This window comes from Pseudopipra pipra, chromosome 1 (genome assembly GCF_036250125.1).
Source record: "Pseudopipra pipra isolate bDixPip1 chromosome 1, bDixPip1.hap1, whole genome shotgun sequence".
NCBI classification, from domain to species: Eukaryota; Metazoa; Chordata; class Aves; order Passeriformes; family Pipridae; genus Pseudopipra; species Pseudopipra pipra.
The window spans coordinates 100,013,537-100,157,715 of NC_087549.1; the positions used below are offsets into that span (position 1 = coordinate 100,013,537).

The window sequence follows — 144,179 nt, forward strand, 5'->3', positions numbered from 1 at the left end:
TAATTTATCAATGACACAGACAGAGATTGAGTGCACCCTCAGCAAGTTTCCAGATGACACAAAGGTGAGCAGTGCATTTGGCACAACAGATGGAAGGATGCCATCCAGCGGGACCTGGGCAAAATTGAGAAGTGGGTCCATAGGAACTTACCAAAATTTAACAAGTCCAAGTGCACCTGGCTTGGGGCAATCTCAGAGGCAAGTCCAAACTAGGAGAAGAACTCATTGAGAGCAGCCTTGTGGGGAACGACTTGGGGGTTTCCATGCTGGAAATGAGCCAACAGTGTGTGCCTGCAGCCCAGAAGGCCAGTGATATCATGGGCTGCATCAAAAGAGCAAGTCAGCAAGTCAAGTCTACTCTGCCCTCGGGACACCCAACCTGCAGTGCTGTGTCCACATCTGGGGTCCTCAGCACAAGAAAGACATAGACTTGTTAGAGTGGGTCCAGAGGAGGCCACAAAGATGATCTGAGGAAGGGAGCACTTCTCCTGCGAAGACAGGCTGAGAGAGTTGAGGTTGTTCAGTATGGAGAAGAGAAGGCTCTCAGAAGACTTCATTGCAGCCTTCCAGAGCAGGTTTTTACATGGGCAGATAGTGACAGGACAAGGCAGAATGGTTTTAAGCTGAAAAAGGAGATATTTAGATAAGATGATAGGAAGAAATTCTTTACATGAAGGTAGGGAGGCAGTGGGAAGAGGTTGCCCAGAGAAGTTGTGGATGCCCCATCCTGGAAGTGTTCAAATTGGATGGGGCCCTAAGCAATGTGTTCTAGTAAAAGGTGTCCCAGCCTATGGTAGGAGGGTTGGAACTATATGATCTTTAAGGTCCCTTCCAACCCAAATCATTCTGTGATTCTATGATAATTTAAAACTTTACAACACAAGCTTCCCCACTTGCTACATTCTCACATCAGCTTTTCAGCTCACCACGTGTCTGTTTCACAGATTTTCTCCCTTGAAAATCTGAAGGTCTCCATTGACTTTTTACAGTTTAATGTACTTGAGTAGCTCTTCTTATGAGAGTGATATCAGCCTGGAAATAGCTAAGGATGTCTCAGACAGGAATAAGAACAATACTGGTGGATCCTTTCAAAACAAAAATCATACCAAAGATGTTCCAAAATTATACAGTAAATAAACTTTATTTAATCTCAGCTCTATTTAGATTAGTGCTGTCAACAGTCACAGATCAGTTATGTACGAACTATTTACAGGAATTTACAGGAACATACCTTTTCTCCACAAAAATATAAGTACAAAAGCTAGGAGTAAACAAATGAGGTACTGCAACTTGGATTTATTGTAGGCAAAAGCATATAGAAGTGACCTTTAGCAAACAATCAAGATCAAATTAGGAGAGAATCGTCAACAGAAGTTCCTAGTTCATCAGAAAAATCTCCTCAACCACTACTCATTCAAAATGTATTGCACAATTCATTCAAAAATAAAAAAAAAATAAATAGAAGAAACAAACCATTTATTTCAACTCTTAAAAAACACCCAGTAAAACCTGTATAAAGATACAGTAGTGGGCAATTCCTTCCCAGGATAGTCTTTTCTCTCCTTTAAAAAAATAACCTTTAACACAAAATAGAAGACAGTATTCAATAGAAGAGAAAGACTCATCATCAAATAACCCCTGATTAGCATTTCTGTCAAGGCAGTTTTAACTATATTCATGGTCCAAAGGTGGTGTTGAGTTTTGGTTCTTGCTGTCCATTTGTGACCTTGAATAATAGCTTTTCTTCTTGTCCCTTTTCAAGGGACAACAAAAGAGATATAAACACATTTCTAAGCAGCAGTGTCATGAGACATTCTCATCACAAATTCAAGATGGTCGTAGCCATGACTAGAAGAATGAAAAATTAGAACAAATGAACAAATGTTAGATTACTGAGAACAACTTAGAAGATCTTAATATTAAAATAATGACATTATTTCTTGTATGATTAGGAGACAGAAGAATTTCAGGTAAGTCGAACTGCCAAATTATTAACTGATTTTGAGCAAGCAATTCTATACCAGTATCTGCAACACAGTTGAGAAATTGATGAAAATTAAATAAGCTGTAGCAAAACAGTCAGAAGTCTCACTGGAAATAGTCTACCATGTCTCTGCATATTAATCCAATGAAACACAAGGTTGTCCTCTCTGCATAAAGGCCTATCATCAAAATTGAAATGATAATGTATAATATTGGGGCTAGCAAAAAGTCTCTTCTACCAGAAAAATACTGACTGCCTTCACAATTAAGTCAGCATCACCTTAATTTCTAAGGTATATACATGCAAGAATAAAGGACAAAAATACTTGAGATGAAGTAAGCAACTACAATTTAATAATGAGGTCTGAATAGTTTACATATATACTAGTTAAAGTTATGAAAGTGTAACAGATAATTGCTGACATTAAGGTCAACATCAACAAGCCCTTCTGTGGTATTTCAAATGCAGCTGAGAACACCTGAATTTTTTACACCAGCATTATAGACAGCATGACAGGAACGTGTTTCAAACATACCTTCTGAAATAGTGTTGTAAATAGCTTTGTTCCATCATTATCAACAATTCAATTCTTTTCAACAGAGGGCTAGAAAAAACAGTTGCTGATTTTGTCAGAAGTGATCAAGGCTAGTAGTCCAAACAGTCCAAACTTTATTGCATTTTAAGTGCAATAAAGTGCATTCACCATTGTATTCAAAGGTTTAAAAAATCACAAAGTAGAAATCATGACTGTTAGCTAAGATGAACAATTTTTTTCCTTTGAAAGAAGTATTATTTTGTGTTGAAGGCCGTATTTGCATGACTGCAAGAGAGGAAGATAACCTGTCAACTGCATTGTGGTAACTAGCCATGGAAACAGCCTAAGTTAATGTGTTTTGCTGTGGTGGTGCTGTAGGCCAACAACTGCATTCCAGCCAAGAGACAGCAACTGTTTCACACACACTCAGTCAATTTCTGGCAACTGTGTAAAACTTTCCAGTTGCAAAGGAGGAAAAAAAAAGTTGAGCTGACCATATCCTATAGAATTTATCTGCAGAGTTTATTATATATCAAACACCACTAGTGACTCAAATTATAAGCTTATCAGTCAGCACAGAAAGCTTTTTCCTCTGTACTTCCATACTGTATTCCTCTCTCAACCACTATTGCTTGTGTGTTGCTTGTTTAGCTTGGCTAGTCTGATGCAACCTGCATCTTTAGGGCTAAGTCAGCTGTTCTGTTCCCGTAATGCTACAACTAGCATTGCAGGTTCATAATGAAAGTAACTAAATAAAACCTGAAGAAAGACACAATAAACTGAGAGCATAAAGCTCACCTAATTGTTCTCCCTAATGTCTCTGCTTTAACTCCTCTTGATATCAAACTAAAGCTGAGATTCAGAAAGGTAATATGTTTACATGCAATCATATCCTAATCCCTCTACAGAGAATATTTCATCAATCTTTTCTAGGATAATTCAATCTCACATTTAAAAGACATAATTCATTTCAAGCAGTGCAGCATGTCTCCCACAAATCTGACTTATCTGCCTATTCAAAAAAAGGAACTCATAAAGTGAATAAAGATAAAACAAAGCCAAGTGCAATAAAATATAATATTACGTATTAATTAATTCAAAATCTGAATTTTTTTCAGATATTTCTGTACTCAATCGATGTTTGAAGTTATGCTTATAACTGAAAAACATCTGTTTTGAATCAATATTTACCTTTTTCAAACTTGGCTTTGTAGAGCAAAAGAGAGATTAAGAGTAGAACAAAATTTATCATACACATGTAGAACAAATATTTCATTTTTAACAAAGGAAAACAGGCAAGAAAAAAAGCAGAGGAATGATTAATCTCATAATACATGTTCCATCTTCAAATAAAACAAGTATGTATTAGACTTCACTCACCCACATGCTAACTAAGCACAGACTGATGGGATATTCAAAAGATACCACTGCGAGGTGAGGCAAACTACAAAGCCAGGAAGAAAAGAACTTATTGGACTACTTTGTTAACAGTGTTATATAGTGTTAATAGATAAGAGCTCTGTGGACATCTACAGTTTACTGATGAGATTGCTGCAGTTAGAACACAGTACCATGTAGTAAAAGCTAGATTAGTGAAAATGATACATTAATCTAGCATATGTTTATTGGCCTTGTATTGTTACAAGTTTTCAGAAACCTATTAAATATAAGCCCACTAAGAGGGTATATAATTAATAAAAGATACTTAGTACCACACAGTTACTCTAGTAGCACAATTAGTTAACAGTTTACACATTAAAAGTACATAAGTTCTGGCAGTAAACTAAAATACAAACAAGCTTTACGTTAAAATGCACATTTATGTTGCAGTTCAGAACTTTATTGCTCGTGAGATCTTAACACTGGGTATTTTCAAATACCATCATTACTCCAATATTAAGTGTGGAGAAACATTACTACCACGTAAGTAAATGCCAATAAATAAACCCCTAACAAATCAAGAATATTTCTTTACAGAATAATTCATAAAGATCTCTCTAACTTTTTAGTTCTAAACAGAATTACGAAAGACTCATCACCCAAAATAATTTGTGCAAACAAACTTAGTTAACTTCGAAAGTGAAGGAAAAAAAAAACCACTTCGTTCATAATATGCCCTAGTATTTGAGTATCCACTAGATGTCTAATTCAATCTCTGTAGATTTGGAAAGGAGAAAATTCATAGGCTAGATCTGAGCCAAGAAGAAGGGACTGCTACATGAAATCCAAGCAGTTTTTCATCAGGACATGAAGCTCTTTTAATGACGATATCCTTACCAATCAAAGCACTCGCAGCCTGCAAAATAACCCTCACCACATATTTCAGCCAAAATTTAATAGTAAGGATGAAAACTTGTTGGATAAATTCAAATTAAAGTTTTGTTTCATATCAGAAGTCGTGAATGTCTGTTGTATGAAGAACAGTATCAAGTATCAAAAAGCTGAAGTGACTGCAAAATAAGGTCCATCTCTCTGATCTCAAAATGTTTCCTAAACATTACTCTAGCTTGCCAAAACAAAATGAAATAAAAAAGCCCCAGCTTTTTATTTCAGTGTCAGAGAGATAAAATAATGTTTGGGATACATGGTACTTACTGGAGCTGCAGTATTATCAATATTTATATATCTCTAAAAGTATTTTAAATATTTAAGATTGCAAGACATTCTCAAACATACTAACTGTACAGGAAAATGTTGAAGTATTTAACACTTTACTCAGATGTGATACTGCAAGCAGATGAAAAATACAGATTTTTTTTAAATTTGTTTTAATGGATCAACAGGATTTTAATGTAACTACTTCAAACAAAATGTAAAAAAGTTCAAATTTTTATTTTATTCTGGTTTTGCAAGCGCTAAATAAATATATATGCAAGGCCAGTGAGAGAAACAGAATGGTATTCTTCCTCTCACTTTAATTCCTAAATATTTCACTAAGCTGACCCACAAAGGGAGGGATCACAGTACTGACTCCAGATACAATGTACAGGAGACTATTACTGCAGTTTTTATTTATAAAAAGTAGCTCCAATGCATAAAACAGTAACAGTAATACCAAAGAAATGGTTAAGCTCATATAACCTTAACCTCTTTTGGGTCTGCTTCTCAAACCCAGTTTCCCTTTCCAGTAAATAGATCAGCTGGTAAATACCAAGCAAATGTCACATAATAAATGTATTGAAACTGGGAAAAAGCCAACACCAAAGTGTTGAAGACTCTTTATTTTTGACCTGTCCTGACCCGGAGTGAACTGACATATTTTCATGTTTTTTCAGTACAAAAATAAAGCAGACTTACAAAAACGCCCCAACTCCAAACAAAGCCCCAATCTTGTTAGGATACACGCTTAAAATAAAATTGTACATATTTCACTTCAAACTCATATCCCAGGTGATAGAGCTAATTAGTTTTATATTCTACAAGCAAAATGTTTTTGCTGACTCTTGTTTTTGTCAGAAATTTTATTCCAGGACTGAAAAAATGTTTCTTGATACATTTTTCATGAAAACTGGTATGCCTTCCACAGAAACTTCTGAATTTAAGAAACATGAATTTTCATATGCTTGCTTTTTTTCTCACTCTTGTTACAAATTCAAATCTAGAGCTCAAATTTGATATTCCACTGAAGAAGAAGGAAGAAGGAAGAAAAGGAGCTCACTTGAATGTGGACACAGGTAAAAGGAGACTTAAAAATAAGTTTCTAATTCATTATTCTTGAAACCTAACCCTCATGCATAAACTTGGCTTACTTATATAACATACCATTGGTCGAGCATCTTCTCGTTCTAGTATCTTCTGAGTCTGATCTGCTGGGAACTTTAGCACTGTTGTTATAACCTTGGCCATTGTCTAAAAAGATGTATATTATCTATAAGTAATTCCACATGCACGAAAATGCTTTGTAATATTTTAAAATGAATTTCATTTAAGAATACTGTATGCTATTTGTACTAATGTCAATGGAAAACAGTAAAATCAGTAAGATATAACTATTTGTTTCACACTGTATATGCACAACATATTCTGTGAATTATATGAAAACAACAAAGGGTCATCATTTCACATTATCACAAACTTCAGCTACTGTAATATGATGTGAGTTCTATGGTACCTATGCTCAAACAATAGAGTCCATTAATAAGACATCATACTGAACAAAGTGCATGCTTAGAAAAAGCTGGCAATCTCCTTTCATGTATCCTGCCAAAAAAGAGGCAAAGAAAGTTGGACTGGAGGGTAAGACAGTGAAGTCCCCCCGCAAAGACATGTACACATCTTGGTCAAGCAGTTCACAAAGAATGTGACAGATTACAGATTACACATTATGACTGTAATTCCTGATTCTTAAAATTTGTATCAACCCTCCACATCTCTCTTATGTCTCCAGCACTATAACCTAATTGGTGCATTCATTAATGTCTTGATAGTATTCCAGGATCATTTACAAGGCTGCATAAATGGCAATCCATCCTAGATAATTTGCACAGATTCCTTTGAACTTCTTTCAATAAAGAGGAAACATGTCCATGGACATCACCAACTTCACTACTGAATCACCTTTGAGACATGGCATATATATTTGTACTATAAAAGGAGATCCTGCACAGCGGAAGGCCACCAAATGATCTTACAAGAGAAAATTAGATAAAAAAATGCCTCTTCTCATCCAGGGAAATAAAAGCTGAGAGAAAGGTATATCTGTACTCAGGAGATAAATCACAATACAGATCTTTTAACTCCAGGACTGTGTTGGGGGAGAAAAAGCATGTGCTTAAGACTGTGTTAAAAAATTTTATCAATTGCACCATCATTGCTCATGGTTTTCCAGTCAGTGTAGCAAGATGAAACCAGTTCTCAAGACACAGTTCCCTAAATTTAAGATTATGGGATACAATCCTGATGAGAGCAGATACTAAGCTCAGTGTCTTCTAGCAACACATCTAATGATTGAAAGAAAACCAGTAGATGAAATTAGCTTGAAACTACTTTTTGAAGCAAAACTGGAGCCTGAAACACAGAAGAGAGACCTAAAGACAATTTTCTTTAGCATTGGTGGTAGTTTGTTGCTGTTATTGAAGAAATCAATTGCAAATTCTAGTATAACACTGTTAAAAAGAAAAAAAAACCTGTAACAATTTATAATCCAAAGTTTTGAGGCACGTACAGAAATGTTTTGAAGATCAGTGACAGACAGCCTCGATGAGCAAAAAAGAGGTTTCAGATTAGGTTTTCTTGAATGAAAATTTGCTATGTGCATCAGCTATATGCAATAGTTGTCCAAAGCTGCTTCAAGACTTGTTTTAAGCTGAAACATTGCTGACATATTTTTTTAGCATTTTCACTTTTCTAAGTCCCTCACAATTCAAAATCATAAAATCTACTACTGTAGGTATTTTCCTTTAACTATTTCATTGTTTAAGTAGAAGAGCTATCCAACAAGCCACAGTCTTGAAGGTAACTAGTGATTCTGGGGTTTTTGGATCAGGGATTTTTATTTTTAATAAAAAAGGAATTAATATCACAATGAAAAATGGGATAAAAAGAGAGAGAATGAGGAATCCCATAAGGACAAGATGTTCTGCACAGTCCAAGTTTTATTCTGTACAGAGCACAATGAGAACAAAGCTAATTAACATAGAAACCTACATAAAAACTCTTTGTTTTATAGTAGTCTAAGTTGAAAGCAGGGCAACAGTGGAAGAACTCCAGAGAGGAGGAAAAAAACAAATACAAAAATTCATCCACATAGAATTTATCATCTAAGGAAAATATCTGTGTTATAACATACCTCTTTTGAACCTGGTCAATCTCTAAGCATCGGTACTGTAAGAAGCTAGTAAAATTCCAACTTAGGATTTCACAAGCTTGCAGCATACAACAAGAAGCCTACTGTACAGCTTTTCACTACTTTTAAGAGTAAATTACTATTATCTAAGATACACAGATGTGGGAGCCCTATAAAACATCTTTAAGCAAAAACTGAAGAGATATTTCATCATCTTCAGAGCTATTAACAAACTATTACTTAATCTGTTACCTGCTATGTTTGCATCAAGATGACATCAAAAGACCACTTTTGCTAATATGGTGCTGGTACATTAAGACTGACTGACAACAGGACTTTTGCTAATAAAACTGTATCTACCCATAAAGGTTTTTGTTTTCATAGGTACATTGGTGAGAGATGTGAAAGCCTCTTTCCCCTGCCACTCAGCTTGGCATGCTGACAAAGTTTTAAGTTATGGATCATCCCTCTTTGGAAAACAAATGTGAAAGTCTACTGAATCCTGTGTCAGTAATAAACACCATGTAACAAATCGCAAACACATGGTATTTCACATCTATACAGCAAGGGTGTTAAACTGTACTCTAACCTGAATCACCTGTCACCATATGCAAATTTCCATACCTTTGTCTCACGACCCATCATATATTCAAAGAGCACTTTCCTCAAGTATTCAAACTCCGTAGGCTCCCCAAAAATGGAAACGTCAGTATGGTGAAGGTTTCCATCTGTGTAAACAAAAATAAGAGCATATTTATACTGAGAGTCACTCATATGAATCTAAGTTTCACCAATGGCATGAAATAGAACAAGAACAAATGCTGGATTCTGCACCTGGAATGGAGTAACAGCAGCCCTGCTAAAAGGTATTTGGGGCTGCTGGTTGACAGGAAGCTCAGCAGGAGTCAGCAGTGCATGCCCTGGCAGCCAAGGGGACAAACCACATCCTAGGGTGCATCAAACACAGCATCACCAGCCAGTCAAGACAGGTTGGTTATCCTGATGTATTTAGTACTGGTGCAGTCTCACCTTCAATACTGCAGGCAATTCTGGGCCCCACCATTTAAAAAGAATGATAAGGTACATGAATGAATCCAGAGGAGGGCACCCCTGCTACTCGATAAGGTGCTGGAAGGCATGTCCTGTGAGAAGTGGCTGAGGATTCTGGGTTTGTCTGGTTTGGAGAGGAGGAAGCTGAGGGGTGACCTTACTGCTCTCTACAGCTTCCTGAGGTACCCAGTACCAGGACACACGGAAATGGCTGAAACCTGCACCGATCAGGGGAAGTTTGCACTTGACATGAGGAAACATTTCTTTACCCAGAGGGTGGTCAAACCCTGGAACAGGCTTCACTAAGAGGTGGTTGATGCCCCATGTTTGTCAGCACTGAAGAGGCATTTGGACAGTGCTCTTTAAAACCATGCTTTAACTTCTGGTCAGCCCTGAAGTGGTCAGCCACTTGAACTAGGTAATTGATGTTGGTCCCTTCCAGCTGAACTATGCTATGCTATGCTTCTTCCTACCTGCTTCTTTCCCAATCAGTACATGTTGAGGAAATCTTTGATGATATTTCTTCCCAGCCCTAGCAGAAGGTATTCAATACCCATAACCACGTCCCATCCTTGGCTCTGTCACCTTGTGGGAAGGAGACATGGACCTTTGTGGGGGGGAGGGGTGAAAATGAGAGCTGTGCATCATCCTGAGATAATTTGACCATCTGCACAAATTTGCAAAGAATAAGTGTGATATGTGGGTTCTGAAAGTCTCCTGAGTTCATCCAGCTGAGATGGGTTTCCACAGGATGGCAAAACTCCACATCTCTGATACTAGTGAGGTTCAATTCTTGAGCCCTCAGTCTCATGTAGGACGTGTTCCTCAACTAAACAGTTGAAAATCTTTTGGAGGTAAGGAATACCTCTTCCTGTGGATCCCTGTGGATTTTTCTATCTCATGTTAAAACAACAGAGCCTGAGAGGAACAGTACACCACCAGAGAGAAGGTCCATTCGCCCACACTCTGTCTCCAAAATGGCCAATAACCAATGTCCAAAGGAGAGCACATGAGCAGTTCAAGTCTACCTCTGTCAGGGTCCTGGGGGTGCTCACAGGCCTCAGTGGCTGGGACCGGCCTCCCCTGGGACCCCCACCCCCACTGGCTCCTGCCAAGGGCCCAGGGGATGCATCCCAGCTCAGCATGGGGCCTTCGGTTCCTGCCTGAGCCATGCTGTACATGTGCCCATGTACTCTGTCCCTGTCACCTGGATGGGCCTGGGACCTGCATGGCAGAGAGTTTAAGAACTCTGATATATAGAGCTGTTTTAACTGTATGGCAAAAAAACCAAACAACAAACAAAATGCTCTGTGATTTGCTCATCTGAAATCACACACTAACAGACAAGACAAAACAAGGATGTCACAAAATGAGTGTCTTAAGGAGACTGACATTTTAATTACATTGTCTAGACCAAAGTATATCTTTCAAACAAATGAAAAATTTATTTCTGATGAAAACTGTGTACTTACCTCTGTAAGGCATTCCAACTGGTGTGACGTACATATTCTTCTCATAATTTTTCAGCCGGTCTTCCAGTACATGAATCTAAATAGAGAACAGTCAGAATCATAAATGGTGTTCATAAGCAGCTAAAATAAGCATCACTGAAACAGTTTTTGCTAAACATCATCTCCTATGAAACAAAATACATTTGCTTTTTAAGGAAGGAAAACATTAAAAACTGTATTATTAAAACTATCAAAAAACTTCTTAAGGAAATGTGTGTACAGGTGTATATACACATAAAAATATCTACATTTTTATTTTATATATATATATATATATAAAAGCATACATAAAAAAGCACATGACAAAAATTGTCATCAAAAAGTTTTAGTTATGAAAAAAAAAAGTCCAGAATTTCATGGTGTGCACTGTTACCTTTATCACGGCGCAATTGCTTTGCTAACCAGTATCACAACCATGTGGTATTTTCATTCTCAGTGGATACAGGAGTACTTTGGAAAGTACACATATCTGAGAGCAAGTATGAGTGAAAACTATTTTATTTGCCTATTATTTTCATAGTACCTTGTGTGGAGATGTGCCACATCATCACTTGAAAAGAACAAACCTTTTAATACTGAAGACACAGAGTATCAAACAAGAACACTTTTTATTCGTTCAACATCACCCTTACCTGCTCTTTCAATTCCTGCTCTTTCAGTTTTGAATCATTGACTAACGTTGTTTTCTGTGCAAGCTGTGCCTGAAAGAACAGTCACATATGGAAATCATCAAGGAACTGCTGAAAATACATCAAAAGTACCTCTGCCAAAAATTTCTTTCTCCTTTTAACACACAAAAAGTTATAAACATCATTTCAGCTTTCAAACTGCTTTGAAACAGAAATATTAGAGTGCAAAATAAGTAACATATAAGACTTACCTTTAGTTCTGTTAGTGTGACCTAGACAAACAACAAAAATTCAGATTAAAATGTATGAAAAATACTGAGTATATCAAGCATTGAAGAAAAAAATATCAATCATCTAGTTCTGATACAGCGTGTTAACTAAGGACGATAAAAATTGAAATTACCAAATACTCGTGTACTTATAAAAATAACTAGTCTCATAGCGTTCAACTTATTTGTATTGTCAGTACATAAAGCTTATATTTAAATTACGTCATTTGACTCTGTAAGACAATTATCACAAATATAACTTCAAGAACCCAGTGTTTCAAATCTTTACAAAATACATATTGGAGATGAATAATAACTGAATGAGTATGAAGTATATTCCAGGATACCCTAACTACTATTAATACTATTTGTAATGTTGTATCTTTTACCTTAATTCTTCAAGTCACATTTGGAAAAGGGAACGTTTACCTGAAAATAGCTTCAGTTAAGAGCTTCATGAGCTCTACATCTTGTAAAGATGTTTATGAATTACAGAAAAAATTCTAAGCTGATATTTCTATCTTTCAAAGTTCCAACTATAAGGAAAGTAATGCTTTAGTAGTCATGGGTATAAATCAAGGTCGTAAATGCATTTCAACATCAAATCATTTATGTCTGATTTTTTTTTCTAAGGAAACCTAAACCTTAACAGAGAAGTAGTACATTTTTTTTTCTTCCCAAGCCTCTTTGGAATTGTGTTGAAAAGGAGAGCTATTCCCTATCTCTGTAGGGTGATAAAACCTGTGGGTTTTCCTACACTACACAAACAGAAAGTAGGGGAAAATCAATCCTCGAACCTGTAAGTGCAATTCTTTCTTCTGAAGAGCTCAGTCATCTCATCAGACATTTACTTTCTCATATAGAGAGACAATTTCTGATATTTTTACTTTCAAATGATAACACTTAAGGTTGTTAGTATTTGTCAATTGTTTATCACAGTCAGACAAATATTGTTCAAATATCTATCTTCATGTCAAAGTGAATATGTTATGTGTGATGTTTGGCCTAGGCTGACAACAAGCAGCACAGGAAGTTTTTTAAGACAAACTTCTGTGATTTGGGAGTCTCCAACTTTAGACAACAAATGCATCAGCTGCAGCTGCTTCCAGTCAACAAGACTTCTGAGCATTTTTACTACTAGTGTTGAAGGGAAAAAATCCTCAACATAAAAGAGAAAAATGTTACAGAGCAACAAAATAAAAAAGAAATAAGATAAGATAAAAAATATCATGGCAAATGTAAGATGATAGAATTCATTTGAATGCACCGTAAAATCCAGACGTGGATTTGTACGTGGATCTGCTCTAGTATGTTGCCAAGGTCGACAGACCCTGTCCAATTTTCTTATTTAGGTCTGTAGTGCTGCATATACATTTGCATATAATGCTGCTATGCTATTTGTTGCAAATATCTGCTATTGCACCAGGTAACAGTAAAACTAGTTTCCTGCAGACATACCAAGGACAGGCAATGGACAAATTAAGACAGGTAAGAATTAAAAACAACAGCTCTTAATTTCTAAGGAGAACAAAAGAAAACTACCTCTTGATCCCAGAACAGACTATGTCAAAGAGTAGGAACCCTATCCTGAAATACTGATAAAACAGGAACTGAAAGCCCAGTTATATCACTCTAAATATCTGAGCTTTGACTGGACCAGAAGATGTACCAGGACCTATGTGCACATTCAATAGCATAATCTATTAGAATAGTTATGTTGTTTTGAAATGAAATCACCATTGTGAATAGTATCAAATAAGACATTTACATTCAATTAAATCAGCTACGCAAAAGAAAGCTTGTAAACAATTTGCTAAATTTAGTTGGAATTCTCAAAACTACTCAAGAAAGTTTGATGCCTATATTCGAGAGAAATCAGATAACGAACTGCCTTACACTCTCCAAAAAAAAAAAAAAATTACATTCTTATTCTGCAAGCACTTTGAACCTGGGTGCTTTAACTGTACCTATGTACATACACTACCACACAAGCTGATCTTCCTCCCCCCCCAAATGAGACATCATTTATACTTTAAAACTAAGCTGTTCACCAGCAATGCAGTTCTCTGAACTGGTTTATACCTGCCACAGATGGAACAACTCCTTTGAGTTTCTCCAAAGTCTGCCATGGAAACTCCAAGGAGTGGAGAACTGTGGACAAGATTCCAAACACAGGCAAAATTAACTGTTTATTTTGTTTAATGTAATCAATATTTGCAATATTCAAGCATTTTACAGCTCTACGCTACCTTTGCAAAATCTGTCTGATGCATTTCTTGGAAGAATTGAGGAATCAAAGAATCACAGAATGTTAACAGACCTTAAAGATCCTGTAGTCTCGACCCGCTCGCCATGGGCAGGGACACCTCCCACTAGACCAGGTTGCTCAAGGCCTTATCCAACCTGGCTTTGAACACCTCCAGGGATGGGGCAACCACAATCTCCCTGTGCAATCTGGTCCATTGTCTCACCACCCTCACAGTAAAAAATTTCTTCCTAATATCTAATCTAAATTTGCCCTATTTCAATTTGTACCATTACTCCTTGTCCTATCACTACAGTTCCTGACAAAGAGTCCCTCTCTGGCTTCCCTTCAGATACTGGAAGGCTGCTATTAGGTCTTCATGCAACCTTCTCTTCAAGCTGAACAGCCCTGACTTTCTCAGCCTGTCTTCGTAGGGGGGAAGCTCCAGTCCTCTTGTCAACTTTGTGGCTCTCCTCTGGACTTGCTCAAACAATTCCATATCCTTCCTAGGTTCGGGACTAGAACACAGTACTCAGGCTGGAGTCTCACGTGAGAAGAGTAGAGGGGTAAGAATCATCTCCTTTGACCTGCTGGCCATGTTCCTTTTGATGCAGTCCAGGATTCCATTGGCTTTCTGGGCTGTGAGGGCACACCGCTGGCTCATGTTCAGTTTTTCATCACCCGTCACCCCAAGTCCTTCTCTGCAGGGCTGCTCTCAACTCTCTGCCCAACCTGTAGATGTGCTTGGGGTTGCCACAACCCAGGTGTAGTAGGACCTTGCACTTTGCTCTGTTGAACTTCATGAGCTTTTGATCAGCCCACCTCTCAAGCCTATCAAGGTCCCTCTGGATGGCATCCCTTCCCTCCAGTGTGTCAACTGCACCACACATCTTGGTGTTGTCGGCAAATTTACTGAGGGAGCACCCGATCCCACTGTCGATGTCACTGACAAGGATGTTGAGCAGTACTGGCCCCAACAGTGACCCCTGTGGGACACCACTCGTCACTGGTTTCCACGTGGACAATGAGCCATTGACCACAACTATTTGCATGCAGCCATCCAGCCAGTTCTTTATCCACTGAGTGGTCCATCCATCAAATCTATGTCTCTCCAATTTGGAGATAAGGATGTTGTGCAGGACAATGTCAAACACTTTGCATAAGTCCTGGTAGATGATGTCAGTTGTTTTGCCCCTATCCACCAACGCTGTAGCCCTGTCATAGCTCACCAGATTTGTCAGGCATGATTTCCCTTTTATAAAACGATGTTGGCTGTTACCAATCACCTCTTTGTTTTCTATGTGCCTTAGCACAGTTCCAAGGAGAATCTGTTCCATGATCTTGCCTGAGACAGAGGTGAGATGGACTGGTCCGTAGTTCCCCAGGTCTTCTGCTTTCTCCTTTTTCCAGTCATCAGGGACTCTACCTGACTGCCCTGATTTTCCAAAAATTACTAATGGCTTAGCAAGTTCATCTGCCAGCTCCCTCAGGACCTGTGGATTAATCTCATCAGGTCCCGTGGAACCCATTCAGGTTCCTTAGATGGCCTTGAACGCGATCCACTCCTACAGTGGGTCTTCATTCTCCTCGTCCCTGCATCTGCCTTTCATGACTTGGATAGTGCGGCAGGAGCACTTGCCATGAAGACTGAGGCATAGAAGTCATTGACAACCTCAGCCTTCTCCATACTCAGGGTAGTCAGCTCTCCCATCTGTGGAGGAGCAAGGATCAGAATGGGAACGGTTTCAGGAATGGAAAAAGATATAGTGATTGAAAGGACTTTATTATACGGACGTTGCAGTTCTTATGTGTTTACAAATATGTACATTGTATGATTTTCCCTACAGTTGTAACTGCCCGGGCATGTCCAGACATGCCTCGTTGTGCCTGCTTCCCTGCTTCCCCCTCTGATTGGCTGAGAAAGCCGCAGAGAGGAGAGAGCTACCATTCGTCTTTTCCTTCCCCGGTTCCTCTCCAGTTCTTCCCTCTTCACCTGAGTCCCTATCCCTATTCATTTCCCTGGTTGTCTGTCTCATGCTCCACCCCATTTTCTGGTGCATTCCATACCAGAGCTCATAAAACCCTTGTGCACCCCCATTACAGTAGCATTGCATTGGAACTTCAAACCTCGTCGGACTCCTTTGTGCAGTGCTGCGATCCTTCTCCCCTCCCCCACGGATCGTAGCACCCGTCTCCTTCCAGAGAGGGTCCACATTATCCCTAGCCTTTCTTTCACTTGAAATATATCTATAGAAGTCCTTCCTGTTATCCGTAATATCCTTGGCCAGACACAATTCTAATTGGGCCTCGGCTTCCCTAAACTTGCCCCTAGCTTCCTGTACAATTTCCCTGTATTCCTCCCAGGTCACCTGCCCTCGTTTCCACTTCCTGAAAGCTTATTTTTTCACTCTGAGTTTGCTCAGCAGCTCCTTATCCATCTATGGAGGCTTCATGGCATTTTTGCCCAATTTCCTCCTTGTTGGGATGCATTGCTTCTGAGCCAAATATATGAACACATAAAATATCATTCCTAGTATATAGATTTGATACAACTTTCATGTCTTACCAGTGAACATGTAATCCTGAAGATGCATGTGTAATACGATACTAAGTGACTGCCTGTATTTATAGCAGACTTCCATAACTAGTGAAACAGTTAACAAAGTAGTTCTAAAGATACTTTTCATAATCATGTTTTAGGATTTAGGAGTCCCTTAAGGAATCTTTCTCTAGATAATAGGATTATGTAAAATTATCAGTAGGTGGGCAAGGGTTAATTAAGAATAAAAGGCAGTCTTAAACAAATGTTTCAGCTTTTCCTGTTAAGAAAACAACACATATCATGGAATAGTTAAGAAAAGTAATATAAGGGGTGTTTTAAGCAAGTCCAAGGCAGAAGGGACAAACATTAGGACAGTGAGGTAATTTGTACATTAAGTTTCTAATGTCAAATATATAAACTTACTCTCCCCAGAGCTGCTTGTTGTCAAAATGAAAAATTTAAAAGTAAGGTCAATATGAATTCTCATCAATGACTCAACAACTCATATACTTTTCCTCTCCTCAGTGTAATAATAACTACTAATATTTTAATCAAAGAATTCCTCAAATTAAAATGTGGTCTCAGAAAGACAAAAGCATGAAATCAGCCTTCTTTCAATGAAGGCCATTCTGTCTATAATTGATATATTCAAGGCACTATTTCAGACCCCTCTGAAATGTGATTTTTAAACATACCACACTAAAAATGACTTAATGCCATTTCCTTTCCTTCTAAAAGGCTTTCAGTAAAATCAGCTAAAAGAAATGTAGAGGGTAAAAAACCCCACCAGAATAACAGCAAAGCTGGACCAGTAAAAAAGGTAGGTATCAAATGCTTCAGCTTCTAAAGAAGTTCAATTTGTATGTGAAAGTGAAGGCCAGATATCTAAATAAAATTCAAGTAGGAATAAACGACAGAATTTCATGAAGACCAAGAATTTCGCACCTGAAATTATAAAAACAAATGATAGTGCTAGCTCACTTTTTCATTGTTCCAACGTTCCTCTTTCGCAATCCTTTGTCTGCATTCCTTTTGCAAGTCTTCTAGCTGTGCCTGTAACTCATGAACTTTCGCTGTCATCTCTTCTTCACGCGACTTCAAAATATAGGGGAAAAAAACTTACTTATACAATTACTCAACTTATCAATGAAAACCTTAAGTACAGTGGACATAAATCAATCAACAGAAGTTATGCTATACAAAGAATATGCTTGAAATCTGGTATAAAAGCTATATACACAAGAGGACTACAGAATAGAACGAGAAACAAACAGGGGTGCTCAACAATAAAGATTACATAGTTAAGATTACAGTTAGTTTTTTTAAAAATTACAAAAAAATCCTATTTCTCTTGGGCACTAAAACAGTATTTGAGTATAATCCAGTGTGTGAAGGTCATAACCTTCACGGAGGGGTCAGATGATGATAGGTAGTTAATTCCTATACTGTGGAAATGACAAGGACTTAAATCCTTTCCTCAATCACTCTCACAAAGACGGTACTAAAGCAGTTTTAAGCACATTTTCAGAAACAATGACCAATGATTTCCTCATTCACAAGGGTCTGAAAGGCCCTAATGCAGTGTGGGGGAAAGAAGCAAGAATGGTAGGAAGGAAATGAACTTTTCTTGTAAAGGACAAAAGTATAATGACCTAAATCCTAGCAAATTAATGTACCCATATGATACTCTGCAAAAACAAGTACTTTTTAAAACTGTGTCCCCTCTGGCCTTTCTGTGAGATCACATGTTAGGGACATCATAAAACAGCACTCCAATTCCAAGTGTATGTCTCTACTGCCAAATGAAACTAAAACTCTAGTTTCACTCATGCTAATCACACAGGGCAGTCAGCTGACTGCTCTGCTACTCAGTAGTACTTCCAATAAAATTAGTACAATTAATCAAATGAAAACAAGCAAAGAACAGCTGATGGAACTTTTGTTCTGTTAAAAAATCTCAGAAGTACGAATTATAAGGATACAGTATATTCACTAGAAAAGCAAGTGTACAACTAGAAAACTGATCCAGGTTAGATTTAGGGTATGTCATTACTAAAAAAATAATTATTTCCCTGCAAAGCCAATTTTTAATGTTCTTTGGACCTGATATAAGAATGAAACACCCTCCCCCTGCAGCCCCTCAGCCCAAAAAGCATCATCAAAAAGAAAAAAAGCAAATCTGCCCTAGTGAATGAGAAGTAGTATCTGAGCAATTCGTAAAAATTGCTGTAAAGCCTAAAAGTTTTAAGAATATCCATCTTCAAGAAAAATCTTGTTCAAACATCATGACCTCCAAACAGTGTTAGCTTCTTTTCATTAACAAGATTTTTCTATGCCCTCAGAAGTGTATCAACAATTATCGTTTCTAAGATTGGGGTGTTTTATAGTTTTTATACTCCTTTAGTTAAAAATCCTCAATACCTGGCATATTCAGTGATGGTGGTGGTTGTTGTTTTGGCTTTTGGGGATTTTTTGATGTTTTTGTCCATCAAGAATCTAAAATTGTACTTCTACGCTACTGTTTAATTAAATAAATCACAACTGTATGCACATCATTCTTAGTTATTAAAGGCAGTTAAAAGGCTGAAAAGAAATTCAACCCAAAATTATGAATGACACTTGCGTAAAAGGGACAATTTAATTTGTAATTTGAAATAATTAGAGAAGTGCGGTTCCAACATGCTCTTGATCTGTATTTACAGCAATAACTTATTGTTCTATACAGCACCTGGCATACTCTGAAAATAAACTGCATGTCATTGGGATTTAATTACAGTTATAGACTAAGACTTCGATAAAGTTATGCTTTCCCAAATCTTAACCCCAAAGCCTATCCTGTACTCATATGGAAGGCATTACGACAAATTAAAGGACATATACCTGAAGTTAGGTAATTTATTTTTAGCTCATAGATAGGCTTAAAACGGGCTAGCTGGAACACAACATTCATTTTTTCTTTAATTGTATACCCTAGCTGAAAAAAAATACTTAGGCCCCAAATTACAGGCTATGCTGATTTACAAATCCTTTAATTAGGGAGACTTCTATGAAAACTTATGTGATAAAAGTTTTCATGAAAGATAAGAAAATACAACATAAAGCAAAAGTGGAGCACTTCACAAGTAAATCATGTGAAGTTTAACAAACTGAATGATTCCTGCTTGTCTTTAAGGATACATACTTGAATCAAGTTAGACTAATTTTTAGCATCATCAACCATGTTTAAAATGCAACAGAGAGCTACAAAGTTATATGAACAAGATTAATTTTTGCAATTGGCTTTATTTTTGCTTCATCTTCTTACCATTTGTGACAGAGACAATCCTCTCTGCATAAATGTCATGATGCGAAATTTTTCAAACCTGTCATGAGCTAAGTCAAGTATAAGTGGGGTAATAACTGGTAATTCTAGGCTAAATCTGCTGATGCATATGCTCCTATTTCTACCAGAGATCTCAATGAACATGACATACCTTCAATTTAACGTAAGTATTTCTGAATTTTTGAGATGCCTGCAACACTTCTTCAGGAAAAAAAGGTGAAAAAAATAACAGAAACAAAACACACATATACCTATAAAAGAAACATGTAGTCTGAAATTTAAAATATCAAACTACAGTTTATTGCAGTTCCAGGCAACCGCCATTGCCATCATCAATGAGATGCAAAAAATGACAGTGTTCATGTCCTCCAATTACACAGAAGTCAAATCAGCCTAAACATTCAAGATCACACAATGACTACAGCATGAGTGTTTCTGACCTACGTATGGACTGCAAGTATCAGAAAACAGAGGAATTACACCTGCACAACTTCAAATCACATACCTATTTGGGGATATAAATTGAGGACCTGAATGGCAACACACTGCACACTGAGGTAAGAGAAATCTAAATCCTCCAGAAATGCAAAATTTAGACCTATGTTTCAAAAAAACTTGATTCTTTTATATCATGCAATTTTTCTAAGCTACGAAAGAAAAGAAAGGGACTCTAAAGTTAAAACCCTTCTAACTCCATTCAATCTGCTGGAAGTTGAAAAATCAAAGTGGAACACACCAACCTGCTTACATGTTGAAATTCTTAATATGGAATACTCAGTCATGTCCAGTTAAAAGAATTTTGGACTGGTAACTCAGCATAAACAAACAGATGTTCACTTACATTTACTGCTGTAGGCTCTATTAATGGGACATTCTCTTTTATTATATCATTTGTGCAAACAGGACTAAGATTAACAAAGCTAAAGCCTGCATGCCAATATGAAGTATAGTCTACCACTGAAAACCATTTAACCTTATGGTGCCATACATGCGGGACTGGGTCAATTAACTTGGCTAAAACAGCAGCCATCTTTGGTAAAGTATCCTTAGATGGAAATTGGCTGCTAACTTCTGGCCGAAATGCTACTAGGGCTAAACTATGTCTATCTGCAAATAGCATGCAAACAAACTGTTCAACACAAGTAAAAAAAGAAATCTTTACTAACGTAAGAACTATGCAAACAGACTGCACCCAGCATAGAACCGAACTTTACTTTAAGGGCTATGTTGCCAATCTTCAAACAGCATCAGTAAAAGGAGATAGAGAGTGAGACTGACCCATAAGCGCTGTATTTAAATCCTTACAAAAAAACAATACATCACTGCCACAACTCTAGTAAAGAGTCACTCACTTTCCTCATTCCAGTCTGGTACACAAATTGCTCAAGGACATAAGGACCTAATTGTATAGCTTTTATTCAACGATTAAGCTAGGGCTTAATTTCTGCTATGCCCACAAAACACAGAAACAAACATTTTAATTGCAAGCTAGGTCACCGGACATATCAAGTGTAATTCAGGCAGTAAGATCTTTACTAGAAAGAACTCTAGTTTTTCTGTCTAGCTGTGCAATCAAAAAAGACTTATTCTGAAATATATGTAGTCATACCACTTTTCAAAAAAATACCTCAAGGATTTCTTCATATTTTTTCACAGTTCTTTTTAGATCATCATCTTTTTCAACAATTTTTTTATGCAACTGAGTTGTCTCTATGTGATGATTTTCTATCAATTCATTTTCTACCTCCTGGGCTTTACCTATAAAACAAAAGTTGGGCAATATTAAAAAAAGCATTTTTTTTTAATTATGTCATGACAGTATTTAAAAAAAGCTTAAAGACAAGGGTGGAAATCAACTATAAGGAAAATTTGCCAGGAAAATTCATTTTTTCACACTGCCAATAACTATTATGTCACTTGATCCTAACATGTATGAAGTTTGTCGTCTGCAGTTTGGTACCTGGAGCAATTTCTTCTACCTGGAACTTTTCCCTAAAAGTTAAGATGACAACCAATATTTATCAACTAATTCTATCTCCTACTCTATCTAGGTAAGTGATTGAAATATCTGTAAATCTTCAGAAATTCTTCATCTGTAGAGGTACTTCTAGTAACAGTGAAGTCAAAACATACTTTTTGTTCACTTCTCTAATCTCCAATTTACACTACGCTTGCAAAAGATGGACAGAGAAGCTGAAATATGCTGTACTCTAGTTAATAACCACATGGTATTGCAATCAGACACAATAACCAGCTGCACCTGTTAGTGGTTACAGTGAATGAAATCTGCAAGAGGCAGCTAAAAAAATGCTATTCTGATTCTCATATGGATCTACGTTTCTCTAAAAGGCACCCTTCACTGCCATATATTCAACAATGGAGTGTTAAAGTGTGTACTACTGCAGACAATGTACTACTGCAATGAAAACTCCCCAGTGTACTTTCACCTGAAAAGTCTTACTCCCTTTTTTTTTCTTCTAAACATATGACAAAAAGACAGGCTATAATGGGTAACTCTTGCCATGACAGATGTAAACAGAGTGCTAGATCAAAGATCCATCCTGCAGGGTAAGGATGAACACCTACACATGCACTTTCCTAATTGTACTAAAATTAATATTTATATGTTATTTCCCAAGCAAGGGAAGTTCTTCTCCTGGGTTCTCCAGGCATTCATAAAACATATGTGTTTATCACAGTCCCAGGTAAAATTGCTTCCCCAAAACAACTGAAGATTCAGTTTTCTGACTATTTTATTGATTACAGTTATATTTGTATTTCACTTACTGATTGTCTCTTTTACTGCTGCTTCCAATTCTCTCTCTTTTTGAGCCAGCTGAGTATTGAACTCTCTCATTAACTGCTTTAAGGTAGAGCTGTGCTTTAACTCAATGTCTTCTTGTTCACATCTGTAAAAAAACGTCAAAAAAATACAGTGAGGAAATAAAATGTTTAACGAGTGTGCAAGAACAGTTTAGCAAGGTCAGAGATGTGGGAGTTTCTCCAAAACTACTTTAAAATGGGATGGTTTTGAATTATATGAATTCTGTGAGAATTTTGTTCCCCCCCCCTATTTATTTTACCTGGAAAGTGTAGGTGTTTCATTTAAAAACAACCCAGAATTGAACCCTTTCAAAAGATATGGAGTTGAAGATCTGGAAGCAAAGAATGTGCCATAAAAAGCAGAATTTTTAGGGAATTTGTTGCTTGAGAAACTATTAAGAGTGCTGAGCATTACACCACATTTTGCACAGTACATATGGACAGTTCTTGATAACATCTGATTTCCTTTTTGAGAAAAATAAAATTATATTTACTGCTTTGGCAATGCTGAAAATGACCATCACTGAAAGAGATCAGAAGCAGTATTACTCTGGCGAAAGTCAGACTTCTTTTCTTTCTGTTTATCTATTTTAGAAAAATGACAGAAAATTACCAGCCATTATTTCCTCATTAGAAACTGAGCTTTAGAAAAGTATTTTTGAGGTTTTAGTGGTTAAAGTACAGAAATGGTAACATAAACAGGAGCAAAGAGTATACCTGATTTTCTGCTCCATTTCTTCTAAGGACTCCTTCTTTACTATATCAAGCTCTTGCTGATGTTCTTTTCGCAAAGTACGTAAGTCTTTTTGAAGATTATTAACCTCTTTGTGTAGTTTCTGTTTCTCCCTTTCAGTCTCTTCCAGTTTAGTCTGTAAGTCCTTCTGCTGGTTCTGCGTATCACTTAGTAATTTCTGCAGCTCCAAAACAGATTTAGCCTTTTCTTCAGCATTTTCCTCAAAAGCTTTCAGACTATCATTTCTTTCATCCAACTGTTGCTGTAAACATTTTAGCTTTTCTTCATATCTTAAACTTTTATCTTCCATCTCAATCTTATGCACTTCATTTTTCTTCACTAGATTATTTTCTAACTCTTTTATCTTCTGTTCTAAAGACTGACTGACTGCCTCCTTTTCCTGCAATTTTTTCTGGAAATCTCCAATTATATTCTCCATATCAAGATGTTTTTGTTCTTTACCTTTCAATTCTTCCCTACTTTTTGCTAAATCACCACCACAACAAGCATGCTCATCTGCTAACAATAAGTATTTTTTGCTTTGCTCCTGAAGTTCCTTCCTGAGGCTTTCGGTCTTACTCTGCTCTTCCTGATGGCTCTTCTCAACATATTCTAGTTTTTTAAGGAGTTCTTTCTGTTTGTTTTGAAGTTCTAGATGAGAGTCATTACTCTCTCGTTGTTCTTTCTCATACTTCTGCAATAATTCATCTTTTTCAGTTAAGCCCTTCTGTAACACATGCATTTTCTCTTCGTATGTCTGTTGGATACTCTCAAGCATGTTATTTTTTTCTTGTTCTACAGCAGCTTTTACATTCTCTAGTTTTTCTAGCATTTCCTTCTCTAATTCTGTGGAATCTCTTGTTGACTTAATTTTTTCTTCTAAGGACTCGATTTTGGCTTCTCTCTCCTGCATTTTCTGTTTCAACTCTCTTAACTGATCCTCTCTATCTTGCTTAAATTTCTGTTCCTTTTCTTCCATCTGAGACATTAATTGCTTTCTAATAGAACCTATTTTTTGCTCTGCCTTCTTCTTCAAATCTGCCAGCTTAGAGCTGTTCTCTACATTCAGTCTTTCTTCTAATTCTTTCAGTTCTTCCTCTTTGCTTTTAAGCATCACTGACTTCATTTGATCAAATTCCCTCTCCTTTGCTTCAAAATCAGCTTTCAGTGACTCTATTTGCTTCTCAAGATTAAGCACTTTTTCTTCAGCCTTCTTAAACCTATTGTCTTTTTCAAAAGCCACGTTCTCTGCCTGCTGGAGTTGCCAAGCTATCTCTTTTTTCTCTGTGTCTTTTTGTTCATTACACTTTTTAAGTTCCTCCACCAAGGAATCATTTTCTGAAGTTTTCTGAGCAATGTGTTTTTCTAGTTCAGCAATTTTTGCTGCTTGTTTTTTTAATTTTGAGGTTAACTCACTTTCTTGTTTTTCCTTCCTGTTTTGCTTTTGTTCCAATTCACTTTTTAAACTACCGAGATTCTTGGTTTGTTTAGCCAGCTGCTCCTTCAGTTTATTTAGCTCTTCATCTTTTTTACTGGTTGCAGTATTGCTTAATTCAAGTTTGCTCTGCAAATCTTTAATAGTATCATCATTTTGTGTAAGCCTGGTTTGTGCTTTCATCTTCCACTCTGACAGCTGGGCCATGCAATCAAGGGCTGATGCTTTTTCTTGACTCAGCATCTCAACTCTGGATGATAACTCTTGTATCTGGTTTAACAACTGCAACTGATCCTCTTGATGTTGCTTGCTTAACAGAGACATGGCTGCTTCCTTCTCTGTTAAACTTACTGTGCTCTCAAGCCTAACATTAAGGTCATTAATTGTTTTGTTGAGAGCAGACACTTCAGATTGTTTCTCCTGGAGTTCCTCCCTCATTGATGTAACAGCATTGATATTTTCAGATAACTCTTTCCTCAGCTGTGTTATGCAAGTTTCTTTCTCTGATGCTGCTTGCTGCTGATGCCCACCCTCTTTCTGCAATTGTTCCTTTTCTGTTACAAGTCTTTCAATGTCAGCTCTCATGGACATAATTAAATTGTCCTTCTCTTGCAGCACCTGCATTGACTTTTGTAAAGAAGTAGTAGCAGCAGAATGATGCTCTGTTATTTCTCTAAGTTGAGCTTCTAGTTCAGTTATCTTACTTGTTTTGATTAATACTGCTTCTTTAACTTTTGCAGTTTGGCGCTCACAGTCTGCAATTTTGCATGTTACTATGCTAATTTTTTCATTACATTTTTCAATTAATTCATTGCCTTTTGTTTGCAATGAAGCTTCAACATTTTTCCAATAAGCATCTAACTGGGCTGCAAGTTCTCCTGACAACCTTTTAAATTCAGTTTCTTTTAGCTGAATCGCCTCTATTTTTTTCTCATAATTTTTATGATCTTTATACTGAGAAGATTGCACAGTTTGGAGTTGCTCTTCAAGAGTTTTCAGTCTATCAGCCAGCTCAGTAATTTTAGCTTTGTCCTTCTCTTCAACTGCTTTCTGTTTACTGAGTTGCTCCTGAAGTTTTGTCTGCTCTTCCAAGGACTGTTTAAGATCACCCTCCAATTTTCTCAACTGTGTTTTCAGGTCACTTTCTGTATCTGACAAACTGTTCACCCTAGCCACTGACTGCCTTAGCTGTTCTTGCAATTCCTTCAGGCACTCCTCCCTTTTCACTTCCTCTTCCTTCAGTCGGGTTATTTCTATTCTGGAGTCCTCCTTTTCAGCAGTGAAGATGGCAAGCTTCTGTTTCAGGTCTCCAACTTCCTGCTCTTTCTCTTGCAGTTCCATATCATGTTTTTCCTGGAGCTCTTCAACCTGCTGATTAAGTTTCTTTTCCCAACTTTGGATAATTTCTTCCAAATTCCTCTTATGATCCTCAGCAAGACTCTCTAGTTGCTCTTTCTGATTAGATTCAAGTTTTGACACAGCTTCATTCAACATTCCAGTTGAGCTGGCATGTGCCATTTCCAACATTTTAGCATTGAATTCACTCTCTTTCTGACTGAACTCCAACTGCTTGTTTTCAAGCTCATTTTTTAGTTTAGCTTCCTGCTCAGCAAGTTTCTTTTTGAAAGTTTCCTGCATATCTTTAGATTTCTGCTTCATTTTTTCCATTTTCTTTTCCTGACATTTCAGTTTACTTTCATACTCTCCTTGTAAAGCACTAATTTTCTCCTCTGTGGCTAACAGTTTCTGCTTAAGTTCTTCCACTTGGTTGTTCTGTAATTTCTTCATGTGCTCAATTTCATTTTCCTTCTCAGTTAGACTTCTCTTCATCTCATCAGCCTTTCTTTGTAGATCCTTCAGTTGAAATTCATACTGTTGTGTTAGAGAGGTTACTTTTTCGTTGCTTTGCTCCTCTAGCTTTGCAGACACTTGGACAAGTTCAGCTTCAGATCTTTCTGCAGATTCCTTTAGTTTCTGTTCATGTGCTTTTAATTCTTCCAAATGCCTTTCTTTCTCCTCCAGGGATTGCTTGAGCGTGTTGAGTTCCTCTTTGAGTACTTTCTCAACACTTTGAATAGACATTTCGTGCTCTCTTAACATTATTTCAATCACTTCATTGTGCCGTTTCCTCTCTTCTTCCAACTTTCCTTCCAATTCTTGCTTTGCTTCACACACTTTACTATTTAATTCTGAGAGCTCTTGTTCTAAATCATGACGTATTTTTAGTGCTTCTGATAGCTCAGAAGACAGTGCTTCTAGTTCTGTTTGTTTCACATCAAGTTTTTCTAATGTTTTTTCATTCATCTCTTCTATGTGTGCATAGAAAACTGTTTCCTTTTCTTTCAAAATAGTATCTATCTCTTGTTGTTGTTTCTCTCTTATTTTTTCTATTTCAGTTATTTGCTGTTGCTTTAAAATTTCAAGTTTTTCTGTCCAAAGACTTTCTTGCTGCTGTTTCACATTCTCCAATTCTTTATTGTGTTTTTCAACCATATCATTGATTTCCTTACTGTGCTGCTTTTTTTCAGACTCTATGAGAGTACTTAATTCCTCTGACTGCTTTCTGTCACCTTGCGAATACTTTGCAAGAGAGCTCTCCAGTTCAAGAATCCTCTGTTAAAGAACATAGTTTTAAAAGAATATGAATATTCAAAAGGTAACAATTTAATTAAATTTTTAAAAATCTTACCAGGCTGAGATTATTACAAGTCATTTATTTCATTATTTTACTGAATATCAACTATTTTTATAAGCCTTTCATTCATCTAGTTTGTTCTCACCTTTGCTTCTATGAAGCAGAGTTAGTTATTTAATAAAAAACTTTCTATTTCACTGCAGCGAAAATGAACTGTGAAAAGAATGTAACTAATTCAAATAAAATAAGTCATGTGATATTTATGAGAGATATGTTTGGATTTTCTTCTTAAGCTAAAGTACCAACAAATAAGATGAAAGATATTGGGAATCTATGGTAGCACTAAGGAGTTTCGTACCTATCTATCGAGTTATCTGAATTCCAGCTCATGTGGAAATGGTGCTGTAAAGTTGAAATGCTTCTATAAGCAAAACTTCCAAACTAACACTTGGGAGTGGTGGAATAATGTACAAACTTGCATTAGCAGATAATACAATCTTACCCATTACATAAAGCAGAAGATACTTGAAAAATTTAAGTAGAAATTTTTATTTCCTAAAGTATCCTTTTAAGTGTTTTTAAGGTAGCAGTACCCAGAAATTAAACAGGCTGAACTTTAACTTCTGCATTACATACATAAAAATTATGTCGATGGATACAAATTCATATCTCATGCCATGATATAAAGTGAATGTATTTCTATATTTTGCCATCTTATCTAGTAAAGGGCTAGGAGCTGCAGCATACCATAGCAATACATTAAATTTCTGTCGCTTTAATCCCACAAGAAGCATTTTGGGATTAAAACTACCCAATCACAACAAACCCACCCTCTATTTGTAAACCTGTCACAGTTAAGCACATAGAGAAAGGACTACTTGTAAATGTTTACTCTTTTGGAATCTTTACTCACAGTTCTAAAAGTCTCTACTTCTTGATGCATCTTCTGAACTTTCTTGTCACACTCAGACTGTATGGCTTTCTTCTGCAGCTCTAATTCTTCTAAGGCTAGGGATTCTTGCTGTTCTTGCTCTTGAAGGGTTTTTAAGCACTCACTCTGATTTTTTTCCTGCATGAAGAAATACAACTAAAACAATAAACTATAAATACAGTCATCACACCTTCAAAAACATTATGATAGGATATTTTCAGTTAACAGGAGTACACTAATCACCTTTATTTTCTACATACACACACACACACAGAGTTTGTTTTCATGTGTGAAAACAAAATTGTAATAAATCACTTGCATTTTCTCTTCTTGGGAACCATTTGTCTTCTATTTCTCTTTGCACTAAAAACATAATGCATCCCAGCCTTTCATTTTAGTTTGTTTACCACTATTAATTGAGAATAACATCTTAAAGGAATAAAGGTCTGTTCTCCTTTGATTCCACTGCTAATGCAATTTTAAGCCTCTGTGCCTTATAATTAAGAAAATAATCTGAGAAACAGGTAGAAAAATATAGTCAGGAAAGGACCTCAGTTACAGTCACCATCCATCATGGAGTGGCATAAAAACCAATCTAGTATTTGCTAGGTAAAATTACATGATGATCTGAAGTAGATTATAGCTTTGCAAAAAAGAGCAAAGAATTCCAGTGATTCCTCCCAACCTGACCTAGAAGAAAATTCTTTTTCTGAGGTCTGACGCTAAGAATAGTTAACCCTGTTCACATAACACAACGCAACCAAACATAACCATACCAACACTTTTCAAATAACAGCCTTATTTCTTGTACATCTTTTACTCTAGGCTGCCGTGGCTAATTACCAGTGATTCAGAGGAAGAAATTAAAAAAACAAGTCTAAATAAAATTTTCAAAAAACGAAACCATTTCCAAAAGACACAGCTGTTAGTGAGCATTGATAGTAATAAGTTATCATTATTCAGTCTGGATCACTGCAGCTGGTTTCTTTTCATGTTGCTGAAGTCTCTGAGCTATTTGACTTTTGGAGAAAACTCCTATCCTTGAGCACAGAAGGACTCTCACTATGGAGTAGCGTCAGATCAAGACTTCTAATCCCAACTCACACTTAGAGAAATGTCTTTCTACGCATTTAAGGTTTACTTACAAGAGCTGCCTTCATCTTCTCCTGGAACACCTTTTCTTGTGCCTGTAATCTCTCATTTAGCTCCTGATCTTTGGTAGCCATTTCTTTTTTATGGATTTTTTCTAGTTCAGCAACTCGTTCCTCTGAAGACTTCTGTGAATCAAAGTCAGAAAAAACTCATTTCAAATATTAAATAACAAAACACTTTGTATAATTTCTTAATAAGAAAAGCAGTGCAACAGAGAGAAGAAACCAGAATCATCTCTTTACTCCCTTTGAATAAGTAACGAGTTAATACTAAGCCCTGATAGCTCTTATTTTCAGGCTTGAAGTTATCCATCTTCCCTTCTCAAGTTTTTCACAGTACTACTAAAAGGAATGTCACATTTTCTAAAGACTCTTCTACCAAGGCAAACAGTATTTTCAATTCAAACATGATAATACATTGGACAAGGAACTTCTTTCTCTAGCTTTCCCTGTATTCTTGTTATTTCATGATCCACAAAGTCAAGTAGTGATACTCTTTGTAGACAGTTGCCTACTATATGTGCTTTATTTAAGAATAATGTAAAGCACGTCAGTCATTCTCCTAAAGGATCAGAGTATTCTCTTAGAAAAATTAATACCATTACAAATGTCAACAAAAAAACTGTAATTTAAAGGTGTTCGAATTTACAGCTTTGCAATGCATGTGCAGTACCCCTGCAATTCTGACCTGAATACACCAGATGAAGTAAATTTTAGCAATTCTTACACCAGCAAACAATCAGGCAACAAGTTCTTAAACATTTACACATACTCAGCTAGGATAATGATTAAAAGATCTTAGTAGTGAAACCCAAAATCTTGGTGGAGATGCATGACCTTACCACCATTAATTTCTTCTTCTTGACTCCCTTTAAAGTCTGAAATGTACCTCTAATAAATGATTTTATTAAACACTGTGAAACAAAGAGTCATACTGTTCTTTTTTACATGCCACTGATGTACTGATTTTAAATTGTTAGAGGAAAAAAAGTCTATGAGGAGTTTTCTATTTTGCTTTAAGTAAATCATTAATCATAGAAAATAATTTTTATAGATTTTATTAAACAGCAAAATTATAACAAAGCTCTGATATACTGATGTATTTTACAACTAGAGATTAATTTAATTAAGCTTTTACCTTCATAATCTCAACCACCTCTTGTTTCACTCTGGTTAATTCCCGTTGAAGATTTAACCTCTCTTCTTCACTTGCCTTTTCTATCGCTTTAATTTTTTCATCCATTTCTGTCTGCAGTTTTTTCCGGGCTTCCTCTGTCTTTTGGGCAATACTTAGAGCCTTTTCAAGCTCTTCAAAAGCTGCCAAGAAAAAGAAGTGTATGATAGTCAAGAAATACCTATGTCCTTTGATAGAAGAATTACATAAGTTAGAGAAGAATGAATTTAGGAATCCATCAAGAATTCACGTGTTTATTATCTAGGAAAAAAGAGAACAGACAAATAGCTGTGAATGTCTTCTAATACATCCTGTAGCTTCTATTTCCTCCCCTAAAATCACTATAAAATAAGTAAACCATATAAGCGAATGAACTACGGCTCCTCTTCTGCCTACATTTGCTGAATAACTTTGAAAAAGAGGAAAACAGCTGCACAAAGAAAAGGCTATTCACAAGTTGTTTTTCCAGTAAAGCAGACAGAAACATAAACCAAGAATGACTACTACACAAGTCAGTTTTTAGTGAATAATGAACGAGATCTTCCTAAATAGAACACTCAAACATAATACTTTATTTACTTAAGAGGTGTTAACTATAAACTGTAAAACCTAAAGAATCTTCTCTTTAACTGTGGGTTTCATAGAGTCCACAGAGATGGCTTTGCTAATTTCATTTTTTCACTACTTATATTTAATGTACACTACTATCAGTGCAATTCAGAAACACTGGAAAAATGCTTGAGTGTTGAGAAGACTGTCTTGTGCTTCTAAACTTCAAAAATAAAATGCAATTAAAAAAAAATTGCTCCCAGAAAACTTGAACAGCTGTGTTTCAAAAGAACACTAAAGCTGCAGTGATGAAATTTATTTACACCCATGTAAGATGCACGAATCCACTGAATCCATTTTAATTTACAATTCAAAAGCACTAATTCGCCATCTTCATCCCATGCTAAGGAGATGTATCCTAACATATTTTATCCACTTCCTAAATGATAAGTTAGATATAAAAAGAAAATAAATCCCTGTATTATGAGCCAGTTTATTACTATTACTCAATACCAGTATTTGAGTTCCTCACTAAAACTGATGTAAGAAGCTATAGAGAACTACACAAGACTAGAGCTTGATCACTATCAGGGAAATCTCTTTTCCTGAATGGATCACGAATATGGAAACCCCCTGCTGCATATTAAAAAAATTTCGTGTCAGAACACTCCACTATATCGCTAATACTTTGCATAACAGAATTTTGGCAAAGCAACTCTATAAAACTCAAAATCACAGTGCCAATATTAATACTGTAATTTATCAGAGCACAACCTCCTAAAAGTATATTTTTCTACTATACCATGGACTACTTGGATTCTAGTTTGGGAGGAGAGAGAACAAAATAAATTTTTAAGTGTAATTAAGTATGATAAGCTTTCTTCCACTTAGTTCTATCCCCAAAAGAAAATTTTAATAGACATGCACATCTCTAGTGTCTTTGATTCACCGTTACTTGGCAGGCATTCACAGGAATTCTTGCAATCCTTGCTTTTTTTAAAGTATATTTAATAACATTTAGGTATGAGTTTGAGAAGTGGATAATAATTTCCATTCCACATCTTTTGATAACATTTAAGACTGAAGATTTGAACCACAATCTGTACTCTTGAGGCAATGTTGCAAATATGTTTTCAAGTAACTTAATTTCATAAAACTGCATTCACACAAAATCTGATCTTTTGCAGAATTGTCTTCTGTTTTTTAAGGAAGCCTTTTTCTGACTACTCACAGAAACAATCATGCTTTAGGGCAAAACAGAGCGGTTACTGACTGGAAATACCAAAGCACACCATTGTATCCACTTTTTCACTCTTGGTTCTGCTTAAATACTAAAACTATTACAAAAAATTAAGAGCACTAGAAATTATTTCAAACAGGAAAACAATCTAAAATATATTACAAGCATGCACTAGGCTTATAGCTCCTTATGTTATACAGTTCTTCACAATCCTCAAGGCATTTGCCACCTGCAACCCACAGGACTCAAGTCCTCCCTCCTTGCTACCCTGGGTACAACTCAATTACGAACATGGCCTGCAAAAACTGTGTTTGGAGAATGGTACTGACTTCCCTGACACTCCTCTCGGTTCTAACAAAAGCAGGCACAGCCAGGAAAAACTGGCCAAGTCCTTCAGTATTACAGCACCATAAATGTCTTAAAAAAAAAAAAAAGGCAAATCACCCTACAGACCTTTACAAAGTATAGTTTGAAACTAAAGCCTGCAAGTACAAGATTAAGTTATTTCACTTTTCCATGCACATTTTCTGATTCTTTTTCTGAGCACTATGTACTTTCCTTCCATTTGAGTAACTGTTACTTCTGCAAAAGGAAAGAGAATGCATTTTCCACAGCCCACAAATCTGCCAAAGAGAAGGTCCAGGTTCACACTAGGATTGACTACTGATATGAAATTGCTGAGCAACATGCAGAACAACAGCTGCATCACCATAATCACAAGCAGGATGCTAATACAAAAGCTAGACAGAAGCTGATGGATAAAAAGCCAAGAGGATATGAATGCACAAAGAAGCAACACTTCACAAAAACACACTTAGCTCTCTAAAAGTTGAATCATATGCATCTCAGGCACTTCTGGCACTTAAGCAAAACAGAACATTTTTATTGAAAGTAGATAATTCTAGTGTAGCCTGACACAACCAAGTTTCAAAACAGTAGAGTTTAGCCCTCTATAATCAAGTAGACAGAATATTGTCTCCATTATTATTGTTATTTTTAATCTGTGGGAGATTTTAATTCTACCACGTATAAAAACCTGGAATAAAGTCCTTGTTTTTATTTAAATACATCTATTCTGAATGCAGAGAGTAAAGGCACTGCCTAGTGTTCTTCTCCAACATGCAGAGTTTTGTTGAGGGAAGGTCTTCCAATCAAGGACTGGTTGAATGAAGTCTTACAAAGGCATATTAGCAAATTAGAAACAGTAACAAGCACACCAACAGAGTCTCAGGTGAATCTTGTAAAACCCCATTCACATGACCAAACCAGACAAACTGGAAACCTTCCAGTGCAGTAAGTAAATAAAAAAAAATGAGCCTGAGCAGAGTTTAAGGAGTGCAAGGTTGCAAAACTGATTCTTATAAAATGTGTGCTGGAGAACTGACTGCTTTACCTACGCCACTCCAAAGTACCAGTCTCGGCTCCCTTCGCCTTGCCTATCCTACCCAGTGAAATATCAGTCTGTGCTCCACAGACTTCTCGCTTACTTGCCCAGCGCCGCAGACCTCTTACCTTCAACTACAGCGCCATCTAGTGCTAAAAATTGTGAAGAAAGCACTAAACAGGCTGGCAAAGGGCTTAGATATCTTGTCCAAATCTTGAGAAACAAAGGTCAAATTAATTTCCTATAGCTGATTTGTGCATCTAGGCAGGATTTAAATGCACAGTCCAACCTTTTTTTTCTGTAGAAAGGTTCAAAGCATATGTTAATTAAGCTTACAAAAGAAATGCCTACAAAGAATAGCATTTGCTTTCTAAAGACTTTGTTCACTGAACAGAATACAAGAAAGTCCATAACCTGCATCCTGAGAAATCACAAAGGACTTACGTCAGGTAATCTCAGAAGAAACAGTACCAGTAAATTTACAAATACTAAAAAGAGCTTTGTTGAAAAAAAATGAGTTGCAGTTACTTCAAGTAGAAATGCCTGAGAAGCACAGAATTTACTTTTTAGAGCCCAGTTCAAGCACCCAATGTGTGATGTAAGAAAACAGAGCCCTTACCCCAGTCCTGTTCATACAAGGCTTGGGAAAGGCACCATGATTCACTTATTGGCATGTGTGGATGCACAAAAAACAAGATGCTCTGTGAGATTTTAACATAATGTACCTTTAACTAAAAAAAAATTATCTTCAACTGGGGAGACCAAGTTACGAGTTTACAAAACACGGCAAAAAATAAGCATACATATCATTTTGCTATTTCATTACACAAAAATGCATTCACATTAATCAAACACTGGAGCAATTCACTAAGGTCACTGGAAAGGAAAAATGCCAGACACATAACACTAGGTAAGTTAAAACAATGATGTGGAAAACTATATCACTCCAATACAGCACTACAAAATTAAATTTCAAGTATAAATGTATCATGCTAAGCCTAATTTCGCTAAAACATAAATGAAATTAACATTTGTACTTCATTTCCTGAAATAATTTTTTCACTAAATCATCATATAGGAAAAGAAGTCTAGAATCTAACGGTCCAGATGCAATTCTGTGCCAAGTGCTGTAGGATGACCCTTGCTTGAGCAGGGAGGTCAGACCAGATGACCCACTGTGGTCCCTTCCAAACTTAGCCACTCTGTGATTCTGTGAAAGTCATCTCAGATTTACTAGCCATAAACCAGAACTTTAAATGTTGACCTCAAATACATGAAATCACCAAATTCACAAAACCAGTTCAACTCAAAGGTTGTGACCTAGAAGCAATTTCAGGCTGTCCCAATATGCATGACTTTCTGAAGTCTGAACAAACTAAATCTGAACAATTTAGTTCAACTGTAGTGAACTACGCTTTCGTTGTCCATCACAACATTTTTGGAATGCATTCAGCTAAGGATGTAACAGAAAAATCTAGTAAAGGTCACCTTACAATTCTGTCATTGACACAGTGTTAACTGATTTTCCAAGGGTTCCAACATTTATATACGCATGCTTAATAGAGTACAAAAATAAATGCACTCAAAAGTAAAGTTGATACTTATGCACCATAAAAACTAGCAAAAGTACTTTAAAATTTTGTTTAAAAAAGAGCACATTTAACATACAAAACTCACCCTAGAAAAGTGTGGTGTACTCAACACATTATTCATTTAAATGAAATTACTTCTCATTAAAATAGGTCAGGTTTCCAGGTTTCCAGCATCATATCTAACCCAATTTCAGCTTCTGGCTAGGCAAAGTTGAAGAAACTATTGTATTAAGCAGAGTGTGTAGATATTACTTCATAATTAAGAGGTTTCTACTGCCTCAAAAAATGCTGTATTTCAAACAACTATGACAATAACTTCATATCTACAGAATTGTTAAAAGAGTTTTCAGCTTCTTTTTTTAATCATGAAGAGAAGCTTCCTAGTCTCCAAGTACTAAACAAAATACAACTTTGGTAGGACTGACTGACTCTGAAGTATGAATTTCCAGACCTAAAAAGACACACAACCTAGAAGGGTAGGAGAGGAAATGATTAAAATGTTTGTTACTTTCACAAGATGGATGTTCAAGCTGCTTTTATTACAGCAGAATGATCTACCCAAACTAATCTTTAAAACTGCAAGTTCTGATCTAAATCTATGTACACATAAAATACACCACTAGAAACTGAATTGTTTGAACTTCTCATTGCTTTTTAGAGAAAAATACATATAATATTTTATTCAAACTAACACTCGAGCTTCTGCCAAAAGAGTGAGCTTCTTTACATGCCTATGAGAGCAAACTAAATTATTCTAAAAGAATTTGATTACAGTACAAAACAATTTCACTGCTTAAAAAACAAAGGTTTAACTTCACTTGAAGCAAAAGAAGAACTGCAAGCACACACAAATAATGTTACCTAATTTCCATCAAAAGCAAACTACAGCATGTAACAGTTACATAAATGTTATGTTCCAAGCCTGAAGCAAAAGGAATCATTACTGCTGTTTCACTAAAGAGAAATCAGAAATGCTTCCATTAGAATTATTGAAAGAAAATGCTTATTATAGTTGTAACACTTATTTCTACTTCTTCACAAATTCTTATACACTGTTATGTCTTCTATGTAAAATACTGTGGTGTTATACGACCATTTATGGGTAGCTGCAAGTTCCTCTTCTGAAGTAATACCAGCAAAAAACTCTATCAATCTTTTTCCTATAAACAGAGAAGTACAGTTGCCCTTCAGCAGATTCCCTCCAATCTCCAGTTTTATCGGTAACTGACACAAGCCAGCCAAAAACATCCTGCTGACCAGAAGTGAATTTAGTAATGATGCTAGCAGGGGTGATATGTAGAACATTAGGAAAAAGAGCATCTCTTAATATCCATTCCAAATAACAATTGATGAAAGAGTGTAAAAGACCACACTTTCTAATGTTTAAATGTGAAAACTAATAATCTCAAGAATTTCTTACCAGCTCTTTCAGATTTTTCTTTCTGTTCCTTTAATTCCTCGCCTTTTGTAGTTATCTGTTTGATCCGAGCACGCAGTTGGGCTATCTCCTCCTCCTTCATTTCCAACGTTTCATGCATTTGTCGCTTTGTCTCTGCAATTACCATACCCTATGGAAAAGGTCCTTGTGATAAAAAGCTAGCAAATAAATAAAACATATAGCTGAAACAATTTCAAGCCAGGACACAATCCTTGTCAGGAATAAACTGTAGTCTATTACTGCAAGACCAAAGACCATGGTATTTGTCTATGTCAGAAAACACAAAATGCTAACCAAAAAGAGATAAGAATAGGGATTATTTTTAAGAGTATCCAAAATTTATCTAGTGGTGAGAAGAACTCCAGCAACCAAGTGCCATCCAAAAACTTCCTCCTTCTGATACAGACACTTTTCTTTGAGATATGCATTCTGTAAACAAACCCAAAATAAAAGCATTGTAGAGTCTGTGCTTCTCCTTGGAGAACATGCACATACAATGTTAGTCCCATCAATTATTACACCACCAGAAGTTACTCCAAGTACCAAGACTGTGATTAAAAAAAAAACTTTTAAGGAGCAAAAAAATTATAAACTCTTCATTTTCTGTAGAAACTACAGTTACTTTTCCTTCACTGTCATTTTCTAATTCATTTAATTGTATCTCATCTTTATTTGTGCTTGGGGGTTTTTTTTGGTTTGTTTTAAAGCTGATATCAAAGAGTGTATCCAGTATAATTGCTTCATCCTAAATATTATCATCTTGCAGTATTAAGTATAACCCAACAGACAAAATACCCTGTGGTATATATACCATTAAATTCTCAGGTAGTTTAAATTATTTATTAAAACATAAACCAGACCATCAGATCACTAAGAACAGCTTCTAATACCAAGAAGCAAGATATTTTGCGTTTTCTTCCTCAAAATCTACAGTTTTGTTTACCTTGTCTTGCTCTAGCTGTTCAATCAAATTCTTTGCATCACGCAGCTGCGTAATGAGTTTAGTCTTCTCAGTCATGTGAAGGTCCTAAAAAAAAGACCCCAACCAGAAGTTGGTTGACAAACAGCTTAGGTTTGGCTCTTACCTTGCACTATGCCTTGGAGGAAGAACACAGAACACAATCCAGGGAAACTGAAGTAAGCAGCTTTAAATTACTTTTAAATCTCCCAGTGGTAGCTGCCTCATGGCTTCTATAATAATTCAGATATCTGAAGGCTTTGTTACAGCCTTCAAACATGGAGGTCTGAACTGCTACAGTAAAACAAGAAACATGCCTAAAGCACCTGTTCTATTATCTGCATCTTGGCTTACAAGAGGATCTCAGCAATGCAACATAAATGATCATTACTGGTCTTGTTGTGGAAAAGGTCCTTAAAATACTCAAGTCTTTCAGAGCTTTTTCAAACCAGGCTAGTGCTCAGAGACAGAGACGGAAATCTGATCTTCGTAACTAAAGTTGAGTACAGCTATATTTAGCACATTTTCATGTTTCAATTACTATCAGCCACCTTACTTTTACCCCATACTCAACATTAATGGCCTTAAAAGGAAAACTGAGCAAAATATTAATTTATTAGCTTTGGGACTCCACTTATGCTCACTATATAGTGATCTCCATTGTCCTGTCTTTCTGTTTTTTCTGTTAATTTACATAACTGATGCCTCTTTCACTGTCTTAAAGGTTTAGCTCAGTTCCACTTTTCCCACTTTATCTTCTGTCTTCTGTGCTAAGCCAGTCTTTCCCTCACCCCAATTTCCCACAACTACTTATTTCTGATGCCATTCTGATAGTTATTCATACAGTAAGGTTTCACATCCTACTTTACTGCTCTTGAATAGTAATTGCTCAGCACGTTAATTCCAGGTGGGTGCACTTTAAACTCCAAAAAAGTACAGGGACAGTTTGTTTAATGGTCTGCCCTATTAATAAATTTTGGAAATATTGGGAGTTCTTACTATATTTTGATAGCTACACATAAAGTTTAGACCATTTTCCACACCTTCATTTTTTCCAGTTCCTGAAGCCTCTCTTCTAACTGTTCTTGAAGTGCCTCTTTCTCGTTGGTTAATTGGGCGCAGCGCTCCTTATGTGACCGAATCATCTCCTTACAACGCTGCAGCAAGTTCTCTTGGCGCTTCACCCTCTGATTGAGAGTTTCCAGTGCTTTAACAGAATCTTCGTTATCCTCTACAAGACAACATACCATATGCAACATCACCATATGCACACTATTTCCAAAATGCAGATCTGCATTCTGTATGGGTCATTCACTTAAGAGTTGGACTTGATGATCCTTGCGGGTCCCTTCCAACTCAGAATATAGTGTGATTCTGTGATTTGTCATTCACAATGAGGGTGACTCACAGGGCTCTAAAGAAAGTTGCGTCAAGTCTGCAAGACTTCCTAGTTCCTACTATAACTGCCAGAAACATGCTACACATACACAGAACTGTAAATACACTCTTTCACACCACATTAATTTACAAAACTCAAGTTACTTTATCGACTTCAAAACCAAATTATTAGTCAAAAAGGTTTTTTATGCAATTAAAAAGTCATCATAATTTATAAACCTGCCTGCTGCTACTAACAGAATCGGTACATGCAGTAAAAAATATGAAGCAAAGCAAATTACATCTCTCAAGTGCCAAGCACACAGATTCTTGCTTCCTCAGGGTTGGGTATGATTTTAGTTCTAAAATATCCAGGTTGACAATACTACATTTGGCAGGATAAAGGTTATGTTTAGTGTATTTCTGAGCTGTCCTTGTAGAATCACAGAATGATTTGGGTTGGAAGAGACTTTAAAGAGCATCTAGTTTCCAACCCCCCTACCATGGGCAGGGACACCTTACACCAGACCAGGTTGCTCAGAGTTTCATCCAGGGTGCCCTTGAACACTTCCAAGGACAGGGAATCCACACCTTCTCTGGGTAACCTGTTCCAGTGTCCCATCACCCTCACAATAAAGAGTTTTTTCCTAATATATAATCTAAACCTTCTCTCTTTCAGTTTGAATCTCTCTGTATAACTAGCACATTTGGGTAGTATTTTACTCTGTATTTCTGCTCTGATGCTCTGGAGGCTGCAAGACTACTTGGCATGAAAATAGGATCAGATAAATTCAGAGGTTCTGTTCACAACCATAAGTCTTATACATTATAATCCAGAAGCAAATTCCAGCACAGGAAACATCCTGAATCCTGATTCTTACATTATTTACTAAGCACTCTTGTCATGTAAGAAAAGCAGCCTTTCGTCTTGCATGCAGCAAGCTCCAACAGAAACTTTGTGACATCCAGAACAATGGATCAATCTAGCAGAAAAAATTCAATTATGCGCAGATACAGGTGAATCACAGAGGATTCTATGAGGCCTTGAAAAAAGCATACGAGCTTGCATACCAGGTCCAAAGCCCTCTACTCAGTGCAGATGGGCAAATGCTTCTCACAGATAAAATCTCCATTCTGAATCGATGGTCTGAACACTTTCAGACTCTTTTCAGTACTAGTCCGTAGTTCAAGACTCAACAATTCAGTCCATCACACAACAACTGGGGAAGAATGAATTGGATATTGCCCCCCCCTTGGGAGAAACTCTTAAGGCCATACAGCAGGTAAAAACTGGCAAGGCAGCTGGGGTTGATGGAATTACACCTGAAATCTGGAAACATGGGGGACATGCACTCCATGCTAAATTTCACGAGTTTGTGGTGTGCTATTGGGAACTATGTGAACTACCATCAGACCTTCGTGACGCAGCCATCATCACTTTGTATAAGAAGAAAGGAGATAAATCAGACTGTTCAAATTACCGTGGTATCACTCTGCTCTCCATTGCTGGCAAAATCCTGGAAAGAATACTCTTGAACAGACTAATACCTGCTATAGCAGAAGAAATTCTACCTGAAAGTCAGTGTGGTTTCAGAGCCAATAGGAGTACCACAGACATGGTATTTGTTCTCAGATAACTGCAAGAGAAGTGTAGGGAACAGAACAAAGGTCTCTTTGTTGATCTCACCAAGGTTTTCGATACTGTGAGCAGAAAAGGCCTATGGCAGATTTTGGAACGTTTAGGATGTCCCCCCAAGTTCCTCAAAATGGTCATCTCACTTCATGAGGATCAGCACGGCCAGGTCAGATATGGCAATGCACTTTCTGAGCCCTTTCTAATTACCAGTGGTGTGAAACAAGGTTGCGTTCTTGCACCAACCTGATTCACAATCTTTTTCAGCATAATGCTCCAAAGGGCCATGGCAGACCTCAATAAAGAAGATGGTATCTACATTCGATACTGTACTGATGGAAGCCTATTCAACCTAAGGCGACTGAAGGTCCATACTAAGACCTTAAGTCATCTTGTCTGTGAGCTGCTTTACGCTGACGACAATGCCCTCGTCGCCCACACAGAAGTAGCTCTGCAGCGTTTAACATCCTGCTTTGCTGAGGCTGCTGAGCTTTTTGGGCTGGAAGTCAGCCTGAAGAAGACAGAAGTTCTCTATCAACCTGCACCTCAGGAAGCCTTCCATCATCCCCATATCACCATTGGCCAATCAGAACTCAAATCAGTCCAGTAGTTTAATTACCTAGGTAGCCTCATCTCCTCGGACAGTAAGTTGACGGAGAGACAGACAACAGGTTAGCAAAAGGCATATAGAGCTTTCGGAAAACTCCATAAAAGAGTTTGGCGAAATAAACACTTGAAGAAAAGTACAAAGATCAGTGTTTACAGAGCCATAGTGCTGTCTACTCTTTTGTATGGATCTGAATCATGGATCATCTACTCCCACCACCTGCGACTCCTAGAACGCTTCCATCAACGCTGCCTCCGTACAATCCTAAACATCCACTGGTCAGATTATGTGACCAATACATCTGTTCTAGAACAAGCAGCAGTCACAAGTATAGAGGCCATGTTGCTGAGAACACAGCTGTGTTGGGCAGGACACGTCTCAAGGATGAAAGATCACTGCCTCCCTTAGATCTTGCTTTATGGTGAACTTGCCACCGGCTGCCGCAAGAGAGGAGCCCCAAAGAAGAGATACAAGGACTCCCTGAAACAACATCTCAGCCTTGGCCATATTGATTATTGTAACTGGTCTACTCTGGCCTCCAATTGGGAGGTCTGGAGACACACCATCTATAACGCTGCTGATGCTTTTGAGAAAGCACACAGGATCACCCTTGAGGAGAAAAGGCAGCGCAGAGAGAATCGTGTCTTGCAGAATATACCACCTAAGAAGCCTTTCCGCTGTGCCTTTTGCAACTGGACTTGTCTATCTCACATTGGCCTTTTTAGTCACCAGCGCACTTGCAGCAAGGGTGGGTAGAGCCCCTCCCAAATCTTCGTTCACGAAGCCTAGCCATGATGATGACAAAAATCATGGCACTAAGTAAGAGCATCTCTCATCTATCCTTTCATATTATCTGTACATACAAAAATAATAGTAGATTTTTGCTGAACACAGCTTAACAAATATCATTTCAAGATACATGTTCACCTCTGTCTGAACCCTACCCTTTTATGAAGGCTACCAATGAATGACACTTTTATTCTGTATCAGCATTATGATGGGCACTGCTCAGTAATTAAATATACACAATACTGGGAGTCCCATTAATTCAAATAACCTGCCAGTGCGGGGAACACTTAGGTTATTTAATCACAGGAATATCAAAATTGATCTTTGCTTTTACTTTCTACTGATAAAGCCAATGGGAAAAAACTCCACAAACTCACAAACAAAAGACAGAGATTAGCAACTAGTCTCCTCTCTAAACTCCAGGGATAGGTCCTTGCTTATGGGAGGTAGAATCTCTTAATCATATTAAGTGGGGGTAGTAAGAACACCTACCAACAAAGCAATAATTACAATGTTATTATCAATACTGACAAAGGAAAGACCTATCAGAATTGAATTCTTACAAAAATTTAGTATCTTAGATACTAAGATATCCTGTCCTCTAGCTGCCACATTCTTTTCAAAACAATTGTCTCCTTCTAGGAAATATATCCCTACTATGACATGTTCAGACCTAAATACTGTTACTCCATCATAAATAACAGCAAGTTTATTTCTCAAAATTCAAGCTCTTGAAAAAGACACAATACATACCATTGCTTCCTGGTTCCACAATATTTTCTGCACTGACTTCTTTTGCTGGACTTTGAACTTGTGGTTCTGATTGCATATTTTGATCAAGTAATTCAGTGCCTATTTGACCATTCTGTAACCTTTGTTTCAGCAACGACACCTAAACAAAATGTTCTTTTTGTTAAAAAAAACCCCAAGGATTCTAAACAGATCATGTGTTAATCTTCAAAACTAGAGAGAACTAAATAAAATTGGTATTAGCAAGTAGAAAATGGAAAATCTGTCTCAATTTACCATTTTTTAAAAATCAGAATTATGCTTAAAATTAACAAAAATACTATCATTATGAGTAGAGAAACAAAGACCAATTAAGCGAAACACATAAATACCTTCATAATATCTTTGTTATCAAGACATCAACATTAACAGATGTCTGAGCTAAAATTACTTTAGCAAAATTTAAGTGTAAATCAATCATATTTAACATGAGTGAGACTTTTGCAGAGGTATCCTCTACCACAAAGGTGCACCTAATTTCTAGATAATCATCAATTCTCAAGAAGCTTTACAGCTTCACAGCAATTATAATAAAACATGGATATGCATTATAGGAAATAGATAGCTAGAATGAAAAAGTAATAAAAGCACTTCGGAAGAACACTTGTTGGGTAAAGTATCTTACCTGAGTTTGCAGCACACTAATAAGTTGATCCTTTTCTTCTAAGGAAGCATCAAACTCCTCTTGAAGATGTTTCTTTGCTTGTTGATCCATCTGGAGCTCCTGTGAATAAACACATCTCAAATGAAAACTGAAATGTGAATTCAAAGACTGATCAAAATATTATGAAATAATATTTAAAATATCTCTTCATAGTTGTGACCCCAAAATACAACCATACAGTGGACATTTCTTTTATTATACGACATTCCACACAGTATAATAAGAACATCCCATTATAATACCAGCATTAAAACAGCAAGAGTCCAGATTTGATGCAAAATTATAAAGGATTCTTTCTTTCTTCCTAGAAGTAAGTTTGTATAGGGATCATTTCAAGCCTGCTCCTGAAAAACTGTTTTCCATGTACACATTTCTCCTGGAAATTGAAGTCCGCACTTCAGTATATTCTTCATTCAGCCTCCAGACTAAGCCAACATAAACAGCAGAAATGTAAAATTCATTATGCTCATTAAACATGCCACCATTCTAATAGGACAAATGCCACGTGTAAGAGAAAAAAGCTGGCCTTTTTATTCCACGAATGTGTCTCCAATGACAAAACAGAGAATGCCAAATAATTTAACTATGTGGCTTTACTTGATACTTATGTGCAATTATTTGGCTGAACACCCTTAGAAACCTATAAATGTTGCCTAAATGCATTAGTAGGATCTACGTAGTCTTAAAACATACTTCCTGAGGGAGGTCTCTTCTATTTAATTCCTATACTTCTAAAGTTTAAATATTAAAATTTCTTTAAATAATTATCATTCTAATAGTAAACAAATGCACTTAAATTAATTCACATCTAACTGCTTATTGAGAGAACCAGGACCACACATATTTCATGCATGCACTGTAAATACTTTCTGAAACTTGTATTTTAAGTTCTTTTATTTATATATTTACTTCATCCATATATATCTTCCCAGTGATTTACCCCAAGAAAAGAATCCTTCTATGACCGTTATTCTGCAAAGATCACTTGCATATAAGCAATCCCCACCCATAAACTTGAGTTCCATTAGCCAGGCAAGGACAGAGGATAACAGAAAGAAAGGATGAAAAAGCAAACGAGACAAAACACAGGGCACCAGATGCTTCTATGCTGCTTTACTCCAGTTCTAAATCTTGCTTTTACTCTTGCTGCCTATCCCTTACCTCCAACAGAGTCCCCTGCCACAGCTGACTCTGATACCAGCTCTGAGAACCACAGCTGTGTTAGTTGAGCCTGCTCAGTCATGCACAGGCAGGACAGTGATGGAAAGTGTCACTGCAAAAATTCCTCTCTTCCTATATCCACTGTATCCACTTCTTAACGCTGCATTGCCTCAGGTTCTCAGCAACTACTAATCACCTTCTGACCTTTAGAAGTGATTCCTTCCAAACGAAGCAAAGCAAGTCAGTGTGAGAAAAAGTGCCAACGAGATTTACTGAAATCAACACAGAAATGGCCCTTTTTAGATCCCAAAGTCGCTTCTGATCCTTTTCTGAGAAGGAGAACACTGAAGACTGCTTGAAGACTGTTTCTGAGGAATTACTCCTAACAGGAGAAAACTAAGGTAAGCAAAAGACACATTGATGTCTAGGGACTATTTCACACTGTCAACTTGGCCTCAAAGGAGATAATTTATTCTTACCTGGCCCTCTTAGAAGAAACTTGTCTGATTCAACATATTTATGGGGAAATTTGATTGTATGATGAAGAAAAGGATTTTCAAAATCAATTTCTGGTAATCAATTATTACATCAATGAATGAACTACTTTTTACCATTTTGGCTTGCACAGTGGAAACTAACCATTTTATTTGTAATTTTTCTTTTGTGTTTGTTTTACCTAATGCTGCAACACTTAGGCTTCCAAAAGACTAAAAAAACACATTTTGAAGTTTATCAATTAATGAAAAAGAATCTCAGCGTTAGATTTGAAGGACTCTTTAAATCTACCAGATTTGTAAGAGTGAAATTAAATTTTACACCAAATATATATATATATAAATGTATATATATAAATCAGAAATATATGTATAACTTATCTACATATATGAATCACAAAGACTACGACAGAAGTGAAAAATAAAAATGCACATGTCCAACCTTTTGTCATAAACAAAAGGTTTAACTCCGGTATACATCTGCCTTCCTGACTTTATCAAGTAGCATTAAGCTGAAAAACTAATCCTACAGGAGCACACGGATATGGACTTAACATAGAATGAGCTTCTTTCATTTGATCTTGTAGCAATCCGGAAAAGAAACAACATTAGCAAGCTCTCCATCATCTTCCAACAGTCCTGGCTCTCTGGGAAGGTCCCAAATGATTGGAGGTTGGCGAATGTCACCCCAATCCACAAAAAAGGCTGCAAGCAGGACCCTGGCAACTACAGGCCTGTCAGCCTGACCTCGGTGCCTGGCAGGGTTATGGAGCAGATCATCCTGAGTGCAATCACACAGCACCTTCAGGATGGACAAGGGATTAGACCCAGCCAGCATGGGTTTAGGAGGGGCAGGTCCTGTCTGACCAACCTGATCTCTTTTTACGATCAGGTGACCCACCTGGTGGATGAGGGGAAGGCTGTGGATGTGGTCTATCTAGACTTCAGCAAGGCCTTTGACACTGTCTCCCATAATATACTCCTGGAAAAGCTGGTAGACCATGGCTTGGACAAGTGTACCCTCTCCTGGATTAGGAGCTGGCTGGAGGGTCGGGCCCAGAGAGTGCTGGTGAATGGAGCTGCATCCAGCTGGCGGCCGGTCACTAGTGGTGTTCCCCAGGGATCAGTGTTGGGCCCAGTCCTGTTTAACATCTTTATTGATGATTTAGATGAGGGGATTGAGTGTATCATCAGCAAATTTGCTGATGACACTAAATTGGGAGGGAGTGTCGACCTGCTGGAAGGCAGGAGGGCTCTGCAGAGGGATCTGGATAGACTTGAGAGATGGGCTGATTCCAATGGGATGAAGTTCAATAAAGCCAAGTGCCGGGTCCTGCACTTTGGCCACAACAACCCCATGCAGCGCTACAGGCTGGGCACAGAGTGGCTGGAAAGCAGCCAGGCAGAAAGGGACCTGGGGGTACTAATTGACAGGAAGCTCAACATCAGCCAACAGTGTGCCCAGGTGGCCAAGAAGGCCAATGGGATCTTGTCCTGTATCAAAAATAGCGTGGCCAGCAGGAGCAGGGAAGTGATCCTTCCCCTGTACTCTGCGTTGGTGAGGCCACACCTTGAGTATTGTGTTCAGCTCTGGGCCCCTCAGTTCAGAAAGGATATTGAGGTGCTGGAGCGGGTCCAGAGAAGAGCAACAAGGTTGGTGAAGGGACTGGAGCATAAGTCCTATGGGGAGAGGCTGAGGGAGCTGGGGTTGTTTAGCCTGGAGAAGAGGAGGCTCAGAGGTGACCTCATCACCGTCTATAACTACCTAAAGGGAAGTTCTAGCCAGGTGGGGGTTGGTCTCTTCTCTCAGGCACTCAGCAATAGGACAAGGGGACACGGGCTTAAGCTCCGCCAGGGGAAATTTAAGTTGGATATCAGGAGAAAATTCTTTACAGAGAGAGTGATCAGGCATTGGAATGGGCTGCCCAGAGAGGTGGTGGATTCACCATACCTGGAGATTTTTAAACGCAGATTGGACATGGCACTGAGTGCCATGATCTAGTAAATGGACTGGATTTGGACCAAGGGTTGGACTCGATGATCTCGGAGGTCTTTTCCAACCCAATCGATTCTATGATTCTATGATTCTAAGCCACTTCTGTCAGTAATGCTGTGGTTTTTTCCCTCCTATGGGCTGATAGTTAAGCTTAGGACATGGTAACAGCCCAGGAACAGGCTCCAGCTCAGACGAGCACACTACACCCAGCACTCTGGCCCACTGTTCTCAGCTGCTGAGGCAGAAGCAGCACAGATCTGAATCAAAATGCCACCCTGGTGGCACACAAAGTTCACAGCCTGCTTACCTGAATTACTCACCGCATTGCTGAAGACTGCCTGACAATTTGCCAGTGACCTCCTCTGAAATGACTGGCTGCCTAACCAGTCACACAGGGACAGTTCCCTGTGGGTGAGCATGAGGCACAAGTACACACACAGTCAGATGCTCGCAGTCACCATCCCTCACCCCAAGGGAACAAGTCCTGGTCCCTGTCTGGGGGCAAGACACCCAACTGTCTGGAGTGAGTCTGCCTTCAGGCAAAGGTGAGACCTCACCACAGCCTAATGGCTCCTGCAACCTCCAGGCCAGTGCTGCTGCTCACCATGGCACAGGCCAAGAGCAGGACTGCACTCACAGACAAAGCCTGTGGCTTTGGGCAAACTGGTACCCAGATCTCCAGCAAGGTAAGAGTGTGGACAGAGAAGTCCATGCCCATCTCCAAACCTGATGCTGCACTTGCTCTTGCAGCAATAAAATGGCTTCAGTTTCCCATTGTGCTTCACCAGGGTCTGACAACATAGCTTTTGTGAACTTGCCCTTTTAAGTTGTTCCGCCTGATCATCTGTACATTTTTTTAAATAAGTCCAACGTGTTTATTATCAATACCAAATATATTAGAGCTTCTCCTTTTAATTTCACTATAACCTAAAGAGACAGTAACATAACCTACCTGATTTTATGACTGAAATCAAACTATACTAAAATCCAAAAACCAATATAAATATTATAAATGAGATAAAGATGAACATTTTTAAAAATTTTATCCCCCCCCCATTTTTTTTATAGTTACTGACATTTTTATTAAAATGTGCCTACTACTTGTATTTACCTAACATTAGAATTTGTCGATAATAGAAGAGCAACAAATGGCACAGGAATACCTATGGCTGGGCCCAACAATACTGCAAGAACCACACGCACTTTACATATTTCACAATGAACAAAAAAGTAGAGTTCAGTTGGTATGATGCACTGCTCTGTCTTAAGAGTACAGTATCAAGCTGATGAATGAAAAACAAGGCAGAGGAGTAAACCCATATGAAAAAAAGCAAGTAAGCAGTAAAAAAAAGTGCTCTGTAATAGGAAATATTTTGTAAAGTGAACAAAAAAATCAAAAGCTAGGCAGAAAAAGATCCTATGTAGGTGTGCTATAAAGTAAACACGCAATCAGTAAAGGAAATTACTACCTCTCTCAGTTCTCCAATTCTGCGAAGTGCTTTATCCTGACTTTGACTCAGAATGCTCTTAAGAAAAAGGGAGAATAAAGATCAGGTGTATTAAATGTAACTTATAAAACATAAATATATAAATAAATTCACAGAATTGTACTTCAGCAGAAGATGTAATGATTTGTATTTCTCTTTCAAGTCATGCTTGATGTGTAAGTATTATCATAAATTGCCAACTGTGGGTTGGCAATCTATCACCTGAACTCAGCTGATGCAAAAAAAAAAAAAGACTGGAGTACAATAGCTTCACAGTTATTTTGATAAATCAGTATTAACTTGGTTTCCTTAGAAATCCCAGATAATAGAATCTTTTGTTACATGCAGATATACAATGCACTGAAAATTAAATCTGTATTTGCACTACACATTTTAAGATTCAAAAAAGCATTCAGGCAAGAGAAGATGAAAAGTAATTCTTACCTGTAGCTTCTTCTTTTCCCGCTGGATAACTTGATAAGCAGACACTAGCTAAAATACAGAAATTGGGTATAATGATGATAATGCATTCATTAATAGCTACTGAAATAATTTCCTTAGTTGTACCACTGTGTGCATTTTGAAACTCTTCACTTCACTTGAGAACACTCTGTTGACAGAAGTGTACTTAAATTTTCTCAGTGTTTCCTTTCTCTATCTATAAAATATCTCCAATGTTTTAAAAAAGAGGTCTACATCACAAAACAGTGATGTTACTCAGCATTCATGCACAGTTTTCCCTTTGCTGAGAAGACGTACCATGCTTCAATACAGGGGATCAAAACCCAACAGTATCAGAAAGTTACATCCCAGACAGCTACCCCACAGGGATGTCCATTTGAAAGAGTGCATGTCCCAGGGAGCTTAAGTAAAAGTAATTTTACAAAGAGTATGAATTAAAAAATACATTTACAAATTTCGCAAAAAAGGATCTGTGTAATGTTCTCATCCCATGTGCTTTGCATATACCCAGCATACAGATAGACTAAAAGTGGACAATATTTCTCATTGTAAGCTGACAAAGGATTTAACAAGTAACTGCACAATTTAGTTTAATTCAAAATTTAATTACAATTGCCAAAGCTGAAGTAGCTTAATGGCACTTGGAACTAGAATATTCTGTTCTCAAATTGATGAAAAACTAAAGGAAAACACATCCAAAACACTCAAACTAGAAATCAATAGGTCAAAATATAACTTCAAATTCTTATATAAAATAAGATTTTTTCAAAATTACTTTTAATTTCAAAGTCATATTTATTTTGCACTTAAAAAGAAAACTAAAACTGCTATGGATGGTTTCCCTCACCATATTTTTGAGATGCTAACTCTGTATTCTACTTTAAGAGAGAAAAAATATTTATGTTTTAATTACTCATTATATATTGAAACTACTGTCATCCAAGCTCCAGCAAAGCAATACTTTCCAACTGAACTAAAGAAACAGAAAAAATCACCAAGCCTTTTTGATACAGAAAATTAACACTTACTAAACAGACTACGCGAATAAAAAAAAAAAAAAAAAACACACAGAAAACCAAAACCCCAAACACCAAAACAAACCCACAAATTGAAGAATTTTCACTTTAGCAATACTGTTTTACATAAACTTTAAAAAAATACCTACTATACCAGCTGGAAGAGAACCAAAAATTAATGGGAAACAACTGTTTTTTCAGGCATATGCTGAATACTGCAATTGCTGTATACATATTTTAGATTCCAGGGATTTTGACACTAGTAGACAAAAGTCTGCACAGCAATTTTTGTATTTTAGGGCAGCAAACATTAAAAGAACTGTAAAAAACCAGTGCAAACATCCAGTTTTAAATACAGCACACACTTCAAAAAACAACAAACAAAAAAAGCCAACACAAACAAAAAAAAACCCAATCCCAGACAGTTTTACTTTCCCAATAATTCGGGAAATGAGTAGAAAAACTATTGATATCATTGGTGTTCACTAAAATAGCAGAAGAAACGGTCCTTGAATTAATTCCTTACAGGGAATATCTGGAAATTATGGAGAACAGAACTTATTTCTTTAAAACAAAATGCTTGCCTATTGTATGCGCATAGAATATACATTATGCACTTCAAGAAAAAGTTTCAGAACAAAAGTAAATTTGCTGTCATGTGAGTACAAATCATGCTCAGCTCTGTCCTGAACTCCATCCCCTCCTACAGGCTTTCCACTGAAACCTTAATAGGCCTACTTTCTGTGAGTAACCACTAATAAACCTCTACTGCTGACATGAGGAAATTATTTATAAACAAGAGAAGAAAAGGATTTCCATGTTTTATCACTGGAAAAACATTTGATCTCTCTAGACGTCAATTTGAATTATAATTTAACTTCCATGTTAGGTTTAAGTTGAAACATTTGCTCCAAACAGGAAAACAAAAAGATTATCCACTACTGCAATCTCTGTAAGCCTCATCTTTTTCCCCTCTCTACCCAGCTAAACCAGTCACTACATTGCCTACCTCTGAGTATTTTACCCTATAGTTGCCCAAAGTGCGCTCCATTCTGCGCAGTCGCTGCAGCAACTGCTCTTTGCTGAGGCTGTCCATATTGCCAGGAGGCTCTTCTGTTTCACTTTCAATGTCAGAAGGTGAGTCAAATGTGGGACTGAGGGCATCCAAGTCCAGTCGATTCAGCGAGTCTCTTGAAGAACTTCGTACCAGGGACTCTTTAGAAGAAGAGCGGAATAGGGTCTCTTTCACCGGGCTTCGAAACAAAGATTCCATGGAGGAAACTCGAAGCTGAAGCCTCTGGGTGAAAGACTGAGTGTCACTTAGCTGCAAAAATCCAAAGCAAGTCATTATTTCTGCACTGCTTTAAGGCAGACAGACACACTAAAGCCCAGGAAAGAGAGACCTGATCTGGGCAACAAAATGACTGTTGCCTAACACATGCATGACACCAAATACACTGTTCTAGACCAAAAGATTCTGTGCTATGGTACTATATACTGATGGTGCTACAGAAGTGATTCGAAGCATTACTGCACAATGTTGTCCCTACGATAAAATGTTGGGATGCATGTACCAGGAGCCACGGCTAACTCAATTTCATCAAGCTAAAGTTTTTCCCAAGACATATTAAATGACTTACACTTTTACCACTAGTGACAATACTTTTAAGCCTATCAGTTCTTTTCCTTCAGGTAGAAATTAGCTTTCCAGTCATGCAATATGCCCTGTACTCTTGAAAGTGAGGTTAATGCTCTGTATCCCATGATGGCTGTGCAACAAGATGCATCTCAATGCAGGCAGTCTGCTAACCTACCCTTACAAAAAAAACAAACAAACCTCCGCACATCAGTGACACCACTTAATACCAGCTAATGGGATTACACATAAACAAAATACCCTAGTATCCTGACAGGCAAGGACTTATTGTCCCTACTCCAGCATGAAGATACATACTGGACACTTAAACCAAAGTAACACAAAGACAACACAGCAGGAAAGGAGGAAACAACCCCCCCATATCCTCCACATACCTGTGGGGAGGCTGGTTCACTTCCATTATTTTCTGTGGATCCGGGAAGTGGTTGTTTAGTTAAGTTCTACAGTAGGAAAAACAACCATTAGAAGGAATAGACACTACAAGGACTGTAATTCACTGATTCCTAGAAATATCTGTACTTTTACCTTGTCTGTGTTTTTAGTACTTTCTTTACAATGTTTATTAAGAGGTCTTCATGCAAACAAGCTAGTTTGTTAAATTCAGAACAGATTGCTGCAATATACAGAACTACAAAGCAGCTATGTGTGCATGGATTAGTACAAGACATCTGCAAATGGTGATATCTCCAATTAAGTTACTCAGAGTGATTATTTATATAACATTTATGCGCAAATCAAAGAAACACCAAAAAGCCAAAATGACAGCAGGAAAAATCTAATTGATGACTAGTGTTTACAGCCAACATGAGTAAGAGTTGGCTGTAACACCGTCTTTCTCAGTTTAACTGCACTGGGGGGGTGGAAACTACCTGGAAAAAGAGTGCTGGTAACAAGCTGTTTTAAACTCCGAACAAGCAGAGGAAGAAAATTAAACTTTCAGAAAAAACATTTGGCAAAAAACTTCATGTGTACATTCCTCTGCACTGCCAAAGAAAGAAAAACAAAACACACACACACATAAAAAACCCCACCCAAACCAACAAAACCAACACAGCAGAAAACAATTTGTTTGTTTGTTGGGGGTTTTTTTGGTGGTTTTTTTTTTTTACATTCTGTTCCTAGTCTGTCTATCCTGCTTTTCCTATGTCCTACGTTCAGGTGTTTTCTAACCAACTCCCAGTGACTGGAAGCTGGATAACGCCACAGTTTTCAAGAAGGATGACACTGGAAACTACAGGTCTATTAGTCTCACTTCAGTGACCGGTAAAATTATGGAGAAAATTTTTCTGGGAGTTATTGAAAAACACCTGAAAGATACCACAGTCATTGGTGACAGTCAGTACAGCTCCACAAGGGGAAACTCCTGCTTGTCAAATATGATTTCTCCTTATGACAAGATTATCCATAGAGCTGACCAAGGAAAGCCATTTGTTATAAACTTTTTAGATTTCAGTAAAGCTTTGGATACTGTCTCTTACAGTATCCTTCTGGACAAAATGTCCAGCACACAGCACGCAATGGTTGAGCAATTGGCTCATGGGTCAGGCACAAAGAGTTATGGGGTAACTCCACAAAGAGTAAACGGGGTAACATCAGACTGGTGATCTGTCACTAGTGGGGTTCCACAGGGATCCATCTTAGGCCCAGTTCTCTTCAACAGCTTCATGAATTACTTGGATGCAGGACTCAAAGGTACACTAAGTAAGTTTGATGATGACTCTAAATTGGGAGGAGCTCTCGACTCCCCTGAAGGTAGGGAGGCCCTGCAGAGAGACCTCAACAAATGAGAGGACTGGGCAATCACCAACCATATGAAGTTCAACAAAGGAAAATGCTGGATTCTGCACCTAGGATGGGGCAACACTGGATGTTTGTACAGACTGGGGAAAAAGAGGTTGGAGAGCAGTGCACAGAAAGGGAACTGGAGATCCTCGTCAACAGAAAGTTGAATATGAGTCAGCAGTGCCCTGGCAGCCAGGAGGGCCAATCGTGTCCGGGGGGGCATCAGGCACAGCATCGACAGCCGGTCAAGGGAGGGGACTGTCCCGCTCTGCTCTGCACTGGTGTGGCCTCGCCTTGAATATTGTGTGCAGTTTTGGGCACTGCAATAGAGGAAAGATACTAAGCTGTTAGAGAGTGTCCAAAGAAGGGCAATGAAGATGGTGAAGGGCCTTGAGGGTACTTGGTCTGTTCAGCTTGGAGGAGACTGAGGAAATACCTCATTGCAGTCTACAACTTCCTAAGGGGGGGAAGTGGAGGGGCAGGAACTGATCTCTTCTCCGTGGTGACCAGTGACAGGATCCAAAAGAATGGCATGAAGCTCTGTCAGAGGAAGTTTATGCTGCATATTATAAAAGGTTCTTCACCCAGAGGGTCGTTGGGCACGAGAACAGGCTCCCCAGGGCAGTGGTCACAGTACCAAGCCTGACAGAGTTCAAGAAGTGTTTGGACAACACTCTCAGGTACATGGTGTGATTCTTGGGGCTGTCCTGTGCAGGACCAGGAGTTAGACTTTGGTGATTCTTGTGGGTCCCTTCCAACTCAGGATATTCTATCACTCTAACCTATACAAATCCAGACAGTTTTTAAACCCAGTCCAACTGAATTAGCGACACATGCTAGAAACCATCTTGGACATGAATTGTCCAAGAGAAGCAAAGCACTGAGGCATATCAAACAAAATATGGGTAAATTCACTTAAAAGCAGTGTAATTTAATTTTAAATCCAGCTGTACCCTGAAAGTTACATGCAAACTGAAAAATTTAAGGTGTACATATAACTGAAATTTGAATCATAATCCCCCTTGTATGCATCTGCCCCATAATCACATTCACAGCTTCTACTCTGGATACGCAGATAAGCATACCTAAATATTAACAAGGCAGAGGAATGATACAGTGTAAAAGGGCTTTAAAAAGGTCTTAAGGAAGTACAAAAATACCACAGAATGAAGAGAAATTCAGATAGTTAAGGAAAACAGGGTACTGAGCAGTCACCCAGATGCAGACAAAATTAAATGAGTAATAACCAGACATACAAGAAATCTGAATTTGGAAATTGTGCTTCACCTGGTTTGAACAAAATCTGCATTCTGCTTCAGAACACTATCCTGTGGTGGTGGATTTATTCCTAGTGGATTAACAGCTCTTACTGTGTTTTAATCTACAGCACTTCCACATTTTATTCTCAGTTCCCTTACCTGTTCTTTTTCGTTTCCTAACTGGAAAGTTAATAATAAGGTAATCCAAATAAAAAATCTTCTGTTCTACAATTTACAAAGCATCTACCATGCTAGTACAGGCCTGACAACAGAGGAAGACAAATACTTTACCAAGAATTACGAACTAACTGTATATACTTCTTTCAAAAATCATATATTCTGATATACATAAAAGAGAATTATAGAAAACTATGAAGGGTTTGTACATGTAATTCATAAGAATAATTTAATATTTAACATCAATATTAAAACACAAGATTAAGTAGATTTATTAAATTTAATAAGGTTTTTATTAATATAGAACCCATGGATGCTGTTCCTTTCTTTGAAGATGCTTAAAAATCTGCCATTTAAGGATTTACAAAGATCCTCAAAAATGTAATTTCAAAACTAAACTAATGCCGCCACTTTTAAAATTCTCCTACTTTTTATGCTGGCGTCTTTGTACTCAATCTGTGTGAACAAAAGTAGAAACTACATCTGGGGGTTAGACTTTCCACTGGCATAAATAATAAAAGGGATACACTGGTAATCTTTTGTATAAAAATTGGACCACCATAGGTATGTAGCTGCTACAAGACTACATCACTGTGCAATGGGTTGTATTCAGGTGTCCACACACTGAAAGTAACTATGAATGGAAGTTGCTATATGTAAGTATTGATTCAAGAGGCTTTCAAGAGCTTAAATGCCCTAGCCTTTCATAAGTCTTATGAGAGCTTTCAGCAAAACCAGAATCACAGAGCACGAGCAGGCATTTTAAACATCTTAAACCCAGTTGTTACATCAAGGTTTTTGGAAACCAAGGGAAGTGTCTCCTCCACAAACTCATAGAACATACACATCCATATACTTACAATCTCTAATAAAAAGGTTTCTTTTTATTATGAAGATGTATAAATCATAATTCAGTTTTAACTGGAGCACATTAGGGTGTTTTAGTGACATTTACACCTCCTTACTTCCCTATTTCTGAAACGCAAACTAATTCATCTTACTTATTTCTCAAAGGTATAAGTAGATTAGTAAGCCTGAAAAGTGAAAGCTTAAATGTTTTAATTTAAAAAAATTTTACTGTTTTCCCTCCTTCTCAGGTATTCCAAAACTTAGTAAATTATGGAGGGAGAAAGGAAAGAAAGTTTAGTAGACATTTTTTCCCCTCATTTCCCTTTCATTTTTCTTTTAAAAACCACATTGTGTCCAAGAATATTTTGAACAAAATGCAACAAAACCTATGTAGCTTAGTTAGTAACGAGTTTATACAACTTCATCTACGCCAAAAAAATCCACAATTACAGTCACTTCTCTATGACATTCACTCTCTTAGATCACATATCAGTTGCATACGCACAGTTTGATTTAGCAGAATTAATATGCATTTGTGTGTGTTGATGAAACTTTCCCTCTCCTGCATCTTTAGTTTATCTAGGTTTCCCAAACATACATAATGTAGGGTGCTTTTTAATATAATTGTTTTTATAATCAGACATCCCATTCTCTATTCTCATTGTTTTCTCCCCCTCCCAATTCCTACTGTGAGAGTACTGCTCTAGAGTTTTCAGAAAGCTCAGAGAAAAAAATCAGTTTTATAGGTAACACATTATTAATACACACTGGTACACATTAACAATAACTTGTACATTATAACTATTTGTTATGTATGCATCATGGCTAGGCTTCGCGAACGAAGATTTGGGAAGGCTCTATCCACATCTGATACAGGCACGCTGGTGGCTTATGAGGCCAATACGTGACAGACATATCCAATTGCAAAAGGCACAGCAGAAAGATTCCTTAGATGGTGTATTCTGCAATACACGGTTCTTTCTGCGTTGCCTTTTTTCCTCGAGGGTGATCCTGCGTGTGTTCTCAAAGGAGACAGCTGCGTTATAGATGGTGTGTCTCCAGGCCTCCCGATTTGAGGCCAGAGTGGACCAGTTATGGTGATCATATTGATCACCATAACTGGTCCACTTATGTATGCAGTCTTGTATATAAATATGCAAGCCAGTAAATATGCCACTGAAGTACATACTAAAAGATCATATAAAGACAACATTTGAGCAATCATACAAATATGTTATTTGAAATAAAACTGTTTTAGAGATATTCTGTAATGTAGTTAAAACCAAAAAAGGTTAATTTTGCAGTGAATCTTTAAGTAGCAATTGCTGGATTTCAAATATGATCAAAATATCTAGAACTGAAAAAAAAATTTAGTAACTATTTTGAAACTACAGATTTTCAGCATGTCCTCTTTGGTCCCCATCAAAAAGTTCAATCTTGAAAACACGACTGAACTAGTAATGCATCAGTGTTTTAAGGACATGCTCTAAAAAAGCATAACCATTTGCAACGAATTAAGACTTTCCATGGATCACCATTTTAATCATTAATCATTGTTTCTGTCCAATCTTGCTTAGCCTGAGAGAGAAAAGTCCAACACAACATGGTATGTTTTGCTCTGTCCACCTCCTTATTAGATTTCTATCCTGCTACAGCTTTCAGTGACTTGTCATTTTCAGCCCCTGCATGACCAGCAAAGAGCACTTACTCAACCAGAAAAGCATCAGGGATGAGCTGGGGCTCTAAAAAATACTGTGATTTGACTACAGACTCGGGAATGCCATGCCTCTGAAGCATGTGAAGGATGCCATTCCAGATCTGTGACAACAGCAAGAATACAGCTTTGTATGTGCCTATGTTAAAAAGCGGAAGTCTGCTTTCATCCCTATGCCTGCTTCTTTCTCTTCACGTCTCATCTCTTCTCATTGAGCTTCTCCACCTACATATGATGAAAACAACAATTCCAGGCAAAGAAATGTATATTTAAAATAAAAATCAATTATTATAAAAAAGGCTAGTTATCCTCACAATAATAGCTGCCAGGGTACCAACTAGATATAGATTAATTTCAAAGTCTATGTGAAATAATTATTTCCTGCTACCATTAGTACTAAATGACAAGCAACCTTATTTTGAAATATATACAGACATATACAAACATGAAATGGAAGATTCTATGCAACAAACATACAAACTTTTGCAACAATTATTTAAAAGTTGTGCAGGGTACGGTCACCTGTATAAGAGAAAACGTTAATTTTTTTATGTTACGATAAATTCACATCATACAGCACACCAGCCAGGAGCTATCAGGTACTACCTCTGTGAAATTTAGTGCAGGGTTAGCAACAAGGTAGTTAAGATAGATGTCTCTGTGAGAACAAGCCACAAGCAACACTAGGTTTGCCTTCTAGTACATTACTCTCCTCCACCTGCTAAAGGCATTACTAAGAGGAGTAGGAGGACTCACCACACTGTCACTCTGTGGCTTAGGTTGTTTGGTGGGATCCAAAGCAAAGATAGTATACTCAGAGAGAAAAGCAGGTTCTGCTATCATTCCGGCTAACAGCTGTCATTCAATGCAAAAAGGAGGAAAATGAAAATAAATCAAGAAATAAAGAACACTGCACAACTTTACTTATTTTTTCCATGCTACTAAAAACATAATAAAACAATACAGCAGTTTATGAGACAACAGATATTGATAAAGGCAGGACATAACCAGAAAATATGCATTAGATCATTTCAGAACAGCCAAAATACAATTTTTATCATTTGGTAGTAAAGAAGCACGCAATTTAAAAGACAGATCCTAGTTTAGCCAAAGATAAAGAAAATGTTTCAGGCACTTATACTGTAACTTTCTTAAACTTCTGTGGATGAGTTATCATATACCACTGAGCCCTATACGCTCTCAGTTATGCATGAACAACCCACTATTCTAAAAATTCTATCAGTATTTCAGTTATATACACTATAAATCGCTTGCTTTTGACTATTTATCATCAGTGCTCTTATACACTAGAATTCTAACTACATTCAAAAAAAATTCCTTATATTGTTTTTAAACTACTAGAACACTATTTTGTAAAAATACCACAAGTTGAATTAAACATTTTATCAAGTCAGTATCTAAGAAGAGATTTAAATCCCTAGAGATGAAAACATGAAGAGAAGGAGACTGGAATTTGAATTCAAACTGGATATATATATTTAATGTAATGCAATCTAATGCTGTTAGGATGTGTAACAGATTTCAAAAAAATATTCCTCTCATGATTATACTCATTTATATATAAGTTCAAGGTTCTTTCAGCCTTTCTTACAGCCTGAGATTTTAGAATTGTGCTGTCTGCTGACTGAACCAAAATATGAAATAAAGCAAAACTGTTCTGAAATAATGAGACAAAACCCTATATCAAGTTACTAAATAGTATTTTTAGGAGCCAAATAAATTACAGTGTAAGTTAAGAGTTTGATTTACTTTTTTTTCTGACAGTTACACTGACTCTAGTGCTCTAGTAGCTTACTTACATCAATTCAAATTGAGAGAGGAAAAATATTTTCATATGTAAGATCTGGAACACTACATGGCTCTCAATTTATGTTCACAAAACCCTTTCAGAAATTGTAGTAAGTTGTTAATGTTCATTGACAGCCATATACAATACCTTCTGATTGTTGGATTTGCCAATAACTAGCTAGGTCTGAGAAACTCAGATGAAACTTCTCACTTTTAAGTTGCTACAAAGACTAGCTGCTAATAAAAGAGATGGTCACATTTCTCCTGCTCCCAATCTTTTTCACCCCTCTGGCCTCCGCACACTTGCCCTCTGCATTCACTGTGGTTGCAAACACTTGCTGAGTTTTGTGAGACTGGTCACCAGTCTCAGCCTATTAGGAGTGTAATGCTTAAAAACTGTGTTAAAGTTCCTGCTATATACATTCAAGTGTGTAAAACCGTTAGAAGTTTCCTTATTTGAGCTTTTAGACAAAGGAAAAATAAGAAAGCTCATAAATGAAAATGATTCCAGAAAATCTTCCTCCAGTGCTGACAATTGTAGAAGCTCATAGCCTTGACCCTGCTATGCATTTTGCACACGTTCCTCTTCTTGAAAGGATATATGCCAGAAAAAGAAAGAGGCAAATATTATGCATGCACAAACATACCACAGCAGTACTACAAGCAAGCCTGATGGCCTCATGAATTAGAAGCACGCAAATTCTCCACCACAAATAAAGTTATGAAATCTTAAAGATAGAAATTACTTTGTATGTTTGGAGAAGATTAGTTAAGAAGATAAAACACAGTTTGCAAAGCACTGATAAATGGATTACAGCAAATATTATTAACCAAAAGATTATGAACATTTTCAACATGTAACATATATTATCTTCAGCTTAGTTAAGTCACTTTTAACAACATGACCCAAGAACTTCAGGAATCACAGGCAATTTAAATTATCTCTTCATAGTAACAGCATGCTAATCCTTGTTTCTCAAAATATTAAGTTGTGACATTTCACCATAGCATTACTTCGCTTCATCCTAATTCCATTATTTAGTACATCAAAAAATTTGCATTAAAAATAATTCCTATTTGATCTCTAACAAGTTCACCCCGCTCCAAAAAAAAAGATGGACTGTCAGTTTGCTCAGCACCTAAGAGCTGTTAGGATTTTTAGTCATCCCTGGAAGTCCACAACCATGTAATTGCAGCCAAGTTCTAACAGGAGGCCTAGACATTAATTCTTTCACAAAACATTAATTACAAACCCCAAAACTTACAGGTAAGAGAGAGAGAGCTTTAAACAATGGCAGAAGTTAATTTTAAAAATCCACTCAAAACTACCTGGTAGACTGATACAGAGTGTATGCAACTCCTGTTTAGCAAGATTGGAAGATCCAGGCTATCCACTGTCTAAAATATGCCAATCTATATTATGTTATGATTTTGAGAAAAAGAAAGAAAAAAACTTATGAATATAAATTGATGCAGCACTGCTTGAGTTTTTAGACATACAACTCCAGGGTCTCTATCATAATTAATAGTTTACACAAACAGTAGAATGCAATTAGCAATTCTGCTAAATTTCACAGATGTTGATCAGATACAAGAACATTTCTAAATAATCTCAGCTTCACCCTGCTGAGTAAAGGTAAGCACAAAAGGGAAGGAGCCAACCCTACAAATAAAGAAGAACAAAATACAGTAAAGAAGAACAAAATACAGTACTGAGGCAGAACAGTAATCACTGTATCAAAATGAAATTACAAAGTATTTCTTCTCCAGTAGTCAAGAGTTTCACAATTCAAATAGCTACCAAAGACAGAACATGCTCAGTCATGGTCCAAGAGTGTTATTTCTTTAACATATTTAGAACTGGTTGTATCTACCCATTAGCGAGTTTATCCTCTGTTCTCGGATGTTGGGTGACCAACAATGAAAATACTTAAGGACTGGCTCACAGTATTTTTGTTACTTTGATAGGTATGTTTTTACTGTTAAAATATAGGCAGAGCTCTCTAGTGAGTCCTGTAATTACACTACTTAATGCTTTCCAATATATACATGTGTTTTTATCTGCATTTTTAATTTTTTTAATCATCTATTCAATATGGCTTTAAGAACTAGTTGTCTAGTTAACTTGGAAGGGGGATGTTAGGGAAAGAGGTACTAAAAGTAACTAAAAATTATTCACCTATGCCTGGAAAACAGGCAAGAAACCACCTGCTAGTCAGGCAAAATTAAACAATATTACCACAGGATTCTTGCACTTAAGGATTTGTCCTAAAACCCACTCTGAATTATCTTAGTAGCTTCAGAAACATTAAAGACATCTGGTGCTATACTGTCTTATGTATCACTAGCACCACTTTAGCGCTAGACCAGTATAGTGATCAATAAAACTAGACAAGTGGTGACTCCAAGCAGGATGAAGCATACCAGAAACAGAGCATGCAAAGATGTAATTGTTTAATTAACCTGCTCTAATCCTCTGAATGCCATCACATCACACTTGAAGCTTGCTATAGAAATCCTAGTAAGATCTTCCAACATTCTGTTTGAAACATACTCTGGAGGAAGCGGCTGATACACCTGAAGGCTGTGCTGCCATTCAGTGGGACCTTGATAGGCTGGGGAGTTGGGCAGAGAGAAACCTAATGAAGTTCAACAAAGGCAAGTGTAGAGCACTGGACCTGGGGACAAATAACCCCAAGTACCAGTACAGGTTGGAGGCTGACTACCCAGAGAGCAGCTCTGCAGAGAAGGACCTCAGAGTCTTGGTGGATGAAAAGTTGACCATGAGCTGGCGGTGTGCCCTTGCAGCCAGGAGGGCCAATGGGATCCGGGGGTACATTAGGAAGAGCACTGTCAGCAGGTTGAGGGAGGGGATCCTTCCCCTCTACTCAGCCTTAGTGAGGCTACACCTGGAGCGCTGTGTCCAGTTCTGGGCTCCTCAGTACAAGAAAGACAAGTTGCTTCTGGAGAGGTATTAGACACCCGACCAGTTATTACTGGGTCAGAACCACCTTGTGGGGAGTGTGTGTGTGTGTGTGTGTGTGTGTGAGTGTGTGTGTGTGGAGGGGGAAGGATGGGTCGAACCTTATGGAGGTGAGGTGGCGTTGCATCCCTCACGGCAGGCCCCTGGAGCCCACATGGGGAAGCCCCAGGGTAGCTGTCAGTCACAAACAGCCCAGGAAAACTATAACACACCACACCTCCTGGAGCCCCTAACCCAGTGCAGATTGGCAGAGCCAGTGAGGATACTGCCCCCCACCCTGGCCTGGAGCCCCAGAGTGGCTGGTGGCCTAGAGGGGTTGGCCATAGCGACCAGAGCAGATAAAATCATAGGTATGTCTTTGCCTTGCGTCGTGGTCCTGCCACTTGGAATTGTGAGAGCTGGCCTTCTACAAGGTTTCTGTGGTAGCTCTCTCTCCCTCTTCCTCCTTCTTTTTGCTCCCTCTGCTTCTCTTTCTTTGCTCCTTTCTTGATGCTTAGGGTGGCTTGGAGCTGGAGGGATTGGATTTTGATTTAAATGTTGTGGAGTCAGCACTGTGGTGGAACATTTTGTCTAGCTTGTGTGGTGTCCTTTTGAACTTTGGTCAAGTTCCCTTATTTGCCGCCCTAAATGAATAAATACCTTGAGAACAAATCTGTGGCTTATTCTCTTGACGCTATCTCAAGGTATTAAAGAACCCTACATTTATATTTTAAAGTAAAACTCCTAGCTGAGTCCAGGAGCTGGTAGCTCCCAGAGCTGGAATCTTACAAGAAGGTGCAGTGGAGGGCCACAAAAATGGTTAGGGGTCTGGAGCATCTCTCTTATGAGGAGAGACTGAGAGAGATGGGCCTGTTCAATCTGGAGAAGAAAAGACAGAGAGGAGATTTAATTAATACATGCACATATCTCAAAAGACGTTGTCAAAAAGATGGTGCCAGACTCTTTTCAGTGGTGCCCAGTGACAGGACAAGGAGCAGTGTTCATAAACTAAAACACAAGAAGTTCCATCTCAACATGAGGAAGAACTTCTTTTCATTGAGACTGGCAGAGCACTGGAACAGGCTGCCCTGGGAGGTCATGGAGTCTCTGTCTCTGAAGACATTCAAACCCAACCTGGACATGTTCCTGTGTCACTTCCTGTATGTGTCCCTGCCTTGCCAGAGGGTTGGACTGGATGACCTCCAGAGGTTTCTTCCAACCCTAACAGTTCCGTGATTCTGTGATACTCCAGGGCATATGATCTCCCTAAACTACGCTGATCTTTCTGTGATACTCCAGGGCATATGATCTCCCTAAACTACGCTGATCTTAATCTCAGGCACCAAATTTATAGGCTGAAGGCTGTTAAGGACTACATCTAGTGCAAGTAGTTCAGTGTACAGCTGCATTGTAAGCTCCAGGTTGTGCCCTGGGTAGGAGGGTATGGGGACCTGCTGTGCTGGCTGGCTGGTGGCCAGTCACCCAGAGACTCTGCAAAACCCACTGAACAGTGAGAAGACCCCAGAACAAAGATCACCATTGGAACACGCACACAGACTTGAAAGCCCGGGGATTCCTTTTTCAGGATCTCAGCTTGGAGGCACCCAGCCTGATCTGTCATTATGTTGCTGCACCTTGATAAAATTACTTAAAGGAACCAGAAGTCTGGGACTCTGCTGTGGGAAACCTTGGGTCAAGCCAGTAAGAGGAACTTGTCTGACAATGTGAGTGTGGGTGGAGAGTCAAGAAAGTCACCCACTGGCTCGCTGGAGCTGCCTATGGCAAAGGGGCTTAAGTCCCAGCAGTGAAAGCCTGGGATGGTGCAAGTGTGACTGCCAGAGTGGCTCCTGGATGGTCATACAGGAAAGCTTCCTTAATATGCTGTGATATGGCTGATCTTTCGTCACAATATTTAACTCTCATTCTGATTTTTTTTGGTACAAAACTTGTCTAAGAGACAAGTCAGTATCTGCTCATCTAGTTCAAGGAGCTAGCAGATTCAGCTACCAGCTAAAGGTTTAGAGTTTCAATTCTTACTGACAAGTAAATCATTCCTCAGAGTAAAATAAATAAATAAATTTGGTTATTTGTCCAAGTTGGGCAATGCTAGGAAAAAAAGTTGTGAATAATTCAGTAATTTTCCTATTTACAAAATATTTATTTATAAAAAGTTTGTCCAATTTGCAACATACTCTTTTATATCTCATCCCTACTGTGATCAGGGAATAGGAAAAAATGAATAGCTGAAAGTTCAAGGTTTTCCCTGCAATTAAAAAAGCCCCAGAATCCAAGAAAGCAGAACTGCATTTTCAAAAAGAGGAAGTACAGAAATCAAATACAAGGTCTTTTCAGGTTTGCTTTTAACTTTCATGAGGGATCTAATCATGTTGGTGGAAGCATCAGGAGTTGTAAAATTCAAGTTTACATACATACAAATTTAGTCTTAAATTTGCATGTCAGAAAGGAAAAAAAATAGATATATCTGAACCACTACCATCTTTGCAAGGCAACATCTGTTACTTCAAATTAAGTATGTCAATACAGGAAAGATGCAGGATTAGCAAAAGTACTGAAAGAATATTATTTCAGCTTGCCTTGTCGTGCTTTATTAATAGCCAATGCTATAAAAATATTTCAATTAATTTAAAAATCCTTTTAAAATTAATTTTACAGCACTAAAGTGAGACTGAAAAGTACCATGGCTACTTTATCTTTAGCTGTAAGAAGAGCTATATATATTGTGCTCTGCTGTCACTTCCATAACACTCAAGAGGATGTCAGTGATATTTCGATCTGCATGACTGGTAGGTCATCCACAGCAAGGTCTCAGCTCTTTGCTGTCAGCTGACAGTAAACTAGTTTTGTTTATCTTCTGCAGGTGGGCCCGACTTTTAAGTAAGTATATGGTAGAACAAAAAGAAAATTTTGAACTTCCAGCAACTGATGCTTTTCACCTTAAATTCTGTTTCAGAGTGAATGCAGTAACAGGTTGAAAAATAAACACTGTTCTTCCCCAGAAAAGACTGGAAGCGCTAAGTAAGCATATTTTAATCATCTAGGACCTTTCAAATGGCAACATACGAGGTCAGAAAGTATCTGATATGCAAATTTTCTGAAGAAGTTCTATGCGAGTACCAATAGATGCTTTTACCTCACACTGTAAATATGAGCTACCTGCAGTAAGAGAATACAGAACTAGACAGACTTCTTTTTCCTTATACATGAAAAAATTATGAGTTTCTCTGTAACACTGCCACTGAAGATCCACAGATCTAATAAAATACAATCTGAAGAAGAAAGTTGGTGTGAAAAAGAAACCTGCTTAGTATTCCACAAATGGAGCATATAAGTTGTAGGTTTATTTTAAATGGATAACATTTTGGAATTTTGAAAAATAAAAAAAATCTTATCACTGTAGAATATAAAGCAAGAATGTTTGCATGTATGTTTTATTATAATTCTTTGATCAGACTAATGCTGTCATTTACAATTGTAATTCACTCTGAAATTGTTTTTATTATAAAAATATTCTGAGTGTAAGTCAAGGATTTCACATGCAATACTTGCAACTTTGATATTACAGAAGTAAAAATCAAAAATCATGATTATTGAAGACATACTAAAACACAGCCACAGGGAGGACAGAAAACATGATGAAAAACTACTTTTGCTTAGCTTTCAGTAGTAAAAGGGTTAGCAATTATTCATGTACTGCAAAAACACTTTAGCACATGATACTCTACAAGCAAATATTTTTAGTGTATTAAACACTGTCCAACAGTTCACTGTAATGCCACTGCCACTGACACCTGTACACAGAACAACTGCCTGGTGAAATGAGAACACTGCAAAAAAATGCCCTCCGAAAGACACAACACCCATGTAATCGGGGCATATATTTTCAGAGGTAGTATACAGTATCTGCATCTTTTTTAAGCATAGTAATACTGCTGAACTGAATTTAATGAAAATGTAATGCAACAAACAAATTTCAAAGATTATTTTATTTTAATTATACTGTCAACATTTATGACAAATATTTGGAGAAATTAAATTTCATGTCTTAATAATTTAAACTTACTTTTAGTAATATTTTCCATTTGATGTAAAACCAGTCCTTACAAAAAAGTAAGAGGCTTTCATCCCTTTACCACTTTACTACTTTCTAAATTTTTAATTAAAGGATATGTTTCACAAGTAAAATTGTCATGGCAGCACACTAAGACCAAGGATAACTGTAAATCTGAGGGCATTTTAGTACTCTTTTACCAGTCTTAATCTTATTTCTCCTTCTGCCTCTCCGATCACTCTAGTCTAACCCCTGTATTTAGAGATTAATATTCTCCCAATGTAACTTGGCATGTCCTGTGGGAAATCCTTTACTTCTCCTGTTTGTCTGTAAAAGCAGTCTGAAAAAGGAGTTTGCTGGGGACAACATACATCTAATAAAATAAGTGGCTCTCCATAGAAATTATGAACACTTCAGAAATCATTATACATACAGGTGACATGTCAGTAGCATCCAACAAAATTTGGAAATGTATTTATCTTTTAAATATCTTATCCAAATTGTGAAGAGAACTATTGTTTTTTACTAAATCAAGTGATTAAACTGAAAAAGAAGATAAGCCTTCAGAATCACATACCTTTTTCTGATCTGGAATAAAAGCAAACATCTTAAAAAATAAATACAAGTTAAGGAAAAGTATTCTACCTTTCAGTCAATCAATCAGTAAGTTACACTGAATCTTTCCCTTTATTTTCCCACTGAAAAAGAAAGGAAGATTTCTTCCATTTGTGGAGGCAGCACCAAGTCAATGACAGACAAAAAATAGTGAATCATTTGCACAGAAGAACATCACTGTCTCGTGGCTTCAATACTTCATATTCGACTAAGCTTTTGCTGCTTAAAAAGTCTGAAAACCTTTGCCAAATCTGTTCATTAACCTCTGCACATTATACAGTGGATACACAGAATAAATTTTAAAAAGGCACGGAATCTTTTGTTTACACAGGTCATCAGTGTAACCAACTCTTGGCACCAGCTCACTGCCAGGCCACAGTGGTAGTTCTCATGTGGCAATATGCTACTTCTATACCCTTCATTAAGAACAGAAATTACTGAAAAACAATAATTTATCCAGGGTGACACTGTTTGCTGACATTCTGGAGCACCAGAATCTCTCTCCAGGGAGATCTCTCTCCAGGGACAGGGAGAAGTCATTACAGACAGACATACGCGTATAGATATAGCTGTGAAAACTCAATATTGCATTTCATAAATATAAAATAAATATAAAACAAAACCGTGACATACTTTTCCTTTCATTTCTACTATTGCAGGAAGCAAACTGCCAAGCTGTAATCATTGGTAGCGTTCATAATGGAATCTAATACAAATTTCAGGTATAACTGATTATCTCCTGAAGAAAACATGGTGTTAAAAATTAAAGTGGATTGCCTGAATTTTCTGACTAGGAACTCAATACCTCTTCTGAAAAAGTTCACAGAATGATCCTTTATGCTACCAGCTTATTTCCATGCTCAGTAAGTCAGGGAATTTTTTTGTTTGTATTTGTTGTTTTTTTTAATCAAGACACTTCAAAAGAGCCACAGTACTCAATATGAAAAAAGATGAGTGCAGATTATCTTCTCTGTTTATTATGCAAGCCAGGGTTACCCATTATCCTAATAGTGATTTTAATGATATTTTATGACTAATAATTTAGGCTCATTTTGGTGTGCTGTTTGGTTTTTCGGGAAGGGGATGGGTTGGGTTTTTTGGGGGGAGAGAGGGGGAGTGGGGTGAGGCAAGTATGTTTAAGTTTGATAATTATTAGTGGTTATGGTTAGAAACAATCACAAATGCTCTGTTTAAATCTTTTCAATCATCTACCTCAAATTACCTGTGCAGTTAACTAGATTCACCTAACTTTTCAACCAAAAGAGGCAAAAACCCCAAAGTTAGTCTCCCTGAATGTAACTTCTGTCCCACTACCTCACTGAGTTCAATTCAGGGGTAAGATTTTTAACACCTAAAGACTTAAAAAGTTTCCTAATCTGGAGTTAAGCTTAATGGTCTGTTTTATTAATATTAAACACTTCAGCATTTAAGTTAAAAACTGGACTATTCATAGTTATAAATGCACAGAAAATAGTGAGATTGAGGAATTAAAAAAAATGTAATCAAGGACACAAAGTTAGATTTTTTTTTTTTAAGTTGAAAAACAGTTCTCAACTGACCTCTTTGTCCGGTGTTACAGTGCCTTCATCATTCTGATCTGTAAATGAAGATGTCCTACTTCTGTTGCCCGTTGGTGGAGGTGATTTGGAAAGGACCTACACAGAGATCAGGTATGTCAACAAGTAATACCTTAAAGTCCAGAACTAATTATTCTGTATCAAATTTACTTCAGCAATTACTAACTATAACATCTCAGTAAAGCCTAGTCTAGAACTATTTAAAGAAAAAAACTGTAAATGACAAGTTCTACCTCTGTCTCGAGAGCAGAATGTGCCACAAATCAGCCACAAGAACATGCAACAACATAGGTTATTTTGATTATTTCTGACTATGGTTCTCTTAGACCACATTTAAAACACAAGCAACATAGTACAGTTACTTAAGGATTAAAAGTTTTGCGATTTGACAGGGATTCAAGCATTTACAAATATAATACCGTCTGATTACTTTTTAACAAGAAAAAATGACAAAAGAAGAAGAAACTACATTTATAAAATTGAATCTAAACAATGAAAAAGAGCAGCAGAAAATGCCACATTTTATTATGTCAATATGTACTTGTTATTCCTATCAGCACTGAACATCTATTCACAGAAATTTTACCACTTCATGTAGACTGCTGTTCCAACAAGTCACACCAACCTAAGCCAAATGTAGCTTGCCAGCCTCCTAATTCAAATTTCAAATATAAAATTTTCAGTATAAATGTAATGAGCATTAAAGTATCAACAAGCATATGCAAAAAAAGTAACTAGCAAGATCTCTCATTAGGTATATTCTACAACATAACCAGAATGAACAAAAAAAACCACCAAACCAAAACACCACAAATATTTCAACAACTTTTTGCAGCACCATTGCTGAGGTTGCATACATAAATTCTGCTTTGCAAAATGCTTGCCTCATGAGACAGAGTTAGATGTTCAAAAACATGATTGACAAGAGCATCAGACCACTGAAAAGATATAACCAAAATACACAGTTTTTCAGATAGTTACACATGCTTTATAGCCTAAATCTATAGGTACTTTTTTGTAAAATGTGGATACTAGTGAATTAATGCCAATATAATACAAATTTATTCCTTTCACACCAGAACTATTCATATTTGTTGTAAAACAATGATGATCTATTCATGCCAACAGCCTACTCTCTTGTTATTGCTACCCCCAACCTAATGCCAGGGTTTTAAAGATTATTTCTGGCCCTCATAATACAGAAGGAAATTGATTTCCAAATGCTCATGAACACTTTGTCACTGTTTAGAAGCAGCATCAACACATATCTTCACCCTGCCCTTAACAGTTCTGCAGTTTTCACTGCTGCATTCAGACTTCTTGTCAATTTACAGTCATTTCAGTGGCACTAAGCTTCGCAGAAAAAATATGCATTCATCTCATGCAAGGAACAGAAAGATTAAGTAACTGAAAATGGCTAGATCAGAAGAGATCAAACAGGATAGCATAGTTAAGTAAGAAGGGACCAACTGCCTAACCACTTCAAGGCTGACCAAAGTTAAAGCAAGGCTTTAAGAGCACTGTCCAAATGCCTCTTCAACACTGACAGGCACGGGACATCGAACACCTCTCCAGGAAACCTACTCTGGGTTTTGACCACCTTCTGAGTAAAGAAGTGTATCCTCATGTCAAGTCCAAATCTCCCCTGACAGACACAACTTCTCCAGTTCCCCTCCTCAGGAAGCTGTAGGGAGCAGGGAGGTCACCCCTCAGCCTCCTCCTCTCAAAACCAGACAAACCCAGTACCCTCAGCCTCTCCTCAGAGCCCATTCCTGCCAGCCCCTTCCCCAGCTCTGGTGCCCATCTCAGGACATGTTCAAGTACCATCACACCCTTTTTAAATGATGGGGCCCAGAACTGCACACACTACTCAAGGTGAGACTGCACCAGCACTAAGTACAGGGGGACAACCACCTCTCTTGGCTGGCTGGTGATGCTGTGTTTGATGCACCCCAGGATGTGGTTTGTCCCCTTGGCTGTCAGGGCACACACTGCTGACTCCTGCTGAGCCTCCTGCCAACCAGCACTCCCAGGGACTCCTCTGCAGGGCTGCTCTCCTGCCACTCCTCTCCCAGTTTAGCCTCACGTCCAGCATTATTCCATCCCAGGTACAGAACCTGGCATTTATTCTTATTCAGTTTCATGTCATTGGTGATTTCCCAATGCTATCCAGATCCCTTTGCAAGGCTTCATGTCCCATGGGAGAGTCAGTAACACCTCCCAGTTGAGTATCATCACCAAACTTACTACCTGTACATTCAACTGCATCCTCCAGATCACTGATAAAAACAGAACTGGCTGTAGAATTGAGCCCTGAGGAACAGCAGCGGTAACTGGTCACCTGACAGATACTTCCCTGTTCACTACAACTCTTTGAGCCCTGCCCTTCAGCCAATTCTTCACACAGTGCATTGTGTACCAGCTCATTGCACTGTTGGACAACTTATCCAGAAGGATGCTGGGAAGAACAGTATCAAAAGCCTTTCTAAAACCCAGAGAAACTACATCTACCACCATCCATTCATCTACCAGGCAGGTGACCACACTGCAGAAGATTATTAAATCAGTTAAATAGGACTTTCCCTTTGTGAACCCATATTAATTGTGTCTGATGATTGCACTGTTCTTTAAATGTCTTCCAACAGCATCCAGTACGATCTTCTCCATAATTTTTCCAAGTCCTGAGGTTAGGTCTGTAGTTTCCTGGGTTTTCCTTTATGCCCTTCTTGTAACCTGGAATAATGTTGGCTAGCTCCCAGTCAGCAGGGACCTCCCCAGGTTCCCAAAATGATTGAGAGGGGTCCTACAATAACATCTGCTAGCTCCTTAGCACTCTGGATGAATCCCATCCGACACCATGAATGTATAAACATTCAACTGACACAACTGGTCCCTTACAATTTCAGTGTTCACAAATGGAAAGCCAATGTTCCCGCAGTCATGGTCCTGACTCGGGGGCCACGCAGCTAAGGTCTGTCAGTATGAAAAAAAAAGGCAAAAAAAGCATTGACTGTCTCATTTTTTTCTTCATCCCTCTTTTTCAGATAATAATCTTCAACAAGTATCAGTCCAAGACACCTGTAATTGCAATAGCATTTTTTTCTGTCAGCCATTAGAAACAGATGTGTTCCTCAGTCTGTGAGGGGCAGAGTGCAGCTATTCTCAATCTGACAGATGACATCAGTTAACCAACCATTCATTTGAAAGAACGAGGACTACGAACACCTCTTCAGAAAAAGTGTCACACTTGAGAAATTTTACATCCAGATTTAAACAGTCTTAGGTTAGTAAATTTAGTCTTAAGACACTGCAAGCCAAAGTACAAATGTCAAGTTCTACGTCACAAAGCAAGGGACATGAATAGAGCAGAGAGGGCATGGTGAGTGAAACCTCTCTACAACAGAGTATAGGAAGAAAAGAGCAAAAATTAATGCAAACACAAGTTTCACAAAACTAAGAAATTAAAAGTGTTGGGAAAATTTGGTTTGAAAATGTTTCAACAGAAAGTAATCCATTTTAAAGATCTGAATTACTAAAAGCAAAGTAACAAAACCATATCTCACACTTTCTGCAAGACTCGGGTACATTACAGGGCTCAAAACCTTCTCGTTCCTTCCTCGTTTACAGAATCTGTTTTCAAGTAACACATGAAGACTAACCTATTTTACTTCTAAGATTAAATTCAACTATAATTTCCCCCTAGTGTTACTTGAAAGCAACTGAAGAATAAGAAATACTGCAAGACAACTATTTTACACAAACATAAAACAACAGATGTAATTTTATGCTTCTGCCTTTCCATTCATGTCAACCCTTAAATGATGTGATCTGCTCTGTCCACAGTACAGCAGGTTTCAGGAAATTTGACAATATTAATTACAACAGCCAGATAAAGACTGCAATATACTACGCTGTTGGGTGCACACGTGAGATAGACAACAGGTTAGCAAAGGCATATAGTGCCTTCAGAAAGCTTCATAAGAGAGTTTGGCGAAATAAACACTTGAAGAAAAGTACAAAGATCAGTGTTTACAGAGCCATAGTGCTGTCCACTCTCTTATATGGATCTGAATCATGGGTCATCTACCGTCACCACCTGCGTCTCCTAGAACGCTTCCATCAACGCTGCCTCCGTACAATCCTAAACATCCACTGGTCAGATTATGTGACCAATACATCTGTTCTAGAACAAGCAGCAGTCACAAGTATTGAGGCCATGTTGCTGAGAACACAGCTGTGTTGGGCAGGACACGTCTCAAGGATGAAAGATCACTGCCTCCCTTAGATCTTGCTTTATGGTGAACTTGCCACCGGCTGCCGCAAGAGAGGAGCCCCAAAGAAAAGATACAAGGACTCCCTGAAACACCATCTCAGCCTTGGCCATATTGATCATCATAACTGGTCTACTCTGGCCTCCAATTGGGAGGTCTGGAGACACATGATCTTTAACGCTGCTGATGCTTTTGAGAAAGCACGCAGGATCATTCTTGAGGAGAAAAGACAATGCAGAAAGATTCTTGCCTTGCAGAATATACCACCTAAGGAGTCTTTCTGTTGTGCCTTTTGCAACCGGACATGTCTATCTCGTATTGGCCTTTTTAGCCACCAACACACTTGTAACAAACGTGGGTAGAGCCCTTCCCAAATCTTCATTCACGAAGCCATGAGTTGAGGGTGCACATGTACCCTTAGGCCCAAATTTATTCCCTAGGGCAATTTTCAGCAAGTACCAACCCTTGAACATATGCACGGAGTATTCTGAACTAAGTGGATTACAATACTGTGTGCAAGGTATCATAATTCAACTGCTGTTTATTGAAAACAGTAAACTCTGCAGCTGCACTGTACTGAAAGTTGACCACACATGCCAGTTCAGGACAGCACTCTAAACTGCAACTAACAAAAACATACTTAATTTCACTAACTAGAGAAGACACAGTGAAAGACTTTAAGACTGAAAAACTACATAAAACTTTATAGTAAACCCATTTTCAAAAATATTACCTCTATTTGACAAATGAGTGATTTAAGAAATATAACACAGTTGAATGTCAGCAGCTTTGAAACCATGTTTTAATACTGAGACTATGCAGTGTCAGATCTCCCAGCGGTTCAAATTACACTCAATCAAGCCAAGAAAACTGATCACCCATTTGTCAAATTAATAAAATTACCTGCCTATAGCTTAACATTTACAGGATACAGAGTTTAATAATCAGTTTTACTCTTTTAGATTCCAAGATGCAAAGGATACTTAAAACTCAGCGATGACACACAGGCAGACACTATAAACATGGAGTTTGCCAATACAAAGACAACTTGTTGAAGCCCTTCTACCCAAAATTTGATAAGAGAGAATTTATTCTGTTTCAATGCACATATGAAATCATCACAACATTTTTCTGGCCACTATCACTTATAGAGATACTCTGCACTCATGTCATATCTAATATGCATTATTATAATTTAAAAATGGTAGTTTCTAGAATCCAACAGTTAATTTCCTGAAAGTACATGTAAGAAAAACAGCCGATTAAATTATGATTAAAACAAATAAATGCCTTGATCTCAGATTTATACTACATTCTCAGTTCTTCCACAGTGAAAACAAAAAGCAAACATAAGGTTGAAGTAAGCAAACCAGCCCTGTAAAGGACGGGAACAGAAAGAATTTACAGAACTGAAAGAATAAACACTGAGAGAGAAGGATAACTGGAGACGTCAATGTTGGATTATTATTCAGTGCACATAAAATGTCATTACTTTAAATAGTAAAGACGAATCCCCCTTCCGTTTGATGTTCAAACAAGAGATGGTTTTTACATTCCTCCACAAGACCGTCCCTGTAGAGTAGCCAAACCACGGTCTCAGAAGCATCTAGAGAGGCTTCTAGGGCAGGAAGCAGATCAGTAACAACCAACTTGGATGTCACAGTTCCAGCGAAGCGCTGAGAGCAAACCGGGGCGCGACGCCCGCCAGCCGACCGAGCCCGCAGCCCTAGGCCGGCTGGGCCTGCGCGGTGCGGCATGACCCGACCCTTCCGCTGTCCGACCGGCCCATGGGATACCAAGATCTCCCCGGGCGAGGCGCGGCCCTGCCCCGGTGGGTGAGAGGCCGCCACAAGCCCCAACACGGCCCGGTGGCCCCGGCCCCGCCCCGCCCCGCCGTACCTGCGGCGGGAGGGAGCCCGTGCGTCCCCCCGCCCCGCGCGGCGGCGTCTGCTCCTCGCTGATCTTCTGCTTCAGCTTCTTGAACATGGTGGCGGGACGGAGAAGAGGACTAGGCTTCCCGGCCAGCCAGTGGGGCAGCGAGGGGCGTCCGGGGGGGCGACGGGACCGAGTTCCACCTGCCCCTGCCCGCGGAGCCGCCGCCGCTCCGCGCTCGGTCCCCGCTCCCCGGGGCAGGGCAACGTCGCGGCAGCTGCGCCTGCGCGGCCAACGTGGAGCCGAGCGCCCTGGCCGGCACGGTGCGCGGCGAGGTACAAACTTCCCAGCGCAATGCCCGGGGCCACCCCTCCCCCAAGCCCGCACTCCAGCTGCGACCGCGGCGAAGCAGCGCCGCCTCGTCTCTCTCCCAGCGGGCGCGGGAGGCGGTGCCGTCCAGGGAACGGAGCTGGCAGAAAGGAGTCACCGCTTCCGTCAAAAGGGAGGGAAAACGGAGCGGTAACAACCGCCCGCAGCCACCTCGCGGCACCTCTGCGCCGCCGTACCGTGTGACCCCGGACCTCCGCCCCGCCAGAACGCTGACGGTCTTAAAGCCCTCGCGTGACCGAGTCCTTCTAAGCCGGTACTGATAGTGTCGCGCACAAGCTTTCACAAGCCGAAGAATCGGGCAACAAGGTAACAACAAGGTGCTCGGTTCTCGGGCTTGTGAAAGCTTCCGACTAAATGCTCAACAGCTGCTTTTTTGAAAGTGCCTAAAAGCCTATCTGCTAGGCTGTTTTCGTTCAGTCCACCTTAAAACCTTTTGAATACTCTTCTGTTTGTAAATCTGAGATATACTGTTTACAACTAAAGTACCACTGAGGGTGGAAAGGCAGGGTTTGCCACAGTTGTTTTTGCTACTGTCCCCATGAAAGTAGGGCGGAAATGTTCTTGGCTGCTTTAGATTAAAGCCTCTGGCTTTAGAGCCCTTGTTGGATGACATTTGTGCATGTGTGTTCAGTCCTATCCGTACAGATGCAGAGGGCTGTCAGCAGTAGCCAGCATTCATTCTCCAATAATGGGACTATTTTGAAACACTGTACTGACAGTGACTCTGTATGAAGGTTAAGAAATACATGGTGCTGTTTGCAAGAAATGATGAACCACGCTGGTCTTCTGTATACCACCCTACTCAGGAGGCTGCCTAACGCCCAGAAATGTTTTCACTGAAATACGCTCCTGAAATCTGTAAGTAGTTTGAAAAAAAAAGTGCATAGGAAATGGATCATTTGCTGTTACATTGACTAAAAAAATAACCAAGATACATCTACAGCAAACATAAACTGCTGTTTTTCCTAATTTTTTTTTGCAACATGTTCAAAAAAATAATTTTCAGCAGACTGTTTAGTTATAGATAAACTGCAAGTGGTAGTGATCCTTTCTGTGCTTTTGAGTTGGTAAAAACCAGCAATATTTTGTGATATGTGGCTATGTATCTAGTAGTGCTCCAATAATACAAAGTGGTATCCCACATTAAGTAGTAGTATCCAAATTCTGAAGACATATGTGATAATTCTGCAAAACCCTATCATAAGCCTTACAAAAGGGCTTTAAATATTTTAGCATCTGGGCAAGTTTGATTAAAATATATTGCAATATACAAAGCATTTGCTCTAAACCCCACAGAAGTCCTGTGGTAAATGTCTGGAACTATTCTTCCATACACACACAGTGTCAAAATCCCATAGTTAACTGAATAGTACCTTATTTCTAGAGGGCCGATCTGATCTTAGTAGATTTCTTTGTAAAATTAAAAGTAGTTGTTGAAAGTGAAGATTTGCCCTTCATCTTCCTTAAGTACACCAGTTAACATAGACTAAACAAGAAAAATATGATATTATGGTGTTGTGAAAGATAAATGTATATCTGCAAACAGCACTGGTTATGGTCTGTTCCAAATTAAATCTATAGCAGTTAAGCTACTTCCGTGGGAAAGGGAATAGAGCGTAAATGTAAAAGACTATGTTTTCACAGCAGTCTAGACTTCTCTCTAAGTGTCAGCAATGCTGGCCCACACATTCCTGCCATCCCATTCCTTGCCTTTTGCTAGCTCCAGTGCTTGTCAGACTGTTCCCTTAGTCATTTCTCTGTGTTCAGTCAGCAGAAAACTAACCTGACAAAAAACCAAGCAATTTCTGCTGACTTACTGTGCAGAGTCCCCAGAGAACTAGAGGTGCTGCAAGGGAGACAGAGGCACTCAGGAGCGGGACAGCTTTATGTTGCCATTTATTTCAGAGTGCTCAGGAACATACAGTCTTTGGTGAGCAATTTGCTTAACTATAAACTCAACTATAATACGACTAAGTGCTATTTGAAGTTCAGCTAACAAGCAACTCTGTTAATGGGAGTGTTGATACTATCTCAACCAGTAACTTAGTTGCTACTGATGGCTGAAGTTTTCATGCATATGGCCTTCAGCCAATCTAAGCTAATTTTTAAAATGCTGTCTTTAAGTTATTGCAGCTTTCTGGAAGTCATAAAAAAGCTATGGGTATGAATTATGAATATGTCTTTCAATACTCTTTTCCACACATTCAAAATCAATTACTTTGTCAAAGATGTATGAATTTGCTAGCAGCTAGTTCTTTCAATCCAGTCATCCAACACAAATATTAAAAGACATAGAATGATGTAACATAATATATGTAACATTTCTGATAAATTTTTAATGTTGGTTCATATTTTTTGGAAAGGAGGTTTTTCATGTTTGATTTTTTCTTTATTTCATCATCCTGCTGTTAAAACAACGTTGAATATTCCTATTATTCTGCCTGGATAATATTTGACATTGAGGGGGTTACTTTAAAAAGAAATTAACAAGAACTGGTAATAGAGTAAAAAAACCTAAGCAGAAGGGAGCACTGATCATGTATTAGAAGTTATTGTCCAGAACTTATGTACACACCACTGTTCTTTACAGACAGTTTATAGAATGTTCCATTTGGTAATATTTGCAGTTTCTACTCCTACTCATAAAATGCAAAATACTACTGTTGATGTTAAAGCGGTCAGGGAGTGTACCATGCATAGATGCACAGATAAACAGTTTCAGTTTGGAAGTATTTTGATCACAAACATTACAAAATGTTTATCTGACAGTGCAGTGAAAATTATGGTAATTCATTGTACCTGCAGCCCACAGAATGAGAAGAAATCGTTGTGCAAAATCCTTTATAGTGCTGTGATTAGAACCCTAAAAGCTTTAGTATAAATAGATAATCAGAGCATTTTTCTAGCCTGATCTGATTGCTGTTTTTACTTTTTTATTTAAATGTTGTGAATTACAACCACCACCAGATGACAGTGTTGTTGGAGATTATAACTATGCCTTTGCAGAGTCACTGTCAGTATTACAAATGCAAAACTATACCAACAGTGGGATAAAAGTTTAAAAACATTCAGGTCAGGGAACTGACTAAACCCAAAGTTTCTATGTCTGCTGTATGATCCTTTTGTGTACAAAGTATAAGCTGCTCTAAGTAATTGCTGGGTATCAAATATTAAATTTCTTTACCATGTGCCTGACTTCATATCAAACAGTCTATGCTATTTATTTGTGCATTCATATATTCATCTGTAGTGCCCAGATCTCAGTTAAGGTAAAACGGAGGAAAAAGGTTCATTAACAGGCATTTGAATAAAGATGGTGAGTGACGTCAGGGAAAAGTCAGATATGTGAGTGTGTTCAAAATGCACAAGGCTATGAAAAGAGCAAGAGCACTGTCTGAAAAAACTGAAAGGTAACCTAAAAGCCACAATTGTTTACACTGGGAAGCCAAGAGGAATTAACTCGCTTCAGAGAGAAGAAAAGCTGACAGGCACTGCTCCTTTGCACCTTGGGAGGGAACACAATCTCTTTGCTCTAGCGGGAAAATTGTTCAGAGATCACATTTCATGCCATATACCTCTCTTTCCAAAAGTACAAAGTGCAAGCTTGGCCACTGAAGAAAGACTATTAAGAACCACTGCAGTAAACTGGCTCACTAGAGCCATCTTTTTTTGAATGGGAATATTTAAAAGTGAATGACAGGATTTGATCCTTCAAGAGTCTGACTTTCCTAAAACAAAGATTTTAATTTTATCAATACCTTGTTAAGTGGTGTTTCTTTTCTGCTTTGTCTAGAGTGTCAAAACCTTTCTCCTAACTTCTATTTTACTTAAATGTACCTTAAAAACTCTGAATGCCAAGAAAACAGTGCTATAAAACAGCAATCATTTTTATCAACAGTGATGCTAGTCATGAGTTTGATTTTAAATTAGCCAGCAGCAGATGCTCACTTGAGTACTTTTATTCTTATTTCTGTAATCACAGTGTAAATAAAAAAAAAAAAATAAAATCTATATGGGTAGGGACCTTGTATCTAAGAAGAGACAATAACTTGCTCCTGAAGACAGATTCCTCATGAGAGAGGAATGGCTTGATTTTTGAGGAGACCTGGGATCTATTCCCAGATCTCCCAGTGCCCTTGTCACCCACAGTGGGCAAGCTATTTTGCATCTCAGTGCTTCTATTGATATTTTAATGAATAGTGATCCTACCCAATTTCCTGCAAACACATCTTTAGTTTTTCTCTTATCTTGCCCAGCTGGTGATAGAAAGGTCAAAGAAATGACTGCATATTTAGGTGCTTTTTAAGAACACTGAGATACACATTCATAAAACACAACTGGGACTGCTGGGATTTTTCTGAGTCTGTGATAATATCTGCCCCTTAAAAACTATCATTAAGAAACAGCAAATGATTTTACTTAATAATTTCTAGTCAGCAGGGCTAAAAATACATGCAAAGATATTGAGACAGTGAGTTGGAAAGACCTAAAAAACCCCCTAATATGTGTGATTCCTTTAGCTAAAATGCAGAACATCTAAAACCACGTCACTGGAGATGCTGTACCCAGCAGAATTCACAGCTGAGAGAAGTCACTAAGTCATAGCATAACAGATTCTTAAAGAAATGTACTTAATAACATTTGCAAGAGTCAAGGTAAGGAGCTATTTCAAGGAGAATCAGGAAGTATTTTTTCCCAATTACAATACTGTATAATTTGGTAGGTCATTAAGGAAAATATTCGCTTTCCTTGGATGCAGAATACAGAAAACAGCAATTTAGGAATAATTAAACTAATTCCCTGCATCACAGTTCCTAGAATATACAACATAAAGCAAATACATATTTTTCTTCTGTGATTGCACACAGCCATTATGTATAAAAGCACAAAGACAACAGTTTTATGTAGCTAGATTTATCAATTAGTGCTTGAATTCAAAACAGATCTATAAGAACACTCAAGCAGTTTCAGATTAGGAACTTGTCAGCATTTAAGATAATATCCTAATACTGCTATATTGTTGTTTGAGTATTAGCATACTCAATTCCCTACTACTCATACTTTTCAATTAAATGTTTTGGAGGGAAATGTTTCTCATCCTTCTTAACTCCCCTTTCTAGCTCCTAGGATTTACTACAAGCTTTGCCACCCACTGAGTAGGGTGGAGTATCTGGTTGAAGAGACCAAGGGCTTTAGGCTTAAAATTTCTTTCATGCCTGACTTCTCAATAACAGGTATAAGGCACTTCTACATAAAAAGTCACTTGCCTTTCTGTTGAAAGTAGTGAATACTTCATCACTCTGCTGAACTACTACAAAAGCACAGTTACTATTCAGTATTGATTTGCATACGTTATCTGACTTTCCTGAGGAGCTTTAGAAACAAATGTGTGGTAAATCTGATGGCAAGACCATAAAATACAGATAATTTCACAGGTGAACAAAGTGTGTTCTGGAAGACTCAAGAGACTGCACAGCAACTTAGTGATAGATATGGGATTGAAACATGGACCATTTGATACTGTTCTCAGATTTATAATTTAAAATATTTTTAAACCTTTGGTCTAGCAGACACCGTTATGTAACTACATACACACATAATGAAAAGAGATGCTTCCCTTGCTGCATTCTTATGCCATTTCATCATTTCTAGGAGCTCACCTGTACATAAAGATGACATGCTGACATGCCTCCTTTTTATTATCCCCCTTGTCTGCAAAGCAACACTGCAAATGCAGAATCTTGAGATGTGAGAATCTTTGTTTTGAAAAAGGTATTATTTAAAAGGGAAGCAATTAGCAAACTGCTCAGAATGCTCCAACTATGTGATTTTACATCTTCATCTCTTAACATGCACTATTTCAAATTAAACTCAGCTTCTAATAATCTGTTCTCTGTCAGACTTTCTCACCTTATTTTGTCATTTTGATTCCACACTCTTCTCTCACATGTGAAGTCTTTCCCTGCTTATATGGAAAAGGCCAGAGACATTGGGTTAAGAAATATAAGGTACAGCTCACAAAATAGTTATGTTTCATTATTAATATAAAATATACCACCTTGATTTGCTAATATAAAATATTCCTTATTGATGAGTGCATCTATTAAAATGGATCACATACCTTCTAAATAGCAAGGTTTTCCAACTGTCCAAAATAAACTCTGATGCCTGTAATTGAAGTAGTACAATGCTATGCTTACAGAAGGGAAGAAAAAAACCTTTAAAAAAAAAAAGGCTTATCACCACAAAACAGTGACAAGTCTTCAAGTGAGTATTTCCTCTGGTAGTTTCCTTCAAACCACCTGGACTTTTCCATGGCTCTGAAAGAGGAAGGGAGTTTAACCTACGGGTTGCAATTATACAGCTAAATTTATAATAAATGCAATATGAACTCAAACTATTCTATCATGAAAAACTAGGCTGACCTCAACTTGTCCTGCAGCACCTGAAACTTCATTTGGAATAACACCTGTGGGAGATAAGAGAGATGCTGCATTGACGGGGACAGCCACAGTATTAAATTGCATTCAGTATGTTTGGTCAGACAGAGGCCATAATCAAAAAGTTTAGCTCAAGAAAGATACTAGAAATTCCACACATTTGTACGTAGAGCAAACTAGCCTGGCATAAAAAGAACAAGACAACTGTATCATTTATTACTCTGTCTGGCTAAATATAAAGATTTCAAGCAATTTTTTTTAATATTTCCATCACTGCCAGGTCCTTCTTATGAAACCAGGAACTGTATCATGAGCTTCCCATTCTGATTTAGCAGTGCTCTGCATGCAGCCAAAGAAACTCAGAGTTATAATGTTTACTAAAGAATTTACAGAATGATTTTTACTCTGTGACTCTTTTTTATTAAACACATGTAATAATATTTCTTCACAGAAGTGCTACACTGAATTATTTACCAGAGATGAAGACCAGACCTGCCCAGGCAGGGAGGCCTGCTGTGGCTACTTGAGTCAGAATACACAGAACTCCTGGAAACACCAAGATACAATTCTGTCTCCTACTGGTAGTGACTAGAATAGTGTTATTTAGTCTTTGATTTCCAAGAGTAAAGTGTCATGTATTGTTCTTCTATTATCCTACCTTATTCAGTTCATCCCTATAACCACTAAAAATAGCTAGAAATGTTATTTCTACATCATGTAACTCTCTAGACCTCTATTCACTTCATTCTTCAATATAAACTGCCATGATCCAAAGCACCAAGATAATTTTGCAGTTGCTACACCAAAACAAGAGAAAAAAATGGTTATGGTGAGAAAAAGTGTTACTAACAGTTAAAATTTCATAATTATACTATAAAATGCACACAAATACTTAGAAGGAAGGCATAACTTCCTTTTGGCTCTGTTCAGCTACTGGAAGAAAGATAATTCTTCACATGCTGTCATAATGCATTAACCAGCATCACATTATTATATAATTCTTGTTCAAAATGAATCATGCAGTGTTTTCTTCTCTTCCTCCATGTACTAAAAATTGTTTTAAGTTAATCTAATTAGGCACAATATGAAGACTCATACATTCGTTAATTTTATTATTTCAAAGTATTTTTCTGGATATTTCATTCTTTATAGTCTAGTGGTCCAAAATTTTGCTAGTCCATTAGGGACAAATACTAAGCAAGTAACATGCGGCTTTTCTTCTTTCTCTGTTACAACCTTTTAATTTCTTATAGCTATAAACAGTGTCAGAAAGTTGCATTGGGTAATATAGTACCCACAAGCCACAGGGGGTTTGGAGTCTTCTGGTGTAGTCCATTTAACATGTACTCAAGCGAGAGCTTGATTATGAAGGTATGAAGGTTATGTATAGGGAGGTAACATTATGAAATAACACTATGAATGAGGCTGCTTTAGCTTCTGTGGTGTTGGTAATCTAGAGTACACGGTGTATACTTTTAAAACATTCTCTTGCTGCCATCACCTTACAGCCTGCAAACCTGTCATGAAACTAGCGAGCAGTTTTAGAAGTGACTTCTCTTACCTAAGCAGCATGAAATACTTCAGAATCAAGTATTCAGAATTAAGGTGCTATTACTCTGGAGTTCAAAAGAGAAATTGCTGCTTCCAGACAATACCTAGTTTCCAAAAAGCAAACTGGAAAAGCAGACATCACACAGGTAAACACAATGGTTGCTCAACATAAGCCTCAGAGCAAAGAAAACAGAGGTGATAGATCGCAAACACAACTCAGAGCAGATACATGAACAGTCTTGAAATACTCTTTGTCCAAAAGCAAGTAAAATTTCTTAATTTTAAGTTCAAAGATTTGCACTTTTTTGAATGCACTTTTGTGGGGTTTTAGCACTGATTTTCATATACATAAATCCAGTTGCATCATTCACGCAGAGATGCCCCAAGAAGATAAAAGCAGAAAATATCAAGTGAAAAGCTTTGTTATATGGTGCAAAGAAAATAATACATGGGTAGAGAGCTCCCTCATGCTTATTTGAGAGGATTACCACTGCGGACAAGAAATTTAACTATTATGAAATAAAATCCATTAATGAAAACTGGAATTTTACTTCTAGATAATGAAACTAATTTAATTTCTGCTGTAGTGGAAGACTTTTGTTCTTTTCTTCATTTAGTCTAACAATAAGACTGCTCAAAGGTGAAGGCTGCTCAAAGACAGAAATACTGAAGGCACAGAGAACTGAGGTTTGCCTCCAGTGTTTCCAGAGAATATGGATTTTAGGAAGGGAGGGAGAAGAATGTAAATACTGAATACACTTAAGAGGTTTAATGATGGAAATTAAATGCTTCAAGAATGAGAAACTTGTCAAGTACATGAGTTAACACAAAGTATTTATAGTTTTTAAATAAAAACTATTAATTGTTTGCTTTTTAACATGATCTTCTGGCTGTTTTATTTTAAACACTTAAATATTTTTTTGTTTGGTGACATATTTGGAAATAGGGAAAAGTATAAATACTGAAAATATAAACTATTTAAAGAATTCAAACATGGAACTCAAAATCAGACCTCACAGTGCAAATACAGAAGAGACAAAGAATCAGAAAATGGCATCACTGTAGAGATGACAGCACAGTATTGAGAAGTGAGAGCAGTGGTACTGCCTAAGGATAGCAAGTATCAGGTCTTCAGTACACCAGTATAAAAACCTTCACATCTTTGTGATCCTGACCTACCAAGTGCTTTTACTACAACAATCTGCAGCAAGAACCTGCTAGCAAGAGGCTGTGAACACCAGCAGCTTTCATCAGCTGATCAAACAGCTTATACTTTTGCACCTACTTCTGTCTCTTCTTACCTCTACTATACCCCTGCAACTCCACTCCTTTGTCTTCTCTGTGCTAAACCAGGGAGTTCTCAGTCCTGGGTTTCAGTCAGCTGCCTGGCTTAGGGTGGAGAGCAGTTGCTTCCCAGGTGGGCATCCAGGAACACCTGCACTGCACCCTCATGGCTGGGGCACCCGACAGCCCATGGTGCCTCCCACCAGCCGCTGACCTTGCACAGACTTAGCACCATGCCAGTCATGTGCTGGTGTCAGAGCTGCTAGGTGAGCCACTGGCGTTACTTTCCAGGCTGGATGTTTGACTCTGAACCCTTATTTGACATTATCAAAGGAATAATTTCAAATTAAAACCCTCTGGATTTGTCACAAAATTTCCAGGCAAAACCCTCACATTTCTCATATTAACCTAGCATGGACAAAGGAAGAAGTAAAATAGTTTAGTTCAGTTTTGCACTTCCATCCTATATTAAATTGCCCAAAAATAGTCAGTAAGTAAAACAATTATAACTCAGATGAGTTTCAATTCTATGTCTCCCTTACAACTTTTTTCTTGGTCTCAATAATATCTGGGATAACTTTTTACAGAACATCTAGTAGCCCTTCTGGATGCTACTCGTTTAAAACTGACAAATATGAACAAGTACAACCCTCAGATAGCTAATTTGAAATATTTTACTGTTTTTCTGCTTCCAGCATGAAAGCGATTTATTTTTTTTTTGCCCTGAAGCCTTTTTTTTTTTTAAGAAAAGATGTGCATGTTTTATCAGTAACAACATGTAGATGGGAAGCCACTTTTTTTCCTGTTCTAGGTTATACTGGAGACATTACTTCTACACTTACTGATGACAAATTATAAGGAACACAACAACTACTATGTAGCTTCAATCAACCTGATTATGTTTAGAAAGCAGTTATCATCCTACAGGTTATATTTGGTACCATCTTTTACAAGCAACCCAGCCAACATAAAAAAGTAGATAAACGCAGATGCAGAACTGGCTGTTCTAAAAATATGCATGGCTGTCTTGCTTACCAGGAATTGACTGAATTGAATTTATGTCCCTCAGGAAACAGGCAAAGCTTGAAAAGTCAGCACAGATCTTACTTATACTGGTCTGGTATAATTTTTTTCTCAAAGGTTTTGAAGCAAAGCAGACATGGAGAGTTAGAAGTGTACCATGACATCTTCGGTGGAGGAATAACCTAGCAGCATGAAATGGTTTTTTAAGTAATTGCTTGTCATTAGACACTGGGACCTGTCTGAGATTCCATTTAGCCTCCATTAGTTTTAATATTTAATTTATTAGTTTATGATGTTCTAATCTATTATATATATAAAACCAAAAGTTACAATTTCTGTTGGTGATTTGAAGGATTCTTAAATTGGTGGATTAACCCATTCTGTTGTTATTAACAGATTCTAAAAGTATTTGTTTTCAGTCTTAAGTGATTAAATCAGCTGATGTAGATAATAAAGTAGCAAAGCTAAGTTGTTGCATAAAAGCTTAAGGCATGGTTCAAAGTATAGCTTTATTCTGAAAAATTCCTATAAAAACAGTATGAAAAAAATCCGTATTTGTTGTGCCTTGGTTCTGACACCAGATATGCTTTCTGTAGTCATGCAGAGAGATAGGGTAGGGTGGGTGTTTCGGGGGGTTTGGGTCTTTTACAAAGAAAATTGCCAGGCGTACAAAACAAACCTTGGCTCCTTTAATCACCCAGCATTATTTTTTGCTTTCATCTCGCTTCCTGTAACAATGGTTCTCCCTGCCAAACAGTGTTCTCATTACAGTTGTGTAATCCCATTTTTTAAAGGTATGCCCTTGGTGACATCTGTGCAAGCTGAGCTCAGGTTGCATAAGTCTCTCTTAAGTGCATGCTAATAAACAAGTCTGCACAAGTAACTATAATCCAGTTTGTGTGTGCTCTCCCTCACTTATATAGCTGAGCTGGTCAAATAGTAAGTGTGCAAAATATTCAGGCATGAATCATCACAAAAGTTAACTGGCTTTCCTTTCAAAACCTACAGAAATGTTGAACAAGACTGTCCTGTCACTTTTCAGAATTAAATCATGCCTGGAAGTAGAATTGTCCAGTATATACTGAGAGTGACATTGCTTGCTTTTATAGTGCTTTTACATTTGCTCAGCCTAGAAACAGTTGAAGACACATTCTTTCACTTGCATCATCTAAAGCTTTGTTTACTCTGTTTCAATTGTTTTGACCTTTGCTAATACAATTCAAGAAGTCTCACAGAGTTGCATAGGTGTAATTTAGGATGTCCGTTAGCGATCATGATTATTTGCAAGATCGTCTTAATAACTCCTGAAAAGTCCAAACAAAACCTCAGAAATTGCAAATAATCTTTTCTTGTTCATGAATCAAATACAGAATTCTACAACAATAAAGTTTATTTTAGATCAAAACACATTACATACAGAAACATAAATATTTGCTTTTTACTGCTAGCTCACAAAGGTTGAGCTGCCATAATCCCCAGAAGATTCAACATGAAGGACACAGAGAGAAATTTGCTACAAAAATCTAAGTAATCAAGTATGTTCAAGCTCTAAAATGCATTGTACATTTAAAAGAATACTATCAATTTAATTTAGTTAAATTAATTTGTTTTAAGTATTTTCATATTATATATTCACTTTTTACTTTGGCCAGTTTGAATGTTACAACCAGACATGTGGAGTCTCCTGGTAGCTTCATTCTCTAGTTGAAGAGAAGATCTGCATATTGCCATAAGAAAGACTAAAGAGGGATATGCTGTATTAAAATTCTACATAAAGTAAATTATTAAATTAAAAACAAAATTCATCAGGTTAAACTTTACGGGCAAGTAGAACATGGTTTAAACCGTATTTATTTTAAATTAATCATTATGAACATTTCTGTGAACTTTTCACATTTTTCTTCTCCCTTATTGATACCTAGTGTTTGAATTCCGTTAGCACTGCATTTCTCTAAAATGTTCAAAATAGAGACTCACCTTTAAAAAAAAACCACAAAAAAACCCCAACAAACACTTGTACAGCATGATAGACCTAAAATTTCAAGCATTTGAGGTATTATCTGCTCTAACATGACCTGGTAAAGCCGGTTTTGCCCTAGATCTCAGGTGCATGTACCTTACAGAAAAATATTACTTAATTCCCAGCCTTCTGATTTTCAATTCAGCAAATAGTATTATTAAACCCAATCTGCTTAATTGGAATGGGCTGTTTCTCTCAGGAGTGCTAAGCATCCAGAGCTGCCATTGACTGAAGAGGGAGTGACTGCTCAGGCGCTGTAAAATAACTGGACCAGAAGTGATGGTGATTAAGCCTACAAAGAAGGTACAAGGGTACCTTGTACCACAGACTGGCTTCTGTGAGCAATATACATATTGGACAATCTAGAGAGTATAGTTCAGAGCCTGAAATTTAGAATTTAACTTTCCTTATGCTTCTCCACTTTAACAGTACTTGTATAAAGGAAAAATCCACCTTCACCTTCAAATGATGATGCAAATTAATGTCCAACATACACCAACAGAGAAGGGCACTGAAGCTGCGAGCAGCAGCATAGTCTCAATACTGATGGAAAAGAAGCACCTCTCTCTGGATTTCAGTTATTCCATTTGGTTATTTTTAAAACATGTTAGACAGAGAGTCAACTTTGTTGCTGGAGAAAATAGTGAAAGCTACTTTTGCTTTAAGAAGCAAAGAAGACTTTAAGAGCATTTTAATTTTTATCATATTTTCTAAAGAAGATTAAAAAATCATAGTAGATATGTCTTAGTTATTAAGAATTTCTTAACCTCTGCATTCGTAGTGGTAACACTGTAGTAAGTGAAGATAATTTGGGTTGTAGGGACATCAGACATAGAAAATTTGTGATAAATCCCCATTATATTTTAGTATGTTATAAAAATCTAAATATTAAAAAGACATATTTAAACTTTACATTCTAACGACATTTCTACGTTAAAAAAATATAACAGGCATCAGAAAAGTGACAAGGAAAAAAGTGAGTACATACTAAAAGATTCACATTTACTCGCACTTAACACAGACACTGCTTGTTAGTTTTGCAAACTCAACAAAACTGTGTAAGAGTGAGGTGATTTCCTCTATGTGGCTTGTATATCATCAGTAAAATCAACTAACATTTACAAAATCCTTCTTGGGGATATATAGCACATAAAGAATAGATCATGGCTTCAGACTGAGTTTTCCAGAAGGATCTTAGCATAGGAATTTATCAATATTTCTATATTTATAGAACAGAACATAAAGACATTTAGAATTACATCTGTCAGGTCTGGAAGGATGATGATACTTGGATCTCTAGTTGTTATTACAATGGAATAATAAAGTCCTATAAGAAAATTAAATATATTGGTATGTCTTACATAAACACTTTCAAAGTAAAACTTTAATTTTTAAATTAATTTTTTCCAGAATATAGTTTCACTTTTTCTTTACAAATAAGAAAGTTTCTCACAAACTCCTAGTCCACAAACCTTGTTAAGATATTTCATAATTTATCTACATCTACCTGGGATTGATTGAAATAACACATCTTCCCCTTAATTCTTACTAACAAGCTGATATTGGGACACTGTTCAGAGCACTCCAGTGCTTAAAATTTTGCTATATTAACAAGAATACTAATCTATAGCAATTAAAAAAAAGAATCTTCCTATAGACACACTCTAAACATAAACCAAATTATTCTAGTGCTTATTTCTGAAAGACTTTAAAAAAAGGCAAACACAAAACCAAACCAACCAACCAACCAGAAAATTACTAAAACAGTGAAAATAAAAATCTAGAAAGTGGGGAGCATTCTGTTTTCAAGTGTTTGGTCAATTACCTAACCTGTGTTAAAACAGAAGTTTTCTACAAAAGATTGCATTTACCTGGATGTCTAGATTTTGGGGAAAACATTGGAATACAAATTTTTCAGTTAGCTCTTCCCAAAGCTATTCAACAGTCAGTCTAACCTTTTCCCTGCTGAGGATGCAATGGATCTGAACCAAAACAACTCATGCAATTCTGCTGCTGGATAGCACCAATCCCCATCAAAATGCATATGTATAGACATAATTCCTACTGTGCCCTACAGATTTCTGCAGTGCTAAAATAAATCAGGTAAAGGGAAAAACTAAATCTCACTGATTCTGCAGCTACCTAGCAATATCAGAAATTTTCTAGTCTACATTAACCCCTACAAGAACAGCTGAGAAATGTGCATATCCCCACACGAAGCAGACAGAGATTTTGAATGCTTGTTTTATCTCCACTACATGGTAAACATTATCTATATGCAAAAACCTTACATAGAAAGCCTGATAATAGTACTCCAATGAATTCTACGAAAGATTTAAATAAAGAATTTCCTGATTATGTTCAGCATACAGTCTGCATGCATTCTGCTTTATAACCATTTCAAATATTTTCTTTAAAGTCTTAAATTGTTTTCCTTCATTTAAAGTTAAGTCATGCAACCCTTATTGCTTTGAACGTGATTGAAAAGCAACATTACTTTGAATAATGACAAGTACTTCAACAGAACTGGTACTGCGTAATTTTAGAGATCTTTTGACTGTGCCACAGAATTACTGCTTCTTTTGCTCTATTTACCTTTCCTGTAACTAAAAAAATATTCTACTAGTCTAGTAATTTAATTTTAAACTGCCCAGTCTCTGTTTATCTAACTTTTATACTTAACTTAGGATGTAAACTATCTGATTGTTATAGTTCCCCAGACCTTATATTTTGTAGATACATTCTGAGTTCTTATAATTTCAGAGTTAAAAAACTGGTGCAGAGAAGATCACATACAAAAGACCATCCAAGGAAGGCAATGCATCTTTTTTGCTTCTTTTCCTCTTGAAATTTTAAAACACATATAAATGCTGGAATTGAAAACATTAATATATGTGTCTGTGTATCTGATGACAGAAATGTACCTTTAGCAGAAATTAAACTCTTAAGAAAAGGTGGGGGAGGACAGGACTAAAAGGGCCTGCAGAAGCTCCTATAAGCACATCCAATAACTGTTTTGAAAAGCAAAACAAAAAATCAAGGAAAACTTGCTCCCTACATTACAAAAGCGGCTTGCACTTATTTTACCATATAGGCACACAAAGCTGATTTTCCACTTGTCACAAGTGAGTACTATAACACTCCTTTTTGTGGGGAGGGGGTAACAAGCAATTACTAACAACACTGAGAATCTCCAAAAGAGACAGAGCTGGGGAAAAAAAGTATGTTCAACTGTGCCAAATGAATTGCTGAATGATGGTATCTGACCTGAGGGGAGATAAACAACTGGAAAGTAAGAGCACAAAATGCAGAGAGAAATAAGTCAATGGATGTGGTTAGAACTTCTTAAAATGCTCCTAAACCAATCAGTCTCCATTAGTAAACCAATCTAGCATTTAAACTAATAGATGGAAGTTATTCTTTCCAAAAAGGGAGGGTGGCAGGGGTGAGAGGGAGAGAGAGAATAGGGAGGCTACATAACAGAAAATATATGGAATGACATTAGGGATTAAGTTACGCTATAATCTTACATGTGTGCCATCAGTTTTACATTCTTAACCAGAAGGTGCAATACTCACTAAACAAAAGATTCATGGGAAGATTAGAAATGTTAAAGAGTGGGATAAAACAACCCAAAGATATTCAGAATGGCCCAAATAGCAAACATTGCAGAGAAAACACATTTTTTCTCTCATAGAAGCTGTTACAGTGACAAAATCTCTTTACAACTGTATAAAATTTATTGCAGGAAGTTGACATTGTTGAAAGTATTCCATATAACTGACGTACAGATTCATCCTAGATATACTTTCTTAAGTGACAATCACTCTAGAAAAAACTAAGATTTCACCCATGGATTGCCTCAACTGAGCAAAACAGTTTTAGAGAGAGATTTTCAGAGAAAAGGGAAAGGAGAGAGTAAAGCAGCAAGTTCAATTACATATGGCAAGGGATCTATACTAACCTACTGTATAAGAAGACGAGTGAAGAGAAAAAATATTCAAAGGCACATCCAGTGATACCTCCTTTATTCATTTACTTATTTTAAGCAGAAACTGATTATTATTAGAGCAAGTTTTATAGTAGCTTCACTAATAATTTGATCAAGGAGTATTCATAAATTATTGTATATTTTGTAACTGCAGTCATTTCATAGCAAAAGTTCAAACATAACTTTCATTTTCTGGCTTCTAACTGCATATAACCTGACTGTTTAGTTACTCATTAATGTGTCTGAACTCAGAATTGCTACTGTGACATCCTGCCTGTTCTAACTGTGCACTGCTTTTCAGTCAAGTAAACAACTGTTCTTTCAAGTGACAAAAACGCATGTCTGCTCTAAAGGAGACATTTTGCTGTATCATTACAGAAAAATGTGAAATCTGTGATATTAAAAGACTAATGGTATAAAAATATCAACACTTCATCATAGAAAAATGTATATATGATTGAAAAAAAAATTGCTCTTTATATACATCCCCTGCAGACCTGAGACATCCCACATTTCAGAAGATTCTATGCAAACCCTCTACTCAAGAGTGAGCAAAAGACTACTCCCACTAGCTGGGCCAAACGAAAATGACCCAAGCTGTTTTTAATGAAGATTCTCCAAAAAGCCCAGACAATCAGTAAGTGAGCCCTTCTGCAAGAATAAACATCAAATAAAAATGAAGATTTTAAACTGGTAATTTTTGTTGGTGTTTTCTACAGATGGTCCATGAGAAACTTTCTACTTCACCTCCCTCCAGCGAGATCATCTTTAACTACAGAAATCAATGTGATTTTAAAAATAAGCATGGCGAGGCTATGCTGTATGATGAGCTGAGGAAAAAGACAGAGACAGTGTAGGGTTTCTCACATGGAAAATTATAAAATACTGATGAAACACAATAAAGTTGTTTTACATTTACTTTAATAGATTTAATTCACTCGCATGTCCCTTTTTCTTTACTTTATGTACATCCACTTGGGCTCATTTTAGTAAGACATTTGAACTCTGTCAAGGACGCTGGTGCATGGGTTTGAGTCTTGTCATTTTAACAGTGCTTTTTCATTCCCGTGCGATTTCTAACATACAAAATGCCATCTCCTCTAATCATCTCTACACTCTTAGAGGCACTCTGCACTTAATGACAGAGGTGTTGAAAAGCAAACTACTACAGATCTGATCCCAAGTGTATCTCATAGCAGAATCTCAGCAAGTTTCACGACTGTTAGTTGGTTTTTTTGTGTATAAATTGGAATATATGTAACGGTATAGTTATTTCTTTCTTTTCCGTATATTATCCTTAGGGACTGTGACGGTTGCATATCTTCCAGTTTTGACAGTACAGAAGTCCGGTCGTGTTTGGGCCAGTAGAAGATAAGCCGCAAATGTTTGCATTGGATTTTTACCCATGACCCCTGCCTGGCACCCACCCACGTAAGCCTTGCGAAGCGCCGTGTGTGCCCTGTGCCCTGCGGGCAATGGGCACGCAGCGGCACCGCCCGCGGTGACACCCACCGGTGGGTCGCGCTGCGGCTCTGCGGCGGCGGGCCGCGGCTCCCGGAGCTCCCGCACGGCCCTTCCCTGGGCAAAGCTACTCGATAGAAAGAAAGCCTGTCTGAAACCGAGAATGAAGCACAAAGCAGAAGGTCTCAGACCTACCTCTCCCCACCACAGCAGTGAGTCAGCCGGCCTGCCCGATGATAAGGGGCAGCCGAAGCGGAGAGCGGGCGCACTACAGGGCACGACCCCCCTCCCTCCCCTGCCTGCTGAGCCAAAGAGAAGCTCCCCCGGAGCGCCGCCACGACCCCCCCGCACTGAGGGGCCGCCTCAAGGCGCAGCCCCCGCGCTCGCGGTCCTCGCGGTCCTCGCGCACCGGCCGCTGCCCGGCCCACCAGCGCCCCCGCGGCCGCCGACGGCTCTGCGCATGCGGCCGCAACGCCCTCTCGCCCCTCCGTCGGCAGCGCCTGCGCAGTCCGCCTGCCGGCCTGGGCGCGGGGCCGGGCAGTGCCCGGGTGCCACTGCTGGCGTGGTCGTGGTGCCTCCCTTGCTCCCCTCCCTCCCCTCAGCGCCGGCCCCTTCCTCCTTCCGCAGGGCCCTGCGGGTGGTTTGAAATTCACCGCAGTCTCTCACCCGAGTTCTCGGTGTGGCTGCAAGCGCCAGACTCTGAAGGGGAGGAGGCAAGAGCGCAGGGCGGGGAAGAGGGGGGCGGCCTGGAGCGGTGCGGCTTATCTGTGCCAACAGCTCCGGTTCCTGCAGCCCCTCACGGGGAAGGGGCGGGAGGGGGTGCTGGAGAGGGTGAAGCGAGGTAGCAGCTGGAAGGTCCGTGTCTGGCGGGCACCGTGGTCCGGTCTCTGGGCGTGGGGAGTGAGGGAAGGAAGGAGCCTGAGCCGATTCCGGGACCCACGAGCCCCTCTCACCCGTGGAAGCGGTGGAGGGCAGAGTGAAAAATTCCCCCTCCGTACTGAGGCGTCCCGGTGCTGCGGCAGGCTGGCCCGCAGGTAAGGCTTTCTGGGGCCCAGGCAAGGAGCGGGCGAGGGCTAGGGGCAGGAAGGGTGTCCCAGACACAGAAACCCGAGCGGCGAAGCGGTGTAGGAACCCAGTTCTTCGGGTTTAGAGGAGCGGCTCAGCCGGAACTGCCTGGTCAGACCGGTGAGCTGAAAGGGAAGCGATGGCTTGGGGCGGTGGTGTGCGCCCCTTCCGTGTGGCCGCGATCAGACCTGTTGCGGGCGGGCCGGAGGAAGCCGGGCCCGGTCCGAGCCCTTCCGGGGGGAGCGATCCTTCCTCCTGCCCCGCGGGGAGATGCCTTGCGATCCTCGGGGCTGAGTGGAAACGGCAGAATGAGGCAGAGAGGGAGAAAGAAAGATGTGCTGAAATCCCTGCTGTGTTTATTTCGGTGCCTTTCTCTCTCGCAGTTCCTCGGAGCACGTTACCACCGCTTCGCTGTTCCCAGAGCAGTAGGGCGTGCCCCCGCTGCGGCGGGCTGCGGTAGAAGTCAGTCAGGCTTGCTAATGCTTAGGCATTTGGGATTTATTTGTTTCGGAGCACGTTTCTTTATTCTTAGTATACCTTATTGCTATAATTGTAAAGAGGCTGTTGATGATGATAAGAGAGATGGGCAAATTCGTGACTTTGGAAGGAGCCCGAACACAGCTCTGAACTGTGTTCTGCTCCATGTGTTTTAAGTGATTACCAGCTTGAATCCTAGCGTGACGCTTTGAAGGACAGTGTTATGTATTTCACTGATAATAAAAACATTTTGTAGATGAAGCGGTACTGCGTTGAATTTGTATGATCTACTCGGTCACTCACTCATTTTAGAGAGACGTACATTTTTGGCTTGAAATGAGGAAGATCTAGGATCATTTTTATCCCTTTAAAGTATCGATATTAGCATATAATATCTATGGAGATATGGGGGGGGGAGCTTATTACAAATTTCCTGTAAGATTAAATCAGTGCTTGTTCGTTCTTTAAACATTCATTGTGTCTTGATTGTAAAGCAAGGTAATTAAATATATTGGGGCCCAGAAACAGGTATCTTCTTAATATACATCTGCTTCCTTGGTTAATATAATTGCTTAGTGATAATGTAAGAATAGATGAAAGGTGCTTTAGCAGTACGAAATTATTTCACGTACATGACATGCTTTACTGTTGTTTCCTGTTACTTGGGTTTGGAGATGTTTACCTTGCTGTGAAGTCAGTTTTACCTGAACTGAATTCTTGGCTGTAACTGAGAACTTGTGAATAGAAGACAGTTGTGTGCAATGTCTCAGGTGTAAGTTTGTTGCCCTAAACATCGGTACTTCTTGTGAACTGACACCAAAGGATTTGGGGTTTGTCGTGGGTTTTTTTTCCCAGGGTCTCATTGTCTCAGAAGATGGCATAGTACTTTAACACACGTGAACTTTTAGAAAGTGCTGTTTATATTTGACTCCATGTAGTGGGGATCTGTAGAGCATATTAAGGCCTAGACTTTCACGCAGTGCACAAGCTGTCAGTGCATATATCCAAAAAACCTAGATCGGTATCATATATAATTGAATACCTCTGGTATATAACGTCAGCAGAGGATTAGAAACAAATAACGGATTTGATACTATGTTGCTGTTTGTGTTTATAAGATCCTAACGTGAAGGTGTGTGGTGCTAGTCATGAGTACAGTCCAGTAGCGTTACAGAAAATTATTAGAACTGCTTTCTGAGAAAGTAATCCAATTTTATTATTGTAGTATCTGGAAACTAGGTAACATGTAAATGTAGGTAATCGACATTCTGTGATTATTACACGTCCTTCAAAAATTTTATGTAAATAAATAGAGTTTATGTAAATAGTGCTTGTCTGCTTGTGAAGATGATAAAGTTCACATTTTCTTGAGTTAGGCTAGCAGAGCTAGACCTGCTTCTACAGAAGAGGTGAAGGGGTGCTTATCAAAGGGCCAAGTGAGAACAAGTGTTTCTAAGCCTACCAGTCTGCCACAGCAGAAATGATGTCAACTGATAAGAGTTTTCTCCAACTGCTGTTTCATCTAAGGGGTACCCAGGACAATCTCTTCCTCTTGCTTCGGTAGCTTTTCTTTGTTGTACTGTAGCTGTATCACTAGTAGAAAAGAGTGTAGGAGTGTATTAAATTGGTAATGGAAAAATATTTTAAATAGTTGCAGCTTGTTACAGAATTTGGGTTGTTACCATGGAGCTTTCTATTTGTTTCATTAAAAAATATGGAGCCTCAATATAGTAGCAGTGTTTTGTTTTGGTTTTTAATGAGCAACAATTCATTCTTTTGCAAAATGACAGAAAGGATACTCATTTTGAAAAAGTTGACAGTGTAAAAATGATGGTGTTTCATTTTAGAATAAACACTTCTGGAAGAATCTTGTGGTTTATTTTTTATTATGCATTTTCATAATTTTTTGTGGTGCTGATTATAGTATTGTCATTTCCTTATGTTTTAGAATTGCATTTGAATTCTTAGTTTGTTCTTGTATCTTCAGCATGTATGGTAGCACTGATTCTAGAAGAGTCCAGCTGTGTTACACTGCTTCTCTGAAGCCTACATATGATTTACATTGTTCCCTGAGAGATCCTTTGGTGAATGACTATTATGAGAGCTTTGCAGATTCTTCATGTCACTGATAATAATATCCTCTATGTAATGTTTTATTTTGTGCAGCTGTTGGCAACTGACTGGTGGAGAACTCATACTTCATAAAATAAGTGCCACCACTTGAAGCTGCATCACTGCATGATGTTGTCTAGGAATTTTGGTAATTGGCAAAGACTGAGGAAGGTCAGCAAAGATAGCTTGGTGGATCTGTAGGTGTCTCATAGTTCTACAGGGCTGTAGGATACCTTGGTACATTTACTGTCTTGCTTTGCTTTAAGTTTGCCAGCACTAACCGGGCACCCGTTACATTTTATGGATTCATCAGGCACTTGCAGACTCTTGCAAACTGCATAATGGCTTTTTGGTTGTCTTAACTGGTCACTTCCTGTTCCTCTATAGCTTCATAACACCAACAAACTGAGAGATTTCAACTCCCTCTAAGGAATTGTAATTCTATTACTAAAAAAACCACCATGAACTTATAAGAAATTGTATTTCTCAGATTTTAAAATGGCAAATATACTGCATTGAAGGTATATTTTTTCCTGAAAAAGCTAACATGAGCTTGTCCACTCAGCACAGAAACTTTGTGCCAAGGGTTTCTGAAGTGGGCCATGATTAGAGACAAGCAGTTTCTTTAAAATGGAAACACTCTTCATCAACTGGAATAACTTTGCCTTCCACATAATGGTAAGCACTGTAATCTTTTGGCACATTGTAATTATATGCTTTTCTCAGTCTTTGCTTTTTCCCTTTCATATTAGACTCTTTTACTCATAGCAGCAGCTTTTTTGCAATAGTTTGGTTTCAGTTAATATTATTCTGAATGAAAATTCTAATGAGTCCTTAAAACTATTGCATTAAACCCCAGTCTATTTCTCTCTCACTCCCTACACACCCCTTTGTTGGGTCATGGTCACCCTGTGATCATACAGCCCTTTTTCTTTCTCAGGTGCTTTTGGACCCATGAGCAGGCATACTAATTGCAAAGAGAGTACCCTTGTGTAGGGTCTTTCTTCTGAGAAAGACTTGTGTCCATCTTACATAATTTTAACTCATGTAAAGTAATGTATTTTTATTCTATGTCCATTTGCTTTGTCTCCTTTAGAGCTTGCTTTGACAAAGCACTGAAAAATCAATCAAACAAGATTGTGATTTCCAGTATGATTCTTTATGTCCCTTCTTAAATACGAATGCAGCTTCTGCTGTTTTATAGTACTAATACTTTTGGCTTTTTTGTAGCTTTGTGTTGCTAGAGCTGCAGTTTTATGAGACAGTTGTTTAAAATTACTGGATTGAGTTTTCTGCTGTTCTTCTGAGCACATTAACTTTTAGAACTTAGCTTTAATTGTTAGTATGGTAGCTTCCATACCTTCACTTATCAGCAGTATTCATTTCTTGAAGTAAAGAGCAAGTGTTCAGTTAACTTAAGAAGTATATGTAGATCTTTAATTTCATCATTATTGCACAGTACTACTGCTTCTTAGTGCTTTCTTTTTAGTTCGGTGTTTGATAAAGCTTTTGTTCTGTGTATGTATTGCACAAGTATTTTTTTCAGTATGTTTAATATTTGTAGAACTGACAAAAATCAAAATGAGTTACTACTGTTTGTGATTTATCAGTAACCTGTGATTGGTTTTTCAGGTGAGGAATGGGGTTTTTTTTTCCTCGTGCTTCTTACATTTATCCTTCTTATGTATTAATGTTTCTAACCTTACTTGTCCAAATAACCTTTATTCAGATTCTAGTTCTAACAGACAGTGGTTGTAGAGAAGGGTTGTTCTTTTCTATTGTTGAATATATAGAGATTGTGTCTACACAGGTGAATTTTAATTATCTTGTACTCTTGGTTGAAAGAGAAAGGGAGAATTTTGGTCTGTTATTTATAGCCTGTTCACACTATAGTATCTGGATGCCTTGTATGTATGCAATGCCAAGTATGCTGGCAAACACCCAGGCATTTAGAACAGGTGGTGCCATTGAAGGTGGTGAGTGATAGGCCTTTAAATTATAGTGTAGCTTTTTTTTTTTTAGTGTAAGATGGGTCACACTTTTTTTCTAGGAAGCAAGAAAGAAACAAAGAGAACTCAAAAGGTAATAGGAAGACAAGTAGACAGCGAAGACCTTGGGAAGAGTTAAGATTTATATATGCCTGAAGTGAAGACAAACTAGAGGGAATTTGAGAGATTTCCTCACAGGTATTCTGGTTTGTTTGGAGACTTCAGACACTTCAGTGTTCTGGAATGAAATACAACAGGATGTCATTTCATTCATTGTGTAATACAGTGTGTAATCCTGCCTATAGTAAGAATTAAGCAAGTAATAGATGTGACTCGAGAATTCTGAACTGTAAATGCAGCAGATGTTCTTTCCTTTTATATTGACTTACCTGAATGATAAAAGATAATAGCAAGCTGTTCTTTGTCTGGTTGTGGTTTGGGGTTCTCTTTAGCTATTTTTTTGTGAAAATTCTAATGTTACAGAACGTACTAAATTCTTTATCACATGCAGCAAAATAATTTTTCCTGTAATTAGAAAGTTATGGAAGTGAAGCATCTCAGAAATATTTCTGCGAGCATATGAAGTATTGGTATCTTGTATTTTCCCAAGAAGTAACATCATGATATGTACAGTATTAGACTAATTAGTGTATTAGCAATAGGTTTAGATTTCTGTAGTAGTGAACTGTATAACAAGAAATTAAATACTCTGACATATATCAGCCTAATAAAAAGTTACATGTAATGGAAGAAATGGTGTCAAGACCCGTAAAGAAATATTAAGCATCTTATTAAAGAAGGTTTATACTGAGGTTAAATTTCAAAGTTGACAGCAATAATAACTATAGAATCATATCTTTTCTTTTGGAAGAAATCTCTGGAGGTCACCCCTTGCCCAAAGTGTGGTCAATTAGAACCGTTTTTTCAGAGCCTTGTCTAGTTAAGTTTTTGCTGTCTTCAGGTATGGACACTTTTCATAGCCTCTATAGGCCAGTGTTTAGCTGTTCTCTGTTCTTCAACTCCAGAGTCCTCTATTTGTACATGATTGCAATTGGATATATCGACACTCTAGATTTGCATGTTCCTTTGCTATTCTCTAGTGTATGCTGTGCTATGCCCTAATGCCTGTGCCAGTGAGAGCATACCTTACAAGCTCACATTCATGCACTTAAGGTGTGTACTGACCCTCCCTGTACTGACCATCTGCTAGCTGGAGAGCAGGAACTTGGATCCTCCAGGAGGGATGCTGTACTGTCTGGCCTGAACAGATAGTGAGATAGTCAGTGGGGTGACTTCTGGCAGCATCAAAACAGTTTTTGACTGATGCTGTTACATTTCCAAGGTTTCTCACACTGGTACAGACTTTCAATTTTATTTTGATTTTATATATATTTTCAAGAGGAATCCTTTATTTCAAATACTTCTTTCTAATTTCCTACTTACTGTTTAGTATAACTGGTGGTCCTCTTGTTCTTCAGTGTGACCAGTTTTGGGCCAATACCTTGTCAGACAATTTTGCTTATTTGATTCACACACACAAAAATTCCCGTCTTCACATTTGTTATTATCCAGACCATTTTGCCAAGGATGGGCCTTACAAGCCACCAAGCAGTGGCCCTACAGGTTGCTTAGTCCTTCATAGGTTCCCAGTGTTCTTAGAGTAGCCTTTCTCTTTGTCCTTATCAGCCTTTGCCTGTTTTGACTTCAGCTGAGCTTTGACTTTCCAAATTCCTTTCCTAACTCCTCCTTGTAGGCAAAGGCAAAATCTCTCTATACCTTCTGGGTAATCTGTCCCTGCTCCCTCTTGTGTTTGGGCTCAGTCAGAGTTCTGTGCTCATTCTAAGTGAGAAGCATGGCAGATGGCTTCCTCCACAGTGACTGTCACACTTAATCCACTGCGAGACTGGGATGAAGTGTGTTTTGCTTATTTAAAGCATCAGCATCTAATTTTTATGAATTTACTACTCTATGTCTATAAATTAATACTGACTGTTAATCTGAACATACTAAAAATAGCTATACTCATTACATTCCCCAAGTCTGCCAGCTAAGAGCATTTCACTGAATTAATAAACCAAAGTTAGGTGCCTGTTAGAAATGGTATGTTGTTTAAAGGATGTGAACAAATGCAGTTCAAGTCTATGATATGTGCAGTTATTCTGCGGTTTTTGCTTATGTGGTAAATACTTAAGAAATATGACCCTTAATGTACAAATTAAAATAATTTCACTTCATGCTTAGTGACTTTCAGCAGATAGGTTGGAGTTCTGTTCTTACATGAACTGATCTGTTGTAATACCAATTTTATTAATTTTCTCGTGGCTAATGTGTAACCTTGTCAAAGCCTTCTGCAGTAGGGGGAGTATTATATTGTGTTGGTGTGACGTCTAGTTTGGGCCCTATCTGCTTTTAATATCGGAAGTCAGCCAATAAGAGTTTGTGAAAAAAGATGCAGATTTTTTGAGACGTTTATTCTGAATGTGGACAGCAATCTGTAGCCCTGAGCTTAAACCTTTACCACAAACTCTTATCAAATGTATTATCAGTGGCAATAATCATGCCGAGCCTTATCCCAGAGTTTCCCTTTACCCTGATTTGGAGCTCTGCTGTCCTACTTCTAAGACCCTTCTTAATCTCTGATAAGTGTGCTGGTACCTAATACCAGAATTAAAGCCAAAACAAACAACAATAACAAAGTCATGTTGTGGAAGAGTAACAAATAAATTGAACCATGAGTCACGGACAGGTGTTAAAAACACTCCCTAGCAGATGAGTCCTGTATATTGGTCTGAATGTCTGTATTTTATCCAAACACTTTGCACTGCTAAATGATGAGCAGCCTAGGAAAGAATGGATGGAATCCAGGGGTGTACTTATGTCCACTCTGCCCCATCAGGAGTGTGTTCCTTACTGAACAATAGAACTGTATCTTCTGTGACCCATTAAGGTACTGTAGTTTTATTCCCCTGTTATTTATCTGCAAACACTGCAAGCTCTCCTTTAAGATCTTAACAGAAAGGAGTTCTTTTGCACTTGCAGTATTGATCTCAGAATAGCATCTGGAAATTAATTGTTGTATATATAATTGTTGTATCTGGCCTGTGCAGATAACTGGCTTTTAAGAAGGGGACATGTAGTTTCACAGTATCACAGAATGGATAAAGTTGGAAGGGAACATGGAGGGTCGTCTGGTGCAACCTCCCTGCTCAAGCAGGGCTCTCCTAAAGCACATTGCACAGTGTTGTGTCCAGACAACACTCTGGACACAGTTCTTGAGTACCTCCAGAAGAGAAACTCCACAACCTCTCTGGGCAGTCTGTTCTAGTGCATGGTCACCCACAGAGTAAGGGGTTCCACCTTCCACATGTTCAGGTGGCACTTCCTGTGTGTCAGTTTCTACCTATTGCCTCTTGTCCTGTTGCTCAACACTACTGAGAAGAGCCTCGATCCTTTCTCTTGACACCCTTCCTGATACTTATATATATTGTTGAGGTCCCCTCTGAGTTGTCTCTTCTCAAGGCTGAACAGGCCCAGTTCCCTCAACCTTTCATCATGAGAGATGCTCCACTCCCCTAATCATCTTTGTTGTCCTCCATTGGACCCTCTCCAGGAGCTCCATGTCTCTCTTGTCCTGAGGAGCCCAGAATTGGACACAGCACTCCAGATGCAGCCTCCTCAGGGCAGAGTAGAGAGTCAGGATCACCTGCCATGACTGCTGGCAATGCTTTTCTTAGTGCACCTCATGATACCATTGGTGTTCTTGGCCACCAGGACAAACTGCTGGCTCATAGACATCTTCTTGTCCACCGGGACCACAAGGCCCTTTTCCACAGAGCTGCTTTCCAGCAGGTTGGCCCCCAGGCCATACTGGTGCATGGGGTAATTCTTCCCCAGGTGCAGGACCCTGTACTTCATTGAATTTCAAAAGGTTCCATGCTGCCCATCTCTCCAATTTGTCAATGTCCTTCTGAAGGACAGCCCAGCCCTCTAGGGTATTAGCCACTCCTCCCAGCTTTGTGTCAACAAACTTGCTGAGGAGGCATCTGTCCCTTCATCACTGATGAACAGTTAAACAATACTGGGCCCAGTATAGAACCCTGGGGGACACCACTAGTGACAGGCCTCCAACTAGACGCTATGCTGCTGATTATGACCCTCTGGAATCTGCTGTTCTGTCAGTTCTCAGTCTACCTTGCTGTCTACTCATCCAGTCCATACTGCTTGAGTTTGCCTGTGAGGATACTGTGGAAGTCAGTGTCAAAAGCCTTGTTAAAATTCAAGGTAGACAATATCTGCTGCTCTCCACTCATCCATCCAGGTAGTTGTCTCATGGTAGGAGACAGTCAGTTTCAACTCTTTGCTGTCTTTTTTCTCAACAGCATATATTCTATTTGCCTCATCTGAGCACATGAAGAATAGTAAAATACCTGTAAAATTTGAAGCAGAATAAAAATCTCCTCGCCTGCAAGGAAAAGAGAGGACTAGCAGCATAAAGGGGGACAAAAAAGGCGTAGAAGCTAAAATATATCATAAAAAAAAAGTGCTGTGATGCTACTTGGTATCTTTGAGTGCCAGAAAGTACTCCAATGTATTTTGGCTTTGTGATTGCTTCATAAAAATAATAAAGTAAAAACTCTGCTTGTACAAAACCACCTGTCATATTTTCCCTCCTTCTCCTTTGAATCAGCTATAATCAATTACTGAATCTTTGCTGGTTAGACCCAGTATGAAAGGTAGTTCTTGTACCAGTTCAGTTTCAAAAGGCTAGCCAATAGTAGTTCCCTTCTAGACCTGTTCTATTTGCAGGAAGAAATTTTTGTTCTAAATAAGGTGGTTTTGCATGCCCTGTGTGGGATACTTGTCCTTGTTGATATGAAATAGCTGGACTACCACCAAATTCTAGTCTGACATTGGGAAGGACCTGGATGTCTGGAAGTAGGATTTCTTTAGGATATTTGAAAAAAACTAATAGAGATTTTTTTGTGTGTGTAACATTTTTCTGTTTGTGGCTGTATGGGCTGTTTTGTTTTGTTGATGACTTTTATATGCTTGCAATTGATAAGTGGTTTCTGGAAGAAAACTAAGAGGGTACTTTTTGTATTCTGGGTACATGATGCTAGCATGTTTCTCTCTCCATTTCCCAAACTGTGAAACTTGGTATGCAAGAGAATGAGTTTTTAGCATAAAAATGTCTTTATTTCTACTGTGGTAAAACTTCTACTTTAGAAGACAGCAGCTCTCCTTCAATTTCAACTGAATGAGAAAAGTTGTATTAAAATGTAAATAAGGCCCATCTAACCTGCTTGGATGCTTAAAAAAGTTGGTCAGCTGAATCTGTCTTTGCGGTTTTGGAGAGAACTCTAATGATCATGTAAATTTAATTCTTGAACCCTTTGTTGCTTATAGTTTTTTTCACATCCATAAATTGAAAGGTTACTTCTTTTTAGGAGTTATGCAAAGTGATAGACTACAGAGGTCTCCTTATTGAACTAGGGGAGTTGACAGCTGTGCCTGACCTTGAAGCTGTAGTTAAACTGATGGGTTCTTTTGAGTAGAAAAACGCTATGTGTGCGCCTTGTAGGGTGCAGTGGTGTTCTATAAAGCTGCCACAAGTTACTGTGATAAAGTTTTACCAATATGTGCCAATGGCATGTAGGTTTCTTCAGTATTATGTAGCTAAAGAATTGGAAAACTTATGACATTTTGGACTGTAGATTGTTTGTTTGTTTTTAATTCCAGATCTGAATGAAAACTGAGCTTTGTCCTGTTTATGTTTTCAAATACAGATCCAGATAATAAAAATGGGAACTCCTGGATCAGGACGGAAGAGAACTCCAGTGAAGGACAGGTTTTCTGCAGAAGATGAAGCTCTGAGTAACATTGCCAGAGAGGTTTGCTAATTTCAAAGTGTCTTAAATTCAGAAATAGGGATGAAAGCAATCTCATTATCCAGAAAGTTAAGTTTTTTTTAAGCTGTGCATTAAAAAGTGTAATTAGACAAAAGTATGACAATTAATACATCCTAAGAGTATTTTCGATCAAAAAATCACATTTACTGAAATGTCATCACGGTGAGGTAGTAATCGTATGATTAGTGTATGATTAGTGTAACTTTACAGAATCATACTTAAACTTAGCAGATATTTCTATATGCTTAAAGATAAATGAAAAATGCAGTTGCTATCTCAAGTGTAAAACTAAAAAAAATTACACATTTATCCTATTACAGTGTGTAGTATTCCTAATACAGTGTGTTAGTGTTGAATGAATAATAGTCATTATTCATTCAAATATATTTGAATAGATTCTATTTCAAATGTGACAAGTCATGTTGCTTTCGAAATAAGCCTAATATTACACTATACCAAGAATTTCACCACCTGAAAAACAGATGGCTGCAGATAACCAGTGAAAAGTTCAATTAACAAGAAGTTGATACCAAGTGGAATTTTTTCCCTCCGGATATAGGAAAAAGGGAGCCGGAATTTAGTCTTATAGAGATCTGTTTGGACTAGAGCTTTTTTGGGAGGAAATGCTGTGTCTTGGGAACAAAAGCCTTAGTACTGTTTGTATGCAAGTGGATACAGAACCTTTGAGCTACATTATCTACAAGGCTGCTCACCCTAGTTGACATAAATGAGTGCAAAATGCAGATTCAAGTTGGCTTTGTAATGTAAACTGTCTATATATGTGCATGTAAGGCAAAACAGGTAGGTGATAAGTCTTTGAAAACAAGGTTTCTTTAGGCATTTTCAAATTTATCCATCATAGACTGTAGGCAAAAGGTAGGCTTTGCCAATAAAAAAATAATTTACCTGGTAACTTTTTTCAGAAAGTGATGTTTCTGAAACATCACTTAGATGATCACTTAGCGATCACTTCTAATGGAAGTCTTGCTCTACGAGCTAAGTTCTGGGGAGGACTCTGAATCATTCATGGTCTCACTCACTCATCAAATTCTGTCTCTCAATTTTTGGGGAAAACAGTTAATGAAAAAGAAGGAATAATTCTTTGAGTATTTGCATGGTTCCAGTACTGTAACATCAACTTGACATTTAACGTAGAAAAAGAGGTCTCCATAGCAAGATGTAATAAATAATATCTTACTTAAAATTACTGTTGGGCTTTGTTCTCTTACATCACTAAACCCATCAATTTAAATCTGAGCATGAATATAAATTAAACAAAAATCAAGGGGGGTTCCCCCTTAGTCCTAAATTAAATGAATCCTGAGACTCACAGCTATAAGTGTTATCTCACTAAAATAATGTGACTTGCACGTCTGTTCCAGAAATTGAAGGTATATTGTCTTCTCTTCTGTCAAAAATGAACAGGAAAAGGAAATTGCTGAAAATCTCATAAAGCTTATTCAGTATTTTGAGGTTAATCTAAATCTGCTGAAGATAACCAAAATTTTTATGCTGATCATGTCTTTTAAAGAGTAGGTATTTCATATAATCTTTATCTGTTTTATGTCTAATACTAATTCTTAAAACCTAGTTGAATTAAATTGATCTAAATGTTCCTTCTCATTTGTCATTAGAATTATTTTTTCTCTGGTATTTTTCTGTATTTTGAGCATCACCTTTCATGGCTTGTTAGGTAGAAGAAAATTCAACATATTTCAGAATAAAATGGTTTGTTATCATTACATAGACATTTTCAAAGCTGCGTATAGCACCATTTCTTTTTTATTGCCATATCCAGGTTTCACTTTAACAGTCTCAATTCAAAATTATTATCCAGTTTAAAAGTAGTGTGAAAAGTTCTAGGACATCATGAATATTGTGTTAACACAGCATATACTACTGTCAGGTTGCTAATCCCTGGATCAGTATAGGAGAAGCTGACCATGACATCCCTTGTCAAACAGCAGCTGTTGTCATTGAATTGGTAGCTGTAATTCTTAGCATTAGCCACCTTATTCTGAAGAAAACATACTCTAAGGGTACAGGGTGCATTTCTTAATTGATTAACAGGCTTTTCTGCTGTTACATCCTAATTTCTGTCTTTAAATAATACCTGATTTTACTGTGCCATACATATGCCTTATCATTTGAGGCTTGAGTAAGTTTTCAGTTAGTATGCTGACATATGGCATGCCAGTTCTCAGTGCATGAATATACAGAGTAGATATACTTTGTTCTGAGACCATTATCTTAGCAGCTTGCTTATCTTTTTATTGTCAAAGGGTGTTTTGTTCCTCAACTTCCTCTTCTGAAATTACCTTTTTCGTAGATGTTACTTACTACAGTAGGACTGAGTCCTGTAATCCACATGTTTTCTGTGGAAAGTGTTCTAGGTACCAAGAGAGAGCAAACAGAATATGTGGAAACAAAAGGCAGCACTCAGGATGATCTGCATGGCGCAACTGCATAGAAATGCTCTGGGATTGAAAGCAATTACAAAATGGTACTAGGAATTATCAGAATTTGTAATAGTAGCAAAGAACTGTAATGTTGTGTATGACATTTCAGAGTGGTTTTTCTCCAGAAGTTCAGATTTCAGAGTGTACTAATTTTGTTCTTTGTCACCACTTCTAATTTGACAAAATTGCAATTTCCGTGTTCTATGGCATATGTCAAAAAAACCCTAATATGGTGTCTTCCATTTGGTATCAGTAAACATTACTTTCTAGGAAATATTGTTTAAAGAATTCTTTGGTATTGATCTACTAAATTAATTTCCATATAGTCTCTTTTCTGCACTGGTTGAATCTGATGTGTCATTTTTTTATATGAAAAATACTTAATGGAAGATGAGCACTATCATAGGATCTGAGGGCCTTGGTCAAACTACTTCCTCTTTGATATTTCTTTCATTTTTTCTGTCTTTCCTCTGCATTAGAAAACTTTTTTCTTCTGTTGGCTGTCCCTTCCCCTCTACTTGTACTTACTTCTGTTATGTAGCGAGCTCTTTCACAACTTTTCCTTGCTGTGGAAGTTTGTATTGAGACAAGCCCTTTTGCAGTGTCTTTGTGCTAGACACAAATATGCTAAAACATCAATTGGAGTGAATTGATGTCTTAGTCCAAGAACTTTTGCATTACTAAGCCTCTTTCTTTGAGACCTACTTTTTATATTGTAGTGTGTGATTCTTCCTGGCATTGAATTCCACTGCTCACTGGAACTAAGGAAGAGTAAAGGCAATGTACATATACAGGGACAGGGATCTATCTATGCATCTTCTTCTGCACTCTCCCTATTACTCTGTGTCTGAAGTGAGATTAGTTGCAGTTGATCAGTTTGGCAGTCTTACCTTGCTACAATAGACTTCATCATGTTTGTTTCAAAAGCTGTGTGAACAGGTGTAGGTATATTGTCCATGTGTTCCCTGCAAGGACAAGAAAAGGAACTCTGAGTGTAAATACATACAGTTACATTGAAGTGGAGTAATGGCACATGTATTCTAATTATAGCAAGATTAATTTGAAGGCGACTGATCTCTTGTAAGAAAAAAGAGGACCTATCTCCTGAAAATATAGAGAGTTCTTTATACCATCTTCTGATTCTTTCTCTAGCTGATGTAATGGATTCTGAAACTATTAGCATTCTCTGACAAAGAATAAAGCCACCTGGCGTAGAAGACAGTTTCTTATGTCATGTGGAAAATTCTACCCTTCCGAAGTACAGATAAGGATTGTCTAGTGTAACTTCAGGCTCCTGGCAACATTATGTTCTTATTTGTTAATCAAAAAGGATTCCTGCATAACTAGATAAATGAAAGCTGAGGTTTGTGTTCTCAAGGTTGTGTTCACAATCTACATTGGATACAGCTGATATGATCTCAAGATCTGTTTTTCCTTTGGATTTGTTGTGGGGGCTTTCTGCTCTTTGTTTTGTGTACAGAATATCTTCAGCTCAGTTGTGCATCACTGCTTCACTTGTCTTTGTAATTTACAGACAAGCTGTGTTCATTTGAAATATTTAGCAGTAACCTGTCATCACCAGGCATCTCTTATGATTACCTGAAACTTCTTTCTCCAAGAGTAGCCTTATATGCCAGAACAATGGTTTCAGTCACTTCTGTGTTCTTACACTGGCCGTGGTTCAAGCTCAGATACAATGAAGATAGGGAGAAGAGTCTGACTCTTGTCAGCTCACCGTTCTCAACCTGATAAGCAACAGTTTGAAGGCACAATCAGGATTTACCATTTATAGCCTTTTTTTTTCCCCATGTTTCCATCAGTAACCCTTCCATTCTTCAGGGCTGAGTAACAAGATGACAGAGGACTAGACCTTGTGGATGACAACTGCAACACCATTCACTTGATTTCCATCTTATAGAACCTCGTCTCTGATTTTAGTGTTTTGTTTTGGTTTTTTTTTCAGAAACTGTTCTCATGACTATTTTCACTGTGTAGCAGGAGCCTGGAAGCTCCTAGGAGGTGTTTTCTCATGGGAGAGAAAGATTCATTTGGATTTAAAATTCACTCTGTAGTTGCTCAGACTTGGAGTAGAGTGCAGTTGTTCTTACTTTGGTAAAGATGTCATGTTACTGAATTGCCATGGTAGAAAAAGCTAAGAGTTCAATATTTTTAAATGTTGAAGGCTAGATCATGAATTTAAAAAGAGAGTTAACAACATAGTCTTTTTCTTATTGAATCTCAGTATACTTTTTTCTCTGCATATAGCTTCAGCTTCTCTTAAGAAAACAGGCAAAACCTCGAAGAATCCCACCCTCATAGATATTGCCTTTTTAGATGCTAGATGATTTTTTAATTTGTTTTAATAAGGGATCTTTAGTATTAATTCAACGTTTAGTTTGCTTTTGTTTTTAATAGTGGTTAAGGATATTTTATATGACAGAAGATATTCTAGACATTTTCTAATCTATATATGAATGTGTAAAATAAATGGCAAAAGAATAAGAGACATCAGAAATAAAAAATCTTAAACCTTTAAGTCATGTTAAAGCTTAAGATTTTGTTGTTTATATTCTTCGCTTTATAGGCAGCTGAAGTAGGGACATCAGAAATAAGTGGAAAAGAGATATTTCTGAGGAGGCATAAGAAATACTTTGGGCACATAATTGGTGGTATTGAGGTCCTTGAGACAGTAAGGAGATGAGGGTAAAAAGCATGGAAGTGAGAATACAGAAGAAATGAGCAGCAGAAGAGAGGAATGATAAAATGGTTTGGATTGGAAGGGACCTTACAGATCTTCTAGTTCCAGCCTCCCTGGCATGGGCACGGACTCTTTCATGTTTGCTTATTGATGAAATAAACTTCAACTTGCCGTGTGCAGCAATGTATAAGAAATACGGTGAACGTTTGTAAAACGCTCACCCCACTGCCCAAGCTGGCAGGGTGTCCTGGTGCCGTGCCGTGCCGTGCCATGCACCCCGTGGCAGACAGGGAACCCCGCGCCAGGGACAGTCGGCGCCCTCACCGCCGCCATCTGGTGGAAGAAGGAAAATACTCCTCAATCAGGCCTCCTGTGTTGAAAACTGCAGGACTGTGAACACTGCATAACACTTGGCAGAGAGAGAAACGAGTTATACGTATTGTAGTGCATGATGACAGAATAATTCTAATTTTTTCCGAGGTGAATAACATTTTATTATAGCCTATATTTTATCCTTATGAAGCTTTTGTGCTGAACCTGAGCTAATTATTAAATCATCTTCTCCAGAGTATGAAAATTAAAAATAAAATAGTGTTGCTTTATAGTGAATTTCTTCTTGCAGGCAAGGGAAAGGAAAAAGATTCCTGTCTATACTATGGAGACAGATGTTATGCTTCTCCTTGCTGGGCATGGAGGGAAACATCATGTCAATTCCATGTACTACCATGCTGCTTACCTGGGTAAGAACTTGGTCACTGCTGTGAAGAGACTAAGGAAAAACACATCAGAAAGGAGAAACTCCAGACTCAATCTTTATGAAGACATTAAAATTAAATTCTGATCATCTTCCCTTTCTCCTTTCTTTCCTGCCATAAATATCTTTGATTTAACTGAAGACCTACATGTTATCCTTGAAAGTTGAGAGAAATAGTTTTCAAAAGATTGTGGTAGAGTATGTGTTTAAAAACAAAGATGAAAAAAATTGAAGAAGCAACGATGGGTTTCTAAATTACTCTAAGTAGTTGTTAATAATTGGGGTTTAGGTGATGTCACGTGAAAGGTGGGAGTTCAGATTTTTGCTCCTCAGCCCCCCAGGAAAGATGAGACCCTGGTGTCCAACAGTCTGTCAGCATCTTGTAAGGAGACCAACAGATTCACAATATCAGAGGGTACCTTGACCTTCCTTGTTAGGGGAAACTCAACAGAGCCAGGACCCCTCAGTGGGTCCTGGTAAGGTGTTATCCGCCACTGGCAACTGCAAGGACTCACTTCAACAGTTTATGGAATAACACTTTTTATTAATACAAATTGTGATAGATTAATAAGGTTCGAAGGTTGTCGGTGATAGCGTCTACTGCAAAAACATGTTTTAAAGCAATCTACTGATACATATATTAAGAAAGCACAAGCTCTGATACGAAGCAATCTAATTAATATGCTATGGAGTAAGCACAAGCAAAAGCAATAGTCCTAAAAGCAGCATTTAATGCACATAGAGCATATTTCTCACCCAAGGTGTCCCTCGGGGCAGGGGGGAGAAGATGGACTCAACCCATCAACTGATCCCAGTAGTTTTGGTAGAGGTCTACTCCCGCTTTCCCCCTATCCCCAACTCCCTTCCATACTATTTTCTTTGTGTTTGGGTGGAGTTTGAGTGGCTCTAGTCATAAATACCTTTTATTTTTGATTGGTTTACCTACTAGGAGGGTGGTGGTGGTTGTGGTTTGGCACTTGAGTAGGGGTTTTGACATGGTTATTGGCTTTAGCTGCAAAACATCTTGATGCTCCCTTGTCAGACAGGTACTGTATGGTCTCAGTACCACAATGTTCTCCCATTCTGCTGGGATTAGAATGGAGGGGGGCCACATAGTCTCCACTTCGTTCCACACTCCATTCTGTTTCTCTGAGCAGATGCTTATTGTTGTACTGGGGAGTACAACTTCAGTCCATCCAGGGAATTGCAGCTGCTTTTCACCTTAAAATTCTGAATCCCCTCTAGGTTTAATTGGATCCATTATCTCACAGGTGAAAATCAGGAAACTGACCATGTCACCTTCTGGAAGGAGAACATTGTCTTGCTACTTCTGTTTACTAAGCAAATGCAATAAAATAACCTAAACAAAGCGAATACTGCTTTAAAGTATTGCTTAGCTGATTGAAAACAGGTAGAGTGATCATATTCTTCTGGAATGAAATGCTGTTTCTGCAGGTGCAGGGAAAGGCCACCTTTTTTTTATATGTAATGCTTTTTAGTACCTATTTTGAAATTAAGAATTCCAGGTGAACAGATTGCTTTGTTTTCTTACGTAGAGCAGAGTTAATACTCAAAGAAATACAGATATGGCACTTGGTTTTAAAATAGATGTTTGTCCTTAAGGTAGAAGGTAAAAGATAAGTAGTGTGAGTGTGTTCGTATACAAAAGAAAATTTGCAGGTTTAGTTATCAATTAATCCTTTATGAATTAGTCCTTTTTTCTTGTCCAAGCAAAGTCTTGAGGGCCTCTTCTTTGCGTTTCTACCCAATTTCTTTTGTTACAAAAATATGCTCTATAGTCTTCTGTGTCCTTTCTTGATCAATTCTCTGAATAAATTCTATGCTAAATTGTTGTATCTATACCTTGTGGCTCCTGTTTGCCCTCCAGGGTTTATAACAAGTGATTTCTTTCCATTTTAGCCACCAGCATAGGTGTGTACTGGTATGATTATAACAGGTTTGGATACCTCATAGTAACATTTTCCCTTACTCTATTTGCAGTTAAAGGGTTCAAGAAAATTCAGCTGTCCCATTTCTTTTTATCAGTTGGAAGTCCCCTTTAGAAGCTTCTAAAATATAGTGTCAGATTTGGACAATGCACAGTTGAATTTTTACTTCAGAAAAATAGAAACCTGGTGTGTATAACACCTTTTAATAAGCTGTACTCGAATTAGATGGTATATCTTTATAATAATACATTTTATTAATATGTGCCTCCTGGCTGTCAGGGCACTGCTAACTCATATTCAACTTGCCATTGACCAGGATCCACAGATCCCTTTCTATGGCACTGCTTTCCAGCATCTCATTCCCCAGTCTGTACAAACATCCAGGGTTACTCCATCCCAGGTGCAGAATGCAGCACTTTCCCTTGTCGAACTTCATATGGTTGGTGATTGCCGAGGTCTCTCTGCATCCAGCAACTCCTCCCAGTGTTATGTCATCTGCAAACTTGCTTAGTATCCCTTCCAGTCCTGCACCCAAGTCATTTATGAAGCTGTTGAAGAGAACTGGGCCTAACATGGAGTCCTGTGGAACCCTGGTAGTGACAGGTCACCAGTCTGATGTTACCCCATTCACTATCACCCTCTGTGCTTGACCCATGAGCCAATTGCTCACCCACCACATGATGTGTTTATCCAGCTGCGGGCTGGACATTTTGTCCAGAAGGATGCTGTGAGAGACAGTGTCGAAAGCTTTACTGAAATCCAAAAAGATTATATCAGCTGGCTTCCCTTGATCATCTAGGTGGGTTACTTTGTCATAGAAGGAAATCAGGTTTGGTAAGCAGGACTTTCCTTTCATGAAGCTATGCTGGCTGTAACCAATGGCTGTGTTGTCTTTCAGGTGTTTTTCAATACTTCCCAGAATAATCTTCTCCATAACTTTACCAGGCACTGAAGTGAGACCGACAGGCCTGTAGTTTCCGGGGTCCTCCCTCTTGAAAACTGGGACAACATTCACCAACTTCCAGTCAGCTGGGACCTCTCTGGATTCCCAAGATGACTCAAAAGAGAGGTTTTGCGATGACATCAGGTAGCTCCTTTAGGATTCTGGGATGAATCTCATCAGGCCCCATAGATTTGTAGAGATCCAGCTGGAGCAGCAGATCCTGCACAATTTCAGAGTTGCCTGGGAGTTGATTATTCTCAGAGTCATGGTCCTCCAGCTCAGGGCACTGAGACCCCACTGATCTGTCATCCATGTTGAAGACAGAGGCAAAGAAAGTGTTAAACACCTGTGCCTTGTCTCTGTCCCTGTTTGTGAGGTGACCATGCTCATCCTGTAAGAGGCCGATGATATTTCTATACTGCCTATAGCCATTTATATATTTGAAAAACTCTTTTTAGTGTCCCCCACATTTCTGGCCAGCTTCAGTTCCAGTTGAGCTTTGGCTGCATGAACTTTCTTCCTACAGCAGCAAGCAGCATCTCTGAATTCTTCCCATGTCACTTATCTTGCTTCCACTGGGCATGCACCTTCCTTTTTGCCTTATTTCCAAGGGAAGAGTTGTTCAGCCAAGCCGGCCTTCTGCCTCGCCTGCCTGATTTCCGACATTTGGGAATTGTCTGCTCTTGTGCCCTTAAGAGGTGATGTTTGAAAAGTGACCAGCTCTGATAGACCCCAGCACCTGCAAAAACATTTTCCCAGGGGACCTTACTAGTTCCCTGAGCAACCTGAAGTCTTCTCTCCTCATGTCCAGAGCTGTGGTTTTGCTCACATTTTTCTTCCTGTCAACAGAGATTTTAAACTTGATCACTTCGTGGTCGCTGTGGCCAAGACCAGTCTCCACTTTGCTCACAAGATCTGCTCTGTGGACAAGCAGTAGATCAAGGAAAGCATCTTTATGACTCAGTTCCCTTGGGACCTGTTCTATAAAGTTGTCATCCAGGTTTTTTAGGAATCTTCTGGCCTGGACTGTACCAGCTGTGTGATGCTCCCAGTCAATTTCTGGCAAGTTGAAGTTCCCCATAAGGACAAGGGCAGTTGACTTGGAAGTGTCCCTTAATTCCTTAAAGAATAATTAATTGGCATTATCATCCTGGCTGGGGGGTCTATGGCAGACTCCCACAATGACATCCGCACTATTTGCCCCTTGATCCTTACCCAGGGCTCTCAACTGTGCCATTGCCAACTGTGAGTTCCATATATTCTAACCCTTCTGTTACATACAGTGCCACACCTCTCCCTCTTCTGCCCTGCCTATCGCTCCTGAAGAGCCTGTAACCATCCAACAGGGCACTCCAGTCACAGGTTGCATCCCATCAGGTTTCACTTATGCCAATGTCAAATCTCTGGGACTGGGCCAAAGCTCTGAGCTCCTCTTCTTTGTTCATCACACTGTGTGCATTGGTGTAGAAACATTCCAGGTGTGGTACATTGTAGCCAATACTTTGTAAAGCAGATTGAGGGATCCCATGAGTGCTTGTTTCCTCAAATTTTGGCACACCATCCCATGACTCATCACTGGCAAGCCTTGTTTTGCCCCTTTCCTCCTTCCAAGCTAGTTCCTGTGCTAGAATTCTTTTTCCCCTTTGAGATAGGTACGTCCTGTCAGCTGTCAGTAGACCAGGTGTTTAATAGATCATCCCATGGTCAACAAATGCAAAATTTTTCCACTTACACCAACCTCAGAGCCATGCATTGACCTGATGGATCTGCCTATTCCTATCAGTATTATTCCGACTTACCGGAAGAATTGAGGTAATCACTGCCTCTGCTCTTGATCCCTCTACCAATCATCCCAGTGCCCTGAAATTTCTTTTGATTGCCCTTGGACTTCTCTTTGTTATTTCACTTCTGCCAGTTTGAACAACCAATAGTAGACAGTAATCAGAGGACCTTATTAGACTAGAGACCCCACAATGACCTTTGCCCACCTCACCAGTTGTCTGGCCTTCTAGTTCCAGAGCGTCATACCTGTTGTAGAAGGTACCAACCCTTCCTGTCAAATTCTGTGAAGAAGGAGGAACCTTCCTTCTGGTATGTGCAGTGACCTGCTTCCAGCCTTCATCTTAATCAGACCCCTGACTAACAGTCCTAACAGTCACTGTATTTTCCTTAGCAGATATTTAAGACTTTATTTCAACGTAGCTGACAATTAAATTGTGAAGGGTTTGTTGGGGGTAATTTGTTTCACAACTTTTACGGGCTTTCTTCAGTAAGGCAACAGAGTGAATAGCAGCACCCAGAAAGAAAACTATGTCCTTTGGAATTATAGTTGTTTCTTTTTGATTGTTAATTTAGAATTTCAATTAGTTATGAAGATTTGTATGACTGCTGTATTGGTAACATGAGGCCTGTGCTTTAACAGGTCTGCTGAGAATAAAGAATTACTTGGTGTGATGGCCCCTTTCACATGGCACTATGATTTGTTTCTTCTTTTAGAGTTTGGTGAAGGAAGTCCGAGAACTGTGCTTTCAGTTAACTTGCCAAATTTTTTGTCTTTTTTGGAATTGTGTGATTTTTAGAAGAATCTAGTTGCTCAGATTAATAATTGATGTAATATCAAACCATTTCTTGCTAAAAAATTTCTCTAAAAAAGATTTTTTTTCTTCAATTTCAAGCATCTATTTTATGACAAATGTTTGTAGAATTCTCTTATGTTTTATCAAGGGTTTAGTAAATTAGAAGAAATGGAATTTCCCCTCTACAGTAGGAATCTGAAAGTTACATCTCTGTAGGACTAGGAGAGTGGTGAAATGTGAATTGATTTTCAGCATGAATCAGTAAGCAAATTAACTTTGTATCTTTAATAGTAAAGCTTTACCAGAGCCTAAAGGCTAGATGCAAATGTCTTCCTTTCTATAGACAGAACTAAACCCAGATGTATCAGCTCTTTGAGTCCTTTCTCTTTCTGTGCTGCATCCCTGTCTGTGTGACAGTTTATATATAACAGAGTGAAGATTACAGAGTAGGGCTGCAAATGGGAGTACTTGCTTTTCCATGGGAATTTCCTTGCTTTCCTTGTTTGTTGTCATCAGGTAGGAGGAAAAAGATTATATTGGGACAGTCAGGAGTGTTGATACAGCCTTGGAATTGTTTTATCTGAGTATCCAATATACAGAAAAACAGTCTTCAAGAGAATCACTTGAAATTAAGACAAACTATTTTGAGTAATAAAACTATAATGTGTTTGCCTTCTTTCTTTTCATTATTCAGTAGATACTTTTGTACCTGTAGTTTAATAATAATTTGAAATTGAAGTCCAGGTTAAAAATCCCATTCATTTTTCTGAAGCACAGTAAAACGTTTTATAGGTTTCCAGTGTTTTACATAAACCTATGCTGTGCTAGTGGTAAAAGCAGGGGAAAAAAACCTATCCTTAATCAAAGACAAAATCCCATTGAATTTTACATTTTTAAGAAATTCTACAAAATTAAATGTTTTGGTTGTTAGGAGTTCTGAATTTTTGGCTGCTGCTGTTTCTCATAAATTTTTAATTAACATTCGATAGGCAACTGGAATTTTGGTGGAAAACCTTCATTGGTTTAATATTTCAAGAATCTTAACACAAATTTTTTTGTCAACTCATTACTCAAACATGAAGAAATTGAGCTTGTGCTTTCCTCAAACATTAGCTTTATGGCAAATTTTATTTCCTCATGATTAAATTTGAGGTAGCATTTAGGGCCTGAACGACAATGTTTCTTTTTTTGTTGAGGCTGGATAGAAACTGGAGAAAATATGTAGTTGTATCTGCCAATAACCAGGTTTCACAAGCAGTGCAGAAGTAAGATATTTGCTACTGAAAAGGGAAGGTCATGCTAATGTTTGTCCTGCTTGTACCTTTTGCTGCGTCTGGTGTTCTTAAGGTCTTTGTACAAGCCAATTCATTTCACTGACACACCAGAAAACTACTTTTTATTACTGCTGTTAACTTACTGCTATGGTAGTTAGTTAAAATGGCTTACAGCAGGTTCTGAGCACTGAAGCTGTGTCCAAGGAAGGTGTTGGCAGTATAAGGCCTTGAATGAAAAGGTAGGGAAGTCCCTTTTTGGCGATAGTCATTGTTGAAGTAGTTCTTAAGGAATGGCAATCTTAAATTTCTTTCCTGCATTTTGTCCATTAATCTATTTGATTTTGATTGCTATTCGAAGTACTCTAAGTGATGTTTGCTTTTTGAAATAATGCCAAATGGTAGCAGAGCCTTTAAGTATGGCATGAGCAGTAGTGGTTTAGTGTCCTTGTTTTGATTCTTTCTTCTTGGTTTTTATGTCTTTTTATGGCCAAAGATTCTTCAGTTGCATGTATGCCTGTGCAAATACTATGCATAGGCAAAGTCATTTTAAAGTCCATAGGACATCAGTTTTCAAGTTGTAGTGACAGTAATGTTTCTGCACTCAGTTCAGACATGCATCCCAGGGTCCTGAGGGAGCTGGTTGATGATGTTGCCAAGCCACTCTCCATTATATTTGAAAAGTCACGTTGGTCAAACAAAGTCACCGGTGACTGGAAAACATTGCTCCTATTTTTAAAGAGCATAGAAAAGAAGACCCAGGGAACTACAGACTGGTGAGCCTCACCTCTGTGCCTGGGAAGATTGTGGAGCAGATCCTCATGGAAGCAGTGTCAACTACCTAGACTTCTGTAAGGCCTTTGACAAGATTGCTCATCACATCCTTGTCTCAAAATTGGAGAGACATGGCTTTGATGGATGGACTATTCAGTAGGTAAGGAATTGGATGGATGGACCCAGGCAGAGAGTTGTGTTCAATGAGTCTGTGTCCTGATGGAAGCCATTGATGAGTGGTGTCCCTCAGGGGTCTATCTTGGTACCAGGGCTCTTTAATGTCTTTATCAATGACACAGACAGTGAAATCCAGTGCATTCTCAGCAAGTTTCCGGATGACATGAAGCTGAAGGATGCCATCCAGGGGAACCTGGGCAAACTAGAGAAGTGGGCCCATAGGAACCTCATGAAGTTCAACAAGTCCAAGTGCAAGGTCCTGCACCTGGGTCAGGGCAATCCCAGACATGAGTAAAGACTGGGAGAAGAACTCAGTGATGGCCACAAAGATGCTCAGAGGACTGGAACACCTCTCCTATGAAGATGGGCAGAGAGAGCTGTGTTTGTTCAGCACGGAGGAGAGATGGCTTTGGGGAAGCCTCATTGTGGCCTTCCTGAAGGGGGTTTATAAAAAAGAGGGAGAGTGACTTTTTACACAGGCAGATAGTGATAGGACATAGGAGAATGTATGTTTTTAGCCTACAAGAGGGTAGATTTAGATCAGATGTTAGGAAGAAATTCTTACTGTGAGGGTGGTGAGGCACTGGAACAGGTTGCCCAGAGAAGTTGTGTATGTCCCATCCCTGGAAGTGTTCAAGGTCAGGTTGGACGGGGCTCTGAGCAACCTGGTCTAGTTAGTGGCACCTGGTCTGGGGGTTGGAATTAGATGATCTTTAAGGTCCCTTCCAACCCAAGCCATTCTATGATTCTTTTATCAACATGTAATTCTTTTGACTAGCAATGATATCCATAAAGTTGGGTACATATTCCTTCTGAAATTTCATTCTGAGAACTCTGAATTCTTTACTGCCTCTGTATTGTGATGTTAGAATCTTAATGTGCAATTGTGAAGAGATTATTAATTTGAGTACTTAAACCATTATTCAAAAAACATTTTTTTAACTTTCATTATTTTTAATCTGCTTGTAGGCAGAAGCCAGACTTGCAGCCAAACGAGCAGCTCGAGCAGAAGCAAGAGATATACGTATGAGAGAGCTGGAACGACAGCAAAAAGAGGTAGTGTAACTCGTCAGGAATTCTTACAAACCTTTACTAAAATTAACATATTTTATTTCTGTATTTGCATAATATTTTTTCTTTTAGTGTAATTCAGCTGCATGCTAGTATTTCAGCATTAGATTGGATTATACCAAAAGTATTCACAATAAATAATCTTGTTGTCAGGATCTTTTTTTTAAAAAAAAATGAATAAAATTGGGGTAATATTTACACATGCAGTTGTGTGTTGCTCCACACATTTCTCCTAAAGAAGAAGTTTGCATTTCATGAGAAAAAAACCTCTAGAGAAACTAGGTTTTCAGCAGTCTGGTTATTTCATGGTTATTGTATTTAATTCAGGTTTTGACATTGCATGCAGAAGATTGAGAACTTATTCTTTTTCATTATTACATTCAAATCAATGGATTGCTGATATTTGGTTGTTGTGGGGGGTTTTTTCTGTGGTAATTACAAATGCAATTTGCAAAACAGTTTTTGCCTTAATTTTATATGGTTCTTGTTAGGCCATAGATTCAGGTTTTGAACTGCTGTAGGTATCTGGTATTATACTGAAGATTACATAGCAATTTAACTAGATTTTTCTGAATTTTCAATTTAGGAATCCAGTCTTGTGTGGTGACTAATTTATATTGTAAATGGTTTGTTTGTTTTCCTTTTTACATTCTGTAGTTTTCTCAGCATTCATGTGATAGAAAATGGGCTCATATTCAGAAATGGATGGTAGGCTAAAATCACCTGTTGTGCATGTTTTCACCATTCAGAGAACTAACGTAGGATTTGAAGGAAGTAATTAACTAATGGTTTGCTGTGTGTCATTTTGAAGTGTCTTATTACTGAAAGCAATTACTTATAAACTATATATTGATGTGGATATCCAGGGCACTTTATGGCAGCAAAAGAGAAACTATGGAATGACATGTTTCTTCTTAAAATGAAATGTTTTGTGGTTCCACCATGTGCTGGCTTAAAGTTGTTAATCTATTTTAAATGAAATGAGATTAGTTTCAGTTAGGTAAGTGTCTTAACAATAAGTGTTCTAATTTCAGTTAACTTTTTGGGCTTGAGTTTTTACCTTTTTTTTTTCCTTAGTGGTCTTGCATTTGTATTTTTCCTCTTTGAGTAACTTGGCAAATGCTAGTGTCTTTACAGATGATTAAGTCAACTTTTAGGATTTAAAAATCAACTATAGGAGATTAAAAAAACCCTTGTTTTCAGTTAATAACGATGAAACATTTGGCTGCTTATTCAGATTAAAACTAATAGGGAAGGCATAAAGATAGAGTTACAATCTGAGAAAGCTGCTGCTCAATTTATTCTGATTTATCATAGAATCGTTGAATATGCTGAGTTGGAAGGAACCCATAGGATCATCAAGTCCAGCTCCTGTGCAGGACACCCTAAGAATCACACCATGTGCCTGAGAGCATTGTCAAATGCTTCTTGAACTCAAACAGGCTTGGTGCTGTGACCACTCCCCTGGGGAACATTTTCCAGTGCTCAACCACGCTCTGGGTGAAAAAACTTTTCTTGATACCTAACCTGAACTTCCCCTGACTCAACCATTCCCTTGGGTTCTGTCAGTGGTCACCCCAGAGAAGAGATCCATGCCTGTCCCTCCTCTTCCCCTCTTGAGGATGATGAAGACTGTGATGAAGTCTCCCCTCAATCTCCTCCAGGCTGAACAGACCAAGTGACCTCAGCTGCTCCTCATACAGCTTCCCCTCCAGACCCTTCACCATCCTTGTGGCCCTCCTTTGGACACTCTCTAATAGCTTAGTGTCTTTTTTATATCGTGGCACCTAAAACTGCTCATAAAATAAGGTGAGGCTGCACCAGTGCAGAGCAGAGCAGGACAATCCCCTCCCTCAACCAGCTGGCGATGCTGTGCCTGATGCCCCCCAGGACACGGTTGGCCCTCCTGGCTGCCAGGGCACTTCTGACTCGTATTCAACTTGCCATCAACCAGGACCCCCAGATCCCTTTCTGCAGAGCTGCTCTCCAGCCTCTTGTTCCCTAGCCTATACACACAACCATCCCAGGTGCAGGATCCTGCACTTTCCCTTGTTAAATCTCTCTTAATTTGTTAAGGTCTCTCTGCAGGATCTCTGTGCCCTTGAGGAAATCAACAGCTGCTCCCAATTAAGTGTCGTCATCAAACTTACTTAGTGTACCTTTGAGTTCTGTGTCCAGGTTGTTAATGAAGATGTTGAAGAGAACTGGGCTTAGTATGGAGCAGAACCCCACTAGTGACTGTTTGCCAGTCTGATGTTACCCCATTCACTATTACTCTTTGTGCCTGACCTGTGAACCAGTTGCTCACCCATCACATAACACAGTTATCCAGCTGTATGCTGAACATTTTGTTGAGAAGGATACTGTGTGAGACAATATCAGAAGCGAAGACCAAAAAGATTACATTTATTGTCTTTCCTAGATCAGCTTGGTGGGTTCCCCTGTCATGGAAGGAAATCAGATTTGACAAGTAGGATTTTCCCCTCATGAAGCCGTGTTGGCTGTGACTGATAACTGAGTTGTCCTCCAGGTGTTTTTCAGTACCTCTCAGAATAACCTTTTCCATGATTTTACCAGGCACTGAAGTGAGACTGACATTATTGCAATGTTTCTTTAGAGTTCCTTTCACAAACTTCAGGTGCCTTTTAAAAAGGTATATGGGAGATGTGAGGGTTTTTCTGGTTTTTAGGAAAATGTTCGCTGTGTGAAGGTTTGGATTACCAAGATTTAAGCAATACATGCTGATATTACCCATAATTTCAAATAGTTAAAACTACAATGACAGTTAATTGGCACCCCTGTTGAGAAATCCTAAAACTGTCATTAGAATTTTATTTGCAAAAGTTGTGCTGACTTTTTATTGTCTCTTTGCCAAACTGACATTTGTATATATATTAGTTCTCATGTTACTTATAAAGAACAACATAGATTTCTGTTATTTCTTGGCGGAATGCGCATTTGAAGGTTTTTTTGCTCAAGAACAAGGGTTTCCAAAATGTGGAATACAGATTGCATTTGTGAGCAATCTCCTGTCAAAATTAATGCCACTCAACTGAATGTCACCTTCTTTTTGCACTCCTAAGAGGCACATCTGCTATAGGAGATTTCTGAACAGATGTGCACTCCTTTCATGGACTGGGAGACCTAATTTCTGTATTAGATAACGTGCATAATTCGAACTTAAATTGTTAGAAATCAAGCTTGATAGATACCAGCAGCAGCTATCTGTTTACAATATGTACTGTAATACTTTATTCTTTGACCTGAATATGCTGAACACTTAACACTGGCTTTCTATTTTCTGATTGAATGTCAGGAAGAGACTTGTTACCCAAGAACTAAGAGGAATCTTATGTAAATAGCAAACTGTCTGCTTGCCAGGTGCAGGTATTACTAACAGGTATTTGTCCATTTAGACCAGGGACACAAAGTACATTTACAGTTGGCAATGATCTGACTATATTGTGTTGAAAAGTTAAATAGCATAAATACTCCTTTTAAACTTCAAAACAGACAAAGAAGACTAAAATATCATTATGAAATTAACCTACCCTCTCCCCTGGGAAATTTTCTTACAGAATTTTAACTAGGCCTATTGAATAGTCATAAAAAATATTAAACAAGTTAATGTATCCAGTGGTAATGTAGAAGATAACCATGTGACCATAAGCAGTATGAAAGCCAGCTTTAGTCTTTAGATACCCATCTGTGATCTGGAGGCGAAGCTTTTAACTCTAAAAATAACTGGCTTACAATCTTTAGAATAGTGTGACATGTTAAAAATGTAGGAAGTGAGTAACTGAAGGAAGGATTTCTGGGTTTAGAGCCCTGTTATAGCCTTCATATTGGACAGTTTTAAAATTAAAGTTATTCTTAACATACTGTAACAATTTGAGATGCTAATGGCATGTGAAACATTTCAATGTTTTAATTTTAAACTAGTTGTGGTTTTGTCCTGCTGCTTCTCACATATTCCTTTGTGTGAGCCAAAATGAGCGTTCACTCATCTTTCAACAGAATAAAAGATACTAAGGTGCCCTAGCTAGTTATCCTCCCTCAGATTTTATAACTTGGGTTTATTATTTTCCCTGTCACTGCAGAGCAGAGCTAGTTGTAGAACTTATAACTGATTGGTTTGCTTAAGAAGCTTTGTTCCTATAATAGAGAAGAAAATATAAAATAGGTATGAGGAAACTGAGAATAATCATCTCTATTAGGGCTAAAATAACTTTATAAAATATTCACAAACTGAATGTAGTAGTTATGTAGTACATTTCTCACTAATGTAAATTTGTAAAGCTCTTTTTTATTTTTAATTTAATTTCTTAAGTTAAAAAATCTTGTGCTTTTTTCTGCGTTAATATACTAATCATAAGAAAGACTGACTACTGAACACTAATTATTAATTGTATTAACCTGCCTTATTTACATCTCCTAATGTAGTTTACTGGCATTCTTACCCAAAGCAGGTGAAATCAGTTCTTCGGACTTGAATGAGTTCCACCTTGCCACGGATTATTCAAAATAACACATAGCGTTAAAAGTGCTAACAGCATGTTGCTCATATTTGCTTCCTAGTGCTGTGTCAGGCTCTTTTTTTCTTCCCTATGATATAACTCTGCATTTTTTCTTTCTCAGGAAGACTCAGAGAGGGCCAGGTATTCTCACCAGTCCAGTCAACATTCATATTTGGTTTGTGTTCAAACTATACTTTTTCTTTTTGATCATGGCCAACAAAAACCAAACAAAAGAAATTTGAGTTTGGGTTTCCTTTTTTTATGGAGAGGATGGAGCTTTAAGTCTCCCGAGTATTAGCAGTTTTAATCATTAAAGTCACATATAATGTTGAAGTTCATCTGGTATTTCTTTTCCTTCAATGTTAACAAAATAGTTTATTTTTATATGTTTCAATCTCTCTGTCTTTTTTGCATATTGAGTAATACTGTGTTTCTGTAATATTTGTGGAAGAAAAGGTAGTAGTACCTTAAGATACAATTCAAAGAAGAGTTTGGTATGATGCAAGATTTTATTTCTTTAGAAGGTGGGATTATTTATTAGTGGCAAAAAGTTACCTGAATGATGCAAGGTATCCCAAAGACTGCTAACAGAAATATTTATTGTATTGTATAGCCTTTTCTATATCATCTTGAGGTCATATACAGTGCTAAAGAATGGTTTTATTGAGGTTATGTAAACATTTTCCTGGTCTTAGTAGATTTGTCTAGAAATCAGCTTGTTATTGATCTAGATATATAGGCCAGGAAAGGGACAAATTACTAAAATAAAAGGATTGGTTTTGTTTATTTTGGAAGGTGAAATGAGCTGTTTCTCTGTGTGACTTTAAAAAATAATGATTGTTACTTAATAAGATGTCTCAGCAATTAAATGTAGTCTTTGATTAATTGAATTTTGTGTAATATCTCGCAAGTCCTGGTGTTAAGTGTTTCTGCAATTTGTTGCACAGGTGTTTTTACCAAATAAATAATTTAAATCAGGTAATATTGACTACTTTTCAAACAGTAAATAGTTAACAGAAAAAACATGTAAAATATGCTATGCGCTACACTTAGAAATTTGTGAGCTAGTACAAGTTTGCTCAGATCTGCGCTTGTCTTGTTTAACATACTAACTATGCTAAGATGGAGATTAAGTAATTGACCATTGTCCAAACAAGAGGGTTTGAACTGAGCAGATAACTGAGCTCATTTTAGGGGGGTTTACCTAGAATTTCTTTGCCTGCCTTGGTTATTTTGTCTCATTCAGTAAAGATTAACAGTTAGAATTAAATTTTTAAGTTTATTTCATATATTGATATATTCTTATAATTTCATTCTCAAGAGTTCTTTGAATGTCAGTGCATCTCACAGGAGCAGAGCAAGTACCTCCAAAAGGAGAAATCTCATGGTGTGCAACCTGGAATGAGCATGCTTTTTATTTATAAATGTGTTGTGTTCACATTATGATGTTTTCTGTGTCTACTTACCAAAGCAGTAGTTTGGTGAAAGCATGCATATAGAAAATGGTATTAATGGGACTGCTGCAACTATTGTTGTAATCAAGCACTTCGTGATAGGTGATAGCAAATTTGAGGGCTCAAAGAAAGTGTTAAGTGAAGTTATCTTCAAGACAGAACACTTACAAGTATGAAGAGAATTTATCTCTTCAGTCTCTCTCTCCTAATATCCCCAAAAGAGAAGTAAAATAAAGTGACAAAGTTTGTGCATCAACCTTGATAGGTTGCTGAATGTTATTACAGGAAACATTTTTCTCTCTTGTATTGTGATTTTAATACTACAGTCAAGGCTGGAATACAGAAATTTTACTTTTTCAGTAATGGGTATTTCTGTATGTTTTATGGTATTCCTAGTTTAGGCAACTGAACCATTTGTTAGTAGACTGTTAAACTGTTAATGGTTATAAAAGGTATAAGTGTTGGGATGATAATGATTATCTGAGTAATCTGTCTTCATTTGCCAATAGCAAGGTTGCTTATTGGTAAGTAATAATTAAAGGCGGAAACTGTTTTTAAAAAAATAAACAGTTAAGTTGGTTAAAATTGGTACAGTGTCCTATGAGTCCTGTATGGTAATACTTCTAGCAACACACAAAGGTACCATAGTCTCTAAATTACATCTATAACATTAAAATTTTATTTAATATATTGTTAATATTGGATATATTGTAACTATTGAGATAATATGAAAACAGTATGAAATAATGGTAACTAAATCTGGCCTAAAATAACTTATAAAAAGATATAAAATATAAACCCATGGAATTTTTTGTGTTAATTTGATATCTAGAAGAAATTTTCAGATAGCTGTCCAAAATTATCTCACTTTTCGTAAATTGGGATGCTGTTGGGGAAAAAATTAGTTTTTATTAAGTGTTCCAGCCTCAGAATGCACTTCAGATTGGCTAAATGGCATTCCTTCATGTATACATTTTCATATTTTTTTTAGCATCATGATTTTGATTTTAGTTTCATTTTCTTTTACTTTAGTATGACAGTGCTAAGGATAGATCTGCAAGATACTTGGTCCCTGTATGTTAACACTTTGCATGTCTTTGAGTGAAGACTGCTTTTGTGCTTTGTTTTTAAGGTATAATGACACTAACTAGCGACTTTGAATCACTGATTTTAAAAAGTATGTAAACTTTTACTGTCACACTTTCAGACCTAGAACAGTTTCATGATTCTAACACTTTCTGTAGAATGCATGTATAAACTTTTTCAGGTTAAAAAGACAGCTGTCTTACAGTAGGTATTTTTTAGTATTTATTTGTTATTTCTAAACTTAGTAGTGAAGTGACGCGCAGGTTAGACTTGGAGAACATTCTTTAAAAGAAAAAAAGTGTCTGTATGCATCTATTTGCATTCTCCATTTCCATTTAGAAACTTTACTTAATCAAATAGAAAAACAGTCCTGAGAAAAAGCAGGTGGTTTGTATACCTTTACTTTAAAAAATTCTTTCATATTTTTATGAAGAGATAGTAGAGTGCATCATGTTCTTAGTGGTATTATGCCACATAAGATTTGTGCATCTTCTTAAGAAAAGACAGCTCTCAAGTACCACTAAAAGCAATATGTCAGGAACTTAAAAAGCTGTTATTTCTTTAAACACCCTGCTATCTGAATTAGCTACAGATAGGCAAGCACAATATAGTGCTTAAAATAGTCTGTATTACTAAGCTTTCTTAGTTTGTATATTGGTTTTAATTCTTTTTGTGAAATGTGAGCACTAGCTTAAGCCAAGTCTGTGTTAATCAGAATAAGATTGGTTATAGTTCGACTTATCAGATCTTTTTAACACAGTGATAAAAGCATGGCCTGTTTTTCTAGTCATGTAGTTAGAATTTCTGTGGTGTTTCTGTTGTTAGGTGAAAAAGCCTTAAATCCTTATGTTCGGCTTCTTTATATTTTAAGACTGAAGATACTGTTATATAGCGGTATTAATTTTGTAATTTTTATTCTTAGAGTCATGTTTACAGTGAATCTCATAATTCAAAGAAGAAAGCTTATTCCCATAAAGATTTATTGGTTACTTGTCTATATAGTATTCATTACAAATATACAAAGTATGTAGAGTTATATACTGATACAGTTATGGATAAATTAATTAGCTTACTGACATTTGCATAAATTTTTTTAGGAAAAAAGAAATCTCTAGTATTTATCAGATTCTGACCTCCAGTGTGTTTGGATCAGTGCAATAGCATCAATGAAATCATCTAAATAGAAATCTCAATCTGCTGGAGGTCTGGGGAAGGCTCTTGGAACTGTTTAAAAGTGCCACTTCTCGAGATCAAAGTGTATTCAGTCAGGATAGATATATATTTTCTATTATTACACTTTGTCCCCTATCAGATAGTTAGAAATATTTTAAATATACATGTAAAGCAGATTGAATTTTCCGTAGACCTTGACATTAACCCAGTGACTTATTGAGAAAGGCATGTGGATTACTGAGATCTTGCAGAAACTATTCTGGAAAGTTTACTGTATAACATGTGAATATAGTGTCAATAAATTAAATATTTTGCATGTTTTTTTTCAGAGGGTTTTTGGTGCTGATGAATTAGTGGTTGCATCAGGGGTTTGGGGAGTCAGAGCAGCAGTGGACACTTGAGTTAAGACAAGGCTGAAGTAATTTTTGTATTTACTTACCTTTATTGTATTACAGCATTTCTTCCTGCACTTTTGAGGTGCTATTTTCCTCTTCCCTCAGTTCCTAAATAAATACTATGAATATTTCTGCTTCCTGTTGCCTATTGAGATATGAAGTACTGCATTCTGCAGGCACTACTTTTTGCCATCTCTTCATCTGTCTGGTTTTTCTTTTTTGTATGTGTATATAAATTTTTTGCCTGACATTTGCATAAATACGCAATTTGAGTAGAAAGTATCAAAACCCAACAGAAATGAGCCAGACTTTCAGTATTCACACTTCAGTATGTGTGTAAAGAACAGTGGTAGGTTACAAGCTAACGCTGCTCATGTAAACATTCAGCCCCTATTAAATTATTAGGGATTTCTGTCCTCTCTCCCCAAAATGCTTTGATTTATGATGGTATCTAATGGAAAAAAGATCAAGTAAATATTTGTACTAATTATTAGCAAGTTTTGTCAGTTATGTATTTCATACTGCAGTTGTCAAACTTTTGGAGTTTCCTTATTTATTAAGGAGGAAAAAGTCGCAAAATTATTTATTATTTTGGTTGAGCATGGCATTAAAATATAAATAATGCTGATATAGAGAGTGCATAGTAGTTTTGGGGATTTTATGCTTATATAAGTTTTGAGTCAACCATAGGCAAAACTTTACAGCATTCTGTATAAGTTCTAAGCTTGGGAACACTTAGGCAATGTTAAGATAGAACTTTTATTTACAAGATCTGCAGATGCAACCTTTGTTTTCTCTCTTCTTTCCCTCCTCACCCTCAGAGTGGAATTTACTATGATCAAAGAAATTATAGCAGCCTTGGATATAGTAAACCAGTTCCTTCCTACCATGTTCGGGTCTGTCTCCTTATATTAATTTCATTATTTATATAAAATATGTGTATTTGGGTTTACTTACTTATGCTATATGATGCAAACTTTTCTTTTTCCCTCTATGACATTTCAAATTATTACATTCAATAGTAGTTACTGTTGTGTTTTGCATATGTGGCATTTTAAATTTCAAATAACTGCTGTTTCATGATTGCTGTATGATATATGAAAAACAACTAGCAGCTGTGACAGGTGCTGTTTCCGATTCCTATCTTTTAAAAACAACAAAAAAGAGTCTTAAATGTTTAGCAGCATTGTACTACTTTTTTTTCACGGTAATATAAATGATAAAACAATGCTCTGTCATGAGATGAGTAGTATCTTCCAGTACCTGCAGCTACTGTCATGGTCAGGTTTAAATAAGTAGCTAGAAGAAATTGACATGTCATTTGAAAACTACTTAATTTCTTATCATTCTCTTCCACAAATCTTCTAAGTATACTAGTTTGCTTTAATTAATATTTTAGTTTGATTTCAAAGATAACTAGTTTTCTTGGAGGTTTTTTCCACACTTTTCTTAAAATTCCTGTCTATTATAGATATAAAATTTAGTATTTAAATCTTTAGAACTTGTAGGGAATATAGAGTAATAGATAAAAAAAAAATTATGTACACAGAAAAAGTGTTTCTGACTTTTTCTATTCTTCATGCTATAGTCGTCTGCTCTGTACAGTTATCCAGTGGCACCAACTAGAAGTTACAGGGTTAGTACAATGTAAAATCATATTTCACTTTTCTTTATATGTTTCAATGGCCCACAGAAATATAAAATCACACTTTTCTCCATAGGTGTCTCCTTCTTTAAGCATTGGTTTGTTAAGAAGTATCAGTTTTTAAAGTATTTTAGTAGTTGCTGTGTTACTGTTCTTTTTACAGACAAGCATAATCTTTCTGAATGCAGCAATGATGTTGAAGAACACTAGGGTTAGTAATAGTTAATCCAAGCATATTAAATAACAACCGCATGTATAATATTAAAAAAGTATTTGAAGAAGTTAAGCATTTGAATAGGAAAAGCCATTGTCAGGAGATTGTTGAAATTTGTGATAAATACACTTTGAATACCTTTAAATAGGATGCCTTATTTAAATTTAATAAAGCTACAAAAATGCAATAGCATGAAAACCCAATTTGCATCTCTACAAAATAAAAAGTAGCTAGAAGTGCCATAAAAAAAGCACTAAGATAGCTCTACAAAAGGTTATCTTTAAAAGTGACATGCATGCCTGAAACTTTGTCTTTTGCTGCCACAGTAGTTCAAATCCAAATTATACTGCCATTTAGAGACATGCTAAACCTATGTAAAATATTGTCAAGTATTCTTATGAAATATTTTTAAGTAGTTAGTAAGGTCTTGTTCTGCATTTTGATTGCAAATAGATAATTTACTTTTTTTGGCTTTGTGCATATTCTCAAGAAAACATTAGAAGATTCAGTGAGAGAACAAGACCATAGTGACTGCTATTACATATAGTTTTGATTATACGTGTAATTCTATTTGCTGCTAGAGATCTCTTCATAGGTAGGAGCAAAGCAGCATGAAACTGTAAATTTTTTTCTTCTTAAATTGTGTTACGCAGAACTGTTTTTATTATCCACTGCATTAATTGATTTCAGCCTTGCACCTTTAAACACTCTCCTTCAGAAAAACCTGCATGGGTGAGCATAAAATAAAACTTATAAGTGTACAGCATAGCTTCAGTTCCCAGGGTGTGTTAAAACTTCCAAAGGCTTCAGAACCATTAAAACCAATTTGCAATTTAAGTATTTTATTTTCCTTTGTTTTATTATGCAGATAGTTAAGATCTGACTTTTTAAAACTATTTGACTAGTTTTCAAGGGAGTTCTTAGATCTATATTTCAAAATAGACATCCCTAGTAGCAATAGTAAATGCTGCTGAAAATCTTTAAAATTTGTTTATCCTTTCAAAAAGTATGATAATAACTGGATTAGATAAGATGAATTATGTGACAGTGCATAAGAATTACAGTGTATGAGTATGGCATGATAATTTCTGAGACTGGATATAAATGGTATTTCATTCCCTCTTTCTCAGGCCACATTGTGTGGTGATGGAACTCATATAGTTCTTACACTCTTAAGTGTAATAGGCTTTTGGTTGTTTCTTTCATTATCTTTGTTTTCTGTAGACAAAAATCTATGAAAATTGTGAAAATGTCCTTCATAACTTTTCTTTAGCCATCTGAATACAGTTATTCCTCAAGAGCAAGCTCAGTCCGAAGTAGTCCTGTGGTGAGCGTTCCTCTCGCATGATTGGCTGAATGCTTTGATACTAACCAACACTTATGAGTCTGTACACTGGGATTGTTTTACTGACCAACGCACAGACTTGATTTTTCAATTCCACATCAAAGAAATTTAATTTGTCAGACAGAGGTGTGATTTTTAGCAAGAGGTAAAGTTTTAGCAGTAGGACTGTAAGGTGTAAAAGGAAGAAGGAATTTGGTATTTTAAACATCTTTTAAATGTTTGTAATCCATATAATTGGAAGCAACTGGTAACTGAAGTATAGTACATTGTCGGGGGTGCCACCTTATGTCATAGTTGGGGCAAGCACATGAAACTTACTTCAATACATGTGAAAAAGTCTCTTAGGGAAGAGGACTAATGCAAACTTTGTTATATTATGCAGTAAGAAGTAGCTTGCTCATTTTTATGGTGACTGGGATTCAAAATTGAGAGAAATTAATTTCCGGATCTTTATTGTATTAAAAGTGTCCTTCCAAAGTTGGGGTATTGTGCTGCAAAGTGATTTTAAATAGTTTTACTTTGCTTCTGCCACAGAACAACTGTCTTAGTTTCATTGGTGCAGCTGCTCATTTGTCATGCTATCCAGAATAAAAAGTCGAATCAGCATTCTGGTCTGGGCTAAATTGAAATGTTCAGTCCTTTTTTAATCTTTCACATATTAACAGTGTTACAGATACTAAAAAAATAAAACCAGATTTTTCAGAAATGAATGTTTTTAGCTGCAACAGATATCAGAGTGAATTTTTGAGGGTGAAGGAAAAAGGTATTTTTGCTGTTGCTTTATGAAGTTCCAAAACCTAAGAGGTATTAACATCCATTTGTAGTCTCTTGAACTGAGAAAATACTACTAGTCTCCTTAGTTTTTCTTAGCACTGAGATTCATTTTTTAAAGTACATACTTTATAGATATATAGGAATATATATAATCAGATCTCAGTATGCATGTGTTATACCAATAATGCCAAGGTTACCATTCACTCATACAAGTGAATGCTTAATAGAGTTCACAGTATTTGTTTAATGAAATAATCTTGCAAAGCAGATGAGGTAAAAATCTTAGGAATAATTACACATTCACTTTCTGCTATTTCTGTGGTTTGTATTTTGTTTGCACTCTGGATAATGCGTTTGGAGTCAGCTTAGTACTCTTTGGGAATCAAAAGAGCAAGCAGCAGAGAAGATGGAAACAGAAAGCACTGGTGAGAAACTCCATCTTAGAATGTATCGGTTTTGATAAACCGATTGAGAAGAATATTAGAAGTACAAAAGGTGTAGAAGGAGGAACAGCAAGGTTTGTCAGATATACAAACTTTTTAACAGGACAAATAAGTGAATTTTGAATGAAATAGCACAGTGTTGTTATATATTGTAGCCCGAATTGTTGTTCTTTTGCTGTAATTATAATACATATATGAAGAATTCTGTTCAGCACATTTATACTTTGTGAAATGCAAGTGAAATAAGAAAGTTTAGCCAAATTGCCAACTATGAAAATTTATCTACTTTGTTACATTTTAAAAAATAAAGATATTACTTTAAGTGTAGATGTAGTTACAGCTGGAAGTTCATTGCCAGAGAAATAGAACATAACAGCAGTGGCAACAAATACAAATTCTGTAGCCCTAAACTTACATAAGGAGCCAGGGATTCATCAGCAAACTATTTTATGTATATCTGTTATACATGTAATATCTATATACATTTGCATAGAAGACACCTCACTGTCTTTTAATTGGAATGAGGCTACATGTACATCAAGTACAAAGAAATAATTTTTTTCAACAGTGAGAATTGGATAAGGACAGTATATTTTCAAACTGTTCATATAAAGATTTTTCTCTCTTATAATCACTTTTAAAACTAAATATAATGTTCACTGTAACTTTCTGTCTTTTGAAGAAGAATATTATCAATACACTTATGATAAACCTACTCTTCTCATTAAATACTGTGTTTAATGTGCGTAATGTTTCTCAGTTGAATAATTCACTTGAATTCCCATGGCAGTTGTAATTATCGTAATGTGATTAGATTTATTTTGCCCTTTTTAACAAGTGATGTGTAGCATTGGCATTTTTTTCCTCACCTTTTTAGGTGCCTGTCTGACATTCATCTTTGGGGAATAAGCTTGTCTTCTAATGTAAGATGTCTTAAAATTATGAATGAGAGGAAGCCCAGATCATATTCATATTCAACTAGCACTGTTGGGTTTGTGTTGATTTGAAAAAAAGACAGTATTTGTAGAGAAAAATAAGAATTTTTATTTATCAACTTCTGATTGTATTATCTGTCTTTATGATCTGCAAACTTTTTTAAAAGGTAATTTTTATATTTGTGTTTGGCCCTAAATTAGTACTAAACCCTTTTGTATCTGATTGTATTTTTTTTTATTACTCTAATTGAGAAAAATAATGCAATAATAAGTGGTCATTGTTTCTAGTTTTAGATTCGGTGAACTATTAAGAATAACAAACGTGAAGAGTGCTTAAAAACAATGCCTATGCTAAATATATCAATATGGCACAAATAAAATATATCAATGTGGCACACTTTTTATTCATTTAAAATGGCAAAAATCTTGAAGAATAATTAAAATTCTACAGATGTTAAACTGTTAGAAAAGCAAGAATAAATTGCAATAACAAAGATTTAAGTTAGGACTTCCTATTTGGTTTTTTTTTTGTTCATTCTGTGGTGTCATCTTCAGTTGTCTTCACCCTTCTGCTTATCTTTTAAAGTCCTCTGATTTTTCTGATCAAAGTGAAACTGCTGCTGACTATTTTAGTCGTTCCAACCGCAGGGGAAGCATTGTTTCTGATACAGATGATGGCCAAGGCCTGAATAATGTGAGTGTAATGCTTGTTGTTACACTGTGGGGAATGCAGCAAACTTACTGACTATTGATTTTTTTTCATACTCTGAAAGAGTAAATATTGTAAAAGCATTCAGAGTTACTTCATTGAAAATAGGTTTATTGAGGGGTTGAGCCTGTTTTTTGTACGAAAATGTCTTGAGTGAATTTTTTAAAAGCATGCTGCTTTACTTTAAAGGAGATGTTGCTTGTTGCTAGAAGCATGCGACAAATGTAACACTTCACATTTTCTTCTGTGTGTGATAAGCTCAAGAATTTCTTAAAATGTAAAATGTTCAGGTTTTTTCTTATGAAAATTAACAGTGCTGGGGGGAGGAGTTGTTTACTTTTGGAATATTATTACTTGTTTGAGTGACAAAAGTACTTAAAACTGTTCCCACAGTGTTCATTCATCCAATATGAGATCTTGTCAGGATCCATTACTGAAGCACTCCTTGTTGGCTATGCACTTGTACTCCATCCCAAGTCAATAGATCATGTTACAGGAAAATTATCGTGATGGTTTTCCTGTGCATGCCTTAGCCTGAACATTGTTTATACCAAACCTAGCTGCCTTCTCTTTCTTGCTGCTGTAAGTTCTAAAAGTTCTTGTTACCTGCAGTCAAAACTATTCTCTTTAATAGTGTGGGGAAAAAAGGAAATTTCTGTTCTTTTGTCTTTTGAAATAATGGTCAGAGTTAGCCCATTAGGCAGAGAGGTTGCGAATACTGTGCTTATTTAGTTGAGCAGATGGAATGCTGCGTGGTGATCAGCAGCATGCAAGTGCTTGCTTAGGTGAGAGCCAAAGTCTTCATACCCTTGCCAAGCAGTGAAACAAGGGCCAGCAGCCTTACACTGCAGTTTGTCACTTTGGACTAGACACTGCAAGAAGCTCCACAATTAGATTAGTGTTGCACTCTGGTGGGTTACAACAAGATTGGTGAGACTTAGCTAGATTAAAGCCAAAGCTGACTTGGATTCTGCTTTGAATGGGAGGCTGACAGCTGGAGTACTCCTGCAACAACTCTTTCTGTGACTTTGCATTTAGATGATATTTTAATACTGTTACAGTGCTATCTAACTTGTATTGTAATAATGCACATTATTTGTCATCTGTACATCCTCAAAGACGGATCGTTTCTCTAGCTTAAACTTTAGCGTTTTTTTCCATAATAAAGTTGATTTTATGAAATTAGCGCTCTGCTGAAAGAAAATGTGGAGGCTGAGACAGGTATTTATGCTGCCTTCTCAGTTGCTTTTATCATCATCATTATGTGTTATTGGATTCCAGATTTGGATATTTATTTAGATTAGTCTAAACGTATACTTCAGATCAATTGGATTCTTCACATCATTTTATCATCTCAGTGGTGACAAATTTTGCAATTTACAATTTCAGTACATCATTGGAGATGGTGAATTTGTCCTCAAAAAGCAATGTTGCTTCTATAGAAACCACAATAGAAGGAAAAAGAAAGGTCTTTTAAAGTAGCATTTGTTTCTGCTGGGATTGCAATGGACTTCAAAATCTCTTGTCCCTGGCCTAGGTGTTCTCAGAGAAGCAAGATGTTTCAGATACCATACTAAATACTTGTTTTGAAAATATGGAAACATGTCTAATTCCACCTATTTTGATTCATAGAAATGTAGAAAATGTGGAAATCTACAATATAATTTTGCAATAGCAGAGTTTCCTGAATAAGAAGGGGGTGTTGTAGTTCTTTTGCTTAGGCTTCAATACATAAAATATTAATTGAAATGATTTTGTAGGTTGCTATTAATTAGTACACTTTAGTTATGGGCTTTTACCTGATTCAGTTTTGTCCTGATGCAATTGCAGGTTTTACCAAAGAGATGGAAAGAACAAATATGTTTTCTGTTAACTAGGACATTCACACTGCTGTCACTGACTGCCTGAAGTGTACTTGCATGAAGCTTTGTGTTTGTTCTGTCACCAAGTGTCGTAGTCACTACTCTGTTGAAATTTAAACATGGTTTTTGGTCAATACCAGTAATGACTTTTTAAAAACTTTTAAAAAGGAGCTTCTGTTTTTTTCTTTACAAGCATTAATTTATTTTGCAGTTAATATTGTTTTTCCTGTCTTGATCTATGCTAACATCCGGAATTGTTTAGTTTTTTGGTTTTAAATATTTCTCAGTGTCTTTGAACAAAAGATGCTGATTCAGTAGTCCCTCACAGCAAAAGGTAATAGCTTTCTCTATTCTCTTTCAGCTGGAAGAAAAGAGTGAAAAATCACATTCAGAAATATTTTCAAGGGTAAGAGATCTTAATTTAAAAATTATTTAAAGTCATTGTTCACCCACAAGTTTATAATTTTTAAAATAGTTCAAAAAGTATAAATGCTGTGTATTTTTTATCAGAGATATTTTAGACATATTTTTTTTATCTCTCAAAATTAATCCTTTGTGTCTTTTATTTCCTGAGGAAAAAATTTTGTTGTTTAGTTTACTTACAGCCAGTAATAATTTTCTATACAATTTATTTTTGTGTTAGAGATATTTATTAGGAAAGGCAAAATTTTAAGAGGCTGAGGCTATAAAAATCCATATGCTAGATTCTCACTGGAGACTTCCTTTTGAATCCTTGATGACAGAAATTATAATGTTTAGTAATATTGTAAACTTCCACAGTAACTAACAGCCACCTTATGAGTGTCTTCTGGACAGATGACTCAAAATTCTAATGTTCTGATAAACTAGTAAGTCATCAAAGAGAAATCAGCATTTCACCAAGAAGAAACACAAGTGTTGGAAAATAATTATGGAAAACACTGTCTATAAACTAATGTTTAGAAAAACAAGAGAGAAAACTGTTCCATGACTGTGAAGAAATTTATAAAGAGTAATGGCAATAGTACCAGCTACAACCATATGATTACTGATACAATGTTTTTTTCCTTTTTAAGCCCTCATCTCGCAATTCAATAAGTGCCACTCCTCTGAGTGGCAACTCGTCTAGAAGAGGAAGTGGAGATGCAAGCATTTTGGTGGATCCTGATGCCTCCCTCAGTGAATTACGGGTAAATTGCATTTTCAGATAATTTGGAGATAGTTTTAAATAGCAGGATTTTTTTTTTTTAATACAGAACTTCTGTAATAATAAAAAGTTATGAGGATATAATTTTCAATCATGAGGGATTTCTTTATCTTGGTAATTTTATTTGTTGTGTTCATAAGTCTTTATGGTGCTAACAGTTTAGCTTATATTAAGATAAAACTATGTTTATGTCAAATTTCAAACAGTTCTGTCCTATTTGTGATGTCTTGGATTCAGGGATATAAACAAAATCTTAATTTCCATGAAGTTGTTGTGAATTAATTATAATTTCTGGGAATTATTGCAGGCTTTGTCATTTGACAGAAGTGCATGTTAAACCTTTTAATGCTTTTTTGACTATTAATTATTTCCCCATACTTCTTATGCAATGGTTCATTCCTATGTCCTGCAGGATATCTATGATCTTAAGGACCAGATACACGATGTAGAAGGGAGATACATGCAGGGACTTAAAGAACTAAAGGTATCAGGGCTCCTCCCAGGCATGCATTCTGTATGGGTGTTTTTGGGTAGTGGAATTATCACTGGTTTTGCTAACACATAGTGGCTTTACTAACAAATTTTTTAATTTCCTTAAAGCATGTATCTAACTTTTAATGCATATATAGCATCAGCTTAAAATGTACATGAGGTGGTATATGTTCATTATTTGATTAATATTAAAAGAATATTAAACTTTAATGTTTATTTGTATATGGATATTTCCTGGTAAGATTATGAGAGGTTCAATTTGTATTTTTTAGAGTTTTCTTAGCAAATAAATAGTTGTTCTAAATAATGACTAGGTATTGAATGGAGAACAAAAAAATGGGAGATAGTTATGGCAAAGAACATAAGAATTAGTATTCCAAGTTTTGGAAAATACTATGTCTTATAAAGCAAAGCCAAAGTAATAATTTTGACAGATGTGCTGAAATCAATTTAGGCAGGCATATTGCTTGCAGGAGATTAATTTTGTTTTAATCTTTTGCCATTAAGAAATACTTTTTTTTTTATGTTTATGGTTTTGTGTTGCCATTATGCTTGTCTAAATAGTAGGTTGATTTTTTCAACATTAGGTTAACGAATGCTAAGGAAAGTTTCCTGTCTGACCATCCAGGTGCCACTCTGGCAATCACACTCCTATCACCTGAGACTTTCCCTGGTGGGACTGAAGCCCCTTCACAGCGGGTGGCTCCACTGACTCCCCTCACACACCACTGGCACTGTCAGACAGGGTTTCCTTACCAGCTCAGCCCCAGGTTTCCAATAGCAGAGTCCCAGATGTCTAGTTCCTTTAAGTAGTTTTATCATGGTGCAGCAACGCAAAACCAGCTCTAGCCGGGTGCCTCCGAGGAGGGACCCTAACCAAGCAATCCCTGGGCAGCTGTCGCAGTCTGTGCCTGTGCTGATGCCACAGGTGCCTGTGCCCTTTGTTGTGCTCGTTGCTGGGAGGTCCAGCTCTTTCCCTCATGCAGGACACAACCTGCAGCTTGCACTGCGGCCACACACCAAGCTACCTGCACTAAGTGTAGTCCCCCACATGAGGTTTATCTGTATTTTGACTCGTTCATATTAGTGTGTATGCTTTTCTTTTTTGAGTTTTCACACAGTTAACAGTGTAGCTAAATTAAAGTATGATTATTTTCACCTCCTCTGTGTTGAAGGAAACTGAATACAGCAAATTATGTGGCTTAAAAATCTCTTTCAGGATATTTGTTCTGTTCTCTTTCCCGTTATCTAATTGTGAATGGTTTCACATAAAAGTAAAGAGATCTTTCCATATTTTTTTATATCCGCATATAGACTAAATTTAATGGATGCTTCTTGTGCTAGAGCATATAACAGTATTTAGCAGCTTCCTTGAATTTCTTTGATTAAACAGTGTATTAGAGGGTGTTGTAAAGAGAAAATATGTAATTTGAGCTGTTCAGTGTAGCAAAAATTATTACCTCTCTAGAGGATAAGTAACTTTGAATCTGATAGCCATATGCTCAGATGAAGTATGTTTTATTTTAATTATATTGCCATATGAATGTTAAAAATACTTCAAAGCACAATAGATTACAAGATTATTAGACATAGCTATGATTGAATGTAATGTGAGATTGCTTCATATTTTCGGAGTGGATCTAACTCTCATGCTTTTGCATGTTTGCTAGCATCTCATGACTACTGTTCTGAATCATTGCTAATGCATTGTTATTTATTGTAATCTGTTACAGTTACCAAAGAGCACAATGTGCAATAAACAGTAAGATCTTCATCTAAACTTGGCTTTCAGAATTGAATTGCATTTTATGCTGTTGCTAATACTAAATAATGTGTTCCTAAGTTAATTTGCATTCCATAGAGATTCTTTCAGGAACCCTTCTTTTTAATTAGGAAGGTATTGCCTTTTCCTCAACTTGTGCTTTAGCAGTTTTGTCTTGAGTATTTTAGAAGAGGTACTATCGTACCTCCATTTACACTGCTTTTAAGGGGATTGTTTTCAGTGGTTGAGTAACAGGTATTTTTAATCACACTACCTTCTGATCTCTCTGGTTGCCCATCCGTCATGCTGCTAAAAGTGTGAGCTTTACCTACAAATATGCTGGATGTCAACAGAATAAACTCTATTGTGGGTAGTTCTGATTTAGTTAGGTCTTCAAATCTTTTCATGTCTCAGTTTCATTCAGTTTTGTTGGTCTTTTCTATATTTCTTTGCATCAACTAGAAAGGAATCCTTTTTCCTTCCTCAGAATTTTTCTTTTATGCTGTTAACAGTGCACTCTCTTGATGTCTGTTGCATTGAATGATCTTGTTCTAGCCAAGCAGGCTAATTTTTATAGTCTTTTGACTTTACTGATAGAATTGTGGGTGATATTTCTTCATAGCCTTAGGTTATATGCAGAGCCTTATCCATTTTCATTCTGGCCTCTTCCCACTGCTTCATCCTTAGAAGTCCCACTGCCTCCTTAAAGTGTTTCAGAAATTATTTAAAATCCATATTATTTTTCATCAAACTGGAAGACTTCTGAAATTATGTGGAATTCTTGAACCACGGGGAGCATGTGAAAAGAAGAAACAATTCCAAAGAAGTCTTTGCAGTGTTCCACTTTTTTTTAACCCATCGGAGACTCTTAGACATAGCTTAGTTTCTCTCTCAGAAGCACTTTTCACTTATTAGTCTCCAAATCAATTTATTCCTCTTCCATAACTGCAGATTCCACACCCTCTCCTCCCCCAAATTAATTTATTGATTACTGACATTTTAGTCCCATGTTTTAAGCCCCAACCTAATCTTCTCTTTAAGGCTGGAGTCCTGGAGCATGTGGCATACAGTAAGAGGCTGAGACAATGGCCTTTGACCTTTGGTTGGCAGTATACAGATGCATGCCAGTCATTTTCACTGTATCTTATAGGAGGCTGTAGAGAATACAGGGCAGACACCTTTCTAAGAGAAATATGCAACAGACAAAAGTTGCATTGTTAAGAGCAGAAATTCCAATTAGAGCTCAAGAAAAAGACTTTACACGAGGAAGGCAAACCCTGGCACAGGTCACCCAACAAGATTCTGTGGTCTAGATCCCTGAAGATACTTAAAATGAACTGGAGATGAGGTGTGAGCAGTGTGATCTTGGTTGGCCCTGTTTAGTTAGGAGATTGGACCAGATGGCATTCAGAGATCTTTGCCAACCTAAAATACTACGTGACCCCAATTACCACATTCACAGAAACAATCAAATCAGATTTTTTTTCCTAGTTGTATTTTTTTGTTAAATTTCATGTCTCCCCATAAAATTACTATAGCATTCATTATAATCCTAGTATTTTTCTCTTTTTCCTCTAAAGTGGATTATTCTTTAAAGTCTTTGGAAGGTTTACTGTCTCTAGCATTTTTTTTGCCAACCTTTACATAACTGGTCACACTTACAGCACCACAAAAAATGTTTTCTCTGGGTTTAATCTTAAGAATTACTTGAAATGCATTTACGTATATTATTTTCTTTTTTTCCTTTTATCCTGACTCATCTTTGCTGTTTGCTATTTATTGCTTCCCAGATGATAATCATAGAATCATAGAATCATAGAATCATAGAATAGACTGGGTTGGAAAAGACCTCCAAGATCATCAAGTCCAACCCCTGATCCAACTCCAATTACTATATCATGGCACTAAGGGCCACGTCCAATCTCTTTTTAAAAACCTCCAGGGATGGTGAATCCACCACCTCTCTGGGTAGGCTGTTCCAATGCCTGATAACCCTCTCTGTAAAGAATTTCTTCCTAACATCTAACCTAAACCTCCCCTGGCAGAGCTTGAGCCCATGTCCCCTTGTCCTATTGTTGGTTGCCTGGGAGAAGAGACCAACCCCCGCCTGGCTATAACCTCCCTTCAGGTAGTTGAAGAGAGTGATGAGGTCGCCTCTAAGCCTTCTCTTCTCCAGACTAAACAACCCCAGCTCCCTCAGCCTCTCCTCATAGGACTTGTGCTCAAGTCCCTTCACCAGCCTCGTTGCTCTTCTCTGGACCCACTCCAGCACCTCAATATCCTTCCTGAACTGAGGGGCCCAGAGCTGAACACAATACTCAAGGTGTGGCCTCACCAATGCAGAGTACAGGGGAAGGATCACTTCCCTGGTCCTGCTGGCCACACTGTTCCTGATGCAGGCCAGGATGCCATTGGCCTTCTTGGCCACCTGGGCACACTGCTGGCTCATGTTCAACCTCCTGTCGATCAGCACCCCCAGGTCCCTTTCTGCCTGGCTGCTCTCTTGTATTTTTCACAACTTCAGCTGTTTTGTCTCTTCTGATCTGTGGTCTGTCTAGATATATCTTAAGTTACTGTTTCTGGGGTTTCTGAAAAACTGTATTTCTCCAGCAGAAAATTCTGGAATTCAGTGAATGAAATAGAAAGGTATAAAATACCTGTGATTATGATAAAACTATAAAAGGTAAAATACATACTTACAGGACAGCTTTGTCAAATTGGAGATTTACAACATGGAATAGGGTTTGGGGATAGGGGTTTTTTTGCACTTCTTAAGCAGAATATTGAACCGTGACTTGGTATTTCTAAAAGAAGACATGAATATAATTCTGCAACAAAAATGTTTGCATAACTTTACTGTATAAGAGATAGCACTCTTCAGTGTTTACTTAAGAAACTTAGGTTGTTACCACCTTCTCCCTTAATATCTTAGTCCTAGTGCTCTGTTTTCTGGAAAACCCAAGCTTCATGCCCTTCCTGTGCTAGTATTTCTGGATCCCTTTCCCCACCCACAACGTGGGGGAGCCCAGTTCTAGTTCCATCTCCATCTGAAGAACCATTCCGACATCTTGAGGGATGGGGAAAGGGAACTCCAGGGATTTCTTCAGGGGTTTCAGGTCCTGAGCCTGGAGGGGAGAGGTGCCCTCCCCTCCCCCCACCCACGTGGTCCCATGGTTGGTACAGAGACAGCACACCGGGCGTGGAGAGGAGGCAAGAGAGCGTTTATTGCTGGGGATGTTACATTTATAGGGTTTAGGAGGATTCACAAAGTAACCAATTAGAAGTCTCAAGGGGCTTACAGGAACACCCAATCACAGGAAGGGGTTAACAAGGTCCAATGAAACACCTTAGGACATCTTCCCAGGACATTCCTGCATGGGAGATAACAGTTGTCGTGGGGGGTGTTGGGAAGAAGAAAGCATGAGTTAGCAAAGAGACTACAAAAAGCCATTTTGAAGCATGTTTAAACAAGTTTCTCATCAGTATTTCTACTGTCATAATACAAATAATTAAAAATGGAGATTGTGCTACTTATACCTTCAAGGAAAAGATTACATAAAATAATAGGAGATTTGTAGTAGGTCACAGATGTACTTCGTAAAGTGATTGGCTCGGTGGTTCTTTTTCAATTCTAAAATTAGGACTCTGTGAAAATCAATTTTATATTTTTAAAATCATACAATCGTAGACCATGAAGAGGTTGGAATAGACCTAGAAGATCATCTAGTCTCAACCCCCGTATAATGCTTATTGAAATAATTGCATGTTTTAAAGTGCCTGGAGTGATATTTGTTCTAAGTAGTTAAATGGTTGACATTTGTTACAGTACTGAAAAAAAAAAAAAGTAGGATAATTAAAAATAGGAAAAAATGTTAAATGGGAGAGAATTGTGTAAGAGGGTATACAGCAAGACATATGTGCACCTTCAGGTAGAGAATCAACCACGTGAATCTTTACATGCCTTTTATTTTTTTAATCTTAGTAAGAAATATAAAGACAAAATATCTGCTTAAACAGAGAATCCTTATTACTGAAATAATGTGACTATCTTAAAACTTTGAGTCTAAGGTAATAGAGCACTACTTAAATAATGAGCATTAAGTTAAAGCTACTCTTGGAAATATTTTTGTGATCTCTTGTAGTGATTTAATAGTCTAAGTTCTCTCTGTCAGTTTTTTTGCCTCATTCTGAAGTGTTTTCTCCTGCATGCCTTGAAAATATTATAAAGCTGTCATACTACTACTGTATCCCTGTGAGTTAAGTTGTGAAGGTTGCAGAATAGAAAATGCCAGTGAATATTATCTTATATTTTTCATCCTTTTGTAATGATAACTTTTCATTGCTATGTATGACCTAACTTGAATAATGGAAATTGAACTGTGACTTGATATATCTAAAGGGAATATTTTAACATTAGAACTGTATCAAAAAGTTAGACTAATGTAAACCTTTCTGCTATCTATAGGATTCGCTAGCTGAAGTAGAAGAGAAGTACAAGAAAGCTATGGTTTCCAATGCTCAACTAGACAATGAGAAAAACAACTTGGTTTACCAAGTGGATACTTTAAAGGACGTTATTGAGGAGAAAGAAGAACAGATAGCAGAGTTCTATAGGGAGAATGAAGAGAAATCAAAGGTATTTTTTTTTCTAATTATAAATTATAGAATTCTGGACTCCTTAGTAAGAACAGTTGAAAACTTTCAAATCAGCTTTTCTTGTTAATATCGCGCTTAAGCCTTTATAGCATCTTTTCTCTCTCTTCTACATTTAATGAAATAAAATCTTCCATGTCATATCTGG

At 37.6% G+C, this 144,179-nt stretch overlaps 2 protein-coding genes across 36 annotated transcripts in view; one reads left to right on the top strand and one right to left on the bottom strand.

Moving 5' to 3' along the window:
• Positions 1–1,122: 1,122 nt before the first annotated feature.
• On the bottom strand, positions 1,123–75,162 carry GOLGA4 (golgin A4). 18 transcript variants are annotated; one of them, XM_064667694.1, is made up of 27 exons: positions 75,031–75,162; positions 68,843–68,938; positions 58,585–58,683; positions 52,422–52,487; positions 51,400–51,714; positions 49,357–49,404; positions 48,895–48,951; positions 43,736–43,834; positions 43,075–43,213; positions 38,959–39,146; positions 37,901–37,984; positions 36,940–37,087; positions 30,719–30,897; positions 29,575–29,706; positions 28,412–28,567; positions 23,413–27,476; positions 22,660–22,781; positions 21,500–21,630; positions 17,532–17,645; positions 13,846–13,914; positions 11,746–11,766; positions 11,498–11,566; positions 10,827–10,902; positions 8,929–9,032; positions 6,282–6,368; positions 3,900–3,963; positions 1,123–1,848 (listed from the first exon to the last, which is right to left on the bottom strand). In XM_064667694.1, the coding sequence occupies exons 1-26, from the start codon at positions 75,115–75,117 to the stop codon at positions 3,934–3,936; spliced, it is 6,780 nt and encodes a 2,259-aa protein (XP_064523764.1). In that variant the 5' UTR covers positions 75,118–75,162; the 3' UTR covers positions 1,123–1,848; positions 3,900–3,933. The 18 variants fall into 18 exon arrangements, 17 of the variants coding, with proteins under 17 accessions (XP_064523764.1, XP_064523696.1, XP_064523688.1 ...); XM_064667626.1 differs by lacking the exon at positions 75,031–75,162 and adding an exon at positions 74,624–74,737 and having other exon boundaries at positions 51,400–51,687; XM_064667618.1 differs by lacking the exons at positions 3,900–3,963; positions 75,031–75,162 and adding exons at positions 2,520–2,588; positions 74,624–74,737.
• Positions 75,163–94,058: 18,896 nt separating this feature from the next.
• LRRFIP2 (LRR binding FLII interacting protein 2) overlaps positions 94,059–144,179 on the top strand; it is a 62,997-nt gene continuing 12,876 nt past the window's right edge. For 4 of the 18 annotated variants that reach the window (XM_064667764.1, XM_064667819.1, XM_064667809.1 and 1 more), the window contains exons 1-12: positions 104,592–104,696; positions 119,285–119,371; positions 120,044–120,094; positions 124,025–124,078; positions 125,225–125,290; positions 128,833–128,907; positions 129,600–129,647; positions 131,144–131,197; positions 133,954–134,061; positions 136,300–136,344; positions 136,994–137,107; positions 143,844–144,014. In XM_064667764.1, the coding sequence (XP_064523834.1) occupies positions 104,607–104,696; positions 119,285–119,371; positions 120,044–120,094; positions 124,025–124,078; positions 125,225–125,290; positions 128,833–128,907; positions 129,600–129,647; positions 131,144–131,197; positions 133,954–134,061; positions 136,300–136,344; positions 136,994–137,107; positions 143,844–144,014 (963 nt within the window). In that variant the 5' untranslated portion in view covers positions 104,592–104,606. Of the gene's footprint in view, positions 94,198–104,591; positions 104,697–119,284; positions 119,372–120,043; positions 120,095–124,024; positions 124,079–125,224; positions 125,291–128,832; positions 128,908–129,599; positions 129,648–131,143; positions 131,198–133,953; positions 134,062–136,299; positions 136,345–136,993; positions 137,108–137,536; positions 137,609–143,843; positions 144,015–144,179 lie in introns of those variants that run through there. The other 14 variants (XM_064667783.1, XM_064667774.1, XM_064667835.1 and 11 more) reach the window with 9 other exon arrangements.

Coding starts and splice junctions, on each gene's coding strand:
- GOLGA4 (XM_064667585.1), bottom strand. CDS start 74,737: ATGCTTCTGAGACCGTGGTTTGGCTACTCTACAGGGACGGTCTTGTGG. Junction 58,684..68,842: donor CTGTAACACCGGACAAAGAG/GTCAGTTGAGAA, acceptor ATTGAATGACAG/CTGTTAGCCGGAATGATAGC. Junction 43,214..43,735: donor TTAGTGTGCTGCAAACTCAG/GTAAGATACTTT, acceptor CATTTTGTTTAG/GTGTCGTTGCTGAAACAAAG.